This window comes from Prinia subflava, chromosome 6 (assembly GCF_021018805.1).
Source record: "Prinia subflava isolate CZ2003 ecotype Zambia chromosome 6, Cam_Psub_1.2, whole genome shotgun sequence".
Lineage (NCBI taxonomy): Eukaryota > Metazoa > Chordata > Aves > Passeriformes > Cisticolidae > Prinia > Prinia subflava.
The window spans coordinates 17,648,217-17,770,112 of NC_086252.1; the positions used below are offsets into that span (position 1 = coordinate 17,648,217).

General features: G+C 38.2%; 2 protein-coding genes and 2 long non-coding RNA genes across 6 annotated transcripts in view; all 4 read left to right on the forward strand.

Moving 5' to 3' along the window:
• The window catches only part of LOC134551828 (uncharacterized), a 9,829-nt gene extending 681 nt beyond the window's left edge, over window positions 1–9,148 (forward strand). The window contains exons 2-4 of the long non-coding RNA XR_010080703.1: window positions 270–549; window positions 2,424–2,508; window positions 9,023–9,148. This is a non-coding gene — a long non-coding RNA (uncharacterized LOC134551828). The remainder of the gene's footprint in view (window positions 1–269; window positions 550–2,423; window positions 2,509–9,022) is intronic.
• Window positions 9,149–28,769: 19,621 nt separating this feature from the next.
• Window positions 28,770–41,268, forward strand: LOC134552128 (uncharacterized). The gene is made up of 4 exons (XR_010080773.1): window positions 28,770–31,762; window positions 33,341–33,396; window positions 34,490–34,605; window positions 41,159–41,268. It is a non-coding gene; the product is annotated as an uncharacterized LOC134552128 (long non-coding RNA).
• A 12,084-nt stretch (window positions 41,269–53,352) lies between these two features.
• Window positions 53,353–56,785, forward strand: ATP5MC3 (ATP synthase membrane subunit c locus 3). The gene is made up of 5 exons (XM_063400480.1): window positions 53,353–53,433; window positions 53,515–53,592; window positions 54,601–54,678; window positions 55,018–55,211; window positions 56,541–56,785. Exons 2-5 carry the CDS (start codon window positions 53,554–53,556, stop codon window positions 56,653–56,655), a joined length of 426 nt encoding a protein of 141 aa, XP_063256550.1. The 5' UTR covers window positions 53,353–53,433; window positions 53,515–53,553; the 3' UTR covers window positions 56,656–56,785.
• Window positions 56,786–60,853: 4,068 nt separating this feature from the next.
• On the forward strand, window positions 60,854–110,750 carry ATF2 (activating transcription factor 2). Of its 3 annotated transcripts, none has more exons than XM_063400482.1 (14): window positions 60,854–60,931; window positions 64,573–64,603; window positions 70,061–70,135; window positions 70,758–70,827; window positions 73,205–73,301; window positions 74,938–75,056; window positions 77,100–77,228; window positions 81,198–81,376; window positions 81,689–81,803; window positions 81,982–82,068; window positions 93,712–93,861; window positions 95,683–95,889; window positions 101,460–101,565; window positions 108,100–110,750. In XM_063400482.1, exons 4-14 carry the CDS (start codon window positions 70,780–70,782, stop codon window positions 108,324–108,326), a joined length of 1,464 nt encoding a protein of 487 aa, XP_063256552.1. In that variant the 5' UTR covers window positions 60,854–60,931; window positions 64,573–64,603; window positions 70,061–70,135; window positions 70,758–70,779; the 3' UTR covers window positions 108,327–110,750. The 3 variants fall into 3 exon arrangements, with proteins under 3 accessions (XP_063256552.1, XP_063256554.1, XP_063256553.1); XM_063400483.1 differs by lacking the exon at window positions 60,854–60,931 and adding an exon at window positions 60,972–61,208; XM_063400484.1 differs by lacking the exon at window positions 81,982–82,068.
• The last annotated feature ends 11,146 nt before the right edge of the window (window positions 110,751–121,896 follow it).

Below are 121,896 nucleotides of genomic sequence, written 5' to 3' on the forward strand. Positions count from 1 at the left end.
TGTATTCTAGCTAATTTAGGTAGGAAGCTTGTTTTTTATTTCATTAACTTGCAGCATGAATGTCACCAACCATAGTTGATAGCAGTGACCACTGCCAGAAAGCCACCAAGACTTTTATGTTTGTAGATTCACGGTACTCCTTATTATGCCTGTAAAGCACACAGCAGTGGATCTACACTATTTATTCTAGAACAGGAACTACTTAATGCTCAACTATGTTAAAAATGCAGAAGTGAAAAAAACTGATCTTGCCTCCATCTCTCCAACAGCTGCCATCACTGGGGAAGAACCAACTTCAGAGCCTGTGACAGTGTTTTCTGATGAGCTATTGGCACATTAGAGACCTACACGTTCACCTGGGGAGGAGCACACCTGTTCAGTCAACCCGTGTGCATGATAACGTATGATAATCGTGCGTCAGTGCTTCTGGGGGCTCTGTCATTGCACCCAGACTGCTGAGAGATCCTTCCATCTGTAATGCCAATGCAAGGTCCTACACACAGAATAATGTTGGAGCTTATTTGTTACTCTTTTCACATACTCCTTTTGGTAAGGAAAGTTGACAAGGTCATCATCTAATTCTCGGTGGTCTTTTGATTTCAGGAGAGCTTTAGCAATCCACAGGAGCTGAGAATTTGGCCAGCTTTCTACATCATGTTGGTTGTTTAAGGACTATGCAGAATAATGTTTTTTTTTTAGAGGCTGATAAGTTCGGTCTTCTGAAGAAGCTGTTGACTACCATTAGTAGTGGGTTCATTTGTTCTCTGCTGGACACTGTCAGCCAGCAGGGGTTTAGGCTGTTGTGCAGCTCCCAGCTCAATTATTTCTCAGGGCTCTTTGTTTAATATAATGGGGTCAAATTCAGACTGTAGGTGGCTGATGATTTCTGGTCCAATTTACAATAGCCTGTCTGCAAGCCCACCTTGAATCCAGTTAATCTCTTTTGTAAAATGAAGTAAAAACTCTGCAAAGCGTTCAGTGTTTTGGTCCGATATTTAGTTTTTATAATGTGAGCTGCTTAGCAATTTTTACTGTTCAGAGTGGTTCTGATATGTTTATACATCTGTGTTGATAGAGGAATTATATTTATTTCCCATATTGTAATGCACTACAGAAATTTTTCTGGTGAAAGATGAAGAAATGGGAACAGGTTGAATACAATCAATATCTACCACTGACTACCATTTTAAACCTCAAGTTTACAATTAATCACATGCTCTTGATCACCTTTAAGAGTATAATTGATCTTCAGGAGGCCATGGTACTCTGGTTTGTCAGTATATAGGCATTGCACCTGGCCAGTAGGCTTTTTAGAGAAGGTATTAAGTTGCCACCTTGGCTGACTCACAAACACTGAAAAGGACTGTGAGTCTTAACTGCTCAAGCTCAGCCCAAATCTTTAAGGCTGGAACATTACTGCAGGGAATAGGTGTGATACTTACCCCAGGGATGATGCAGAAAGCTCTGGGAATTCAAGGATCTTTTCCAAATAAACTGCTCCATTTATTTTTGTGTTTTATGGAAGAGCTGAAACAAAAGGTCTCAATCTCACACTGTCCAAGCAGAGCAGCAATGAGACTACTTATCATCTTCTGGATTCAGGCTCTAATCCAGACTGTAACTCAGTGCACAGGGACACAGAGAACTCTTGACATTTGATGATTTTTGCAATAAGGCAAATGGATAAGGCCTTCAGAAAGCTTTAGCAATGGTAATCCAGAATGCAAGCTACACTCGTATCAGGCTATTTCTGCTAGGAGGTACAGGGTTTAAGTTGGACCTGATGTAGTGTGTTACAAATCTTTGTTTTGCTGAAACAACAATATCCAACTGCAGAGACAATTCATGGCAGATTTTGTATATAGATCTAGTGATTGACATAACCACGTGCATGCAAAGGCAGGGTAGGAAGGCTTTGCAGTTTTATGGCATATAGCACCTTTTCCCCTTAAACAGGTGTTTTTTCCATAGCAGTCAAAGTAGTAGAAACAACACTGTACCACAGAAGCCTTTTTGTTTAATCTGAACTAGGTGTCATATTACTCCCTCTATTGCATTCACTTCAGTCCATGGGTGTTTATTTCTCTGATAGATATGCAGATCTGAGCAGCTGCTACTCTTTGTAGGGCAGGAGGGAGAGGCAGATATTTTGCTTATATTGCAGTTATCTGGTTTTACCTGTTTGCAAATAGAAAGGCTTAGTTTTTACATTTGTATCAAGAACCTGCAGCTTGGAGATGCTTTACAAATGTAACAATACTGTTACCAGCGTAGTGCGTAGTGACTTAAAATGCAAAATAAGATAATAATACAGATTTCTAAATATATTTGACTTTTTGATAAAATAAAGTAAGGCTTTTTTGTTGATTCCACAGTTGGTGGAAAAAGATAGAAAGCCAATTCCCTTTTATTTCTCTTTGTAGGTAAACACATGAATGTTGATTCTCTGCCCACAAGATAAACCTTCACTGTGGCAGTAATGGATGCAGCTTGCAAACAGGAAAGGAGGTAAGTAGGAAAAAACCTACAAAGCTTACTTATTCAGAAGGAAAAGTAGAGCAGATATTTTATCTTTGAAAATTATGTCACTATTGAGTAAATAAGATGTCAAAGCTAACTGTAGTCCTGGCTCAGCTTCTGTTCAGTTCTTCCTTAGGAACACTGAATAAAAAGTTTGAAACTCATTAAAGCTTATAAGGACATGAACTGAGGGCATGAATGTTGGAAAGGCACTGGAGAAGTTTCTAGATGACTCTAGATTTAATATTTCTATTTTACATGTCTTAATTTCATATCTTAATTATTATTCCTTATTTCTACATTCTACTTTGAGCATTTGTATTGGAGTTAAGTTCTAAAAACTTTCAGAATTTTGAAGGAAGAATAAATATTTCCTTTTTTTTCTTTTTCCTAGATGAGCATGCTTTTGTTGCCCTTTAACTTTCCTTCAGTTCTTGTTGTTAATGCATAAGAAGTAGAATACAGTCTTATGAAAAGTTGAGAATCCTAAAGGTAAATAGCCTGAAAAGTAGAATGTGGTACTGTGAGTAAAAGGTATTGAAGCAGCAGCTGAGCCAAGGTTTTTGTGAAGTGTCTCAGGAATGTCAATAAAGCATTAGAAAAAGAATAAGACGAGCAAGAAACTGGCTAAAGAGTAAATATTTAGCTGAGCTGAAAGGGAAGGTTCTTGGAAAGAGGGTATTGGTTCAAAGGATGATCAAATATAAAGGGCTGAAAAATGTTTTTATGACTCCCTTGACACAAAACAAATGTGTTAATTTGGGTCACTGCAGATGATGCAAATTGTGAAGGTGTTGATAGTTTGGAACATGTCTGGACTATGACGTAACTTAGGGAAATAAAAGTTTGAAATAAAACTAAATGCAACATTAAAAAAAACCCTCTACATGTAATCTGGAATTCCATCAGAAATATCAGATGAAGTGAAAGTACCCTTTAATCAGTCAGCATGTACAAATTCAAGCTACCAATGCAACAGATGAAGATGTAAATGTTCAGGGCTCCCTCCATGTTTCTGCATGTTGCTGTATTTCAGAACATGGGTGTGTTCCAGGTGCACAAGGTTTATCTAGCCTCCTAATAATAAAGCTGAGGAAGATACATGATTCCAGCTGTGCATATAACAAAAAAAACCAAAACAAAACAAACAAAAACCCCCAACAAAACCAAACAGAGAGAAAGATGATTCCTTTAAAAAATTTTATGCTAAATAGAAAAATACTAATTTCAGGACAATTTAAATTTTAAATGGAAAATGAGAGGAAGGTCCATTCAGGTCACCAGAAACCTGAGTTTTGAGGAAGTCAGAATGTGTGGAATGTGATTGTTAAGGTGAATCACTTACAAAGATATGATTATTTATGGCTTCAAAGCCCTTTGAGTGTTGTTTTCTTCATTTGAAAGTTTGGCTAAATTGCAGTAGCACATTTGGGAGCACCTTCAGCTCTTCTCAGAAATCAAAACTGGCCATTAAACTCAGTATCCAGAAAAGATTGTCAAAACTTTTTTGTCTGCACATTGTTGATAACTTTCTGCAAACTCACAGTCTTGCAAATGCAGTTCTTGATATTTTGAAATACCATTTTTATCTTTTGAATCCTCTATTTGCATATCTGTGCAAATAGAGAAAGAGGTTTTTCCTGAGTTCTAGACCTCAGCCTACTTTTCAGGAGTCTTTAGGCAAACTAACAGCAAGCCTGACATGATTGAGGGAGGGAGTGCACAAGCACTGTGGAAGGGGTGAGGTGTCACTGTTTTGCTGCTTTATCGACAGATACCCATGAGCTGCCAGACCTTTCCTGTTTGCAGCTCTTCCTGGCAGGCACCCAACAATGGCATTCTGGGGCTGTACACCGTGGTTTTCAGACTCAAGGGAGGAACACATTCCCCTGAGATGTCACATGTTTTCCACTGGTTTTGTTCTTGCCAGTGGCAATGCCAAACAGCCAGGGCTGCTCTTGATTCTCCAGGGTGACTATGCAGACAATAGGCTGCACAAGGTGCCTTCAGCTCAATAAAACCTTCGTGCCACATAACTGCTGGGCATCCACTTAGAGAAATATGCTTGGAAAGATGATGTATCAACTTTTTTTTTTTTTTAATTGTCATCCACCTCTGAAGCATTTTGTATGTGTGAGTCACCCTTTAGACACTCAGTAGAGATAAACTTCCCGACTGTCAGAAAGTCAGAAAAACTGCTGGACCTTTTGGTACAAAAGATCATCCTCTTAAGGATATTTAATGGCTGGGTAGCAGTCTCCTGTGTGAATGTATCCAAGCAATTATAGCTTAAAGTTGTACTAATCACTCCTAATAGAGATGGACTCTTACCCCTGCTGTGTCCCTCACTGCTCCCAGATGAGAACTATCCCAACAATTTGGGATTAGCAAAAACACTTGTTATACTATTATCTTCATAACTTTATTAACATCTTTGATTATAGAACAGATGGATGAATGTTAATCATTCTATAATGGCAGATTAAATAGCTTACACCATATCAATCATGTTTAAGTCTTTGCTTAATAAAACAATAATTTAAGTTGGGTCATGGGTAGGGTTTGAACCCCAGGCCCTCAGATTAGCTGCCGACTTCCTCCATTAAAAGAGTAAACCCATTAGCTGCTTGCAGTTGTACTCTTATGTCTGTGTACACTGGGCATTAAAATATATGACTCATGCTGTGCTGGTGGATTACACATTCAATTTTGAGATTAAAAATTCCTAGGTTCCTTTTGTGCCTCTCAGAAGGAGTTTTGCCTCCTGAAAAGAGTAGGCAATGAGAAATGGGTCAGCTAGTGACAGTGTTGTTATATTTTTAAATAAAACTGGTATAAGCATGCAGGTATCAAAAGACTTTATAAAAATGTCTGGTTTGGTTACCATTGGTTCAGAGATACTTAAGAGCCAAGTGAGTGTATTTGGTGTATGGACTTTGAGATCCAGACAAAAAGAGAGTTATTGAATTCCCATCCTGTCATTATGACCAGAATATAACTATGAGACTACAGTAAAAACTGCAGGGATTTCTTGCAGTATATTTTTTATCATCTATTTCAGGTTAACTGGTTCACTGTAAACAAAAGTTCTTAGTGGATTTTTTTCCCTCTATGCCATTTTTTGCTGTGCTACTTAAACCTTAGGTAACCTTAGACACTCTTCATGACCTCCCCCAGAGTCAGCACTGGTTGGCACTGACTCAGAATTCTGAGTGCAGCTTATTAAAGCCCTTTATCTGCTGCTTTTCCAGAAACAGCACATCAAACTTTACTGAAGGTGACAAATCACACCACTGACTGGAGATAAGTTGTGTGATTCTCTGAACATTGAATGAAAGAACCAGTGGTGAGAGGCTTAACAAATCTAATGTGAATAAGAGGTCTTCAATCTTAACTGTAAATTTGAATGCAGTGTGATTACAATGCTAGTCTTCAGCAAGGTTTGGTTTCACATCTGTGTGCAGAGAACTGACTTGCTCATTTTGGTAAATAGACAATGTGTCACTGTTGCTTGACACTGTTAACACAGAGCTGTACTACCAAAACTGAAGGCAAAGCGTGTAAATTAAAGATCAGCCACTAATACAGAGTTTAAGAATGTCACCTCTGGAAGCTAAAAGCTCAAGAACACGCTTGGTGGGAACAGAAACAGAAACTAATTCCTCGTTAAAAACCCACTTCCTGTGGCATCATTTGGCTTCCTTGAAGGGGGGTCTAAAAGCAGGTTGAGCTCTAGTTAACTTTGGAAAGCTTACAGAAAAAGGTACAATTGCATAGGAGCACCATAGTTGTATATTAAGTCCTATAATTCTGCAAACTTTGCAAGTTCCTTGAAACTTTACATACATACTTAAGATTAAAGTTTTATTTGGAGATGTCATTTCACTTTACTGCGAATGAGTACATCAGCTCTTCTATAAGTGCACTCAGTTACTCCCTGAAGAGAGAGAAACTTAGCAGTGGTATATATATTTCCTGCTCATTACACTGTAAAAACCCTTGGAGAACTGATACATTGATTAGCACAAGTCAGAAGTGCATCTATGCCATGATCAATACATTTGTGTGTTGCAGGCTGGCTAATGGCAAGTGTCAGAGTGCCCACCTGTTTGGAATAATTGCAGGATACAAGCATTAGCCTATTGAAAGAATGCATTTATTGGGCACAAAGAAAAATTTATGATCTTCAACTATACAGCCTGTGCAATAACAGTGACTGCCAAGTAGAGAAAAGATAGTTCAGCTATATTAAAATAGCAGGTAAATCTGGAGTCTGGGGTTTGCTCCAGGTATTTAAAGACCTGAGCAGAGCATAATGAAGGAACAGATGTACCACTTCAAGCCAGTCTGGTACATGAGTAGCCTCAGAGGAGCATTGGAACACAAAACAAGAAAAGAGACAGCTCTGATCAAAAATATATATATACAAAGGCTCAGAAAATACAGATGCCTGCTTACAGAGCTCCTCTGTATGGATCTTTCAAATTTGGATATAGATATCTCGTAACTGTAATTCATGTCCCTCCCTCAGCAGAGGGTATCTTTTTATGCTCTTGTAAATTATTTTATTTCTTAAAATAGGTTTTCCAGGGGAACTGAAGCACTCTGTGGTGCTGAAGTATCAGTATCCTCTGATACTTCTGACTGGCCATGTTTTCGTTTTAAACTCACAAAATGGAGGATGAGCTCTCCTCTATTTTTTGTTAATCCTATAAACCAGGAGATACAAAGTTCTCATTGGAGATTAGGTTAGGTTGTGTTGTTGGAATGCAGGAATTAAATATTTCCCAGGAAAGCATCAAACCACAACAGTAAGGTTATTCTTAGATGATCTGCTATCAGTATTTTCTGCAGCTACTCCATAGAGCACATTTCCATGCACAGCAGGAGACAACTATTGTCTGCTGGTTCCACATCTGACTTAGTATTCTAATTTTGGGTACTCCAAAGCACAAAGAGGTGTGACTTTCCAGGCAGAACAGAGGGGACTCACAACAGCTGAGCTGCCAAGAGCCTTGGGCCACCCCAGCCCTCTTGCCTTTCTTGGAGGGTAGAAGAGATGGCTGAATACATCCTGAGGTACAAAGATGGAAAGTGAGGAACTTCCAACAAGAGGCAGCATATATTGGACTGAGCAACCCTAGATATTTCATAAGGTTCTAGGGATGAGCCCTGAAACTCCACAGCTGCCAAATCTGAATCATTATGCCCAGGGAAACATGAATTGCAGGAAACAGTCACCTGAGGAAAGCACATGGTCAAGTGGTACCCTGAGTGAGTGTCCTGACTTCCCTCAAAAGGGCCTGATACAGAAATGAAGAGTTGCTTGATCTGAAACTAGATAAATCTGTGTTGTTCCAGGAGGATCTCTTTCCATGTTGGAGCAGCTAAATAAATACATTTTCCCAGTTTGTTTAATACAAACTGTTTCTACACCTCTGTCTCAGAGGCCATAGCACCGTGGCATTCTCCTGTCCCAGTCAGCTGGGCAACCTTGCCAGGTCAAAGCAGGAAGACTGGAGCTTGCACATCCATCTGGTTTTCGTGTGATTAGGAATCGGGACCTGTACTAAGTGGCAAGCGTGGCTGTTTGAGATTGTTCTCTGAAACCAGATGCATTGAGATTTTGTGCAAATTCCATGGAGATGGAGGTACAACCCTAGCCATCTTAATTACAGGCTAAGAGCTGACACCTGAAATCAGACTCAGCACCTTGGATTAAGTCCTTGAAATAAACTCAAATGGGTTACAGTAACTCAAGAGGCTCATGTTTAAGAGCTTAGTGGAGTAAGTGTTCCTCATATTAAAGTAGGAAAATAATGATTAGAAAGTGTATTTTCAAGCTTTTTCTGCTACATTTCTTTAGTGCTGAGTTTGCAGAAGAGAAAATTTACACTTTTTGGGTATCTGGAAAGTACTTTTAAGTGTTTCTAACTTGTCTGATAGAGTGAGAATACTTTAGTTGCAAAGGACTGAAAGTGGTAAGGTTTTTGTTTGCTTGTTGTTTTCTAACTTCTAGTAATCTGATTTTTTTTTTTCTGTTACTTTTAGTTCTCTCTAGTCACATTGAGGTTAGTTATGTAGATAACAGAAATTTATCTTTTACAAGGTACTGTTGCTGTAACACAGAAAATAAATGCAGTGCCATGGTTGAAGTGTGTAGTGCTCCTGCAATCCACAAAGGTACAGGAAAGTAAGATGGATTTTAAACAGTGATTAAAGGGGAACACTGAATTAACAGCAGCAAAGTGACTCCCCCATCCTGTAGTTTTGTTGTTTACATGAGAAATCCTCTAAATACTAATGTTAATTTATCTCTGTTTTCACTAACTCTAGTCTGATGCATTCATTCTTCAGCAAAAGCCATTCCCTGAGTGCTGTGGCAAGTGTCCATGCTAATTTGAAAAAACCCCTTTGGGACTTGCTCTCAGTACACCTGTCTTTCAGTCTGGAGAGCTCCAGGTTTTGAGGCAGTCTTTAACTAAGTGCAAAAATGTTTCAGGAAAGTGACAATAAGTAGCACAAAGAAACCACACTGTGGACTTGGTTGCTGAGTTAGATGGCCCTCTGATATCTGCTGGAAGGATTTCTTGTGCATTCAAGAGGAGCAGCATAAGGTAAGATGCTGGTGACACAGGTTGTGGGAGAACATTTTAGATCCACTGATTTGTTTGAGGACTCTCTCTGGTGAAATATTCTGCTTTTGTCTTCTGGCTGTCCACATTAGCACATCTAATCAGAAATTCTGATTTACTGTGCAATTGTTCAGTGAAGTTCAATGCTCCTGTTTGGATGCTCTGCTTTGCAATAATGAATACAGTTTCAGGTGGAAACTATGCTGACCAGGTGGATGTGGAATCTCTCACATGTCTTCTGTATCTCAGCAGTTGTCACAAACTTGCTAAAACCGCATTTTATTGGTGTCTGTGAGTGATGTCTGCCCAGGGAGAAGGCAGTCCAGGGACACAGCTCTGCAGCCTAAGGGGAGAAAAGGTACTTACAACCTCTCAAAAATGCACAGGAAGGTGTTTCCTGCTTGATGTGCACTGGACAGAGAAGCCTATTGCACACAATGTAACTCCTGTAGGAGTGTATGCCCTCATGCTTAGAGAGTTTATCTGCTGTACTCAGCTGCTTATATATGTCTGGACTTACTAAATGAAACTGGAAGTTCACATTGCACCATAAATGTGACCCTTGTTCAGCCTATAACATGTAATAGAGTCATCCATTATACTAAATTTCATTACATTTTCTTACATACCTTTTACACAACCCCCAAATTTCAGTGGGTGGATGATTCCCAAGAAGCAAGACAACTTTTCAGCATGGCTTTTAATTCTCTTCACCATGTGAGTCCCTGCCAGTCTGCTTGGTGTTCACCTTCTGAACTAGGTAAGGAAACATTGCCATAGGGATTTTATAGAGTTGTAACTTCTTACTGATAATTTATTCATATTCAAATCCCTTTTGGGATATGTATGTAACAGAATCTTTCATTACATTAGCTTACCTAATTTTTACATGAAGCTCCAATCCCACTGGATGTTTCCCAAGACCTGGGACAAGTGCTTAATGAAGTAATTATTGCCATAAGGGTTATTCAGATTTACAGCTTGGTGTTGTTATCATATTCAGTTTGGAAATTGCCTTTATACTGTATAGGCTGATAGGTAAGCTGAAAAAGGGAGAATAAATCTCAATTAATTTTGGATGCTTCTGAAATATTCTGCTTTGGAAATGCAGAACAATTTTAGGAAGTCTTTGGAAAGATTGAGACTGTGTTTAAAGAACTGCTTGAGGATCAATTGTTTAAGCTGCATGATGACTCTGAAGCACAGGTTCATAAGCTTTATTTTCATCAGGTTATATGTGAGGAATACAAAGAAAAGAAAATTACTTACTGAGAGGAGTACATAGCAAAAAGACCTCTAAACCAAACTCAATTTTAACCTTGGGGCTTCCTGTTCTTGGCACATTCTACCCTTCTTTTTACAGACCTTTTTACTCCAACTGCATGTATGTGCATGTTTAATATGTTTGAAATATGCATGGCTGCCAAACTTTATTTAGCAAATAGATGATAGTGAATGTTCTCCAGGATAACCTTGGTCAGGGACGCAAGTTACCAGTGCTGTTCATGTGGAGGCTTTTCAGGTTTAGTGCTAGCTTTTGCTGGACATTTTCTTCCCTGCCACATTCCAGATTTACACTTCATGCAGTGGTACAACTCTCAGTTGCACTACTGTTTCCATTTCTCCTCAGCATGAGGGAAACAACTTGAATCCTGGCTTGCAATCTGTCTCACTAATGCTTAAGCTGGTGTTCACAGCCCTAAGGGCTTGTAGGCAATCTAATTACATTCATTTCATAATTTCAAGTGATGGTATTTTGTAAACATTTTTAATGTATCATCATTAATATGCTAAGGAAAGAAATCTATTTCTGCCAAGAAAGAGGAAATAAATCTTCACTATCTCTTTAGTCCACTAGTTTACTTTTAGAATAGAACATCTTTTCTGAAAAGCTGTTGGAGACATATGCTCCCATTATTATCTCACAGTGATTTATCACTAACTCTGAAATAAACATTATATCCAACTTACCTGCTTGCTACTGCCCTTGCTATGTCATTTCAGAATATCTTAAAGATCCAGGATATGAACATTGATATGGGTTTGTTTGGTTTGGGGTTTTTTTGCCTGCACTCTGTTTCAGTATTGTTACCACATGCATTTTTTTCAAATTTTATTAAGCAAATGGGAAAGAAACAAAAACAGAATCCAGCTGAAATCTTACCTAGAGAAGGCAAACTCACACATAGAAACCAGTGCTAAAATTTTCTTATTGGAAGGATGCTTAGTTGAAAAATTTTCATGTACTAGGTGAAAGGGAAAACTCACTAAAATACTATAGGTATGCTATATCCTACAGGCAGAGAGGATCTTTTCACCCACATATTTGGGGCTGGGTGACTCCGTGCAACCCTCAATTGCTTGAAACAGGCATAGACCATGGTTTAAGTTGTAATTTTGCTGTCAGCTGCCCAGAATCTCTCCATTGCTTCAATCAGCAATCTGTTTTCCATTTCCAGAAACTTTTGCAAGTAAGAAATAATTGTGTTTCCAGTAGAGTTGAAAAGAAGGTGATTTCTTGTAACTGAAAGATTATGGTGACCCAAGGAATAAGACAAGTGGAACCTGTAGTTCTCTGCCTTAGCAAATCACAGGCTACAACCACTTCAGAAGAACAACTCTGTTAAATTATAGATATTTACTTATATTTGATATAAGAGTCCAGTGATCCTCTCAGTATAAGGGATGTTATTATGCCAGAGCTGGGTACAAGAGCAATTAACAGTTCCAAAATAACTTACCTTGATATTCAGGAAGTGAGCATAACAAGGGAGAGGGTGAGGTTGGGGGAAGTTATACTTCTGTGGCTAGATTTTATAAGAGAAAGATGACTAGGTTACTGTAAAGGAAGTATTGTAGTACTTCCTGGTGGCTAGTATTTTGTATTTTGGTTTTGAATGTTTGATCTGCATTGCAAATCTAGTTCTCACTCTCTGTACAGAATGAGAGATCAATTAAGAAGTTTGGTCACAGGGTGCATCATTGCTCCAACTTGAAAAATGAGGCAAAAGAGGAAGGTCGCTACTCATTCCTTTGTTACTGTGCCATTTTCTCCTTTGTTTTGGTGATCATTTTTAAAGCTATATGAGGGAAGCTAGGCAAGCTGAAGCGTCTCTGCTCTTTCACTAAAAACTTCACCCAGTGTCAGTAATTGTTCCTTCAAGCCTTTGTGTTAAATGTCTAGGGCAGTGGATTAAGACTGAACATTTAAGATATTTGTCTACCTTTTGGAAAGGCTGGTTTAGGCTCATAAAGGTCTTTCACTGCAGGAAACATCCTGATCTGTGCTGTTCTCTGCTTCCAGTTTGTTCTGAGGTTGTGCAGTGGCAAAGCTGCTCTGCAGAAACACTGGGACAGTTATTTGAAAAAATAATAAATAATTGCCATTGGGTATAGACTTCTGATTGAGTGCAGTGGAGACCATTGCTTTAGGATTATTAGAATAGAACTTCATGGTTTTAAAGCATTGAGAATAATTGCCTTTTTACCACATTTAAACTGATGTATGCAAATTCAAAACCTAGAGGATTGTTTATCAATATTTACAAGATATAGTGTAAATAATGCTATGAGGTCCTAGAGCAACATTGCATCCTACCCCGTGGAGGCAAGCCCTGTGTTGCATTTTTTTTTTACTTCAAATTTTTCCTATTTTTCAGCATCATCTCTATAGTTAGTTTATCTGGTAGGTCTTTAGTATAAAATATAGGCACACAGCACAGAATACCACAGTGAATTTTTCTGGCAAAAATGCATGTAGCCTCCTAGAATACAGGAGCTGAGGTTAAAAATAGTTAGTATGTGGCAGTGCAAGGTGGGGATTTGGGAGTTTAAGACACTCTAATTATTCACTAGACCAGTATGCTGCTGTCATCTTCACCAATTCAGAATAACACTTGGAAAAAACAAGTGACCCTCACTATCATACATAATATGGCAGCTTAATTGGTAAGAAGAGGGTGAAAAGTAGGCTAGGAAAACCCTTTGAGACTGATGGAGCATATTTCAGTGGCTTCATCAAGATAATGTCCCCCAGGTGATTGAAAACAGCAAATAATTCATCAGGAAAAAAATATAAAGGTGCTTCAACTGCAGAACCCCAAACATATTATTCCAACCCCTTTTTTTCTAGAAGCCTTTCATATCTTACATATCTAGAGGAAAAGTAGAAGAAAATTATTAGTTTGAATGCCCATAAATCATGGTGCTAGTGTACCTAAAGATACCTTGCATTTACAGTGAGATTTCACTCAGGCTCTGTGACCATGTGACCATAAATTAAGGATGCTTCAGTGTTATTTCTGTTCTGGGCATGTGTGCTAAAGAGCACGCCATGTGGTAACCTGCACTAAAAATGAAAGCAAGTATGTGTTACAACTGGAAATCTATCAAGAGCCATTAGGCTCACAAAAGCTCACATTTCTTCAATATCCACTTTACAGGCAGATTCTATAAAGAATCTTTTAAGTGTAAATAATATAGACCACAAATTAAATCACAGAGTAAAAGAAGATGTTTTTGTTGTTGTAATGACTTTCTAAGTAGCACAATAAAACTACAAAGAAAGGAACTCCTGGAATTTCTTGGATAAGTATCCTGATTCTGTTAAACACAGATTTAAATAGTCAACTTTAAATATCTATTTTAAACAAAATTCATAGTCCGATTATTAGAAGAGGTATGTGTCCCCACATCAATATAAAGTTAATCATACATGTTTTTCAGTCATACTTTCTGTCTAAAATACACCATTATGTGATTTTGATTCTTTAACATGACTAACATATACCATGGCAACTACAATAAGCAACTGATTTGACCCAACAAAACACATGGGAAAATGGAAAACATTCTCCTATCATTGCCTGTGCACATAGTGGAGGTTGTTGCCACTGAAGGTCCCATGTTCATATGAGCACACTCAGTGCTCTAGAAAGTCTGGATTAAGTTGGGTGCAGCTTTAAATTACTTAATCATATTTGAAATGTAAATGTGTAAGCTAGTTGTTAATTGTCAGTTAAAATAATTCCTGAGCAGCAGCAACTAAAAATATTTGAGGGTAATAGTGTTGATCCCAGTTTTTTGGACTATGTGTTTGCATCCCAAGATCACACATCCACATACGTGCTCTATGCAGAGGGAATGAGTCGAGTTGCTGGATGGGCCTGGCTGGAGTATCTTGGTTTAAGACATGTTCACAGATGGTCTGAACATGGATGTTGTTTAGGCTACTGGAAAAATAAAAACTTTATTTCACAACCAGAAAAAACATAAAAGCGTAATTTTGTCTGATACTGAAGTACAGATATTTCTGACCACCATGCTCAGTGCTGAGATACTATCAGGGATATTATATTTATATTTTACTGGTTCTCTAACACCCACAGCTTTGACCTGAAAGTAAACAGTGTCATTATAATGGGCCATACATGATCTGAGATTTCTCTTTCCAGCCATATTTCTTCTATCAATTTTCAAGGCTGATAAAATTTTCATTCCTGAATCAAAAAAGTAAATAAAAAGTACGATGGAATGTTTCAATTACACAAGTCTGTCAACCTATACAAGGAACTAAACATTTCTAAAATTGACTGCTGTGTGGTATGTTAATTAGTCATCACCAGAGAATGAAGAGCTCCATTAGCAGGCAGGTGCATGTGAGATGATGCTAAAGGAATATGTATGCACGGAGCCTCAAATCTAACCATCTTATTTGCAATCTGTTACCGAGATAGAATTTAGTTAAACATCTTGAAGATGTACAAAATCTCTTGTAGAGGAGGCACTGGCCCTTAAGTAATTGGCAGCAGTGCTACTTATTAGAATAGCCTCTCATCTGAGGTGCCAAATGTGCCCTGTGTTGAGGTGTTCAATAATCAGCAACCAATCGTTCCTCTTCTCACATCACTCAGCATGACAAATCAGTGATATTAACCACATAGGTTAAGGCAAATGCCAGTTATTGTTTACATCTCAGGTTAGCTACTTCTCTTTCAATCAATACAATGTCTCTAAAAATACAATACAAATAGACTGGTGGTGTAGTCTTCATAAAAAATCACATGACTTCCCCACATTTCAAAAACAAAACAATAAATTGCAGAAGTGCAATACGAACTGTGGTATGAAACTGGCTATATTTAAGTTGAAGAATATAGGGACTGTAATCCTGAAAGGAACTGGTTGCTGCATTTGCCAATACCCAGGTTGTAGGAGATACCAAAATCTGGAGTTTCAGAGTAACACAGTTTAAAAAGCCCACGTGGAGGAAGTCCCTTAGCTTTTCTCACTGAGTCAGCTTCTCAGTAGTAGATTTACCCAGACGATGCCCATGCCCTTCTCCAAAGCAATTTGAGTTAAAAGATGAGAAGCCTGGGGTGTTCTTTCTTGCATGTGTTACTTCCATCTGGTTGGCAGTGAATTTCTAATACTGTTGCACCTCTTGTATTTGGTTTAGTTAAATTCCTCTCAAGTTCACAGTCTTTACCTATCTGAATAATTTAGTGCATTTTATCTGTGTAATCTATGCCTTTTATCACCTCAGTGTTCACCTGTGGTCAAAGATCATTGATAAATAAGGAAAGCAATAGAATTTGTAATTCAAACAGTACTATCTGCTGCCTTACTGTGCCAGCATTAGCCATGAGGGCAAGCGTCTGTTCACTCTTATCCACAGCATATTGCTGATCATCCCTGGCTTCTGGCATAGAACAGCGCTGTGCTTTCCACTCTTTCACTTCCCGACTTAAGCAACAGCATCTCACAGAAATGAGCAGTGAATCAGGGACTGAGATATTTACTTGACAACAATTTAATCTCATAATCTTCTTATCTCATCACTAGTTTTGTAAGCAATAGTGGTGGAAATCCACAAAGTACTGTGACTATCCCAGATTTAAAATGCAGATAATATGCTTGTGTATGCATACCAAATCCTGCTGATTTGGTCAGTTTGATAAGAGCTGCAGGGTAAGTGGAGCAGTGGAGCAGGGTGATGTAGTTAACTGAAGTTAACTGAAAGGACATGAATCAATTCTAAAGAGAGAGGCTGGAGAGAAGGACAAGGGAAACTAGCCAGTAATCATGGAAATTTCTTGAGCTCTCTGTTCCTATACAATGTGCTAGGTCTGAAAAGAGGCATTCCCCTTGTTCTGCACATGATGTTTTTCATCTGCTGGATCTTGTCCCTGCAACCAAGGACACGGCAACATTTCAGCTCACCTACTTCAATCCCCAGCTGTCCACTTTTAGCCAAAGTCCTGCAGCTGGTTACCTTCTGAAATGGCACCCCTTTTTCTCCAGCTTTGCTTTCACTCGTAACAATAACACAAGAGCAACAGAGGGCTCCTTGAGTGCCTGTCATGGGGTCTGGCTGCAGGCTGAGCAGTAACACAGCACTAGTTACCTGGTGGTGATCTCTCATTGTGGCTCCTTGTCTCTCTGTTTTCTCCCTCCCTTCTCTTATTCCCCCCACTGCATATAAACACAGTCACTTGATTTCAAAAGTTTTTTATAACATTGCTTTTTGTCTGAATTTTGATTTTATTTCTTGTTTCATTTCTGGTGTACAAAGGTTTTGTTACACTGCTTTTGGTCACTCTTTCTACATAAAAGGAGTAAAAATCTATTTGCCACATTTAAGTATGTATTTCTTATTTCTGTTAAGTAGTATAGATACTAGAAAAAATAAAAGGCAGAATGTGATAATCAAAAAATTCAGCATACACATAAAGCCTGTTGTTAAAAGTACATTCATCCAAAATGACAATGGTCTCCCTGGGCATAACTCCCTTGTGCAGTAAACGAAGCACCACTCTGGGAAAATGCAATGCAGAGGGATTTTTTTTTGCTTATGATGGGAATAACATAAGAAATACATTCTGAGATGATCAGGATAGCTATTACTGTGCTGTGGCAAGCTTGGGCCTTTAAATGTCTAGCCATTTTTCTTTTTTTAATGGCTCATTTTATATACAGTTCGTCATTGTACCACTGACCTTTTCCTCTTCTGACTTGCGGCTGATGACATCATGGAAATGACAAGATTACCAGGAGCGATGGAAATAGGTGCTTATCATTGTACAAATTAGCAAAGAGCTGGCAGCAACAGGAACATGATAGGCTGCTACGTCTGCTCTGGTGCAGATGAGAAAGCCATGTCTCAAACCATCTAAAATTGGCAGTTGGGATTCAGCTGGGGACAAAAGTTCCTGTTTGTCCAGGAGCTTCTTTCAGCATCTACATGAAAATGTCTGATTATCATCTATTACAACATGGAGTTAAACTATTGTTCATATTCAACAGATAAATAGCACAATTGCTTATCAATATCTGCTGTGTTAAATGTGGAGCTTCAGCATATTTTCTGGGCAAACTTTCAATAATTACTGTCACATAGGAACCTCCCTGCTCATTTTAATTCCCTTATTCAGTTTTACAGTTACAATAAGCACTGATATGCTTTAACTGTGTTTCACAGTGGTTTTAAAGTACTCATAAGAATATAGGGTTCTTGTGCTATCATTTGAAATGCTTTGATATTCCCAAGATGTTAGTCTTGACTCAGTACAGTAATATTATTAGGCTTGTAGCAAAGCTTTATTAGTAGATTCATACTCATGGTAAAAGTTAGGAATGGTCTTAGTACCGTATTTAACTGGGGCCTTGGAAATATGACAGTTGATTTACTAGGATAGTGCTGCAGAGTGAATAAAATAGTTAAACAGGTGTCAACTAGGTAAGAGGATCACATAGAACCAAATACTTTTGTAGTCACACTCTGGCTATAATGGGAATGAAAAGAATATTTTGTGGTTTGTTACCTAGGTGATCTGCTGTTCTAACAGACCTCCTCTGGCTTCTTTTGCTGCCACCACCATTCCCCCCAAAAAACCAAACAGAAGACAAGAAAAACAAAACTGGATGCTGTTTTCTGTTTACAAGTTTGTTTTCTGTGCCTTATTGGAAGTTGCAGGTAGCTATGGAGTAGATGAGGTGAGGATTACACTGCCCTAAGTCATTCTGAGGCCACTCGAGTGCAGCCGTATTGACAGTGTTGTGATGATTGCGCCTATAAAAGGAGATTCCAGTTTTCTTAATAGCATTGCAATGTTTTTTGTCGTGATCTCAGCACCTGCTGAGAATGTTTACTTTTTTGTCATTCACAAACAGGTAAATGTTTCTGTTAGAAAAGGCTTTTCATTTATGCTCAGGAGTGTAATAGTTTTTACTACCACAAGACCCAGACTAAGGGAGGAAGTGAAATCACAATCAAATATACAAGGAAAAAATTACTTTTCTGGGAAGGCCACAGGGAAGTAATAAGGAATGTCCTTAAATAGTCTTTGTGTTTTTAGGAAAATAAGTATGTAGTGCCTTCTGCCTTTGCTTTGTCACAATTTCCAGTAGCATTCTTCTGTCCTGTGTTTGCACTGCTCCTGTGGATCCTGCATGTGGTGGTAGTGAGATTGAATGAGCTGTACTGGGTAGCCCAGTGCTCTACAACTTTGTAAACGTAAAAAGATGGCAGAACAGCACCTGTTTCCCTGATTGTGGGCATTCTGGTATTTTATCTGTATATGCATAGCTGGAGGCTGTATTAGATCTCTTTGCTCTTGTGGTTTGGTAATTCCAGCAGCAGGTAACTTTGGCAGCATTTCATGTCCGTAATTGTCTCTGTGACTCTCTCTCAGTGGAGTGGAGGTGCTCATTTCTATCCACGATTCTTTTATCCTAAGTAAATAACTGGAGCTTACTCATGTCCAGCATGACTTAAACTACAGTTGGGGGGATGGCCTTCACGCCACTGTGCTACGTCATGGTTTCCCTACTGCTTTTAGATCTCCCTGTGAATAGCAAAAGAAACCTATGGGCTCTCTGCCTGGGTTGTCACCTCCCTGGGAAGTGGCTCTGTGCAGCTACTCAAATTAATTGGCATACGCAGGGAGGGAGAGAGCAAGGGGTTTGGGGAGAGATACCAGCTTTAATGTAGGCAGGCTCATCTTCCTCTACAGTCAGTGAAGAGGAAAAGGTCTCCTCTATAAAACAGTTCCTGTTTTTCAAAATATTAAGTGACTATTCCGGGCATCACAAGTTTGAGATTTCAAAGTTTTTTTATGAGGCAGCTAAAAATTAGCTAGCTATGACTATGTGAACAACAATGAATATCAGCAGTCTTAGTTCAAACATGGAATTACCAAAAATGGTCAGATTACTACAGTTAAATGCAAGGTAATCCTCAAATTCATTAATACATGAAAGTCAGTAACTTTCAGAAAATATGTCCAAGTCCCTGACCCACTCACAACTTTCTGAACTCAGTCAAATATGCTGTTGGTTAAAGTGCTTACAATAGCACATGTGCAAAGTTTAATGTAGAGCCTCTCAGCGTTTCATTTTATGTGACAGGAGATGCTTCCATTTGGGGTCTTCATTTGTCTCACAAAAGCCTGGGTGTGTCTTCCCATCATACTCCATACAAGCAGTCTCAACAGACTTGCTTCCCAGGCTAGCATTAGGCTTTTGGAGATCCCTCAGTGTATTTATTTCTTGTAAAGATCCTATTGCATTGTCAGCACTTAGCACCAGATAATAATTCTGGAGCCAGACACTCCCATCACAGGCCACAAGTCACTTCTATTGATTTCAAATACAATGCAGCTTTTATCTCCATTCCATTCAGGAAGGAATGTGGTTGGGCCACCCTCACTGTATACATCACAAGAGTAGCACAAGGAACATAGGAACACACTGGAGGAACTCTTAGATAGAGGCAGTGCTGCTTTATCTTAATTTCTAGAATGGAGCACATAAAAAGAAGGATTTTTCTTTTTTCTTTGAAAGTGAGATATTAATTCCAATGAAATTACAGGAGTATTTTTGCTGCCTTCAATATACATGGGATATGATAAATTTTCCTCTTCAACTTGTCTTATGAGCAGCTAGTTAATAGTTACTAGCCTTCATAAGTGGCATGAAACAAAAAGTTACGTCTTAACCCAAACCAACTGTATAAAACCCAAACAATTTCAGTGAAAGAGACTCTCTTTTAGAAGTCTGGTTTGATCAGGTTCCTTCACCATAATCAGAAGGAGAAAAATGTACATGGAGTGAGCACGGGTACCACACGTGAGTGAGTGAGGAAGTCATAAGTTAGCACGTGTCTTGCTTTGGAATCAATCTGAATGACTAATGGTGGGGAAGAGGGATTAGAAGGGAATCTTTATCTGTACACATTACCAAAAAAAAGGCTGTTATTAAGGCACCAGTAGAATTTGAAGTTACAGACAGACATTAGACATGGCTGCTCATAGCAGAACCCAGGTGCCAAACTGGAAAAGATACATAATGCTTCCCATAGCAGCATCTGGCTTTTTGGCAGAGTCTACACACTTGGGCATTGATGACTTTGGATTTGCTTTGTAGTCTCTCAAACAGTTGCATTGCAGTGGCCCTGGGCAAAACTGCAGAACCTTTTCCTACATAGCACATCATTTCACATAGCATTTCACAAAAGAATTACCACTGAAAATGAACATAGTCTGTGCAATTAGTCTGATAATTAAGACTTAAGTACCGGACAGAGATCAAAGTGCCTGTAATCTGCAATAAAGTTCCTAGAGTTGTAAGGATTTTCAAAATGTTAGCTCGTGCTTTATTGCACCTTCCATTTACTGTGTACCCATGATAGCAGCAAACACATTTTCCCAGTGGATATCAGCATGTATAACTGCAACACCTGTTACTACAGAAGCCTGGTATTTCTCACAATATGATTACTCTGTCAACGACTGCCATAAAAGGTGGCATCTGTATTCATCAAAAAGAGTTATCAATAAATGTAAAGCCATACCACAATTAGAGATCTCCAAGGAAGAACAAATCCAACCAAAAAAAAAAATATAGCGACAGTATTTAATTACTAAGATTGTTAATCAATAAAATGCCTTCATAACTTTTAATTAAATTTTTATTTGAACTGGATGTTTAGAAAATCTGATTCTTTGTTTTTGTTTCATTTAACAGTTGCACTACTAAAGTACTGGTGGCATCTGTGAACAACCTTCCTCGAGGGGGCACTTCATGTCTGTAACTGCATTTTGTCACCTACAGAGGGTGTTAAGAATCTTGTTAAAAATAAAGGAAATAGTTAGGAGACATCTCACTGTAGCCATTATTATAGTGCAAATTACCAGGTAGAGTAATCCAGAAGCTGTCATGAAAGGTTAGTAAGAAACAGTGTTGGGAAATCAACGGTACAGCAATTCATCATGGCCTAACACTAGCTCTAAACTGAAAGCTTTTAAAAGACATTGTTTTATGAAGTAAGGGACATTATCTTTTTTTTTTCTTTTATAGCAGTGAATAAAGATAACTAGGAGAGTTGTTCTCTCATGAAAGATATAAAGACATAATGATGAAAAATGTCAATTATTTTATTGCACAAATCTGCAGGCAAGGTAAAAACCAGAAGAGATTGCTACAATTGAAGGAGGCCATTGCAATATAATACTTCACCTTTATTTTCATTTTAATTTTGAAATATGCTGTCTGATTTTTGCAATCCTTATTCAGACAACAAATGACAGGCTTTCTAGATTACCAGTCCGGTCCCTAGAGGCTCTGTAAGATGTCATGAAAATACAAAATTTGCCTTTCAGGAAGTTTTTACAAGTGCAGTCTTGATACTGATTATAACATAGATTGCCTTTGTTCTGTTAAGGGATATTAGAATAGTTTGTTGCTGTTTGTCTTGTAGGTAAATAAATGCTATCTGCCTCTTCCTTTGACCTTCAGGTTTAGCTAGTGAGTGGAGTGAGTGCCTTCTGTTGACTCTCTGTTGTGGTTCTCCACTGCTGCAGTGCCCCTGAGGAAGCCACAGCTGCTCTCTGCTGTAATGTGTGATTTCCATGGGGCACTGTCTGAAGAATGCTATCGCTGCTGTTTGGGAGTTTCTTAGCTCACCTTCACAATTATGTCAGAGCACTGGACATAAAACATGTTTTTTTATAAAGCACTGCAATTGTACTTGGGGTTAGGGGTGGAACCAAGCACGAAAACTCTCCAAACAGCCAAAATACTGAACCAGTAAAAACCCAACAGTGCATAGACCAGCAGTATTTTCCTGGTTAATCGTGGCTGGATGAAGTGGAAGGAAGGCAGTAGAGTTTTCTGGAAGTAGCCACACTCAAAATTTCCCTTTACAAAGAGAAAAAGTAGACAAACATATATTGAAAACCTGATTTTCAGAGGCTTGGTTAGTTGCCAGCATCCCCACGGCTCTAAAATAGCTTTCTAATACTTAAGAAACAGAACTCTGTCAGAAAAGATGACCAAAATCCTGTCTTTACATTCCATATGAAAATGTCTCAAGAAGTAACCAGGGATTGCATTGGCATTAATAAATATGTAAATATTAAAAGACTGTTGTCTCAGATTGAAGGTATCCCATAAGTTTAAGTGATAGCTGGAGGAGCTGTGAAGGTGATAAATAGAAATACTAATGAGCAGAAGACTGTGTAAGATGGCAAGTTCGATCATACCCCACTTTACTGAAGTCTCTGACAGCCCTATGTCAAACCATGGGGAAGTATAATGCAATTATGAATTAAGATTTTTTTAAATGGGGCTGATTGATATTTAGATGGCAGAAGTTTAACTACAAGCACAAACTCACATCAAGTTTGCATTGCTGGTAAAAGGTTATATTTATCTCCAGCCTCAATGTGCTACCAAGGGCTAGTCTTCATTTGCAATGTTAGTGATATTTTCTGAAGACTTGTCAGAATGGAGCACTCAATTCTCATGTATATAAAAATACCCTTATGAACAGATAATAGCATCAATCACTTTTAGTATCTGAATGTCAGCTATGTATGAAAACCCTGCTAACTACCTTCAATAAAGAACTTTAAAAATTGCTCCTCAAAATACATATACATGTATTTTAATTCACAGGAGAACAGATTAAGAGAACTCTCCTTCCATGACACATTGGATGAGAATCTGTCTTGCTGCAATGCTAAAAATTCTCAATCCGTCAACTAAATGCAGATTCAGGGCACCATCTCGTATTTCCTTGTCAAATAAATTATGCCTTATATCAAAGACCACACAGATTCCTACTTAACAAAACAGGGGTATGTCTGAACATATCATAAATGTGAAATATGAAAGACAGCAAAATGAGACAGCCAATAAAATGTTAGATTTGTAAGTCAGATAGCATATACCTTAAAAATAATGTTACCAATACCCAGAATCTGTGATTAAAGAAGTATTCATAATCTGTCACTAATTTTCCACAGAGATTGAAATTTTTTATAATACTAACCTGAAAATGTCTGAGGGAAATTAAAAAAGAAAAGTAGCAGACAAAATGGTGTTTAAATGTACGTTTTTCTATATTTGTATATATATAAGGATATTTCCCTTTCTTTCTTTCTGTTTTTTCAATTAACAACTAAGCTGGGAAAAGGATGCATGTTGCCCAAGGACAAAGTTTGAAGATATACTATTATTGAGGATAGTCAAATGTAAAACCATGAATAGAAATTGCCTGCAGCTGTCATAATAACTGGGCAATAAAATGGTAGCTAAATTTCAATAAGGGCAAAATAACACGGTAAAATGTATGAAGTGTATGAAGAAAGCAGCTTTAAGCAAACTACTGCCATTCAAGGAAGACATCTTGGATTGGGTAGCTTCATAAAACCATGAACTTGGTATTCCTTAGTTTTCATACAGCAAACTCTGTCAAGAATACTTTGGAAAGGACTTTAAAAGAAAATACTGAACTTATTAGACTTCTGATGTCCTTGTCTTGGATATAGCTTATTGTTCTGGTCAGAGTATAATAAAAAGTTACAGCAGAACTGATCTCTAATCAACATAAAAGTACATTAATCATGTGTGCTTTCCTTCCAGAATGAATGTTGCTCATTTTGTTTCCATTTATTAGGAGCTCTGCATACTGAAGAAGCTTTCACAGATGAAGACTCTAAAGACGCTCTGGCTAAACCTGAAAACCAGCTACAAAGTAAGAATTCTAAAGTATCTATATAATTAGGTAATTATTTTTTTAGTGGTTTAGGTAATATGCTCTACTTTATGGACTATTGGTTCCTGGCAATATACTTTCACACTGATATTGCAAACAAATTATCATATGCCTTATTTTCTTATTAAATATGAAGTTTTGTGATATATAACTGAACAACAGCTCATTCAGCCAAACAAATAAACATCTTCAAAATCTCTTATTTAATCTTTATGTGAATAGGCAGACATACTCATTCTCTAGGAGCTCACATTTATCAGTAATGACCACAAAATTTTATTTACCCTTCATCAACCCTGCATTTATCTGATAGTACCTGGTCTCCTGCGTGAAAGAGGCAGTAGAAATTCACCTCACGGTCCATGCATCAAGCTTCTGAGTTCTTGGCAAGGCAGCCTGCTTCTTCAGACTGACATTAAACTTGATACAAAATCTTCAGATGAAGATGAATCTGCCATGTGGAAATAGTTCCAGTGTTTAAGTACTCTTTGCACTTTAATCTTGCTTTATGCTTCACTGTTTTTTCTCTAATCATTAGATTTTCTTATACTTGTGTCTATTTATAGATATCAGATGCCTTCTTCTGTAGATAATTATGGACCATGATCAAATTATCTCTTAATTAACTGAACTAAATAGACTGAGCTTATTCCAAATCTCTGCAAAAAGGTAGGTTCCCATTTTTCAGGGTATTTTTTTCTCAGAGTTTTTCTGCTATATCAACATACTTCCCAAGGATGGGTACATCCCATGCCAAACAAGCTGCCTCAGAAATAGATTTGATATCACATGTATCACTGGTATTGCCAACCTCCACCTTTTTCCCAGTATTTCCATCTACATCTTGAAGAACCACATTAGGTCTTTCTTTGTCCTTCTGTGATATCTTTTCCAGCTTCTTTTCAGCAATGACTTCCAAATCTTCACAACTTTCCAAGCATAATTTTCTGTCTTTCTAACCACTGGTACATCACCCACAGCTCTTCATTATTTTCTTTGTTTCACTTTTCTATTACTCCCATACCCAGAAAATAATATGTGAAAAAACCAACCCTTCCTGAAAATTAAAATAAACCAATATGTGAATATATGATATCTGCCCTAAGTTGTTGAAATGCAATCACAATTTCTTTCTTCACCAATACAACAATATCTTCGGAAAAAATACTTTTTTCCTTGATTACACTGTGAATCTTTTCTGTTTTGACAATTTCCCTCAGATTTCATCCTAAGGAGATAAGCACACACAGCATACACATATTTTCAACACAAAAGAAGCATGTGAATTGTGCTTATGATAGGGGTGGTGGGAATAGAAAGGAGATGGCAGTTTATGACTTAGGTTCATTAATCAAAACTGTTTGAGCTCCTATCCATGGGATCTTGCAGTCTCTTCGGGCAACCTGACCTGGCTTTACTATAAGGTTCTTGTAAGAAATGGGTGATGATTCTTTTCCTTAATTTGAGATCAGACAACAGTGATAAGGATTTTACCAGCTTTGGATAATATTATGAAATTAATAGCAGTAATATCATGTCTCATATTCATGAAAGTGAATGAAAGAAATTGGCTAAATTGTTCAACAGTGTGGTCCACCATGCTGCTATTTTCAATCATACCAAGGTCAGATTTCTTTGCTTGGAGAGGCAGCAATATATGCACCTACATGGTGGAGATGAAAGTGGTGGGTACATGGGTGTGTGACTTCCAATTTAGTTTATGGTATAATGCACACGTACAATTTTAGGAGCTGTCTGTCTGCTGTTCGGTCAGCTGCAGCCGATTACAGGAAGGAGGGAAGCACCATGCTCCTTCTCAAAGGCTTCATTTCTGCTCTTTCACTTTAATCTGGATTTACAATCCTATATCTGACAGTGAGAGGTGCTTTTCCTCTGTGAGGAAAAGTATGAGTTGAGATCTTACGAACCTTATTGTGACTCAGGGAGAGATCCATCTCATCAGCTCCAAGTGAACTTCAGCTGCTAAAGAAGAACATATATACAAAAGAAACTTTTCTCCAGCTCTATAAAATATCACTTTAGATAAAGTATCACTTTAGATAATATCAGCTCCTATATTCAGTAGCTGTCAGTAAAGCTCTGAAAGCATTTTCTTTCTCCCCATCTTTGTGACTATTCCTACCATAGGAAACATGAGTGTAAGCTATGTTTTTACATGTTCACAGCAGTTCAGGAAAGATGAGAAGTGAAAGCCATGGCAATATCCTCACCATGCAGATTGCACTGCATTTTACCTACCACTCCTGTTAAGAGAAACATCTCCCATTCATGAGGCAGTTGGAGGCTTTAGGGATAGTACAGAGGGTCAGACTGGAGAGCACAATACTTGGGAGGAAATCTGTAAATTTTGGGGGGTTTAATACAGAATTGTACCCCCATGTATCAGTTACCAGCCCCCATTTGTGCTGTAGGACAAAGCCCTTCATTAATGCCAGGATGGTTCAGTGGCACCCAGGCACCCCAGCAGTCATGGCTGAAGCCATGGCAGCCTGTCAGGGACAGGAGGCTGGGACAGAAGGTGGCCAGGGAGTGGCTCTGTGGCTCTTACATAGCTTTAACAGGGAGAAGGTACTTAACTCTTGCATCTGTCTGTAATGTTTCACTATGCCGTAGCCAGACACAAAGGGATCTTCTCTTTATGTATAACCTGGAAATGCCTCCAAGGTTTTTATACAAAAGAGAAAAGGGGAGGAGAAAGTTAAAAAAAAAATAGGTTGAGTTGGAAACGAGAAGCATTTGTTCACAAAACCTCTCTGTTTCTAAACCCTCATCTAAAAAACTTAAATTAACATCCAAACCAGAGCAGATACTTAAATTGGTTTTGAGTGCTCTCAATATCAAGATGAATACAGGGTTTTGTTCAATCTCTTTTGTATCTGGAACCTGTCCAGTGGAAGGAAAGGTATGGCTGATGTGCTTCTCCTTTGGTCTTACATCAAAGACAGCAGTCCTCTCTTTCTGCTCATCCTTTCATTGCAAAATGTTACATTAATGCTGATCATTCCAATAAACAACAGAAAAATTAGAAAAGTAGGCCAAACACTTTCTCTTTTATTAAATCCAGTTTCTCCCTTCTTACAACATATGTTTTGGTCATCTTGGTATATGGGTCAAGAAAAATAAATTTTCACAAAAATCTGCTGAAATTCTAGCCCAGAACTCTCCCAGTGGAGGACCTGGCTAAGTCACAGACACGACTACAGTCTTCCATGGCATTCTCTCTTCCTCTCAATTATCTAAGTTCTCTGAAAAGCTGAGCATCTGATATGAACTTGTGAAGGTGAGAAGGGATACCAAACAAAGCAGGCATCTTTCTTGCTCAGTAGGCCTGGATAAAATTATCCATTTAGATTTAGAAATCCTTTTTTATTTATTTGTTTTTCCTACTCTACTCTCTGTTTCTTTTCAAAGATTGCAAGTGAAAATATGTAATAGGAACTTTCCCATATATATTGCTGAATTTTAGAAACAGGAATGGGAATGGAATATTTGGATCATCCCTGCTGTTACTTCTGAGTCCTGACTACTGCTGTTCACTTCCTTATCATTAATAAAAGATCAAGGAGATGACACAGAGACTGTGGTGAGAAACAGCAAGTCTGTTTTGACATGAATTTCCCAGAATAATTCTCTTTCTGTACTGATGCTAAAGTCTCACACAGGGAGGTTTTCTATTGGTTGAGTATACGCCAAAGAAGGTTAATAAGGGAGATGGTTGAGTTAGTAATTCTCTTTCAGAAATGCTCTGGGACTGTGCACCATTGGGGTTTTTTGGAGTGGTGTATATATAGTACAGGAATGATGGACACTGATTATCTGCATTGCTGCAAAGAAACTGGCATTATAGGTCTGCCACATCCCTGCACAGTGAAGTATACTTGCACCCAGTGTGCAAGATATCCACATGCTCCCTTTGCCTCTGCCAGTGGGTGGGAAACTTAAAATTCTGAAGAGAATAAGGAGTCAAACTACAGTACTGAGAATTCTCTGAGTATTAATAAAAGGAATCAGTATTGCATTTTTACCCAGAGATCTTGAAGGGACCTATATTGTCCAGTGACTCTAGAATTTAGATGTACAGAGAAGCTGAATGCCTAACTCTTTGTGGCTTTTCTGAAAATTCAAGGAAAAGGTGCAGTCAAGGTTAACGAAAAGGTGTAGTGTCCATCTTTTGATGTCTCTGTGAAGAACACATGCATGTTTCCTACCCTGTTTTGATGATCTCTGAAATGTGGATATACACACAGTCCAGCACAGTGGAATATTCATGAATAAAATAGGTAAGTGGTATTTAAATTTTAAGCAGCCATGAATAAAAATATAGCAGAAGGCTCTCACAGGCTATTGTAATCTACTGAGTTAATCACTTCCTAATTAAATTTTCCATAGCTTGACTTTGGAAAACTACCCAAAAGCATCCTTCAGCATTTGTTCCAAGCACATATTTTCTGATAAGGGGATTATGTGGGATTTTAAGAAATTTAATATCAAGTAAATAATAAAATAATAAATTTAATATCAAGGAGATTGCCAGGAATAGAAATTAGAAAGGAGCTTTCTCATATTACTCAACCTTATTGTTACAGACGTGTTTTCACAACATTTTGTGTTAGTTTGGATTTTTCTGCATATTGAGAATTGATGACAGTATGTTTGTTAGCCAAGTAGAACATTGTAAGTAGTTTACAATCTCTGATATTTTAGCCATGTTAACCAGAAATGGTGGTACATTAAAGAAACTCCATCACCTGTGGATTCACTGTAGATCACCATCCCCAGAGTCTTGGAGGACAGTGAGCCACAAAACCAATAATAATTAGGACTCCTAGCCGAGGTGAAAAGCTATTGCCTCGTGGAACTATTTTCCAATCCTCCTCCTTCCAGCTGAGCTGGACTAGTGACACTATAAAATGGCAATTAAAAGACTCAAGTTTAAAAATACCTTCAGTTTCCCAGGTCCTACAATGGCAAAGGTTAAGTGGATTATGTGGAGATAATTCACTCAGCTCCAGGGGGAGGGTGGTGATTGCCAGGGCTGTTGGTTACCTCCCTCTCCCCTCCTCACTTGCTGAAGCAGTGATTGTTAGAGTGGTGTCAGTTTTGCCAACCAAAAACAAGAAAAGGCCTGAAAAACTTTCCCAGTGGACCCTGCAATTACTAATGGGCACTGGCTGCAAATTTCACTTTGATACAGCCTGGAAAGCGGAGCACGGAAGTGGTCCCTAGTCCTCAGCTAACATCTTAATGCTATTGACCATTCATGCAAGTCTTCCAATAAAAATACCCTGCTTCTTCAAGGGAAAAGGAATATGAAAAAGATTGCTGGCCTTACATGAACAGCTACTCTCCCCCGTGCTCCAACTGAATTAAAACCACCAATTACACCTCTAGTTGTGTGGCAACACCTACACTGTGTTTCCAATTAACTTTGTAAGTTTTTAATCAGTGACAAATGCATTTTTGTAAATTCAATTTGCCTTTTATTGCAGCACCTATAAAATGTCTTGCAGCATTCCGGAACTTTGTGAAGGTTTTACTTGCTACTGACATAACGCAGCTGTCGGACCTACAACAAAGGCTAAGGTTTATGAGCAACTTGAATTAGGATGTAGGTTAAGCAATTAAAGTTCAAGGAGGGGGAGGGGGAAATGGTTTCCCAAAATTTGCACTTGCCAATTTAAAAAAGCACAGCAAAAACATGCTGTACACTAGGACGGGAGAAGCTAAAGTAGCTAAGAAGACCATACCCAGCTTAAAAGTTGCTATTTTGAGAGCTTTCCATATGTGAAAAGGTCACCCAGATTTCATTAATAAATCCGCTCTGCTGTTTGTTTTCTTTTTTAATCAAACTCAAATGCATCCTGTTAAAGGGCTGAGTGATTAGATCATAAATCTGGATGTCCTTGAAGATGATGAAGAAAACGCTTATCTGTAAAGCAATCATCATACTGCCAGTTCTGTCATTTACACATTTTTACACATGCTGGAAAAATGGTTTAATTTTAAATAATTTGCTTGAATTTTTAGGTAAGAAAAACAGTCTTGCAGAATTTACAGTTAAAAGAGCAACTGTATTACTTGTGACATATGGAAAGAACCCATTACATCTAATCTTCTGTATCTAAATTCAGAGTATTAAAACAATCAACATTCGTAATAAACATGAATTAATATTTCATCTGTGTAAGACTCAACTCTCAGTTCATTAACTTCTGGTTCCAGTTATACAATGCAATTGTCCTAAATTCAACAACTCTGAAATTAGTCAGTTTTAATGGGGCCTGAGTACAAATTTGCTTTGTTGGGTTTTATTTGGACTAGTAGAGGCAATCCAAATGAAGTTATCAACTATATTTTTATAATATTAATGCATGGACATCCTTGTTCTGTGGGGTCCAAACAGTTCATATTGTGGTAGATTTTTTTTTCCTAATTTTTATTTTCTTTGGGTCTTGATCTTTCCTTTGTTTGCAAAGTATTTATTCAGTACTTCTGGCAGTATATTTTTCTGTTGTAAGCATAATTAAGATATTGCTGCAACTTCTCCTGTGTGCATTGGATCTTACAGCTGATTTGTCACTTTGCCTGAACCCAACTGTGGACATGACTATGACCAGCACCAGCAGCATATTTAGCTATTGCAGTGCTAGCAGGAAGTTGGGAAATGAATGTCTCTTTGGAACTTTCATGAAACTATGGATGTGGAAAATAACTCTTGTGGATTTATCAACATTCTTACAAGAGGAATGAGATATGGAGCAATATTTTGAGGTGGATAAACACATGTTGCAGTTTTTAGCTGACTGCATGACCTGCTTTTATTTTAACATAAACCCCATCTAGTTTGATTCAATGGAGCAATTTTGATTTCTGGAGACTTGGTCCATAGAGGTAAAAGTTACAAGGTAAGTCTGTTTGGCACTGATGCTAGTGCCAAAATGTGGCTCTGGAATTTAGCACAGCGCACATTATCTGATGACAGTAGACATGTTGCATTATTTACTGCATAGAGTGTCCACCCTGCAAAGATTTATCTGTTTGTTTAACTTTGTTCTGTCTGGTTAATTACTCACAGTCACAGAAGATCCTTACATGTGTAGAGTGAAACATCAATGTGTTTTATTGTCAAAATATTTTTAAAATTACTTGCTTAATTGTTTACTAGTTGAAAAGGCACTATAGTAAAAGCTTATTGTACTTACCAAAGGTCAAAGGTTTCTAAATTATATTTTCCCTGCAGATCATAGTGAGCAGAGGGAGTAACAGCATCATTCTAAAATTTGTGTGTATGCACTCATATGCACCTAACTTTACTTCACACAATTTTCTTTAACTGACATTTATAAACATTATTTTTATTTGGTTTGTTGTAGACCCTGCAATCCTCTCCTCATAAACGCAAACACTAACTTAAATTGAGTTCAGCAAGCCAGTTTTGAGCTGCATGCAGAGAAGATTAAAAGAAATAGTACAAAATCCTCTCCTGGGAAAGATCAAATAGTTACTGGAATGAAAGCAGCCTAAAACGGTAGGGTTTAGCCCAGAGTGGGGGAGGGGAATTGGGCAGTTAGCTATAATTAACACCTTCTACTTACACTCTCCAGTGTTTCAAACGGATTGTTTTTTATTATAGGTAGCTGCTCACAAACCTGAAATCATTTTATTAAGAAAAAAAATAGAATCAGAAAAAATATTAGCAACTAATAAAGCTAAATTCAAGTGTTTGCTCTTCAAGCAATGGTTCTGTAATCCTCAGACTTCTATAGTCAGCCATAAATGTCATCAACCATTAATAGCATATAAAAAGACGCTATTTCTGTGTCAATATGTGATTGCAGAGAAAAATCACACTTTTTTCTGCTTTCTACAGAACTTGCACTGAATTTTTTCTTAGGTGAGCACTGTATTAGTTTATCTGAAGCTTGAGATTAGCAACTTTATCCAAAATAAATGCCTTAGGTATTCTTCATGCTATTTCTTTGATCCTCCTTTGTTTCTACCAATGTTGCCTAACTGTATCTCAGACAGGTACCTAAAACATTTTAAATGAAGATATTGTAGCTCTTCTTTTTTTCAGTTTGTCATGATAGATAAAGTGCCCAAGGAAACAGAAAAGCTGACAATCTTCCTTACTTGGCTTTCAGAGACCTTGCTCAGTGTTTTTGGTGTGTTGCATGCTGGAATCTGAAATACAACTTATTTTCTCTTCCTTTCTTCTATCATGAGTCAATCATTGTCGGGTCATTGCCTACTGATCACTCAGTCCCTCAGTCTGGTGCCACAAAAGCACTTGTTTTTCCTAAAAATAACTATGTTGCTACCTTGCATCAGCTGATCTTAAAGTAAGATTTTCTGGCTTTCTGAACTTTGATTTACATGTTGCTACTACTACACTCCTTTGGCATTTATAAATTCATATCCTGTGTAGGTTCATATCCTGCCCTTGTAATGCTTTGCAGGCTGTGAGCATACTTCTTCAACTGCTGGAGATAAACGCCGGTAGTGCGCCGTAAAAATAAATTCTGGTTCACATGTGTATTAAAGAAAATATAATCTATATATTCTGAAATAACAAGACAGTGGAATTTGTTGTGGAATTCTTCTGTAAGTGCAGAAGTGCCTCAAAATCATCACCTCTCCTTTGTCCTCTCCTGCTGAGCTGTACAAGGAACTCGAGAAGTGTGAACAGAGTGCAGATGTGTCCTGCTGAGTTCTCTGTTCACCACAGATCTACCCCTGAACAATGTACCTGGTGATTCTGATAAAATTATGCATAGATTTATGCACATAACCTTGTTATAAGATTAGCAATGTTTTCTCTGTGTGAGGTCAACACCCCCAGTACCAGGATTTTTGGAGGGATACACCAGGTAGGGAGATGACAGATAGCACTTATCCATGTCAGTGATTCATAGTAGTGCATACTAAATTATTTTGGTGTGTAAGAGAAGATATGGTGTTTAAGAAAGGAGCTGATAAAACTAAGATTGCAATATTGTGGGGCTGAAGTCTATGAGGTATGAAGATTTGTTTCCAGTTTTTTTGTTTTGTTCCTAAAGAAAGACTGTATTGACTATAAACTTATTCAAAGTAATTTCTTCTGCAGATAAGGTTCATGCTTTTGAGCTTGCTCTTCCATGCCTAGAGTGTGTAACACATATGGTAAGTAACAATAAAATACTGATCTGACTGTACAACTTTATGTAAGGCATGTGTGACTAAAACCTGAGCAATAAAATTTCCTTTCCTGCTCAGACAGACTCGTATATGCCTGTCATATTTTATTGGTTGTTAAATGGCACATACACTTATGGATCACAACCGAAACCAACCACCCTGCAGTATCATTGCATATTTGTCATCTTCAGTGAAAACATTGCAGCAGATTTCTGTATACTTGGGCAAGTTAAGCTATAGGAAAGTAAACAGTCATGTTGCTGATGAATATGTATGCACTTAAAGCACGTGGAAACTTTAGCCCTTCAGTACTAGCAGTGAGAAATGTTTCTGATTTAAGTAATGACACACACAGTGATCAGAAAGCAACATTGTAAAGCAATATTTTCTAAAGGTAAATAGACACCTTTATCAGATGCAGACAAAAATAGCTTATAGATCCAAGAGATTAGACCCATTTTACCTGCATTAGTAAATAGCATGTAATTCATTAACATCCATTGACTAGAGCTATATGAAAGAGATACACAGAACTTCAATTATTGACTTAACATTAGTATCACTGTTAATGGTGTTCCTCATCCTTCTGAATTCTGAAATTGTTGGTTCTTTTCCTACATGGTAGACAATTCTGGCAAATCATAAAATATATTCAAAAAATTCAATAGGAATCACATATAACAGAATTTTAAAAATAAATTGTGTTAAATATACAGAGAAACTGTGCTTTAAATTCCCTTTCATTAAATCCAATGGCAAAAATTAATGACAGTGATTTTAATATTAGTTACTAATATGAATACATATAAATTAATAATATCACATGCTGCAAACCAAACTGCACTGTTGTTTTGTGTGATAAACAAAAGAAATTGTACAGTTACACTTGTAATCTGTCCTCTGCCCTTTCTTCAAAGTGGCTAAAATTATGTTTGTTTAACAACAAATAAAGCCTTGTGACTTTTGTTTAGCTCATATGGCAGTATAGCCCACTGAATAAGCTGTTTGGACACAGCAACACTGACTTTTATCAGAGATACCTTTGGTCAGGAAAGATATGAAATTTCTTTCTTTGCAGGTATTTAGAAAAAAACCTATGGTCAATGCCCAGCTCTCAACCAAATAAGGAATTGCAAGGACCATGCTGATCTGGATTCTAAAGAGCGGTGTGTCATTATTATAAAGCCTCCCAAGGTAAGAAGGTTTAATTTTTTCATATTCTTGACACCAACAGCTAAGAAGATACTCCAGAGTGACAGGGACATATCAGGAAACTGAAGGTGGATAAATGAAATTTTGTTGACTAAGTATAATTTACTTACACAACACTGTGAACATTTCAGATAGCAGGTGTCCACCTCCCACCTGCCAGGCATTCTAACCAGATCCTTAGCAGCTTAAATAGGCTGACAGCAACCTGCAGTAGTGCTTCCTTAGGGTCTGTCTCCTACAGCCAGGCAAGCGATACCCGAGATGGAGAACCCAGAGCAACTCTGACACCTCTCACTTCTCTTCCTGCAAGACCACCAACATAACCCTTGATCTTTTCTCTGCCTGTAATACGAAGTCTCCATAACCACCATTCCCCCCATATTATCACTCTTTATATTCGTCAGAAATAATGTAATAAAAGTCAGGCTGATGATGATAGACTTTCAGTTTTGGGATGAGCGGAACTGACATGATTCTGGGCAGGGACTGAGTTGCTGTGTTTGTCCTGGCTGTGTTTATAAGCACATCAGGTTTGTAGTCAGAGTATCTTCCATCAGAGGTGCTGATAAGGTTGAAGGAAGACAGAGCTCATGTGCACAGTGTTGTTATCTAGTCTATGTCTTTGCTTGGATGATGTTTGTGGGACAATATACATTGGCTTAACTCTTAAATTCCTTGCTATTAAATATTTTTGCTGTTTTGAGAAAATGTGGGAGAATAAGCTTAAGTGACAATAGTATTGGTGTTCATATTTGAAGATGATTACTGAAATGGGTAAAATGTCAAAGCCAAATAAAATATTCACTGCAGTGTTAGTTGTGTAACAGAGGGTCTCTCTATTACTTTCCCCTGGCAGAAGTGTTCAGACCTAGAGCTTTAGAGATGGGCTACACTGCTTTAAATCAATCTTCTCTTACATATTTTGTAAGAGCTGTGAATTCCATTTTTTTTTGCTAGATTGATTGCATGAAAATGCTAAAACATCTGTTGAGGACTGATTTAATGATTCTGACGCTTTTAAACACTGTCTGAAAGTAAACTGCAACAACTGACCATTTTGAAATGCATTCCAATGTCTTTCAAAATCTTAGGTTTTGAGTAATTATCATTTTTGTATTTGAAATGTGTCTTCCCACAGAACTGAGGTTTAAGTTGCAAAACAAGAAACAGAGTTTGCTAAGCATTTTTGAAGCATGATTTTAGCTTAGGAGATGTGACAGCCGTGGTCTGTGTACTCAGGTCTCTGATCTTATTCCAAATACCACTCATATGCCATGTATTTGTCACAAAGCTGTAAATGTGATGCTATTCTTTTAATGGGGGTATGCAAGGGTTTATTCTGAAGAAAATAGGAACATTTAAACGTATTCGAGGATCACTCCTACCCTCAGGCATTTTTCCTTGGTTTCTGCTGATAGCACTATTTTCAGGCTGTTTGCAGAGGGAATTTGGCTGGTGGAGTGGATTAAACCCCCACGGTTTGTGCAGCTCAGTCACTGCTGCTCCCTCTGCTGGTGGTGAAAGATGAAATTACAATCAACATCATGGAGCTTAAACTGTTCCAGAATACAAAATAAAATATTGACACTTTATATGTGTAAATTAGCTAATATCCACAATTTTTGTATCAAACAGAGCTTTTTTATCTGATGTATTCTGTGTGGCATGCATACTGCAATTTCATATATTTTCAACCATGATTCTTTTTATAAAGCACTGAACTATCTCATGTAAAAAAATCCGCATTTCAAAGCAGTCATTAGATAAAAATCAGGATGCAAGCTACCATCCAGAATGGATTCTACCCAAAACTCTGGGAATGTATAGCCAATACCCTGTTCCAAAAGAATTTGTTCAGAAGTACAATAACTGAAACATTAAGCAGCTTACTCAGGAGATGTATGTGCATAGTATTCACATGATTTCCCAGCCAAACTACGCCACACCTCCTAAATAAATCTTTGTTTAACACCATATATATGAAAGATATTCTTATTTTCATAATATGAACATGGCAAAGGGCTAAAGGACTGAATTGATAATACTTTAAAATTCTCATCCAAGGTAAATGGATGCAATGTCACATTATTTTAGAATTTAATCTGTGTATCCAGCTTTCAGTCACTGCTACAGAAGTTGCACATGTGCATCTGTAAGAAGAATCTGAGCCTGACGTTGGTGTTTAGAACACGGCTTGTACCTTCACACAAGCAGGAAAGCACGTGGCAATGCAAGTGTTGATCATTCAGACACAAGGCATTTATGTTTCCCACTCATTATACCCTAAACTGAAGGACATAAACATCAACAACCAAATGCCTTTAAGTGGCAAGAAAATGTGTCTCCCCTCTTACTTTTTATTTTTATGAATAAGGGAGCTTTCAAGGAAATGTAATAGCACAGCTAAAACTAAAGATCCAAATCTACTTGAGGCACCTTAGCGAAATAGGTTTGTTGGTCTCACATCAGTGCATATTGCAAAAACATTTCAACTCAGCTGATAGTATCTATTTAAGCTGAGCTTTTTAGACTGAAATAATAGGGAGATCTACATAACTAAATTACTTTCACCTCATGAGATATTTTTGTCTGTGAGGGTACACTTGGAAGCAGTTACATGATAATAGGAGTGCTGACTACACATTTACATGCAGGTACACAAGGAGCCAGGCTTAGATAAGTGATCTGAGCTACTAACATTAAAATACAGTTTTATGATAAATACAGAAAAGCTTTCCAATTACTCATAATTCTTACACTGGCTGTCCAGCACAAAAAACACCACCAGTGGCACCAACAGCAGACGAATGCAATGAAAACTATATATGGTTCCAGTTTCTTGACTTAGTCTCTTACAGGAATGAGTTACTTTACCCTAATTCCAGTGCATGTTTCCATGTGGGCATCCAAGGGATCATACAAGGAAATACCACATTTTCACAATCATAGAAGAATGACAGACATTCAAGGAAAAAACCTAAGTTTAAATGAGGTTAAAAATTAAATATAATGAACATTATTTGACATGTTTTTCCAGATGAAAATATTTATTCAAGACCACCACCCCCATATCAGTTTTAATGAAAAATAAAAGCTTAAAGGCTGCTGGTTTTCTACACAGTATTTATGAGAGGAATAAATGACATTCTTGTTCAGTTTGATTTTTTGTGAAATAGAAGGAAAGTCAGGATACTATCAGCATGATGTTTTTTCTAGTGCACTCTGGACTAAGACTCTCCATTACTCCAATTCCTGCTAGGCAGAGTTTGTATTTTCCTCATTCCATTATTTTATCTCACCAGGCAAGAAATTTCCATAGCATGTTTAAAAGAGAAAAAGCTCCCCAAAGCTCTTCATGTCATGCAGCTTTGCATGCTTCAATTAGTGCAAATTTTCTGACTATTTTTATTTTTATTTTTTGTAAATAAGTAAATAAAACCCACTTTTTTTCCTCACCACACTTAACAGTCCACTTCATGGTAGGAGATCGCCTTATCTTGTAGCTCTGGATGTAGGTTATCACATCTTACAGGGATAAATAACTGCATGGAATTTTCTTCTGTAAAGAAAAAAAAAGTGAACTATTTTGATATTGGAGACAGGATTTTCAAATGTGTGTAGGGAAATTCCATATTTCAATGAAAGCTTAATTCCTTGGATGCTTAACCCTTACTGACATAAAATTCGTATTTTACCAAGTTCTTGAAGAGCAAAATGACTCACAAGTAAACTGAAGTTTATGATATGCAGAAATGTGAGTTATTAACAGAGAACCTATTCTAGGAATGGGAAGTACAGGATATTTTGCACTCCAAGAATGATGTTTCTGAAGATGAATCCTTAAGGTTGAAAATGTTCCAGCTGTAATCCTACTGAGTAATGCTTCCTGAGTGAAGTCATGGTATTGCTCCTGGAATAATTCAGCCCTGGAACTTGGTCGTTTTACTATTTTAGATTAGATGAGCAAATTTCTTTAATACAATTCTGCTATGACTGCTGTTTACTTTTTTCCAAACTTCCAGTGTCTCATTATCTCTGCATTTACTGAATGCCTGTCTGGAGTTAAACACAAATTTTGCACTTACTCTGTGTCAAGTTATCATGGGAACACAAAGGAAAAATGAGAGAAAAACTCAAGGATGTAGACTCTGTGAAGAAAAAATAGTTGCATTCAATTGAAAAGGGAAGGCTGGCTCTTTCTACCCCCTGCAGAAAGGTCAGCTTGCCTTGGCAGTGCTGCTGGGCTCACGCTGGGCAGGGGAAGCCACCACCTGTACCTGGAGCATGGTGACAAGGCTCCCTGCACACACCGCGCCTGGCTGTGCTCGCACACCCCGCGTGGCATCCTGCGTGCTGGGGCTGCCCCTGTCAGCGGCAGCGCTCTCACTGCACGCCATGGAGACCATTCTCAAAATGGAGAGAAACCTGGCTTCCCCCTAGGCCAGCACTTGGTCCAAATTTAGTAATTGTTTTAGAAATCTAGTCATTAAATGCAAGATGATTGTGCTGTATGCTACGCAGTTTAACAACTTCAGCTCTTTCCATGCTGCATGGATACACTTGGTGAAGATTTTTAAACACCAACAGCTTCTGCTAAGCATTAAAAATGCAAAGCGTAATATAACAGGTGCAAAAGCAGTTCTTTAATGTTCTTGTGCTTTCCTCATGAATTAGGTGGATACAATATATTCCAAGAGGATAAGCTGCCAGTTTAATATACCAGCCTAACTCCCACTTAGGAACTCTGAAGCAGTGATACATTATACAGCTACTAACTTTTCTTTACATTGTTTCTTCCGAGAAAGACGAATTTTCTTTGCCGAAGTTCTCTCAGCTACAGTTTGAGTTTCTGTTTCTCAAAAAAGCCTTTTGCTTTTAATCAGATGTAAATGTCCTGTTAAACTCTCTCTTACCAAAAGATAAAAAGATAGTAGGTAATATGGAAGATTATTTTATATTAGACTTGTAAGTCTACTTCCACTAGTAGCTAAAGTATAATTTAGTATTATTTCCGTTTTCTTGTTTGTGGTGTTTTGGGTTTTCATCCTACCAGTCAACTTGTTTTGTGTAGTTCAAAGGATGCCTTGCTGATAAACAGAGAAATGAACTGTGATGCTCTTCAGCAGTTACAGATAGCCAAAGCAGAGTGCTTTTCCATTATTTGATTTTGAAAAGTGTAATAGAAATAGTGTATTTAATGTTAGTAAGTAAATAAGTATGTGTCTTCCCAGACCAAATTCAGCAGTAACAAACGGAGAGGCCAGTTTGTTTCATCCTTGCAGCAGTGCAACCAAGTGTAGTGCTTTTCCCAGTCTGGTTTTCAGTGATTGAATCACAGGAGGTTTCCACCATTTCCTATTTGCAGAAAAAACTACTCTTTTTTAATTTTCAGTTTCAGACTAATTTAACAATTCCTCTCTTTCATTAGAGTCCATTATGGAACTTCCAGGCAAAAAACCAACCAACCAAACAAAAACCCACCCATAAAACAAACAAACAAACACCCCCACCAAAAACCAAAAAATTAAGAACTATCAGCAAACAATTTTGGCATTATAGTTTTCTGTAAACCTGCATATTCTCTGCAGCTCCAATAATTATTTTGCTTATATTTCTGATTTTTCAGTTAAACATTCAGTGCTTCCTTGGTTTACTACTCTATCTTTAAAAGTCTCTGAATGTTTTTCCCAAATGGATACTTCTGAAGGATGCTTCTGAACTCAGATGTCCCATACCATAAAATGAATAGAATAATAAATAAATTTGATTATGTAGGAACCACACAATTTTCCCAGATCTCCTTTCAAAAGCAAAAGCAAGTGTTGGTCCTAAATGGATTGTAACTGAAGTAAAAACATATAAAAGTGTGGAAGGCAAGTAAAGCCAAGTGACTACTATATGCACTTCAATGAGATTGCTAAGTCAGTTTTTGATTTTTCAGTCTATTTTCTCAAGTACAGATTATCCTTTAAAAAAATGTTTCAAGGCTGGCAACGGAAGACAGAAAGAAATTTTCAACATCACAGAGTAGCCACCACTTCCTTGAAATTCAATATTGTAGAGAAGCAACTCACTAGGGTATATAAAAGCTAAAATCTGCTATCCAGGAATAAGATTACAATGTCTTATAACCACTCCTTGTCTTGTGAATACATTAGAATCTGGTTGAAGAAAAAGAAATAGCCTATTGTTAAAATTCATGGAGAGTACAGACTAAGGGAGAATACTCTTGGATATTATTTAATTTTTTCCTAATACTGTGCCGAAATATTTTTTAAAATATATTCTAATTAATGCAACAAAGACACTTTAATGTACATTTCATTATATGTTCTAATAACATAAATATATAAACATACATACAGTTTTCTAGTCATCTTGGAGCACACAGAAAAATCATTTTCAAAATTAAAATCAAAATCTCACTTAGGAATTTCACTTATTTTGAAAACTATTAAGAATACTCATGAGTCACATTCATAGCTTGCTTCTAGCACAGAGCTATAATGTAAAGGAAGTTTCTTTTACTCTGTAGGGATTGATTCTCCCTTGAAGCCTGGATAAAATCGTTCCAATGCTACCTGAAGGATCAGTAGAGGATAGCACTTCAATTACAAGCAAGAACCCGGGCCAAAAAGGAGCTCTTGGTAATTCTCAGAGTGTTCATTACGTTTGGCTTCCTGCCTTAGCAACTGGCATATACTATACCAGGTGTATAAATGTTCTGCGTGGTTGCTGCTTATTCTCCACACTTGACCTCACTTGGCAGAGCTCTGTCTCCTCCTCTGCTGCCTTTCACCTTGGGAAGTCATTACATCGTTTACATTTACGTAAGGCTGATCCAAACCACTTCTGAATTACAAGCCTTTAAATGGCACCCTCTTTGCAAAGGTGTGAGTGGCCCCACAAGGGACAAGGAAACAAAATTCCTTGCCCAGAATCCAGATTTCTGAGCTGTGCTTGCCTTGATTTTTATAGTAAGAATTCTTTAACAGAAGTAGTGCAGCTGAAACACCAGTGAGTGCTTTCCAATACACTCTTTATATGAGCTCATAAAAATGACCTTTGTGTGAATTTGCCAGGGAAAAATGTTTCTATCTATAAGATGTACAGATCTGGAGATGTCAAGAATATAAACACAAGCAACATTCTGGTTGTGCATCTGGCTTATATTAGTCAGTAGTATATGATGTGATAGTATAACAGAAGTAAAGAGCGTATGGAGGGATTCAAATGCTCAGTTGCCACATCTGTCTCTCTGCATTATCATCATTAGAGTGTTTAGATGCAATTTATCTCCCTTTCCATTTGGAAGATTCATGTTGCCTCCTATGAACCGGGCATCAGCCCAACCATGATGGGTTGTGTCCACAGGGGAACGCCTTCACTTTGACACCTGCTAGTAGCCATCATCTGCTCAGCAAGCTCTGCTTGGCTTGTTTATGTTTGCAATATTTAGCCAACCAAGGAAGGAACCAGTGTATGTGTTTCTCTGATATGGAAACAGGAGAGGAAACTGGGGGAAAGAAAGATAAAGGTATGTCCACTCTTCCACAGCTGACAGATTTTACAGCTCTGACATACCAAAATTAACAAAGCTGGGCTCTGCTTTTAATTAATTATAACTAGAGAAGAAGGATGTTTCTGGGTTTAAGGCTATTGGCTAAGGCACAAGAGATGAAGAGTGAGTCATTAGCAATGGTCACAGTCTGACAAATCAATCTCTTCATCCCAAAGTTACTGAAGAACTTGAGTATTTAGATATCATGTTCTTTTGTGCGGGGATCAATTTTACTAGGTTTTTGCCAGAATCAAGTACCCTGAGGCTCTGATCTCAATGAGGTCATCTCTTTATCATCATAATGCAAACTGTCCCATCCATGTCTCTGCCTTCAGGGCCAAATCTTACCAAAAAAACCTGCATGTAGAAAGAAACTGAGGAAAAATACCTAGATGGAGGACAGAGAATTTTTCCTTTGGGTCAAAATTTCTATTATGTTAGAACCAAATTGCTTATTGCTAATTAAGGCATGATGCAGAAAATTGGACCTGTAGCAATTCCCTTTGTCCAGCTCCCTGGCATTGATGGCAAAATCAAAAAGCACTAAGTGATCAGAAGATTCAGAGTACTGTTGTAGTGCATGTTGTCATGTCTGAAAACTTCTTTTGGAGATGGTTGTTAAAATATGCTTTCAAGGAAGGTACAAGGATCCCTATTTTCTCAGCCTTCTACTAGGGAGGAGAATGTAGGAGGGTCTGCACTTGTGCTAAGTCTCATCTTACTGGGATGTGTAAGTGGGTGTGATTCCTGCAGTGTGCGTAGGAGTTATCATGCAAGCTTTAATCTAGAAGCTGGCCTGTGCAGGCTGTGATGACACATCCAGTTGCAGCATACACAGATGTTAGATACAAAAGGACTCTAATTTGAATCAGGAGATCTGGGTTCTGTTAGTGACTCTGCCATATATTTCCTGTATTGCTCTAGGCAAGGCATTCAGACCCTGATCCAGTCTCCATTTAACTCCACAGCACCCCTTTCTCTAGCAGTACTCTGAGCTGGATTAGGCTCCTAGCTTATCACTTTCCCAAGCTGTCTATATTCCTCAGGGGTATATTCTTACCTGCTCATTCCATAGGTGTCTGAAATAGCTTTTGCCTCTGAAGTGATTTGCTACTTAGGCATAGTATTAATATGCAACTGAAATAAATTCTCAGTTCAGCAAAAAACCTCTAATAAGCTTCAATCAAGTAAACACATACTGCAGAATTTTAGGTTCTATGTAATTATATACATGCTCTTAAAAATCCAAGAAGGTAAATTATTTCATTGGAACTGCTTAGGGGTCTGAGATGAAGCATATGTCAAAGTACCTTGCTCAAGGCCCTATTATCTATCAGTAGCCATAGGTATATCCCCAAAATTATGCATATCCTTAAGTGTATTGTTCAATTCATCCCTAAAAGTGCAATACTGATATGCTTTCTAGCACAGAAAACACATTTGAGCCTGGAAAATACTAAAAGTAATCTACCTTTGATTATATGAAATATCACAAATTATTAGTTTAATCTTTTAAATAAATCTAAAGAAACAAAGAAAATGTAGGGTCATGTAGCCCATACTAATTTCCAGGAATCTTGGTTACACTATAACCCTTCACTTTTACGTAACACTGAAATCACAATACGGATGTGTATTTTGAAGTAATTGTGTTGGTGGTCCCTTCGTGCTTTCTGAACATCTAACAGTTAGCTAAGCAAACACACATGACTGATTAAAAGAAGAAAGGGAACTATTTTTACAGGGACCATTAAACTTTAACTGCCATCTGGCAGGGAATGATTAGAGAAGATCAAAATTAAGGCAGTCAACACAAATACTGTGTGGATACCTCAGGGAATTAATGTGGATAGAAGACGGTGGACTTGTGGCTCTGTTAAGAGACAGACAGAGAAGGAAGTGGTGAACACATCCTTTATGGCTGCTGCCCTAATGGCCACATTCACAGCAACAGAAGCAGAGAAAGAAGAAATCAAAACCACCTGGGAATAATCAGACGCTTGCTGTCATAAAAAAAGAAAGTTAAAGGATTATACAAGAGCCACACCATTCTTGTTCCCCAACAAGCCAGGAAGGAAACTTTTATTGTGGAGGTGTGTTGCAGTTGGCAGGTTATCTACTATCTTTACATAGGCATTTTAAATAGGATCTGTAATAAATCTTTTAATTGAAAGGCTTTACAGAACACAGACCTGTGGTTGATCTAACTGAACACTGGATGTCACTATTTATACACACTATTAGTCATTTTAGAGGCATTAAAAACACAGTCCAGCCATGAATTGGAGCAATCCAGACACGTTTTTAAATGAGCTATCTTCGATTATTGTTGTTCTAGAGATAGCAGTTTCCATGAGCCAAAGCTTCCAAGCTGCCTAGACGTGCACCAGGCATTTTTTACAGCTGCTCAGCTGTGTGCCCTGGCAATGCTGCTGGTAGGCATTCCCTAACAAGTGTACCACATCTGACTTCATATCTTAGGGGAAAGATTTCAGGTTTGTATGGAGACGCAATGGACTGGCTCACTGCAGTGAATCTGTGTTCACTGCAACATCTCAGAGCTGAGACTCTGACCAGGCAGCTTTATAACTTTGTTGTTGTGGCTGGTAAGGAACAATCAAAACACAACTCACCCCAAAGTGCAACAGCCCTCCCATGAGGCAGCTTCTGGTCTGACTGTGCTGGGGAAGGTTCTACTCCACCCCTCATGAGCTACTGGGTTGGAAAAACCCTGTTCTCTCAAGCATATGCCTTGAAGTTTTTTTTATTCCCTGGCACTAATAACATACTCTTCTACCACTCTGCTGCCCTTAGCTGAGGGTGTTTTCTCAGGTATACAGTTATTATGAAGGGCCACTTTTAGGAGACTTACCTTCCCTTATCTTTAGGGAAGATAAAAAAAATAAAAACAAAGTATCTCTGAGTCCAAGTGGTATGGAAAACAAATCAGTGCTGACAGCCCACAGGGTCAGGTTAGCTGCTAAAAAGATTAAGGACAGAAGACAGGTGAGAGGACATAAAGCTTAGTTAAAAATTGATAAGTAATGTACTGTGAAATGAGGGTTATTTTTTGTTTCTTGAGCTCAATACAGCATTTTGAAGTTATCAATAGCATAGGAAAAGCACATTAAATATGCTTCAAAGCCTATGAAATCTTGTCAACTGTACCAAATTTCATAAACATGCTAAACAACAAAATGATCAGAAATCTACACATTACTACTCTGAAATGTACAGTCAGTAGAAATGTTTGGTTATTTTAGACCTTGATTCCCAACAGAATTTTTCAATATACTCATGTGTCTGCTTGTCACTCTGCATCCTTGAAATGCTAGGACTCTAAAAAACATTTTACTCTTCTGCAGTTCTTAGATTCAACATTTTTTAGGAAGAGGTAAACTTCAACTAAAAACAGCCTTAGGTGGTTTTTGCTAGTAAAAAGAATAACTGAAAATACCTTTCCTGATTTGCAAAAATACGTTTCTATGCACTATATGTAAACCGAGGTCTTTGTAGTGCTATTCAGCCAAAACACTATGGGTGTCAGGGGGGTTGCATTTTTTGGTTTATTTTCCACAGAACCTGGCTGCACAATGGAATATCTAAGAGTCAGAAATTATGACTGGAAACACATGGCTGGAAATTATATACCCTGAATCTCATTTTGTTCCAAACAGTATTTTCTGAGATATATGCTGGGCAAAATATTTCTTTGCTTAACTGCAAAGTTATATTTTAAAATTTGAGCATAGTGGGCTGTTTAGTTGAGGCTTATGAAGAGGTTTTGCTCTCTCCTAAGCTATTTCTAGCCTTTATACAACACAATGCAATTCTGCTAATACAAGTAATCTATCCAGGAGGCAAAACAGGAGTCAAGATACAATATACTAATATGATACTAATGTGATACTAATGTGATATGTATAATATAGCAATACAATATAACATATCTTATAGAGAGTATTATATAGGCCAGTATATATATATATATACACATACTGTATATAGTGTATATATATACTGTATATAGTATACATATATACTATATAGACCAGTATTATATTATGTAGACCTATATATATATATATAACTTCAGTAAGCAGTGTGAATGTTGTTGTACATATGTGCCATTTTACAAATGGGTGGGGGCAGAAAATGCCTTATACAAAAAACTGTTGAGAACTGGAAGGGAAAAAGCTGTGGTGCAAAAGGCAATGCTCTGTCATTCTCTCCTCAGAATATACTACAGACACAAAGCAGTGAAAAGGCACCTGAGAAAAGCAGTCCAGCTCTGGTAAACTTCTGCAGTTTGTCGTCCCAGCTTTGATGCAGTAGGCTGTTAAGGCTGCTCAGAGTGTATAACAGCCTAGAGCTCACTCCTGTGAACAAGGTGCAGAGCATTCATTCTCCACATGCAAAATTCCAAGCACTGAGCCAAACTGTAAGAGAAATACAGTAGACATTTGTTGATTTTTTTTAATAATACCCACAAGCATCTACAGATGTGATCCCATGTAATGAAGCATGTGGCCTTAAGCTGGAATTATTTGCAAACAGCAGGATCTCCTGGCAAGAGATATGGCACTCGCTGTGTTATGAAAGCTGTCCCTCTAAAACCATGTTTGGTTAGCACCTATGCCCTGTTGAAATTGGCATAGATAATTCTGAGTGGGAAAAGTGCCAGCATGACAGATGGAATGAATACAGACATGCCAGAGAACCAGAATGTTCATTGAGTCTGAGTATTAGGGACAGAGTCCTTTCCAAGAATTTAGGAATGGCAGGCTGTCCAGGGTTTCTCTACTTTAGGTACGAAATGTGAGAATATATGATCTCTTTTGTAACTATGAGCAAAATCAATTATAGTCATTTAAAAATAGCTCATCTGAGCCATACAAAGCATGGCAGTAGGCAGCTGTAGTAGAGCAACTTTTTCTCTGGATTCAGACTGGCACCAGGTCCTAGAGGGCAGAACCTGTGCACTGGAGTCAAAAGGATTCCACAGGTTTTCTGCTAAGTGGTGCAGACTGAAAAGCTTTCAGATGATAATGGATATTGTTCATTTGTACACTGCCATTCAGCCTGTGAGCCCAAAGAAATTTGCAGGGCTATGAGAATTTAAACTCAGCTGGGAGGTGTGTCATTTACAATTAAGCAGATGAATCCTGCATATATTAATGGGCTGTAGTCCCATCTCCCCTCCAAGCAGGGATCATCTTCTGTGAAGAAGGTGGAGGAGGGCAAAATCCTTCTGTCACTGTCCTGTGTACCCTGCTTTTGCTCTTTACATGGCACAAATATCCCTAACAGATCAGTTATCCAAAACACTAATTTAGTCTCCAAACAAGATTTACTAATTCCTGTGGGGGTTTTTTTGAGCACTGAACAGCTACATTTCCTCTTTCTCTTTTTAGATTATGAACAGTCAAAATGTATTACCCTAAAAGACTTGTCTAGGATTATTTATATAATTCTGGGAAACAGTAAAAACAACAAATTAAGAAAAAATGCTTAGTTATTTATGTTTAAAAACTAAGAATGTGTTGTTGCAATTTTCCCTGCACAAAAAGCCAGAAGAGCCTTCTAAGAAAACATTCCTCCATTCTGGATTTCTTCAACCTCAGCTATGAAAATTTATGGAAAAAAACTTCTGAAGAAATTCTGGAAAAAATGGCTCTAATTTAGGCAAAGTCTTGGCTGTGTGTGCTGTGTATTATGACAGGTGTTAAAATTTGATTGCTGATGGTGTGCTCTAACCAGTGCAGCAAATAGTGTCAGCTTACAGCTGAACTTTGTTTTCTGTTCAAAAGGTGTTTAGTACTGTTAGCATAGAAAGCATTGCTGAATTTATTTCCATTTAATCCAGTGATATTTTGTAACCTAGAAATCCACTTGTGTATAATCCCATGTGACCATTTGAACTGACTGATCATTTCAGGTGTGGGCTGTCTTTTTTTGCAACACAGCCTTGAGGAATATCATGAGTGATCTGAGTAAGAAAACTGGGTTAAAGGAATTTATGTTCTAAAGTAATACATGAAGAGGTATATTCATTCTAAATGTTCTGAATCTTCTCTGCATTTATAAAAATTACTTTGATTAAACATCAGTGGATTGTTTTATTACAGATTTTCCTCAAAAATCAATTTCCAAAAAATATTGGGCAGATACATAATAATAATTTTTAAACACGAGAGTTCACTCTGAATGTGGCAATCCTGACACACACAGTGTAATGGATGTGAAGCATAAAATGAAACTATTCATGAACCTGGCATTTTCTTCCACTTTAAGTTACAATGCAAAGGTTAATGGTTGGACTTTATAGTTTCTGAGGTCTTTTCCAACTTTAAAAATTCTGTGATTGTATGAAATACAAATAAAAGTTACATTAAAATAGGGAATCATAATTTTATAGGCAAATTATAAATTTTGCTGACATATAAAATTAATTTTAAAAGTACAGGATTGCCTTCCACCTTGCGACATTCTGGGTTTTACAGAAGGCTGGGTGTAATTTTAATGTTTATATTGTTGTACAGCAAGGTAAAAGTAACCAGTAGAACCTGAATGTTAGACAGAGGATTGTTATCCAGAGGGAAAGCAGCTCTACCAGTCTTTTCTGGCAAGGTTCCTTGGAGCCTTGGTATCACTTGCCACCAGAATCCAATATGTAGGATGAAGATGAGTGCGCCTCTTTTCCATGCTGAATTTCTGCTGAAGCAGAATGTTTCTTCCTCTTGACAACATCCTCTTTTGACATATATAGGCTATGGTGTAGCAGACCCTACTTATTTAATCACTGTGATATTTAAAGCAGATCTTAAAGATCCAAAAATTACATGATTTAAGTATTATCATGATTTCCCATTCAAATTGCATGAACGTTCTCAGCAGTATTAGCACACATTCCAAATCTTGCCTAGGATGAACATGGTATGATGTTTGTGGCTACTGTCATCCATTTCTAGGACTCAGGCGTTAAATAATCAATGGTCTGTTGAGCAGAATGCTCTCCAGCCTAAATTAGCTGTACTTTGTTAATTGCCTCCTGCTTTCCACTGAAAGAAGCCATTGAGAGTATAAAAAAACAAATTTAGGACAAAAAATTGCTTGGGTAAGTACTCTTGGGGACAAAGATCACTGAAGAGACAGTTTCTCCCTTTCCCTTGTAAAAGAGAAGTTTAGATTTTACAGAAAAAACTTTATCATCGGTATTCCTGTGAAGTATCTCTTATGATCCAACCAACTCTGCAATTAAAACAACATTCCTTATGTCAAAATTGGCCAACTACTAATAATAAGTAATAATTCAGGTATTAAGAAAGTGCTACCAAGAGAATTTCTACCTAAAGCAGAGCCATCTAATAATGGCTTTGTTCCTTCTTCCCAGAGCAAAAATGGTTTCAGTACTCTGGAGAGTATTAATTCTACTCTATATGTATCTTCTTTCCACAAGCCATTGCTCCAGTGCTATGAGTCCTGAATGGGAAGATTCAACCACACAGCCATGAATGGAAGAGGAAGAGCTGAAACATGGCCCAGGCTGTGAAAAACACTGAAAACCCCTGACTTTGTAAATCAATATCAATCAATGCCCTGCAAAGTACATCATAAATCTGGATGTTCAGGAGAGCTAACCCTGAGGTAATACACCTTAAGTTTTAATATATTTCACAAACATTAGGATAATCTCAGGAGGCCTTTGATCCAATTTCATCCTATGGGTGTCTTCCAACAATTAAGAGTTATTGGAATATATTGGTTTTCCAGACACATCTCCTCATCAAAACAGATTTCAAAAAAAGAGCAGTGTGAGTATGTGACATGTTTTGAGTTAATAATCCTCTGCTGGGAGATAAAATTTAACCTGAAGGAACAGGTTTCGATCTAGCAGCAGAACATTTTATTTAGGCTTTGGACAATGGGATTTCTCTTGACTAGCCAAGATTTCTCCTTCAGCAAATATAGAACATTCAGATATAGACATTCATCTTTTATAAGTTATTAATAATAAATGTTGAATTCTGGCAGACCCTCCAGTGCAGAGCACTCAGGACATGCTCATTTATTTAGCACTGCACAGGATTGTATTTGTTCAACTGAAGCAGTATGCAACTACCATCATTTGTCTCTACCTGGAGGAAAACCAAGCCATATCCATCAGGCAGGCGTTCCAGTTTATGGGTGTTGTGCCCAGTTGCCTTATTACCTGCTTTCTGGACAGATATAAGGCTTGATAGAACTCTAGGAGGTCACGAGAAATATGCAATTTGTATGCAAAATCCATTCTGCTGATACTCCTGTGTGGTAACATTCCGAGCCTTGTGTGTAGATATTTTCATTCATTTCAAGGTTATAAAGTGCAAGTTCATGTCACTGTAGACCTGATCCACTGCATGGTGAACCTAGGAAATCAGCTGCTTGGCAGTGAGGGTGAAACAGATGTTGCTTTCCTAAAAACAAGGACAAAAAGACTGGAAGAAGCTTTATGATTCCAGGAGAAGTTTTTAGAAAGCTTGGAAAAATTGGGATGACCTTATCTCTTTCCTTTCTGGGAAGGGAGAAGGCCATACTGCTGGAATCACAGGTAGTGAGCACTTGCTGTTCTTACTGCCCTAACGCAAACCTGGCTCAGCAGCAGGGAATTGTAAGGCCACAGGAGCTGTGGGAGAGGACTGGACTGGCTCTTCAGGCACCATGTGCTGCAAACATCTGCACTCTGTCTTCCTTGCCAGAGGCAAAATGGGGAGAAAACCTCCTCTGGCAACTTTGGCTACTGCCCACATGCATAACTGGTCCTGACACGGAGAGACAATTGGAAAACCGGGAACCTGTTCTAAAAGACTTTCAAAAATGTGGTGAGCAACCACAAATGACACTTTAGTGTACTGATGCCCTTCCTTGGGGACATACCAGCAGGTCAGCCATAGGACAGGAAACTGTGTGAGATTAACAAGTGTTTCTTTATGAAGATCTGCTTGAATTAAACTCAGCCTGGGCCCCAGAGATCAGTAACAGCTCTTCAAAATCCTTCTAAAAGGAACAGCTGAGCCAGATTCAAAATACAGTATCAGATGTTATGCCTTAAAAGCAACAATAAACCACTGTTTAATAGTGGTTTATTGATACTGTTCACAACAAATGGCTTGTGAATGTATTTTTTACAAAACATTCTGGGGTGGGAACTGTGAAAGAAAAGGGATTCTGTTCAATGCGATTTTGAATCCATGTGATTTTGTGCTGTGTGTACACAGAAGTGTAATTTCCACTTTCTTCTCCATTCATGAGAGCTGGGAGAAGATTTGTTTCATGCTTGGAGGTGCAGACCTCCAGTTTCCCAAGGAGAAAGCACGTCTCTAACTGCTGCACTTCCTCCCATGAAGAAGCGAATTTCTTTGTTGCAGACACCCTGCTGGCTGCTGCGCTTCCTAAGGTGAAGTTCCCATCTTCAGAAATGGATACTCTGAATGTCACTGTACAGCAGCATGTCACTCTGCAGTCATTCCAACACTGACACAGTTGGACACGAAAGAACCACATGACTCACAGATGTCCCAGCAGCAAAAAAGGGGGCAGAACTTGACTTTCTTTCATATTTATACATTTTTGGCACCAGCTGTGGATTGGAGGATAGAATCACGACCCCTCCAACCACACTGGTCAAACAGACAGTCAATCAGTTTTTCTCCTCCTCCAAAAAGGAATGTAAACAAAAATTACCGTTAGGTAAACAGAGCTATTTTTACATTAAGAAACTGTTAGAAGTGTGAGAATCTTGTCTCCAAGAAATTAAACAATCAGAAGGGCTAAAGGAACAGGGCGACAGAACACTACAGCATTCATCTTTGCTTTACGGTTTTATTTATGGTGATGGAAATATTTATTCCCACAACAGCACATGGATTGAAATTTTTTTTGAACGAAAAGTTCCATTTGCCATTGATACTTATTTCTTAGTGCTTGTCTGTGGAAGAACCACGTGGCAGATGCTGCAGATCTGCCCATGCACCTCAATTCTCAAAAATTGTGTGTGAGTTGTGAAAAGAAAAAACAAAAAACCCAAAACCACTGGCTTATAACCTCCTTTGCTGGCCTTTACAGACTGACTTTTTACTACTCTGTTACTAAGACTCTAGATGCATACTGGAACCAAAACAAGCTGGAGGCAGGGAGCAGAAGGCTGGAAAATTCAATTTGTACTGTTGTCTCTCACCTTTGGACCTACAACTGAGTACACCTCCCCTGTCTTAAGGATCAGGAGACACTGCGTTGTAGGTTATAAAAGCAACATTATGGCAAACATTGGTATGCAGCTGTTGAAAGAAAGCACCTATTGATCGTGTTTGTTGGGGAATGTTCAAGTTGCTGATATGGAGCATGTCTCAGCTTTGTGGCACCTGTGGTTTAACCAGTGACAGCAGCATCAATCGTCCTCTAAGTCTGCAGGAGCCCAGCACCGATCCTGAGACTGTTTCCATCCCTAAATACTGCACACACAGCCTCTTACTTGGTCCATTGGAGACCGTTTGCAGCACACGATTTTAGAATTGATTTTTATGGCACGGAGTCTATCAATGAAAATCGAACACTTAAATAAATGTTTCCCAGTATTTTACTCACAACGTCGATTTTTCAGCATCTTTACTAGTTGGCACTAATCCCACTTACAATAGCAAATGACCAATAAAATAACCATCCCCTTATCAAATTAAAACATCAAAGCACATGTAAGCGATTAAAACGGGAATCTCGGGAACACATGCTCAGCTCAGTGAAGATAATCCTATTTCGGTTAATCTTGATTAAAAAGGATTCTTTCGTTACTTGGGTGTGAATCTGCTCATCGTGCAGAAATTACTAATTGAATAGCAGGGGCTTTTTGCGCCCAGCAGGGGTCCTCGGACGCGCCCCCTTTCCCTGCCGTGACGCGAGCCCGGGGGAGGGGTCCCGTCACCGACAGTGCGACAGCGACACCGACACTGACACCGCCCTCGGCACAGGCACCCTCAAAGTGACACCCCCACGGTGACACCTCCACCTTCAGGGCGGAACCGCCCCCGCGCGCGGGGGGCGCGCTGCGCCTGCGCGGGGAAGCGCGCGCACGGCCCACACCCCCCGCCGCCGCCAATGGCGCCGGCACAAAGTGACCTTGGCCGCGCCCCGCCCCTTCCGCCGCCCGGCCCCGCCGCGCCTGCGCACAGCCGGCCCGCCCCCCCGCCCGTCGGCCCGAGCGCGGCACCGCAGCGGTGAGAGCCGCGCCACTCGCGCCATCCGCGCCCATCGCCGCCCCCGCCCGCCGCACCCTCACCCTCTCCCTCTCTCCGCAGAGACGCCGGATCGTGAGCCCCGGGACGCCGCCCGCTAAGATGTTCGCTTGCGCCAAGCTCGCCACCTCGCCCTCCCTGGTGAGTGGGGTGCGCGGGGGCCGCCTGCGGCTCCTCACCGACCCCGTCCCCATCGGCGGCGGTGTCGGCGACGGTCGCGGGGCGATCGCGGGTTGGGGGGGCCTCCCAGCCCCGCGGCAGCGCCCTGGGACGAGCCTGTACCGAGCGGTGCCCGGCCGAGAGCGAGGGGTGGGGGTGGGGGTCCGGCAGACTGCGGCAGGGCCGCGTTCTCCTTCCTGCCTCCTTGGCGCGGCCGGGGCCCCGTGCCAAGGTGAGGCCCCTTCGCGTACGAGCGGCGAAGGAGGGGCAGGTCAGCGCAGCCAGCCGCTCCTGGGCCTAGTGCGCGCCGTGCCTCGCTGTAGGTCAAACTCCAGCCTGTTGCTTGTCCTGTGCAAGGCCGGGATTTTTTGCCCTTGCAGAGATAAGAGGGTGTCCTGCATGAAAATGTCCTCTCTGGCGTGCAGAAGGGCTCATTTTGCATGGTCCAGGCCCAGGCTTCCCCTGCAGGAAGAGCTTTGTGCAAGAGCCGATATGACCTTAGACTGCTGGCAGCCCAAGGACACATGCAGGCCGCTTGTGAAAAAGGATTCATTCATTTGTGCCTCGCTAGATTCAAAAGTCTAGGTTACATCTGTGCATTTAACAACTTGAAAATTCATTTTGATGGTTTTTATTCGTTCATTTCAAAACAAATTTTGAATTTATTCAATTCAAAATTTATTTCACTGCCTCTTGGTCGGTCAGGCATTTTTGTCACTGTTTTGCTCTATTTTCTGTCAGCATAGTGCATGTACATGTTCACTGAACGGTGTGGCTATAGACAATATATCTTCTGAAAACAGTGCTGTCAGATTGCAGGGCAGTGCTTGCTTCTGTATCTTTATTGTATATCCAGCTGTTTAGAGATTGCTGTCTTTCAAGGAAGACAAATGGCCTAGTAGCTAAGAGTCTTATTGTCTTACAGACTATTGTATGGAACAGCTGTGATCAAATGTTTCTTTTTTTATAGTTTTTTTCGTCTTCTTACAGATCCGTGCTGGATCAAGAGTCTTGTACAGACCAATTTCGGCGTCTGTGTTTTCTAGGCCAGAGGTCAAGAATGGAGAGGTACCTTATAAACAAAATTCTGTATCTTCCTAAATTACCTGGTGAGCCTAAATGTCCTCAACCTAGAGTTCACTTGTACTAACTCAAATACCTGTAGTGTGAAACTGACTTTAGTCAATCACCTAATAATACTTGTTGCAGTCTTGCTGTTTCCCCTGAGAAGTCTTTCACATTTAAAGTTGATACTTTCAGGTGGAACAGGTAACATTCTGAAGTCTGTGACTTACTCATCACTCTGAAGTAGACATTGGATGTCATACAACTTTTAAAACTGCATAATAACACTATCACTTGATCTTTTGTCTGAATATAATGCTTTTTCATGTTTTGTTTTCTTAGGGCAAGTCAACAGTTATCGGGGCCCAAAATACTGTCTCCCAAATAGCACTTAGAGAATTCCAGACTAGTGCTATCAGCAGGGACATTGACACTGCTGCCAAATTCATTGGTGCTGGTGCAGCCACAGTAGGTGTGGCTGGTTCTGGTGCTGGTATTGGAACAGTCTTCGGTAGTCTAATCATTGGTTATGCCAGGTAATCAATCTCTCCCTTTAAAAACTGTTTCATTGTATGCAGATGTGTCCTGAGGCAGCTGAACTGTAGAAAAGATAATGGCACTGTAATAAATTCTGTTAATGATTAGTGTTACTGACACACATGGCTGAAGAGAATCAGATGAAACTGTACTGTATTCAGCAGGATGGCTCTGGTGTTAAATTCAGAACTTTGTACACTCTTCCTGGAGGAGAGCCATGAAAGAAATTGCATCATTAGACTTAGTCGGTCTTTCGGTCACTGAGGTCCAGTGTTCGAGCATTCCATTCCAGATCTGCATTAAAAATCCAGCCTGTGTATGTTCCCATGTAAGACAAAATGTCCTAAAGAAAAACAGTCTGAGAACTGGTAATGAGGAATGAGAGTCCATATGCTGTAGTCTTCATAGTCAGAATCATTGTTTAGGAACGGATGCCTGATTTTCTTTCCTAACACATTCACCTTTGCATCTCAGAATATGCAGTTGTTTTACCAAATAAGGTATCATTCCTTCTAGAAATCTGAAGAGGGTAAGGGTGAGGATTTTGTAGTAGGGATGAACTTTCAGGTAATTTTACAACATTCCTGTAATAGAAGTAGTTCTCAAAGCATCATGGAAGAGCAGAATTGATAACAGCCATAAAAGAGGTTTCATGTTCTTCACTACTTTTTCAACCAGTTAGGTGTTACTTCTTAATAAAGATTTTTAAGCCTTATTGAAGACAAGGAAGTTCACTTTCCACTTGAAGAAATAAGTGTTTTCAGTACAAAATAAATACATCAAGTTTTGAATTTGGCAGTAAGAGGTTGTAGAACATTGCTTCATAGTTTTATGTTGGAGATTTTCTCTCGCTTCTTGAAGGCATATTCATTGCATTTTTGCAACAAACTGCTGCATTTTTTTTCTGTTTTTTTTTTCCTACTCTTAATTGGTTTCAGTTCCTGTATTTGCCTTGAGAGCTGCTTAAAACATGACACACATGAAATTCCTTGCAGTATATTTCTCATGTCACAGATGTGAAATAAATTTCTAAAGGCTAGTGCTGATAGTTTCTGCATGGGAGGATGTAGAGAAGTCAAATTCAAAAGATAGGAGTGTAGTTAGAAAAACTGTGCCCATTTGGAAAACCCTTCCAACCATCTACATAACCTGAGATTAGTCTTAATTGCCAACTAATTTGTCTTCAGTGAAATCTTTGCAAAAAAACTGCTTGGATTTATCGGATTTTCCTGTTACAGAATCTGTAGCAAGGAATTATGAGGTTAAATTGCATGAAAAACATGTAAATTGTAAGGATAAAAAGGTCTTACACCTTCTCTTTCTTTTAGAAATCCTTCTCTGAAGCAGCAGCTGTTCTCATATGCTATCCTGGGATTCGCCCTGTCTGAAGCTATGGGTCTGTTCTGTCTGATGGTTGCTTTCTTGATCCTATTTGCCATGTGAATGGAGATCTGCCTGTAATATTGGCATTGGAATGTAACTGCATTTTATGGGACTCCCAAAATGTTGGTGTCATGGAAATTGATACTATTTCCAAAGTCATTTCATTAAAGAGAACAACTTTACCTGTCAAGTTGTTGCCTTCATTTATTGTCTTTCTCACTAGGATGTCTGGAAGATGGCATTTTGTACTTCGGTCTCCATGGATTACTGCTCATGATGACATATATTGCATAGAAACCTTCCAGTCAAACATTTTATTTATTAAAATTAATATGACATATACTTGAAAGATGAAAGGATGCAGAGATTAAGTGTGAAAGGCTGTACTGTTGGCCTTGTTCCTTCACTTGTGTTTTTGGTTTTTCCCAAGCTAGCTGATACACACATTCTGGCACCTCCTGACAGAAGGAGCCAAACACAAATCCATGAAAGTGATAGGAAAGTTCTCTTCGCATCAGTTTTCAAGTACACAAGACACTTTGATTACCATGGTAGGTTTTCCACTTTGATCTAACCAGTGTCCCCACTGAGCTAAATGAACAACTGCATTAGTATGATCCAAGGCATTTAGGTGTGATACATGAACATATTTTATAGAGTTACTGGATTTTTGGCATCACCTAACTAAAAGAGAGAGTTTCCAGTTTTGTAGTCAGCCTTGCATTATCTCCCACATTCTTTTAAGAGCATTAAGATTAAAGCATTTTGATTAAAAAAACCCCAGCTGTAGTATCTACCTTCACTGCTCTCACAGCAGTATAAATGCATTTATGGTGTCATCTATTCTTGGAGGAAAACACTGTGTGCTACTATACTTACCTGGTGGGGGGGTTGATAGCATCTCAAACTTTACATATCTGATCATATAACAAATACAAGCTGAACTTTGTAAGCATGCAAGCCCAAGCTTGGTAAATATTTTGTCATTTTAAAGTAATATTTTGTCATTGTTAAGTAATTATTGTATTAAATATAGGGAACTTTATTGGAGGAAATGGAGAAATGATTAATGACTCAGATAAGTCCAGTGTGTGAGTAAGATTTTGTTTTAATCTGAATTGAAAAGTACCAAGTGGGTATTAAAGAGATATGGTTTAGTGGACTTTAGTCCACTTTAGTTGATGGTGGACTTTGCAGTGTTAACAGTCAGACTTAATGATCTTAAAGGTCTAAAGCCTTTCCTTAAAGGAAAATGTCCCAATCTAAATAATTGTAAAGTTTGTGTAGCAAAATTCTAGAACCTAGCATGAGAAATAATTTCCCCCACATATTCTTAGTAGAAAACACTAATCTGATACAGAGAATGTTCTTTTAAATATGTGAATTTTAGGAGTGTAGAATATGAAGCATAAATCAGTAGCTTTAGAATGCTATCAGTAGTGTTTTGCATCACTAGATCAGGAAGTGAGGGTTTTGAGGAGTGAGAGGGGGTAGAGGGTGAAGCATTTTGCAGGTATCTTCCATGTGGTCTAGCTCGTGCAGTGGTGCTTCTAGGGACTTGCTATTACCCATTCTTGGAAGCTGTTGGTTTGCAAAGCTGACAGTGCATTTGTCTGGCATTCTAAGCTCTGAAGCTCATCTGTGTACTGCTGTCCTGGTAGGTGGTGAACTTTCTTTCTCTTTCAGTACACCAGGGATGTCTGCAGGTATCTGAGGTGGCAATCTGCATTTCCTAAAATCATGGACCATCCATGACTAGCTTAATTCAAGCTTCAGGTTTCCATGTAACTGGGATTTGACCAAACAGGCATCTTTAGATTTGTCTTGGTCAAGTCCAGCTCCAACTCTGCTAGTTCTACTTAAGAATTTGTTTGCATATAAAATGTTTCTGCTGAGTTGTAATGGTGTTTGGTGTAGATAGAAGACCTGACTGAACAATTGCTCTGTAACTTCAGTAAGAAAGCCACCTGAGTCACCAGGAGTTACTTGAATCAGGTTTGAATAATGATTTTTGAATTTATATTCAATCCTTTACCACATGCATCACCCTGTCGAACATGAACCCTTTTCCCTGTGATCAGCCTTGCCTGAAAGGCAGTGGACATCTTGGGTGATCCTACATGTGGATTTGAAGTTTGTCTAAATGCATCTCCCCAAGCTCATTGCCTTTTAACCTGCTCTTAGACTGGTGAGCATAGGCCAAACTCAGGCAAAAGCGACTGTTTAGTTACACCAGTTGTGAAATAATCAGATCTGGGTTCTACAAATAAGGATTACTCATTTTCAAAACAAGGCAACAAACCTTCCCACACAGGATTATCCTTATAGACGGTAAGGGGTTTAGAGTTAATGAGTGATGGGCAGATACTGACAGGTGAACTATTACAGGGCACATGAAATCCCTTTCCAAGAGAGCTTAGTTGGTCAGTTCTAGTGGTCTGACAGAGAATACCTTCAGTTTTCCTAAAATGCTCACAAAAGTAACAATGATAAATGTGTAAAAGAGTTACTTTTCTTAAAAAAAACCCAACCCAACCTAGTCTGCATTTACTGGGCAGCAACAGAGCAAGGTCTCTTGATCTTCCTGTTGTAAGAGTTTACATGAAGAAATCTTTCTGTAGGTCAGAGAAACCCAACTTAAGTTTCATGAGGTGTTACTGTAGGCTTTACTTCCCTGAAACCTTTCTCAGTTTCTTCTGACGTGGACCATGCTGAACTTAGAGATGGTCAGCTCATGAAAATTTGTCTTGTAGGTTCTCAATACTGAAAGACTGTTCGTGTTTCATTGTTGAAGATGAAGCCAGCAAAAGCAGAGCTCTTCACTGTCTCTGAATAACTGTTCTGCCTGCTGTTCCAGTAGATCAGACACCACCTCTGAAATAGCCATATTATTCTAGTGAAAAAGGAAGGAAATGTTAAATTATGCTCTTAAGTTATTGCTGCAGGTAAAAGTGATTCATCCCTTGCTGCAGGTAAAATTGAGCATCCTGCTGCCAGTTTGTTCCCTTTTTCTACTTTCCCTCTCTTTGATTTTTGCATCAATTTCACACTGAAGAAAGGCACTTGTAGTTCAGTTTTTTAATCTGGGCTTATGACTGCTGGTGCCATGTAATGGTGAAGCTAAACTATAAAAAAAATACGTACTTCTAATACAGGTCTTAGTTGCTCTCTGAAGAAAGATCTCTATTCCTCTCTGCTGCATATGCAATTGAGTCCTTGCAACATGCTACTTTAAAGAATTATTCCACCTTTAAGTAAACACTGTACTTTTATGCACTGCTTTCTATCCTACTGTTATCTTAAAGAACTTTGCAGAACTGCTGTATAGTGCTCACCAAAACCATGCAGAAGAAATGAAACACCATACTGTCTCGTGCAAGTTCAGAGAAACTCAGCCAAAATGTAATTTACTGGAACTGATACTATTCTTTTAGAAGTACTTTATTGTTATGGCCTTCCACTCTCAAATCAGTCTCAGAACAAGATCAAATGATACACATGCACAGAATTCAAGCTTCATGTGTGATTCAGAGTACACACTAGCTAAACTGTGTTGTCATATAGGGTTATGCTACTTTTTTAACGAATCCAAAATTCTTTTAGTTCCTCCTGTGTAAAATATAGGTGTTTACCATTATTCTACAGTGCTGCTGCACTTTTGACATATTGCCCAAGGTGAATGTTTAGCACAACCATGGCTTAAGGCACACTCCCCGCTCCTGCCCTGAGTGGGGGTGTGTTGAGACACCGGGAATCTCGCCTGTACAGGGCTTTGGAGCGCTCATTATCCCTAAAGCTGGATGCGACAAGCGCATGAAGCCTTGCCGCTGAGCGAAGCCTTGCAGCGGTTCAGTCTCTACGTGGTGCCTGCTGTCCTCAGCTGGCGGCCCTCCTGCGGATCCCCCTCATACTCAGCTCCCCTCCACCGCGGCCGCACAAATCCCGCTCCACCACGCCGGCTCTGCCCGCCGTGCCGCGGGCGGCAGAGGCGCTGCCCGGCCGCGGCTCGGACCGGCCGTGCCGTGTCTCGGACCCGCCATGCCGTGGCTCGGTCGGGCATGCCGTGTCTCGGACCCGCCGTGCCGTGGCTCGGTCGGTCATGCCGTGTCTCGGACCCGCCGTGCCGTGGCTCGGGCCGGCCGTGCCGCCCCTCCGCCGCCCATGCCGCGGCCCGGGGTCGCTGTGGGGAGCGGGGACCGGAGCCCCGCCCGGCCCCGCCCCCGCGCCGCGTGACGGCCCCGCCCCGCCCCGCGGAGGTGTCAGCGCGGCTCTCGCGAGAGGTGACGGAAGCCCGCGGGGGACCCGGCCTTTAATGTGCGGTCCGGCCGCGTTCCCGGTGAGTTTGTAAACACGGCCCGGCCCGGCCCGGCTCGGCCCGGCGCGGCGGCTCCTCCTCCCTCCGCGCTGCTGCGGCGGCGCCGGGCGGGCGGGAGCGGCGGGGCGGGAGCGGCACGGCGCGGCGGTGGGCGGGGGATGCCCGGGAGGCAGTAACATGGCGCCGCCGCTGCTCTCCGCGGCAGCCCCCTCCCCCAGCGCGGCCTGCGGCTCCCGCCGCCCCTAGAGCGGGGCGGGGCGGCCCGGCCGGCGCCGCGGACACCGGTACCCGCCGGGAGGTAGGGCCTGGCGGGCGGCCCGGGGCGCGGGGCGGCGAGGCGAGTGGGTGGGGAAGGGGGCTGCAGCGCATCCGGGAGCGGGGTGCCCCACCGGGGCATCGCCGGGAGCTGCCCCGGGCCCGCGGCGCGGAGGGCGGGAGGAGGGGGCAGCCAGGCCGCGCCTTTGCGCCTCGCCTCTGCTCCGAGGAGGCGTCCTCTGCATCCATCTTCGGCTGTGAAGGAGAGCTTGGTCCGTGCCGAGGCTGGTGCGGAGAAGGGTACGGGCGTGGGGCATGCTGGGCGGGGGTAAGAACAGCTTTTCCGCACCACAGGGAGGTGTTGGCCTGCCTGCTGTCTGGCCATGGAGCTGTAACTCCTGGACCAGTTGCCTCATTGACTTTGCCTGTTATTGTGCATAATGCCTCTGAGTTGTCAAATAAAAGCTCTCTGAAGCCTTCACGTGAAAAACCATGCCACAGACCCTCAATTAGTGATAGCTGCACGATGTTTTAGGCACAAATGTTTTATGTCAAGATGTAACCTCATGTTTGGAGGTAGGGGAAATGTGTGCTGCCATGTTGCTTCTGCAGTCTTACTCATTTTACAGCGTTTGTGCATCCCTGTTCTTGGGAGATCCATTAGTGTGTTTTTATACCCTGTTCATGCACTCTGTGTCCCTCACTTGCTTTTCGTTTTGTTGCTTTCTCCCAGAGGTGTTTGTCTTCCAGTGGTGATGCTGTCACCTGTTTTCTTACGCTGAAATGAGAAATTTGAATAATCTGAACATTCTGAATCATTCATTACTTTCCAAACAGTGACCACAAACATGACTGAGATGTATTTTATTTACCACCTCTTAAAACAGTGGTTTTGTTTTCTTTTTGACATATTCTGCTCATGGTAGTAAATGTCGCATCCGCACTTCTTGCTGAGCATAAAGCCAGATAAGAGGTAATAAAAACAAATGTTGTAAAGTATGGGTCATAAGACTGCTAGGTCTGGTTAGATGCTAAATTCAGCACGAGCTGATAGGCTCAGACCAGTCCTTGTGCTTCTGGTCTTCGCAGGTGTTCAGGTGGGATCTCTTCATCCATCCACTGAAACAGGCTGCTATCTGTTAATGGACATAATTTCAGAGGGACAAACTGTAGTCCAGTTTAGCATTCACTTGAATTATCTCTGAAGTGTTTATAATTATACAATCCACAATCAAAATTGTCAAGTCGTCTTGTTAAAAAACCAAACAATAATTTGTCAGGGACTGGTTGTTATATAATTCTTCAAAAGAATTGTCAGCTAATAAGAAACCTTAATGTGTACATAGAGTGAAGCAGCTCTTTTAAAAATCCATTGGGATTTTATGTTTCAGTACTGGCATTGCATGCTAATGCTTAATCAAGTAGTTGAGCTTTTGATCTTCTTCACAATGGAGTTGCTATTTCTACCCTGACTTGAATTCTAGGATGTTTGCTAGGTCTTTTTCCAGAAGCTTCTAGACTGTGCAGTGTCTAATATAAGGTGCTTTCAGATCTTAAATTTCATCACACATACTTTTATTAATCTTGTTTTTCATGCTGCTTTTGTTTTGTGACCACATTGAACACCATGAACTATGGTATTGTTTTCATTCTTGCTTCATTAAATTTTGAATGTGCCTAGTGCTAAAAATTCCTTTTCTGTCATCAGCTTTTTTTTTTCTTCTACTCTTAATTAACTTAAACTTACAAATATACATTTTTACCTCCATGAAGTTTTCCTAACTTAAAGTTATTTATAATATCAACATTCTTAATGATTTCTTAACATAGTCTTGAGTGTCTGTATAAAAATCATATATTTTCTATTTTCAAAGGAGCAAACGTGATTCAATACTTGTAACTTTTATATTAATATTTAGTAGATTTCGAGTTACCATTGTTCTGCATAACTGAACTGTATTTGTTTCAAATATAATATGCACTCTGAGGAGGCTTTGGATATAGTTAATGACAGAAATATTAGCCAATATTTAATAATTATCCAATAAATGTTGGGGTTTTTTTCACATTTGTGCTGTACTGTTTTCAGCTTTGTTCAGTGTCAGCTTCAGTTCAGCCTGGGAACTTTTCCATTAGCTTCACTTCAGATAAGAGCTTCTCTTAAGCAAGGCATTCCAAGCAATATTTTATGTTTCCTTCCCAGATAAATCCAATGGTCATTTATATGAGTGCTTACAGGAAATGAAAAGATCATTCTATTTTAATGAGCAAGAGGAATCCTGTAGTGAGATATCAGATATATTTGAAGAATTTTAGAATTAAATTCTTAATTAATTCATTCAATTTTAGACTTCAGGGATACAATCTATGAAAATGTGAAAAGCAAGTAACTTTTTGTTAAGCTTCTTTTTTTAAATTTGTTGAAATAAGTGTAGAAAAATGAGATTGGATTTCTAATGTTTGTTAGGTTGAAGATGTTCAAACCTAGATAAGTAGAAACCTAGAACTGGGGAAAGCAAACCCTAATATCTCTGTTAGCAAACTGTGAGAAGATGGGAGGAATATTAACCCCTCTGTATTTCTTTTATGAGGTTCATTGGCATTTTGCTCATCTACAAGAACTGTATTCACACAGCCTGAACTTCTAGTAAGTTAAAGAAAGATCAGCAGTGTCTCTGAAAAATACTTAGGCCAGAAGATTGAATTAGAAGCCCCCGTGTTCAGCCAACAGGAGGTGTTAGGACCTTTCTTTATGGCATTAGTGCTCTCTGTTCACCAGAAATGTATCTTCTTGTGGAAGAAGCCACCCCTGCAGCTGAAAGAATGTAATTGCTTTGTTTCTGTGTATGTGACTGTCTGTCCAACTGGCTGCCTTGTTCTTATTAGAACTTGTTAAGTCAATCATCCTTTCTTTTGTCTTCAAGTCAATCATCTTTCCTCCTTGTCCAGATGCTCTGCCCTTTATAAAATTTAGACAAATGGTGGAAGGTGTGGAATTAACTTCAGACATCAGATACTAGCAGTTAATTAATAATATCAGCAAAAGTGCCTAACATTTGACTTTAAAAGAAACAAATTCAACCTTATGCTGGCAGGATTATGTGAAGAAGGAGTTCCTGTTTTCCTGTTTGCCAGACATTGCTAGTGATGAACTTTAAATATTCTGGACTATGGCTTATAGTTTTCTTGCAGCACCTACAAAGCAATTACACTCTCATTATGAGGCAGAATGTTTTAATTTTTCAAGTTTTATTTCCTCCATTCCCTTCCTTGTTCAGTTTTATTTTTTAGGAATGCCAAATTGGGCAGTGTTGCACAAATACAGTCAGATCACTTCTGAATTACCCTGTAATGGTCAAGTATTAATTACAGTGCTTTTGTTTCACCTTTCTTCTTTTGCTTTATAGGAAACAGAAAATACAGCTCCAGTACCTCCAGGTAAGTAGAGCAATGAGGTTTTCTTCTTTTTAAAATACAAATTACTTTTTTGAAATTTATGTCACTTCTTAAGTGGTACCTACTAACTTCTGATTCGTACTGAAATTACAATTTGCAAATCTACCTGTACAGAAAATGGTGGACATATAGACTCAAATGTGGGAAGTGATGAAAATTTATGATGTGAATGCTGTATGCAAGTGTTGAAAGTATAAGGACAACATGTTCATTTTGATTTTTGTTGTTAGTTTGGTTGCATGAAAAAGCCATCTCTTAATTGTGAGGTGTTTAATTTTAGAAAACAAAAATAACTACCTCCCCCCCATCTAAAGACATCTTGGAAGGGGCTAAGCAAAACACTAAATTCAGCTCTCCAGGTAACCATGAAGAGAATGTTACTCTTTACTGTGGCACATCGGTTGAGTTCACTTCACTTTGAATAAGTGTGTACTCTAAGTAGAACTCTTAAAAGTTTATAAAAATTAAAAATTTTGACCTGGTTCTTTTATGCTTCAGTTTCCTATTATCAAGTGAAGCTTTAAAATAAAGTCTTACATTACCTAAAGTAGTTATACACTATGATGAGATCAACAGAAAAATTTAATGAGAGTTAATAATTCTTTTTACAGTAAGGCTTTGTATCTTGCAGTAAAAGGGGGCACAATCCCAGATCCAGTGTAATGAATAAAAGGAAATGTCGACTAGACATGATTGGTCTTGAGGAAATGCAAACATCCGTAGGAAGAGGCATCACTGGTACTGTAACATAAGCACTTTGTAGTGTTTGGACTCAGAGGAGACCGAATGCAAATGGGCTGCTCTCATTCTGACTTGTCTCAGTGGCCTGATACAGTTTTTGTCCAACTTTCATCTTTTTCAAACCAGAATGTACAGATGTTTTTTGCGTTGCAGCCACATGCAAATGGTCAGTGTAGGTCAGTGTAGCTGCAAGGCTTGGGTGTGCTTCTCATGTAAGCAGTAGGAGCTAAATCAGCTACTGCTACTGACTGACAGATTGTGCTCTGTGGACTGTCCAGTTTGGAGGGTGACACACCTGTGAGAACATGCATCTCTTCTTGGTGTTCTTGGCCAGAGGAAGAATGCTGTCCTTCAAAAGTTTTACAGTGTTTGTTTGTTCATGTGGTTCATGTTCATAGCTGTCTTTTCTGTGTTCAGTTCTGGCTTATTTCTTCTGTGCTGTTTGTGTCAGCCCTGATGTTACAGGAGGGCAGTCTCTGTATTGCTACAGTGCTTAGAATTAGTAATGTCAGGGTAAGACTGCCCAGCCTGTGAGCAGCTCTGTGCAGGGACGTCTTTTCGCACACACCTTGCTTTCTACAGGTAAAGCAGAGGCTTTAGCTGTAAGTCTGGTGAGTCTTTACTAGGTATGTGTGAATTACTTTTCTGAGCAAATTTGAAGAAGTTTTTGCAAGGACTATTGATATATATACATTTTAAACAGCTGCTTAAATGTTCAGTAGAAAAATTTTGGAACAAGGTGTCGGTTGTATTTTCCATGCTCCTATATGTAGACAGTTAAGAGAAAACAGAAGAATCTTTACCAGTTAAATAAGCCAACAAGACAAAGCTTAAGTCAGTGTAGACTTCTATTCTTTGTAATCCTGTCTTCTGAAAGGTATTTTGGAAGCAAGTCTCAGACTGTGTAGTAATAGTTTCCACCAAGTGTACCCAAGGTGTTTAATTAAAATCTTGTGGAAATATGCAGATAATTGAAGCTATTTCTGTAGCACATTTAGATACATATTAATGTGACATTTTATAGTGACATTTTTATTTTTAAAATAAGCACACCGCTTTAAATATTAGTGAATTGCTTGCAAACTCATTTTTATTTCTCCATGTTACATATATTTTAAAGATGGATATATACTTATTTATGCAATTTTACTCTAACATTTACATTCCACACATCATAAAAGAGTCTTGCTGCATTTTAAGTAGGCATGATGTGAGTGTATTTTACTTCTGTGTTGAAAGTTCAGAGCAAACACAAAAAAAGTGAGATTGTTAGTCTGATTTTGGTACTGAAGTTGATTATACTGTCAAGATTCTATCAGGTTTTTCCTGTGTTCAGCTCTAATGCTGTTAATGTGTGACTGGAATCCTACATACGGATTTCTTTCTGTTACTGAAAGGAATGTAGGGTTTGAAGCTTACAGAAGAAAGTTGCAGTTCAGTGGAGTGTGGTAAGAATCATTTCACTGAATGTTCATTTTATCTGAAGAGATGAGTTGAGGCTGGAGTTCCACATTCATATTGAATTCCTTCAGGAACCGTCTTTTTTTTATGGGACAAGGTGTTAGCTGTTGCCTAGGTAACAGTCCAGGGTGTCTGTAATTCCCCTCTAGTGACACGGTTATCACTTCATGTATTATGTTTCTTGTTTGGCTGGGTGAGTAACATTTTTGTCAAAACAGCATCTAAGTTGCTATTTTGGTTTTCAAGGGAAAGGTATTTTCTAAATTCTTCTTCCTTACTGTGATACTCTCACTTTGAGCAATCAGTCTACAACAGAGAGAGACTCCTTTGAAATTAGAGTGACAATTACAAACATTTTTTCCTGAAAATTTGCCTTCTCTGTGATAGTTTTGTTATCCTTGTGAGGCAACATGCAATCCAGAAGAAAAAGAGGAGGCAAAGGATGGGGTTTGTCTGTATTTTGTAGCAGCAGCAGGTTTTTGACCACACAGAGTCTTCTGAAGGTGTCAGAACATTGCCCAAGTTTGGATTGTCCATTGTGGTTGTTCATCTCTGTTCCTCGCAATATCATCTTTATGGTATGCATTAAGTTTCAGAGTTATCTTGGATTGCTCAGAATTTTATCCAGTCAAATTCTGAATTTCTGCAAGGCTGAGATTCCACAGCCCCAGCTGGCAACCTGTTCCAGTGTTCAGCAAGCCCTCACTATAGTTTTTTTTTTTAAATGCTGCATTTTCCTCTTCCTCTACACTTGCTCTTAACTTTCTTGGCATGTCTCGTGAATGGTACAATTCATCCTTTTATTATACTCTACCTAAAGTCTGGATCTGACTTCTCTATATCGATACATTAGGTAGTTTAAGACAGCAAGCAGATCCTTAGCATTCCTCCTCCAGTCTGAACAAACCTTGTTTCCTCTTGAGATGTAACAGTCCAGACTCCGAACTGTTTTGATGGGGCCCCAGATGTTTTCTCTCCAGTTCATCAGCTGTCTTGAGGGCTCAACTCTGGATATGGCACTTTAGCTGTAGTCTTAGAGTGCCAGATAAAGGACAATAATCACTTCCCTTCGTGTCATTGCAGTGCCTTTGCTAATTCATCCCAGTAGCCTCTTGTCTTTCAGTGCTACAAGTGACATGATGCTGAATCGTATTGGGTTTGTTGTCCACCAGCAGTTAGAAGTTCTGCCCCAAAGCTACTTGACAGCCAGTTGCTCCTCAGCCTCCATGGTTGCATGGAGTTACTTTGTTCTAAGTGCAAGCCTTGCATTTGTCTTTGTAATAGGTAAATACAGTTCTTAGCAATTTGGCTGCACTAATGAACGTGAGCCCTTTGTTTTCTCATCCTGTCAGATCCAGTTTCTGGTTAGATTTAAAGTGTCCAAGGTCTTGCTTAGAATGCGAGTGAACTTCTTTATTCTTTTAGGTGCAAAAATTTCAGTGCTTCAACATAATTTTTTTTCCTCAGATGTTATCCGGAATCTCTTTACAAGGGATTACCTCACAAAATTCCATGTGGCCTGCAGTCAAATAATGTTACAAAGATGAGGAAATGACTTTATCTCCAACTTTTTTCCAGTAAGTTTGCCAGAAGGACAGTGCTGCTTCTCTTTTTCACAAGGATTGATTTTTCACTTGTATATCAGGCAGTCAAAATTCACAGGCTTCACAAACTAAGATATGGAACCAGATAAGAACTCCATATGCAAATATGAGCTTTGGTAATATCCCTTGAAAAGAGAAAATGAATGGACCTAAAAAATTTACATCTTCTCACCCCTGAAAAATACTGACAGCATGGAGGGAGTAGGTTTTATGGCCGAAACTGTATCTCTCTGAGACTGACAACAAGACATAGTAACAGTGCAAAAAATGTCCTACATGCACTTAGGTTAATGAAAATATTCGTGCTTTGGATAAAAAAAAAATCCCAAATCATAATTGTTTCTTCCACCATTAGATGTTTCTGGTATGGATATTACTTGTCTACTCACAATACATATCCGTATGTGCATATTGGCATATGGTGGCATATGTAGCCATTAAATAAGTGTACAGTGCCCTGTGACCATAGGTTTAAAAAAACAAATTCCTCTTGAGATCGAAACAAGACTAACTCTGTTAGTTTGAGCCTGCATTTAAAGAAATTCGATTGTTGCATAGCTGAAGAAGAATAGCAGTTAACTAGGGATAAGCAGGGATAGCAGTTAACTCTGTTGAAGTTCTACATATTCTAAGGATATACTCTTAAAGTGTCATGGATAAGGACCTTATTTCTTACCATGAGGCCTTAATCATGAGCATTCAGACTTGCCCGTGATCTTGTTAATATTCCTTATTAGTGAAAGTACCAAGTTCACAGTTTGAACAGTTCAAAAAATACTTCATTCCTTCAGAAACTTGAGACAGGTTACGAACTCTTTGCAAAGAACAGCGGAACAGTCTTCAACCCTGATTTGCTTTGGCATCCTGCCTTTGGGATGTAAATGTTTCCCTGAGCTGTCAGTGCCAAAGACTATAAAGTTTCTGGCAGCCATTCATTTCTTCTCGACTTCTGATCTCAGCTCAGTATCCTCATTCCTTGAAACATATATATTTAGACGTGACAGTTCAGAATCTCCTGCATGCCGTGTTTTTCTTTCTTTGCTGTTTGGTGTACATTACCAAGGACACTAGGATCTCCTCCTCTTTGAAGGAATATCAAAAAAAGTCTGTACACAGTAGTTTTTTACTGTACAGGTACATCCAGAAGGATCAGATACTGCGTTCCCTACAGACCTCTGAAGTAGCAAGTCTGAAATTATTTGCTTGTGCTTGCTTGATATGTCTTGTCTCTAGTGCCCAGATGCATACCAGAAGTGTACATTCTTAGGATGGTTAGACAATATGAGAATCCTTGCAACTCTACATGACCAGCACTCTGGGGAAGAGATGGATTTATTCTGCCTATCATCTTAATTCATAAAAGCATCTTTATTCATCTTTATTTGCTTCATCAATCTAAATAGTGTTCAGAACTATCACTGTTAGTTCTCCATACAAATATTCATTTAAAGACGAATGTATTTCCTCCAGGGTAAAGCCACAGATGCCACAACTAATTAGAGGATGTATTGAAGTAAACCACTTCTTTGAAAAACTGTTGTGTTTCGTGGGTGAATAGTGGACATTTAGTCATTTATCTTTACAAAAAAAATGTATATTTTTAGCATGCATAGTAATTAATACCTTATTTCAGTTACAGTTCATTGCCATGAAAAGGAGGATATGATAGTTTGCCCTATGAAACAGGTTTATATGTGAAATCTGGCAGGTATGTGTGTTGGATATGGGGTGAGTATGCAAAACAGCACCAAATATCATTAATACTTCTTTCTTAAGTATTTTTAATCAGTAATTTAGTAGCTGAAACATTACTCAAGTACCTATTTTTGTAATTAAATTCATAACAGTTTACTCAAAGGGCTGTATGCCAACTTACCTGTAATGATGAGCTTTAAATAAAGATTGTGAAAAGGCTAAGGAATGAGCACTTCTTCCTCATCTGCTGGCACCAGAACCTTGACTGCTTGGTGTTGTCTGCTGCTTTTGATCTCTTTTTAACTGTGAGAATTGGATCATTTTTACAATGTAATTGATTTCAGTGACAAGTTGTTCTGTGTTTTCAAATACTTTTTGCAGTTAGTCATGTTACATGTGAACACGTGGATTTCTGATTGAGGTGTACGTTCTGAAACTGCTGTGGTGGATTTTTTCCACCTTCCTGACAGAACTTAAAATCCATACTCTATTTGAATCATGGGTATTTAGAATGTTACTATAGTCAGAAAGCAGAAATTCTTGCCCATAGACTATTAAAATAGCCTGTGGATGTTGATGAATTGATAATTTGTTGCATCATGTGTTAAATTTGTTCCATTCTGATTTTAATACAGGTAACACAACGACCTGTGGAATATGAGTGATGACAAACCCTTCTTATGTACTGCCCCTGGATGTGGCCAGGTAATGGTCTGAAGTTATTAGCATTGTTCAAATGAGAGTGAAACAGTGAAATGTATTTTTAGGGATTGAAGAAAAGGGGGCTTATGATAATTGCTACAAAGTATGTTTTGCTGAAAAGCAAAAATTTGTAGCATATGTGTGTTTATCCAAAATTCTATCCATAGAAGAAAAAACAAATTATCCTTTTGTGATAAAACCAATTTCATTTGTTAGCTCTGCTTTAATCTAATTACTATCAGGTAACCTACAATTTCTAGAATATTTTAGTGTTGGTGGGGTGCTCAATGTGAAGGTTGCTTGTCACTAATCTTCATATCTGTGGTGAATGCAGATATTTAATAGCATGAGTTTGTTTTATGTATGTTCTTGTGTATAGGCAGATTGTAACAGTATGCATGCCACAAAATACATTTCAATTCCTGTAGTGGTTTTAATGTGTTCTAGTAAATAGCATTAGTGTGTATATATAGGTGAATGTGAGCAGAAAGGTAAAAATATTATGGAGTATTTTAGGAGATGGTTGCTTAAAAGGGCGCTGTCTTAACACTTTTATTTATTAACCTGAAAATAAGTCCATTTGCATTTCTGCTGCATGAGATGGACATCCCTGCATCCTTTGTATAATATTATTTTCACAAGCTGTTTTTTTTTTAATAATAAAATGGCTTCTGTCTTTAAATAGAATTAATTTCTTAAACAAGGTGTTTTTCATTGTATTTGTGTACTTTGTTTTATTTGGTTTTTGAATTCTAAATACTCTCATTTTTATTCTAAAAACTTAGTTTTTATGATGAATGACAGCATTAATGTTACATTAATGTAGTCTTCTGTATTTAAAACAGAAGAGGACTAAGATTTCTTGTTTCTAAGATGTCTAGTATGTTCAGAGACATCAAAAGTAACAGAAGAGGACTATTTTCTCCTAAGCAATGTTTGTCCCCATCCTATTTGGATCTCATTGCACTGTAGACTGTCAGAGTTTTGGTAACTAAATCTCACAGAGGACACATCATGGGTCTACAGCAGCCCATGATTCCAGGGAAGGTGAAGAGAGAAGTTCATGTCCCAGCAAATGGGCAAGGCTTCTCCAGATACCAGCTCTGTACTGTGGAACAGAGAGGGAGTCAGGCTCTGGACATCCTCTTCCCTCTGGTGCCACTAAGGGGGGACAGAAAGATACTGAAGTCTCTTAATGTGATAGAATGCAGGAATTCCTGGCTTATGCTGTATGCAGAGATAGGGCACAGGAGTTATGGAGAGCTGGGCTTGGAACGCTGGGCAATAGAGTTCTAAGGAAAAAAAAAGTCCCTTGCCCATTTCACCCTGTCTTACAGTGATCCTGCTGTTTTTAATTTCCCTCACAGTTCCACATGCACATGTCCTTTCTCGTGGAAACATTCTGAGTTACTGTACTCAAAGTCAATTCAGTTTATGTATTTGTTCCTGAGAAGTGATCCTTGTCGTGGATCTGTTATAAGATATATGTGGAGTGACTGAAATTAGTGAGACATAACCAGAAGCATAATTTGGGGCTCAAATGTTCACAAAGAAAATTAAGAATTTCAATGTTTCGTGTAAAATGTGTTCTTTTTAGGAAAGCTGCATCTTGGGAAACATTTTCTTAGATTATGTCAATTGAAACACTAACTTCACTCACAACTGCAGATGCATAATATATTAGTGAAAATAAACAAATAGTGAAAGTAAGAGTATCTGTTTTACAGCACTTAGTTTGTCTGCTTACTGCTTTTTTTATAGGATAGACCCCAAATTTTGGGGAAAGTAGGCATGAAACGAGCAAACCTGAGAGGCTTTTAAAATGCTAGTAGGTTTAGTTTATTCACAGCATTTCAGTTGTCTGGCATTGTTGTGGTGTTTCCCATTCTACCTGCCCCTTGTTTTATGTAGTCAATGGTCAGGGGCAGGAGCTATAGTATATTTTATCTTTAGTTGTTAAATGCAGTGAGGTTTGTGATTACAGATCAATTCTCATTAATGTGGTAATACACACAATGCAGTAATCAAGTTGTGCTGGTCAATTACTAGGCGTTGTCAAGGTCCATTAATACAGCAAATGGCTGTTTGCTGATGGTTGATGGAGGCTGCAGCACTCTGAAATCTTATCTTGGACTTTTGATGAATGCAGGTACTTACACTGCAATTTCTCTGGTATATTTAGTTACTGTGAATATCATTTGAGTTTTATAATATTTCTGCTTGGTACTGTTGACCAAGGAACAAAATATATCTGCCTTAGAGGGTTGTCTTTTAACATAGTAATGATAGTTCTACGTGGTGTAAAATTGCTTGCTGTCAAATGGCATTTGTTGTGTTCACACTCCCAATTACAACTGTTTCTTCAAACTTTCTGCTGCAGCGTTTTACCAATGAGGATCATTTGGCTGTCCATAAACACAAACATGAGATGACACTGAAATTCGGTCCGGCTCGTAATGATAGTGTCATAGTGGCTGGTAAGTACACACTTCTGGTGAGTTTATTCACTTTTCTGCCAGAATGGGCATGTGCTTTATGCACTTTGTGTACTTAATGCATAGATCTATGTTTAAGAGAATGTGATACATTTTCTTCACTGTACATGTCTGTGGTGTGTGCTTAGGCAGTGTTTTCTTACATAATTTGTGTTGGAATTTGAGGGCAGTATTATTCTCCATAAGTTACTTTTATTCCTATCTGATATATAATCCAAATATTTTTAAATTATCAATACTTAAATAATTGATTAATATATATATAAGCATTCAGTAAAAACATGCTAATAAAGGCTATGCCTAGGAGGATCTGTAACTAAATTAAACTGTATTTTTAATAGTTTTAATAGTTTTAATTATTCATTGATACTACTTGTCTCTTAAATTTTAAAGTATGTAGCATCTCTTTACATATTATGGTGATATTAGAAGAATGAATCAGTGATTATTCTTCCAGTGGGATAGTAGAAGAAAGATCAAATCATTTGTTTTCATTTTGGCTTAAATTGAAAATATTTTATTCCCACCTCTGAGTTTGTTATACCTTTAGTAATCACAACTTTTGTCTAGGATCAGAAGTAAACACCAGTGAATGATTGCATTATAAATTTGAGAGTTTTTGAATGAAGATAGCATATGCTAAGTATGCTGAAGTTACCATTAGTCTGGGGTTTTTTCAGTGGTGGAGCAGCCTAAATGAACTTCAAAAAGACTTTCAGAGATTTTCTGGTTTTTTTTTTTCCTTATGCATTGCTAGTTTGTTACAATGAGCAGATAAAAAAATATTGCTCTTATAGTATAGTTACAAATTTTAAAGTTCTAAATGTTCTTCTTGTCAATTATATCACAAGAAAGGGGCCTGTCAAATAATCAGGTGTTTAAAAATGAAACCATGAAAGTGTCTCTATGCAGTCACATTCCAGTGTAGGAACTCTTGTGGACACCGGGCTTGGTAAGTTCGCACAATCATACCACTTCACAATATTTTTAATGCAAGTAACTTCATGGCAAGTGTGATTAATTTTGACCTGATAGTAACAGTGAAATAAGACAAATTCATATATTAACATGGATTTTATATAAAGATACCAGTGGTCTTACTCCAGAGGCATCATAGGACTCAATGCGATCTTTGTGCAAAGTCACACTTCCCTTTAGAAGTTCATGCACTTGGAAGTAATCACTACTGTTGTCAAATGAGGAAAAGACTGAAGCAAACTGGCTTTGAGCTGTGCACTTTTCTTGTTTGTTTTCTAATTAAAGCCTTCATGTACTCCTTACCTTATTTGAAAATGGAGTTAGCTTGCTCATTGAAGTGTTGTGCTGCACACTTGAGAATAGCCCCGTGGGGTTCGTGGGCACAGAAGAAGTGCTGTGGTTCCCTGCCAGGATTGCCAGGGGCTGGGTGCTTGGCAGGCTGCAGGTGCTTGTCTCAGCAGGTGCAGTTTGCCTGCCAGCTGCCTCCCTGCAGGGCAGAGCACAGCCCGAGGCTTCCCAGCCGCCTCCCCGGCTCTTCCTGTTTGTTTGTATTCTGGAAATTGTTTAGGACAACTAGGTTTGTAAGTGGTGTTGTAAAAATAAAAATAAAATTATGGGTGTTATATATGCTTCTTTTCAGATCAGACACCGACACCAACTCGATTCTTGAAGAACTGTGAAGAAGTGGGCTTATTCAATGAATTAGCAAGTCCTTTTGAAAATGAGTTTAAAAAGGCTTCTGAAGATGACATTAAGAAAGTATGTTCAAAACATTTTTTTCTCAGAGTGTCTACTCTTTTTATGTCAGAAATTCCATTCAAAAAGCAAAGTTTGGATTTATATATTGCCTTCTAAACTGTACCAATAATCATGTTAAGCTGCTTATATGTGTTGTATGTAGACAATACAAATCTACAATTTCTCTTTGGAAGGTTAGTTTACCTGATTAATTTTGTTTAGTTAGCATGACAATGGGACACATTGTCCTAATCATGTAAGTATCTAGTCTATAGCTGTTTAAGTTAACCACTAGTTTTGACTGAATTTCATTAGGTTCTACATAAGCAAAAATATCTGGAAAGTAAAGAGTTTTTAGCAGAAAGAAAAACCCACGTAAAAACAATAGTATGGGAACACTGATTATTTTGACTAGTTTTGAAATACTGATGTTAGTGTAAGAATCAGTCATCATGATAATGAGAATTAAGTACTGACGAAATTTTAAAAAGTGTCAGTAATTTGGTTATGATTATATCATGTGTTTAAAACATTTTTGCCTAGAAACTATTGCTTACAACATGAAGATCTACTTGTTTTTTAATGTACAGATTAAAATACAAGAAAAACTTGAACTGTATCTGATTAGCAACTTCATGTTTTTGTGAGGAACTTGCCATATATTTAAGTGTTACTGTTATTTATTTCAGTGCTTCCCAATCATAATTGATTAGAAACCTAAACATTTAAATACTTCTGCAAATAAAAAAAAAAATTGTTCAATGTCCCCTTTGAATAATTTTGTCTTCAGTTGATTATTTGGTTGACTTCTGTAAGTAGTGATTAAAAATACGGTTTTATATGCATTTATGTAGGTTTTGCAGAATCAGTAGCCTCATTTTCTTTGTTTCAGTAAATTTTTGAAAGGTACTTGTAAATAGTATGGATTATTATCCATTCCTGACTAAGCCTCCCCCTTGCTTTGTAACTACAACTGTATCAAATAATGGATTTATAAGTTTACTCTTTTAGTTGCTATATGCTGGCTATTTTTATAACATGACATATGGTGAAATTGATTTTTGATTTACCAAGACTGTATTTTCTGTGTAGTTCACCAGTGTCTTGGAGAAGTTGTATGTATTGCAATGTACTGTAAAAATTTTGTCTATTTTTTTCACTGATACTAATTTTCCAAGCTGCCCTCTGTGTTACAAGAAAAAAACACATTCCTGCCATATCTCTGGATGATTTGTATACATAAACAATCATGGCAAAGTGTGGAAAAATGTACCATAGTAGACTTTCTAGGGGATTGATAGTTCTTTCTATAATGTTTCATAGTCACTTGTGATATGAAATTCCACTTCTTACAGTCTTCCCTGTCTATTAGTAATATATTGCACAGGAAAACTAGGAATTAAATAGAAATAAAAAAAAAAAGCATTTGGAAAAACGTCTTTGAGGGAAATTTCTTTCAAAAGTATTTGATAGCAGACTAGGCAGGAATATAGGCTTTCAAATCTGTAGTTTTGTTTTAAGTACTTTTGTAGCTCAGTCTCTTCGGGGCATTTCAGATGTCCTAGTGAATTTTACCTGTGTAGTAATAAAAAATTTGCTTTTTCAATAATTATTAGCTGCAGTAAGTTTGAAATTTGTCTATACTAACTTTCTCAAATTGGAAATGTGGCTAGGATCTTGTGCTTTGTGGCATGAGATACAATAATATACAGAAGGATAATACCTTAATTTAGCTGTATTTTTTTAACAGTAACACAGTCCTTCCGCAGCTATAATTTTCTTATGACCCTTGGAAATGCAAAACTTTAGGAATGTTTTTAATTCTCAAGAATAAAATATTTAGTCTGAAATTGATGTTGAAAGACGTTTCTGTTACTGAAGACTGATGTTCATGTAGGTGCTGGTCAAATAGCCTCGACTGGTAATGCATCTGCATCAAGGTCTTTCAAACATCAGCACCTCTGTCATGTAATGGGCCAATATTTCTCTTCAGTTATTGTTATTTTCTTGCTCTGTTTAATTTTTTAAGCATTGACTGATTTTGTTTCACATTGCTGCTCATAGATGCCTCTAGATCTGTCTCCTCTTGCAACACCAATTATAAGAAATAAAATTGAAGAACCTTCGGTTGTAGAGACAACTCATCAAGATAGTCCTTTACCTCATCCAGAGTCTACTACCAATGATGAAAAGGTCAGAACCTTTCTTTTTCTCTTTTGGAATTTATTTTTCAACCTTTCTGATGATCCATAAATTTATTATATAAGATGATAGCCATGCTACTTAGTTGGTTGAAAGGAAGGGGTGGGTATATAAGTAACTTGCTCAATTCTTCAGTTAGCTTTGTTCACTAGAATTATCTCTTCCACTAAAGCCAGAAAGGAATTATTTCTTTACTTCTAGTAAAGCCAGAAAGGAAATCAAATTTAAGATTAATGCTGTCTTAGAAAAGATTAAAAGGGCTCTTTAGTCTTATTTGTGCATCATCATTCATAATAGAAAAAACCCAAGTTTAATTTCTTTGATTTTATTTTTCTTTTTAAATAATACCAACAGTTTGCAACTCTTCATGTGTAGGTCTTTGTTAGGCCTGTGTTTTACCAAAAATTGTGTGTAGAACAGCCAGGAATGTTCTACAAAGTGAATGGGGATGAATGGGGATGAATGGGTAGTCTTTCAAAACCAAGCACCAAATAATTTTGTTTCAAATGGTAGAATCTTTAAGGTATAGAAGTGTGTTTAAAAGTAATGTCAGGCGTTTTCTTCTTTAGAGTTTACCTGAATATTCTTAGAAGACTGAGGTATTGTCTATCACTACAGGAAAAATCAGTTTTAGAATTGGTGCTTTAAAGAATAAATAAATGGTTTAATAGTAATGACCACTTCAATATGTGGCTTGCAGTGTTATCTTGTGGAGTTCTCTTGAAGTATGGAAAATGAAGCAAAGTCAGTGAATTATTTCTAGTCCTACTTCAATAATTACAAACATTAGGAGCAGATGCCATAATAAAGCATTGAGATTGTTCCAGTCACTCTTTCTGTACATCTTCAGTGGGCAGTCTGTGTGTTAGGGGCTTAGCTGCTTTACTCCAGAAATTACTAGGACTTTTTGGGGTCACAGGTAACACAGGTTGGAAGGGACTGCTGGATTTCCTGGTCCAGCTTTTCCTCAAAGCCAGGGTCACTTCTGAGATCAGACTGAGTTTCTCAGTGCTTTGCACAGTCTTATCTCGAAACCTCTGTGGGAGAGAGGCTGCAGGGCCTCAGTGCCACCTGCTCCCATACCAGGCTGTTCCTGTGGGCAGAATGGTTTTCTTTGGATCCACTCTGAACCTCTCTAGTTTTAACTCTCTCTTATATTGCCAGAGGAACTACTGTGAGAACAACCTTAAGTGTGTGACAGAAGTTGAAAAAAGTTTCAATTCAGATTTGTCCTTACTAAGCTTTTCTGAGGTTCATTAGTTAGCAAGGATGAGTAATCATGGGCAATCAAGGCAATCATGCAGTCTCAAAAATAGTAAAAGCATTTTAAAGGAATATATGTAAAGAGCTGCTTGGATTAAGTGAATCACAGTCCAGATTTTAAGTCTTCTTTATTTCAGAGGTTATTTTTTTTCTGCAAATACTTATTCCAAGTAATCTAACTTTGGCAGAAGATAATATTACTATCTTCATACAGTAGTGGTTCAGTGTTTCATTAGCATCATTACAAGTGCAAATTCTGTCTCAGTGCTTGGCAGTATTTTTAAACCTGTCTCAGTGATGAAGTGATTCCGGTGTGTCACTGTGACACTGCTGCTGTTCAGTGCCACTGGGATGTCTGATTGCAGAGGCAGGCTGAGGGTGCTGCTTGGAGTACACAGCTCAACGTGACCTGCAGAAACTGAGAAATGTCAGCAGTGATGCTCAGATTTTTGTGTTCTCCTTCTGCAGATTTATTGAAGGAAAGAAGGGATTTTTTCAGGGCATACCTGTTTGTAAATTGTATGTGCCACTGTAACCATTTTGTTGGCTGCATATATTTTAGTAGCCTTAAATTATTACAGCCTGTTAATGTATGTGCAAGGCAGTTCTATTTTTCCTTGTAGTTGTCAAAAGAATTCCTTGGAGACACTTAAAAAAAGTGTGCATTATTTTCCTAGTTTTCTGAGAATTCTATGAGTTCTGTTAGGCTTCAGTGAGAGTTAATACTTTGCTTTGGATAGACTGAGATAATATTAGAAATGTATAAAGTCTCTAAGCCTTAAAGTAATAATAAGAGCTTTCAAACATTATAGTTATTTATTAACACTACTTTAAAAGGGTGACCCTCAACAGACTTTTAAAAGTTGCTTAGTTGTTGCCAAGTAGCTAATTGCCTAATTTAATTACTTTAAAACCAGTTGTTTTCTTACAGTGATAATCAAATACAGTATTAATTCTGGCCCTCTACATTTCTGTGTAAACAATTTTATGTATTTTTGATAGCATTAGAAAGTTACTGCATGAAATTCGCATTTAGGTGGAAAATACTTGCAAGTATGCACATGTGAGAACACTTAAAGTAACTATCCCGTTCTGTAATTTCCCATTCAGTGGGTTTTAGTTTCAAGAATAGGAATTATAGGAGTTGGAAAAGTCCTTTTAATAAGTCTAGTACCTTTGGGTGGGCTTAAACTTCTGTTTTCCCTGTGACTCTTGAATAATATCTCTAAGATGTTATACCATATTTCTTATTTGCAAAGTGTTTAATCCTGTCCTAACCATATGATTGGGCTTTCTTTTCTTTGTTTCAACAAATCTGTACTGATTATCTTCTTTTTACTGAATGCTCATCTGTAGTGCTAAGTGCAGTGTTCAAATATCATACCCCAGATTGCTAATAAAACAATTTTACTTTTCCTCAGCACAGCTTGTTATTCTCCAAAAGCTCTCATTCACTGTAAATAGTCTTTTAGGTCCCTTGGGAAAAAGTGTGAATGAACTAGTGAACCCTGATGACAAATCTAGCCTCTGAGCTTTTGGAGGGAGAAAATTTCATCATCTAAAGTCTTTCTTTCTTTGTAAAGCCCACAGTTTGCCTGCAAGCTTACAGTTCTGTGATTTGCTCAGTGGATCTCACACATTTGTGCATTACTGTATAAAAAGACAATCAATCTGCTAAGAGAGCTCAAACTTCACTGCTTAAAGCTTTGTTGGATGAATTTTCAAAACTCAAGCTTCATTCAAAGGAAATAATAATCAGTGTAGTCTGTATGACACAGGTGTAGAGATGTTCTCTTTGAATTATGGTTTACCAGCAGAGCAACTAAAGTTTGCTGGTCTTAAGAATTTGATTTTATGTGTCATTGATTGCAGTAGCCATTGTCAAAAGAATAACTTGGAAAAAAGACTGTCTGAAGGTAATTTTGAATTCTGGCAATATTGAGGGTTTCCTGAAAAGGAAGGCATTGGTTACAGTAAGGCCTTTATGGCTTTTCAGAAACAGCAAATACAGGTACAGCGCTCAGTTGATAATGTGCTTTACCTGATTGCTAAGCTGAGAGCTATAGGGATTTCTGTCTGCTTTTTGTTTGCAACTAAGACAGTTTAATTTCTGTGCTCAAATAATTTTTTCCATTAGAATATGCATATATTTTTCAGAGCTCTGAATAGGCATTCCAAGTACTGTTATCACTCTAGTTAGAGAGCTACAGATGAAGACTCAAAAAATATTTTTGTTGTTGTTGTTTTTACTGAACCATAAATGTCTTGTTTCTCTTGTTTAAATCCAGAACAATGGACTGAAACTGAAATGTACATAAGGACACCATAAAACATTTTCCTTATTCGGAGTGTGGGTAAACATGATGGTGCTGGTGGTACCATGGGTTTCTTGGGGAAAAAATTAAAATCTGATCAAAACTGAATTAGAAGTAATAAGAAGTAATAGTAGCCTCAGCATAAATTGAGCCAGGTTTGTCATAAAACTAAAATTACTGTTGTTGAAACAGTTTTGCTTTAGTGGTTTAAATTATTCATCCAGAGGGTTTTTTTAAAAATATTTTTAATTATATAACTGATTCTATTTGCATAATGTTACAGAAATTCTGATTTGTTCCATCAAACTGCATTCATTTAACAGTTGGAATTAGTGGTCTGTGATTGTATTTTACAAACTGATGAAGCCTTATTTTTCCTCAGGAAGTGTCACTGCAGCAGACTGCACAGCCTACATCCACAATAGTTCGTCCAGCATCGCTACAGGTTCCCAATGTACTGCTTACAAGTTCTGACTCGAGTGTTATTATTCAGCAGGCAATACCATCACCAACTTCTAGTACTGTTATCACCCAAGCTCCGTCATCTAACAGACCAATAGTGTAAGTCACATAAATCTTAATCTTTTCTTGCAGAATTTGAAAATCTGATTTACTTTCAGTTACTGTTTCTGCAGTTAATATATGAATTTGAGATGCTTTGGTGTAATGTGGTGCTTTACTACACATGAAACATTGGACTTTCACTACATGTGAGATATAATGCCATGTTCTCCACATCACTAAGTTCATATTTTTGATCGCCAAATAAATATTACATTACACCTGTAAAGAAACAAACCAATTTAAAATAATGTGTAAACTTGTTCTCTCCTCTGGATAAGTTTTCTTTTATATAGTTCATTCCTTTTTCAGTCCAGTTCCAGGTCCTTTTCCTCTGCTGTTACATCTTCCTAATGGACAAACCATGCCTGTTGCTATTCCTGCATCTATCACAAATTCTAATGTGCATGTCCCTGCTGCAGTTCCAGTAAGTAAGCATGATGCTATATTAATTTGAAAGTGGAGCAGATTTGCATAAGTGCAGCATAGAACGTAGTTTTAAGCACCTTGATAGCTGTTTTGGCTTCAGAGGGTAGTGCTGTCAAATGCTCTCTATTATGATAACATACTCAGGTTTTCTTCATTTTTATACTTTATCTGGTCAGCTTGTTAGACCTGTCACCATGGTGCCTAGTATCCCAGGAATCCCAGGGCCTTCCTCCCCACAGCCAGTGCAGTCTGAGGCTAAATTGGTAAGTGAAAAACTCCATTATTCCTCAAGAAGAATAACTTGAGAAATTAATTGAATTCTATTGCTTTTTAAAACAGCTTTAGTTTTCTTTTATTAGTCTAAATTCTGCAAGTACCAATTTAATAAAACCAGAAAAATAACAGCTGCATTTATTTTACAGTTCTTTCCAATTCCAGCCTGTGTTAGTTCTGTTCTTAATGGCCATTTTGATCTTATTTTTAGTCATTCTTTTAAATAAATCAAATTTCTAACTTAACTCCTTCTTGCTTCTTGTATCAGAGGATCAGAAATGCTAGCTAGGAGAAGGACAGACAAGATTAGTAGCATGTGAACACTTCTTTCAGAAAAGCAAAATGTTTCCTCCTTCTTATTAAGAAATATCAAAAGAATGATATTTCTTAATAAGAAAAATACGGTTTTTTAAATGTTTTCAGAATCTCAACTGAATATAGTCCATTTGGCAAGAGTTTTGCAATTAGATATGTAGTTAACCAATTATTCTGTGTGGAGGTTGTCTCTGTTCTACTGGGGGGAGTTAAGGATTATTTGGAAAATGTCTAAAACAAGAAAAAAAATAGTTTGGTTTTTGTTTGATTGGGTGGGCTGCTCTTTTTACTTAGTGACCATTTATGGTGGTAGCCAGAATTAATCCATTTATTGAAATAATTTGTGCAGCATTAGGTAATTGGTTCTCTTTTTTCTGTCTTATTTGTTCCAACTGTTCTAAATCAATAGAAATTCTACTATTAAACAATAATTAACCTGTTTACCTATTTGTAAGATGCCTCCATAAACAGTATCTATCCTGTGAAATAGCGTTCCTCTTCCTTCAGCTCTTACTTTGTCCTAAAAGAGAATCAGGAACACCTGCTAGATAAGATGTATTTTTCTGCATTGATATTGGTAAGTGGGAGGATGCCCTTAACATTCTGAGATATCTCATTTCTCTTGATCTAAACCTGTGGCCTTTCTTTCCTTACCTGTTTCCTCTTCTCAAGCCACAGTATGAGAAACAGTGAGTCTTTTTTTTCTGGAGTAGGGGGATTCCAGTAGGGTGAGCACACCTAGAGCACATTCACCAAATACAGAAACTGCTGTGGAGAGGTGCTCTGACTCTGCCTGGTGCTGCCGGGTCTGCCTTCATTGCCCTGCTCTGGTGAACACAATGACTTTTGAAATAGTATAGACGAGAACATAAGGGAAGAAGGTCTGTTTCTGTGCATCTTTGCCCCACTAGGAATGGGAAAAGCAATCTTTTAATACCTCAGAAAATACTTACATGTAACTAGCTCCTACGAAATTAATTTAGCTTAAATCCACGAGAGAAGAATGTAAAAAAAGAGAACAAAAACTGTTTTCTCATAAACTGAACATGTTTTACTGAGTTCTGTTTGAAATCCAGGAGGAATTAGTTCCAAATAATTTTTTTAGATGGGCAAGAAATTAGGTTTTTAAGCTCATTACTGAATGATTTGCTCTTAGAATGATTTAAAGGTGGAAAGGAAATACATATATGTGGTGAAGATTTTGATCTCACATTGGAAGAAGCAATCACTCACATGCAAAGGAAAACAAAGATCATTAGACTTAAAATTTAACAGTCTCATTAGCCTTCTCGTTACAATTTAGCTAATATATGCACTTCAGTGATTGCTTATCTTTTTTTTAAGTGAGACTGTAAAAAAGGTATTTGCAGTATTTCCTTTCCTTGTTGCTTAATATGAAGCATGAGCAGAATCCAAGAATATCACAATTATGTATATTTCTTACTCTCATTTACTTTTATATAGTGCCTATTCACAAAAATAAAAAACTTAATTTCTTATCCCTTTGAAAGTAAAAGCAATTTAATGAGAAACTTAATGTTTATGTGGAAAAAGCCTCCAAGATTAAGACTAATTCACTGTGCCATGGGATGCGTTGTTGGCAGATACGTGATGGTTTATTAGCTGCAAAGTACAATTTAATTTTTAAAATTTAAATCTTTGTGATACCAACCCCTTTCTTTTCATGTCTCTCTTAAAAATAATTTTGCTTGCTGCATACTAAATTCGGTGAAGGTCTGCTAAGCAGGTTTTTTTTTCACTTGTGTTCCTGGTTAAGTCAACAGAAGACAATATTTAGTTTTACAGCTCCCTTTTCATTTTGTTAATAGTTCACATTTAATGTTGAAATGTAAGCTATTACACTAAAATTAAATAAATGACCAGTGTAGGTTTCATGTATAAATGAGATACTGCAATTTATGGATTTATTAGTATGGTTAAGTTAGCTGAACACTGGGAACATGTCCTGTGTCCTTTTGCCTGTTATGGCCACATTTCTTCTTCATGGTGGGAGGCAGTTCTGAAGGGCAGAGGAGTCCAGGACATCCCTTAAGAAGTAAATCAGAAAGGTGCAGGAGCAGGCTGTCCCTGTGTGCTGAAAGGTGAGCCTGCAGTGAAGATTGGCCTGCCTGAACGGAGAGCCTTGGCTGGAACACAGGGGGAAAAGTGAAGGATGTGACCTGTGGAAGGAGGGGCAGGCAACTCAGAAGGACTACATGGATGTTGTGAAATTATACAGGGCCAAAGCCCAGTGTTGCTTTTAGATAGAAGGCTAGCAACTTGATTTTAAAGGACAGCACGGCAGTTGAGCTTTGCCCTGGCCTCTCGGGATATAGATAAACACTGACACTAGTGTGGTGGATGGTCAAAATGGCGATTTATTAGCTTGTATTTTGGGGTTAAATACTTGAAGGGGTTTCGTTACATTACAGAGGGACGGTGGGTCTTAGTAGTTAGTAGGGAGACGAAAACTATTGAAGTTAGAGGGAGTTGCATACTTTAGAGGGACTTTTTTCACTTATTTATATGGATGAGGCTGTGGATGAGGGGGAGGAAGAGTCTTAGCTGCCTTCCTGTTACATTCTGAAATTTTCCGCGGCGCCTGTGTCCTTGCCTACTACAGCCCAGCTAAAAGTTAATCTGGTTACTGCTACAAAAGACAACTAAATTAATTTCTATAAGTACATCAGCAACAAAAGGAGGTCCAAGAAGAGTATCCATCCTTTATTTGGATATGGGGAAAACATCGTGACAAAGGATGAGCAAAAAGCAGAAGTACTTATGCCTTTTCTTGCTTCAGTCTTTAGTAGTAGGAGTAGTTCCTCTCTGGGTACCCAGCCCCTTGAGCTGGTAGACAGGCATGTGGAGGAGAATAAAGCCTCTGTAATCCAACCTGCTACAGCACTAAGACACACAGAAGGTTCTGGGGCTGGATGGGATCCCAAGGGTACTGAGGGAGCTGGGCAAGTAGGTCAGCAAAGCCACTTTAAATCATTTACCAGCTGCCTTGGCTAACTGGGGAGGTCCCAGGTGACCAGAGGTCAGTGAATGTAATGCTCATCTTCAGGAAGGGCTGGAAGGAGGATCCAGGGAACTGCAGGCCTGTCAGTTCTGTGCTGAGGAAGGTCGTGGAGCAGATGATCTTGATTGTCATAGCACACACAGAACAACCAGGATCAGATCCAGCCAGTGTGGATCTGTGACAGGCAGATTGCTTGACTGACCTGCTTGGCCTCTGTGACAAGGTGACCTACTTAGTGGATGGGGAAAATGCTGTCAGTGTTGTCTACATGGACTCTGCTAAAGCCTTTGACACTGTTTGGCACAGCATGCTCCTGGGGAAACTGCTCGTGGCTGAGACAGATACAGTCTGCTGAGTAAAACAAGTGGCTGGTTGGCTGAGTCCAAAAAGTGGTGGTAAATGGAGTTAAGTCCAGTTGGTGCCCACATACAAGTGGTGTTCCCCAGGCCTCAGTGTTTGGGCCAGTTCTGCTTGGTATCTTTATCAATGGTTGGGACAAGGGAATGGGTGCTCCCTCAGTCAGTTTGCAAATGGCACCAAGTTGGGCAAAACTTGGTCTGCAGGAGGGTATCAGAGCTCTGCAGAGGGATCTGGACAGGCTGAGTCAGTGGGCTGAGGCCATGTGTATGAGGTCCTACATGGTAAAGTACCCGGTCCTGCACTCGGGTCACAATAACCCCAGGTGGCACCACGGGCTGCAGGCAGGGTGGCTGGAAAGCTGCTAGTTGGAAAAGGACCTGGGGGTGCTGGTCAGCAGCTGGCTGAACGTGAGCCAGCTGTGCCCAGGTGGCCAAGAAAGCCAGGGGCATCCTGGCCTGGATCAGAATCAGCAGTAGTGTGACCAGCAGGACCAGGGCCAGGATTGTTCCCTGTACTCGGCAGTCGTGAGGACACACCTCAAGTCTTGTGTTCAGTTCCAGGCCCCTCACTGCAAGACAGGCATTGAGGTGCTGGAGCATGTCCAGAGAAGGGCGGTGGAGCAGGTGAAGGATCTAGAAAGTCCTTTGAAGAGTGGCTGAGGGAGCTGGCGCAGTTTAGCATGGAAACAAAGAAGGTCAAGTGGGAATTTCTTGGTCTCTACAGCTACCTGAAAGGAAGCTGTAGCCAGGTGGGACTTGGCCTCTTCTAAACAGCAACTGATAGAATGAGAGGAAACAGCCTCAAGTTGCACTAGAGGAGGTTTAGATTGGATATTTAGGAAAAATTTCTTCTCAGAAAGGGTTGTCAAGTATTGAAACAGGCTGCCCAGGGGAAAATGGTGAAGTCACCATCCCTGGAGGTGTTTAAATGACATGGAGATGTGACACTTATGGCCACAGTTTAGTGGTGGACTTGGCAGTTCCAGGTCAATGGTCAGACTTGATCTTAAAATCTTTTACAGCCTAAACAATTTTATGAATCTATGAAGTATGTCAGCGTAGTATCCTTAGTGTATTTTGAACAAAAAGCCTGATGAAGTGGCGAAGCTGTGATGTTCCTTTCACAACATTCCCAGGAGTATAGATATTTGGATTTTTTTGGCTGTTGCTTTACATTATTTGAGGAAAGTTTTTGTTGTTCTTTACAGACAGACCTTGCATTCTCATGGATTTTTTTCATATTGCATTATGACATGTAAGGTAGAATATGTAGCAAATACAAAAAACATGCAGGAATAGATTGCTAACTAGCTTCCCTAACTTCCTTGGATATTTAAGTACGCATAGTACAGTATGGGATGCAGAGTCTGGAAAGTTAACCTGGTTTATTTCTATTTCTGAAGGGTTTTATCATCTCTGGTTTTGACAGTTGTTGTTTGAATCTCTCCTGTGTTGAAAGACCACACTTGCTGTTACGGTGTTCTGCATTTTCTCTGTCATACCACAATACTATTTCAAGGTATTCTAAGTTGACACAGGTCTAAACTTCAGAGGTTGAGTAAAATTCCTGAAGAACTGGTTGTAGTAAATTTAATGTGAAATAGCACCAAGTCATTGCATTAGATCTCTATCAGATCTAGAGCTGTCCTGTGCAGAAGGCACAGCTCTTTGTTTAGGATGAAATACCTGGCACAAACCAGGCACTTTCTTTTGTGCTTTGTGCCTTTCTTTGCAGAGGCTATCTCTGCATATTTCAAGGAGCTAACATATTTTAGAGTTTTATAGTAAGAAGGAACTTTGTGCTCTGATTTCATTCCTCATTGCAATTATTCATTTCACTCTTACTTGCTTACAAAAGACTTTTTTTAAAGTGAACGTGAGAAGTAGTTAGCTAAGTCAGATTAGAGATTGTAGTGCTTTTTTTTCCCTAATGCTCTGAAATTTAAATATGAGTTTAGATAACTTCATTTCTGTATTTTTATTAACATGAGAACAGCACATTTTTATTTTGATGAACATCTGTTGTTTCCTTATGAGTTGCCAAATTGTACAAAGAAGAAAGGTATTTTTTTCTTCATGAGTTTGTGAATGAACTTTAGTAAAACAAATTGATATTTTTGTTTTTAAAATCTAATAGTTAAAATAACTGGCAGGAGGCATCTTTGGTAATGGACATAGGATGTCTTCCTATGGCATTGTTAAAATTACTGTCCCAGAAGTCATGAAACCATTTGAGAATAAAGGAACAAGGTACTTGCTGAGAATTTTTTCCCACAATGGGCAGCTTTTGGAGACTTCTTACCTTTGCAAATGGTCTCTCTTACAGCATTTGAATGGATTTTTTATTAGGGTGTCCAATTAATGCATAATAATCAAAACTGTGTATTTATTTCTATGTTAGATAAAGTTTTCAGTCTGAAGTATCAAATTCCTTTAGCATGGCAGGTTTGGTTCTTCAGCAAAGCGAGTTAATGAGATATCACCTCTAGAACTCAGTTCGTTCTTTGCTGAAATGGTCTTTTCTCTGGTTACTGTTCAAGTTACCTGACATTAATTGATTGTAGGAATTCCATAGAGGAACAGTTGTACGTGGGAACAGGTTCACTGAGTGAAATAGCAGATAGAAAAATGTATACCAACTGCAAAGACTAATAACTGGGAGGAAAAAATAGTCCTAAAAAAAGGAATACATGAAAGTGATGACAGACAAAAATTTAAAAATCGTCTGTGCAGTGAGCTAAATCCTTATGGTGGCATTATTGCAAGAGGCTTTTGACTGAAATAGTTGACATTAAGTGAAAGAGTGCACAATCTTAGGGTCTCTTTTACCACAGAAACATACACAGTGCTTTATGTGTTTTAGTGCTGTGGGAGAATTCCATGAAATCAGATTGCATTTTAATTTTATTGCCCCAATGTTGAATTTATTTTAGTGAACAGAGCTGGTCCATTCACAGCTGTGAAAGGCACTGTTACTATAGTTTTGAACATTCTTGGATCCTTTTTCTCTACTGCTTGTAGAACTGAAGTAAAAAATGAGTAGAGATTCTTTTCAGACACAGGTTTGTCTTTTACTGCTATTGTTTGAAAATATTCTTACATCTTATACCAAGAATGACATTCAGTAGGAGTAAAAATGAGTTCCTGATTTCTGTGGCAGACTTAATATAAATTTTCCAGTTTTTCTGACATGATTCCATGTTTGTCAGTGTGCTAAAGGAAACTAACTTTTGCATCATTAAGTAAAATCACATATATATCAGTTTTGTGGTAGAGAGGCTTAAAAGTAGATGCAATAACTGTCTTTAAAAAAACAAAACCCCAAAACACTCAAAACCCAAGAAAACCCTTCCTCAGTAAGATAAGGATGCATGGTTCTAAATTACTGTAGAATTGCTTTTGATGTTCTTATGAGAAGATCTGTAATTGTGTGCTTTCTGTGTATGGAACACGAGCCTTGAGTTGCAGCTGTAAAACATCCTTCTTGAGTGTGCAGCTTGTGGGTGCAAACTTAGCACTCAGACCCTTCAGCATGGATTGCAATTTCAGAATTGCTTTGATATGGAATGTTTCCCTCGGTCTCTTCCTTCCCATGCAGAACTTTTTGTCACCATCTGAAAAATACCTTGCACTCAGTAGGCAACCATTCGACTTTTTGCAGGAGGTTTCTACTGAGAAGTGACAGAGGGCAGCTTGGCAAATGTTCTGAAGCCGACATTAGCTGGCTGGAGCCCGGCATGGGACCTTGTGTTCAGCAGAATTCCTCTGACCTGTCTCTCTGCATGCCGAGCTAATCCGCAAACACCTAATGAGCCTGCTCTAAAGAAACAGACCCTCTCACTACCTACTTCATTTTCATGTGTTCTCTGGGGGTGGAGAGACAAGACTTCATAAGGACTGATGATGCTGCAAAGACCACAATAATGATAATTAACTTGCTGAATTTAGAAGATTATGCTGTTAATTAGTTGCAAAATAAAGATAAGTAATAGAGGAGCAGATGGTAGGATAACACCCAGGAGAAGGAGGGTTATTACTCTGATGAGCTTTTGTGGCAGATATGAAATATGGATCTAAGTTTTTCACAAATTGTTTCTGGAGTATATTATCCTGTTTCTGTGAGCTCTTGATGGAATGATCTAGTCCTACCAAATTTTGACAGATGTGGTGAGGATTTGTTTTCAAGGATATACATGAATGATAAAACCTTGCTAATCAAGCTCTTTAAAACTATTAACCTATTTGAAAGTACCAGTTTTAGTTCACCTAAAACCAAATAATATCAAAAAACCTGGGTTGTCATCAAGTTTCCCCACATAAAACTGCTTATATACATTTATTCTAATATAGGTTTCTGTATTCTTGGTCGTTAAAAATGAAATTCTCATTGAATTTGGGGTAACTGTCTCCCTACTCACAAAAAGCAGAACATCTGTATAGTATTTTACTCCAGCATTACCTTTTAAAATGTGAAACCTATTAAACACACAAGCTGGAAATCTCCTTGTGAATCTGTGAATATTCCTCAGATTTTCACAATGTGTCTGCATTTGTGGATAGTTTAATCCTAACTACTTTAATTTCAACTTTTAAACTCTGTAATATGAAATGAAATCTAATTATTTCCTATTCTTATTTTCATAGTACATTACATTTATCAATGTAATTCTCAAAAGGAGTTTGTTTACTTATGAATTTACAGGATGTAATGTTTAAATGTTACCATTACATTCAGTAAAGTTTAGTCCAACTTTCTTTGCGTGTCCCAGTGCCAACTCATCAATTACCATCATGGGCAAAACAGACCCATCTTAAGGAAATCAATTTTATTTATTACTGGTCACATCTGACTAGGATAATACACTCCAAATTTGAAAACGCTTCTAGTGCCTCAGCAGGAAAGGGGAATGGTGCTTGTGGTCAGTTCCTTAGACATCTCTGCTGCTCCTTCCTCTGCTTGGGGAGGCCTCCTCTCGCTCTCCACAGAATGACAGCGTGGGCCAAGTTGGAAGGGAGCACAGTGCTCATCTGGCCTAATCCATGTTCCAGCACGCCATCCTAGAGTGCATGACACAGGACTGCATCCAGAGAGTTCTTGCCTGTCTCCAGTGAGGGAAGCCTCACATCCTCTCTGGGCAGTCTGTCCCAGTGCTCGCTCACTTGCACTGAAATTCTGCCTTATGTTCAGGTGGAACGTCTGTGCCTCAGCTCCTGCCATTGCCTTTGTCCTGTTGCCTGACACCACTGAGCAGTCTCCTGACACCTCCACCTTCAGACGTTCCTGGACACTGCTGAGGTCCCCTCTCAGTCCCCTCTTCTCAAGGCTGGACAGGCCCTGCTCCCTCAAACTCTGCTGGAGGTCTGTCCTGGAGCCAGCTGCCAATGGCTCTGTCAGACAAGGAGAGAGCTTCTGGCAGCTGCTCACAGGAGCCACCATGGCCACCCCACCCAAAACCTTGCCATGCAAACCCAATAGACATCATTTGAGATGGTAACTGCTAAAGCTCTCCTAGTGTGACAGCTCAAAAGAAAAGAGAGCATCTTTTAACTGATTTGTACTTCCACTACTCTCTTGATAAGGACATGAAAATTTGTCATGTCCTGCCTAACAGCAAGTTAAGATAAAAGAAATACTTCTAAAGTAATTCAAGTAATAAATGAAAACACACTGCAAAAAATCTTTTGTTAAGAGCTAATAGAAAGGTTATTGTCATATAGATGTTAAATAGTTTCTAGTTTCTTTCAGAATATTTTTTTTAAAAAACTAACTTGGATGTGATATGTTTCCCTGGTAGTCCTGGTAGTGGTTGTGTAGAAAATTTTACCATTTAGACACCAAAATTAGTTAAGGAGAGAGGCGAATCATCAGCATTGCAGGTATATCCTGGAATTTGGTTTTAGTAATTTTAGTTAGAATTTTAATTAGAAAACACTTAGGCCTGCTGGAGACAGGAACTGAAATTTTTTTGTTAGCTTGTTTTGCTGAGGAGAATTAGGAAGTCAATTCTTGAGTTTAATTAAAATGTTAACTACTTAAGGGCTTTCAGTGTGCTGTACATATACTAAAGATTATGGACATGTTATCCTAAAAATTTTTGTAATCCTGCCCTAATGCTTGCAGCTATCCTGAATTTTTGTTGTTGAACGCTGGGAAAGCTCCAGTAAATTTGGTTTGTGTAATTTTCTGAAGTGTCTTTTTCATTCTGGGAAACTTAGGAAGTTGATACAATAAATGAGGTGAGGAGCAGGTCATTTAGCTGTTGGGATTAGCTCCCAATTTTCAGGTGCACTTGAATGGTTCCTGTCTGGTGTAATGTGCTGCTAATTCAATCCAGGGCAATCACAACAGAACAAACTTACCAGAGAAGTCAGTAGCTAAAGATTCCTTAATAGCAAGCCAGTAGAGGAGTGTTAGAGTTTCTTGGTTCTCTTTGTAGTCCTCAGTTAGGATACCCTACTGGTGCTGGTTTGGCACTACCAAATCCATGTAGTCCATTGATGGTAACTTGCCATATTTCAGACCTGAAATTTTTTTGCAGCTCTGACAGAGGTAATCTGCAATCTGTTTTAATTGTAGCATAGGATCCAGGAAAGCCTGTCACCATGGAAGGTAGGAGAGAGCTGTTCCTATATTCCAGTGACTTAATTGTTAGGAGACATTGGATACTACAGTTTAAGAGACTATCTTCATAAATAGGTGCAAAGTTTCCTGTTTATTCTGAGCTGGCCAAATGCTGCCTCTCTCTTGGTATTCTTAAGACATTCTATTAATGTTAGTATCTGGGTGACACTTTGTTCATATTTCAAAATATGATGTTACAAGTTGTCAGGATTTTCACAAACTTACATATTTAAGTCATTAATCTTTTCTTAAACGTATATTGGAGTCTTAAAAAATCCAGTGCTCAGTAGAAAAACATTTTTAACACCGTTGGTCTAGTGAGGTAAATTCTTCAGTAAAACCAAAAAATTCATGATAAATTGTACAGTATTCATGGAATTTTAAGAAAGGATCTGGAATTACAAGCAGTTGTATCTGCTGAAATTGGACACTTTGTCACTTAAGATTAAGAAATAGTTTTAAATAGAATGTATTATATTAAAATTTTAATAGGTTTCGCCAGAAGTTGAGTGAAGTATTTTTCAACAGGCAGTTGAGAAAATGCTTTAAAATTGTCCATCAAGTTGTCAGGAACTCTTACGTGTATTATATACAACTGAACTTGCACATTACTATTCTTTGTAGTGGCTGGATGCAATAAAGGAAGAACATCAAACCTTTTAGCAGTTTTTTCCTTCAAAGTAGCTTGCTGTAGTAGTTATCTTGCATATTTCTACATAAATAATCTTTACATATAACCTGAAGCTGCTTAGTATTTCGTACACCATTAAGATGTTTCAGGAAAGATCTTGGCTTTTATCTAATTATCCATAGGAAGGATTGCAGAGGTGAGTATTTGTAAAGACCATGAATTAGTGGAGGCATAACAAGCTATTTAAAAATGAATAGAGATAAGAGAACACCAGAATTTTTAAAATGGAAAGATGTTTATGTTCTGGTTGTTACCTATTTTCCTTCATGTGTCATCATTACGCTTCTGGTACTACCAGTTTCAGCAACTGTTTATGGCCTTCCACTCATCTGTTTGTGGGCACAGCTCACTACAGATGAGGCTCTCTGTTTACTTCCCCACAGAGTGTACCATCATTCCCTTTCTGGGAACTTATGTAAACCTCATTGCTGTTGTCATGTTTGCAGAAATTTACCCCTATTTTTAGGTATATGTCTAGGTCACTGTTGAAAGCCTGTAAAAAGAAACAACTATTTAAGAGTTGGAGTTCCTGTTTCCAAAGTGGAAGTGACTGCTTATATAAATGATTAATCATTCAAGTTAGCATGATAGAATATTTTTTTCTTCTTTATTTTCTGCTTTCAGAGATTGAAAGCAGCCTTGACCCAGCAGCACCCTCAGGTAACAAATGGAGATACTGCCAAGGGACATGCGAGTGGGTTGGTTAGGACTCAGTCAGAGGAACCACGACCACAGTCACTCCAACAGCCTGCAACTTCTACAACTGAAACACCGGTACGACATGAGTGGAACGTGTGCCTCATGCCTCCCCCTTTGATTTTGCAAATACATACATTTTTTCTCTACTCTTGGTTTGTACAGTAAAGATTAACAGATTCCTCTTTTAATCAATAGCTCTGTAGCAGTAAAATGGTTACAGGTCTTACATGTTCTTAAAAGCTTCTGAAATCTATTTTCCAAGATGATGATTTCAGAACAGGTAGTAACTGTCTGCTCAAATGTAGAACAGAGTCCTGATTTCTGGAGTTCATTTCTGGAGTTCTGTGGTAGCTGAAATTTTTACAGCTGGTCAGTATATATATTTGAAAAAATAAGTGCTTTTATTTTGTGTTTCTGTTGCATCTGTTTTATTTTATTTTATATCATAAATGTGCTTAGAATTTTTTTTTTTTTTTTGCATCAAGTACCGTGCTTATGTTAGTTTGCTTGTCTGGGCTGCCACAGGAAGAGTTTCATCTGTGTTATTAAGTGTACTTCATCATCTGAGGCTCTGGAAGGGGGGCTGTGGTTTTAGGTGTGATTTGTTGTCCTTTTGGGATGATAGATCAGAACAGGGGAGTAAAAAGCAAAACCTCTGAGTCAGACTGGAAGTGGGCATGCTGCTGGAGGAAAGATACACTTCCTGGTGAATCCTGGCAGATTGCAGCTGTTCTGTTTCTAAAAACCTCTTGGGATGTGTTTTCAAAATGCTTTTTAAAATCTCAAAGAGTTATTTTCAGAATTTGTAGCATAATATAAATTTTATAAAAGTTACACACCTGACCCAGAACCGACAGGACTTATATCTGCAATGAAAGCCTCAGTTTCTTACATTGGCCAGTGAAATCAAATAATCAAATAATGTATCAAAACAAATATGTTTTGTTGGAATAGAATAGGGGGGAAAAAATCACCCATCATAAAAGGATCCCTATCTTAAGGCTGATGTTCCCCCATACTGCCTTGAGTTGTTTTTTTTAAAGAATATTTTCATAATATCACATAGCAGAATTTTCAAGATGAAAATTGCTGTTTGATTGTTTTAGAGTTTTTCAATTAGTACTAATCAAAAATAGCAAGTGTTTCATTCTTAAAACAGTGATTTGAGTTCGCAGGGGTTTATCTTAGCTGTTTAGAATTAATGCCAAATTGATATGCCAGCTTATATGGTTTAAGGTTTTTAATTTAAAAATAAAACTTTCTTGCTGTCTTGGAGTGAATGTGGAGGTGCAGCTGCGAATGTCATGTGGACATTCTGTCTATCTTATCTCTTTAAAGGATTTCAAGATTCATTATATTGTTACTATATTTCATTAAATCTTTGTCTAGGGTCCGTATACAACTGTGAAATGAGTATAATGTATAATTTAAAGTACTGAAGTATTTTGATACTGTCATGTAATATGGATAGATTAAGGGAATTGTTATTCAGTGGTGGGGAGCACATCAACAAGTAGGAAATTGCTATCTGGAGATCCAGGATCAGGGAGTCTCAGCACTGCCAGCATTTGTCAGACAGCTTCTGTCTAGTAGGCATAAGCAATTGTGTCATTTTTCAGTTGTGACTAAGTGTGTGGGAAGAGTCAAAAATAGAAAATTCATTTCCTGCTAAATGTAGCTTGAAAGCTATTTTGGATGTAATACATTAATGTAAGATGATCAGGAGTATAAGTGTGTGTAAAAGTTTTGAAAACATCGCTGTAGAGTTAAATGGGCACAGCTTTCAAAAAAAAATAAGTGTGTAACCTGAATGTGTTTAGAATGCCCTGGATGCCTTTCTCAAGATGTGATGACTGTTTATATCAGTGCTGTAGGTTAAATCGTGACTATTTTCAGGCATCACCAGCTCAGCCTACGCCACAAACACCAAATACAGGCGGTCGGCGAAGGAGAGCTGCCAATGAAGACCCTGATGAGAAACGGAGAAAGTTCCTGGAGAGAAACCGGGCTGCAGCCTCCAGGTGCCGACAGAAACGGAAAGTCTGGGTGCAGTCACTGGAGAAAAAAGCTGAGGACCTGAGCTCACTAAATGGCCAGTTACAGGTATGCTTTTTATTTCAAGGGAAAATTAATAAGTTTTTTTGTTCTTACATAGTGATCCTTGATCAGTGGAGCTTAAAACTTTGCATGAAATCTGAATTATAAATGGGCTTATAACTGGTGGCTCAGCTCAGGCTTAAAATTCAGAACTAGTTGCATATAGCACTAAAGTTAGAGGATAAGAGCATACTTGTATTTCAAGATGTGTAAATTTAAGGATCATACCCTTCTATCCTTTTTCCATTTCAAGTAACTTTCAGACTGATACTAAACTAAGATGAGAAGATGTGTTGGAATAAACACTTATGAGCCAAGCTATAGTCTTACCCTGAACACATCGTGCTCCTTATTTGTATCACAGGGTTATCAGAGTAAGTTTTGGGCTTATTTCCTTTGGTTCTTTTTAGCTTCTCTTTTTTTCCTTTAAAGTGAACATAGTGTTTGTGAAAGGTGCCAGGTGGACATCAGTGGATACTGAGGGCCTCTTTTGTCCACAGAATGGGTATGGCAGTGGCACTGCGAATTTTTACCACCACTGCCTAAATCCTACAGAGATGAAGTGTGCTGTAAGAGGATAGGGCCAGTGTATGTTGCAGGTCACTTTTCCACCTCATCTGATATCAGGAAGTTGTCATGTGAATGTACTTTTCCCCCCCTAGAACAATCTATGACTCTTGTTTAAACTACTATTAAATGTTAAAGCATACTCGCCTGATGTTTTCCAGCAGCATATAAAAAATAGGCACAATTTATTGTTTTCAAAATAAAAAATCTAAAAGCTTTGTTTTGAAAATTGCTGAAAGGAAAAGCTATGTAATTCCTAAATGAAGCATTCCTTTAGAAAATGCAGAGAGACATATTTTGATGTGTTAAAGTGTCACTTGTTTTTCTTCATCAGAGCTGTTCACTGAGTCAAATTCACAGATCATCTTCCTATGAAAACTCACCTCTTGTGCTGTTCGGTGTAGAAAACATCACCATTTGATCAACAGGAAAGTAGGGCATGTTGAGGTTACTTTTTATTAATGTAATCAAAATTACAGTGTGTCAGTCGTCTTCATCTTCATGTCTTTAAAAATACTCATCATCCCAGACCCTGAAATGTAAAAGATTCCTACCTAAGAACACACTGTGAAATGGTTTCCTGTGTTCCAATAATCATGACACTGTGCACAAGCATTAGTTGAATTTCTTGCAAATGTCTATCCTCATACCTTTCACAGTCCTTAGGCATATTTGTTTAAAGTACAGTCCTCAGGTATTAATTACATAATTATATGTAGCACTGTAGCTTAACTAATAAAAGAAATGAGTGAAGGATAATGAAAAAAATTAGCCAGTTTTTTAGTGAAAGTAATGTTTGGTATCATGTGAACTGCCTTTCACATATATACACCAAGTCTTATAAAGTCACGTAAGTACCATAAACAAAAGGTTTCCAAGTGTTAATTCAGTAATAGTGAATTCAAGAAAGATTTTCTTACAGTCTAACAAAAGCAAAATTGTTAACTGTAAAGAACAGAATAGCTTGAAAAGAAAATTGGATATCAGAGAAATAATTACACTGTACTTAATGTGAAAACATTAATCAATCCTATATTTCCACAATAATAACTTGACAGGCTGACACAGCTGATCAGCAGTGGGCAGTAATGACCCATGATTATTTACTTTAATAGAAAATTTAATAAGTTTGAAGTTTTGCCTTAATGCAGATTTATAGACTGTGTTTGGGTTAGTAGTACATATTTTGTGTGTGTGTGAGTGGCCTGCTCAGCTGAAGTTCCCAAGATGTCACATCTCCAAAAGCAGGTTCATACAGAAACGCCTGCATTGCGTTGCTTCATGTAACAGTTCTGACTCCTTTCAGTGCTGTTACCTGTAATGTCTGTGTCAGAGATTCCAGTGTCAGTGTGAAGGTTTTTAAGACTGGAAGCTCACTAACAGTACATATGGATTTTGAAGAGGTTTACTTGGTTGATGTATTTATTTTGTTCTGTAGGTTAACTTTTATCAAGTTCTTCTTTTAAATGCTTGAAGGTAACGTCATTTTTAAGCACTATTTGTCAAATGTTTGCTTAAGGGAAAATTTCCTTCTATTATATCACTAGAAACATATATAGGTTAGATAGGCTGTCTTTATTATAGGCTCTGCTGTGTAAGTTTTTTCATGCTTCCACATTTTGAAGTTTATTTACTGTTTTGATTTTTGAGGACTGTGTTTTCTATTCATTCTTCACACGTTTATTGATCTTAAATTTTATTCACCACCTTGTGTGACCTCTGTGCCTTGCACAATCCGGCAGGGTATAAGAAGATACTGATGATGGGTACAGTGGCTGCTTAAGCCACGTTCCAGGCTCAGATGCCAAAGTGCATTATGTGTTCTGTATTTGGCCCCTCTTGCTTTAATAGCCTTAGAGGGTGAAGCTTTAGAAGAATGGCCTGTCTTCCTCATGAGGTCACAGTGGGTTTTCAGTGAGCAGCAACTGAGTGATGCTTTGTACTGATGCTGCAGAAACTGTTTTGGCAAGGCTAAATTATGAAAGTATGTCCATAAGTAAAAATCCTTTCCCATAGAGGAAGTTTCCCAAAAAGAAATGGGAAGAATGCTATTTAACTCAGCAACAGACAATCCCCCGTCCCCAGAAGTCACATTTACCTGCCTCTGATGATCCTTTGAGTAATAACATATCACAAAAGTTGTCCCACACCATGCTGAGTGAGTAAAGGCTGATGTGGTCCCATGGTCCCACTATTACTTCTGCATTTTGGCTGCAGAGGGGAATAGGCAGATTCAGAAAAATGTGTCATATACTTTGTCCTCCCTTCATAAGAATGCAGAAGGGAAAGCATCTTTTGAAAGATGTAGTGCAGGTACAAGTCAATGTACTTTCTCATGCTAGCACATTTTGAAGTGTGGGAACATAAAAATTCTTCTCAACAGCATGTGAGCTATATTACATACTTCTTTAAAGAATTGTTGATGCCTGCACGTGGTTCTGTCTCAGTGTCAAGGAGAACCTTTCCAGTGTGAAAATTTGAAATAATCTTTCTTCGTGCCACCTGTTAAAAGTGTTTGTTTCGTGTGTTTCTTGGTAGCCTGTTTTCAGCATGTTAACCACATACTAAATAACCACCACACATTCTCATATTTTGAATGAGATGGAAAGACTTGCTGTTGTCACAAGCAAGATAATTAACTGCAATATGTGTAAGAATGGGTTTTGAACAGCCCCTCTTTACCAGTTAGAAGTGATTCTTACTGGCAATAAATGGCAGCCCCAGATTGCCCTTCTGTGACATTCCCCATCCATGTGTCTAGCAACTCTGTTCTAGTGTCACAAGTGGTGTGTGCATTGTATATAGTACTGTTGGCACAAGTGTTCTAGTTATGGGATATACAACTACCATTGTTCAGAGATTACCTCAGTCTCTTTTCTATAGGAATGCTGATCCATGTTTTTCAAGTTTGCTTTAACATAAAATAGTGTATTTGCTCTTGTATTTATGGTAGCGATAGTCTTAATGTTTTTAATACAGCTAACATTGATCTATAAACTGTCTTAGAAAAATTTTTCATAAATTCCATAGATGAACAGCAACTTCATACTTACATGTGCTGTTTTTTATATAAAATTCTTCCTTAAAATGTGGGAGACAAGATAGAAAATTTTTGCAAACCTTTTTGCTGATTCCTTTGGACTAACAGAACTATATTCATAGTCTTGGACACTGTTGGTTCTGTAGGTTTACTGAGTGTCTCAAAACTACATCAGTGTGGTTTTTTCTACCCAAACTTGTCAATTCTGTGCAGCTGCCTGCATGGTATCAAGATTTGTGGCTCCTCAGTAAATAATGTGGTGAACTAAGGGCAGATAGAGCTGAAGGCAGTAGTCCTGGGCTTTCTTAACAGCCTAAGGTTTCAGAACACATAATGCCACCTGGTAGAGAATGTGTGAGGCTTTTGGTTGCGTTTCTTTCATTGCAAACCTTTTTGTTTGTACTCACATTTTTCTTTCATTGTAAATGTCTTTGGAGTCAGATTTTTGGCATCTTTAGCTTTTGCTTTTAATAAAAAGTTTCTAGATGGTATTCTACATATAAAAGGACTGAATAGAGAAGGAGACCTTAACAGGATTTTGCAGGTATAAAGGCTTGAAATGTATTGTCTTCTAAATAGAGAGAGAGAGAGAGAACACAAAAGAGGAGCTTTTCTTTGAACAGTCTGATATTTTAGTTACTTTGTGTAATTAAACCTAATAAGTTCTGTTCTGAAAGAATTGTCTTGTTTTGGAATCCTTTCACTTGTAATTCATCTCACCTCTGGCTGCATTGCCTTATTTCTTGCTTGCCAGTAAATAGGTTGACTCTCTTGTAGTTTATTTTGCAGATAATTTCACATGCAGTCCAGTTTTCCTCTGTTGTTTTTTTCTTCAGCTTGCTGCTAAATGCATAAACATAAGCATTTACTAAATAATTATGTCATATGTGTGGTTTATGACAATAACATGCAAAGGTTCTTACACTTGAAGTAACTTCAAGTGTTAATAGAAAAGGTTTAAATTCAAAGTAAAATAACCCATGAAAAACACATATTGTGTCCAGATATGGGAATCGCAAAGTGTTACAGATAATTTGATTCATAAATATCTTTCTATTGGTAAAGTAAAAACGAGTCTCTCAAAATGCCATACCATTCTTAATTTGGATTGTCACATGTAATGCAGTTACATAGCACTCCTCATCTCTAGACACCAAGCTGCTTTCCAGGGAAGATAAGTATTGCTGTCCTCCAGTTTACAAATGGGGAAGGTGAAGCACAAAGCAGTGGAATGACCTTGCTCAAGGTCACCCGACAGTGGAAAGGCAGTCTGGAAATGCACCCAGGCTGGATTGTGCAGGTGCTGTCTCTTGGATTGCTCTCTGCTTTAGCGACACAAGCTGACATCTCCGGATTTTGTCATTATTATCAATGATTCCTTCAGAGAACGTGTTTATGTATGGCTGCCAAAATAAAATTCAGTCTGGAGATCAACCAATATTTGCTGAATTATTTTCCAGTACGTGAGATTTTCTTTTTTGAAGTCCAAGTATAATTAGAGTCACTAAAAAATCATTCTGCATTGGCTTTTTGGATTTTCTTTTTTATTTTTCCCTTTTTTAATGCTGGCTGTGACATCTGTTAAAATGTGTGTAGCTAAATGGAGGCTTACTCTGATTAGAATTCATCACAAAACCTTCCAGAAGAATCTCACAGTAGCTGGATCATGCGAATGAGACTATATGTAGACTCTGCATCTGCAAACTGTAAAACATATGTTGTATTAAAAAAAAAAAAAAACTACAAGCATTTCCCAATTAATGTTACAAAGCTAGCCAAGTTTCAGGTAATATTTGCATTTTCTAAGATGAAATAAATATATACATATTTGCAATATATACCAAATGGAAACTTCTTGTATTTCAGCTACTCCTAAATGAACAACTGAAAATCCTATAAAACTTAATGCTTACCTTCAAAACCTGTGTAGTTTGAGCCTGGTAAAGTACATAACTTTCTTCTCCTTTAGAATGAAGTCACCCTGCTGAGAAATGAAGTGGCACAGCTGAAACAGCTTCTTCTGGCTCATAAAGATTGCCCTGTAACTGCCATGCAGAAGAAATCTGGCTATCATAGTGAGTAATGTTCCATTACCTATAGCCTGAGGCTGCATCAATGAAATACTGCCAAAATGAACTGAATGAGCATTAAAATTGAGAAGTGCGGTTCTAATATTACATATATTACATTAAAGATCTGGTTTTTATAATCTTGAAGTTAGTGAAAGACAGGAATTAATACGTGATATTAAAAAATATATGTTTAAGTCAAAATTGAATTGTTGCATAACATTGAAAGGTTTATGTTGGTTTAATGAATGCATATGATAATTAGCATTTAAGGACTATCGGTTACTACACCTGCTTTGGAAAACATAATTAAAGTATTAAGAGCACACGATAAATCATTTTTTATACTTTATCGTAGCCTAATACAGTGAAAGGTCCTTGTGGGTGTTTTTCCTTCATTGTAATGAGATTTCAGTAGAGGCACTATAACAGCTGTCCTCATTTACCATAACATCCCGGATCAGCCAAGCCATTAAAATAATCAGATGCAGGTTCATGGCTCCTACTGTACAGTTTCTTCTAGATTGTTTTGATATTCACATTAAATGACTGCTTTTCTATAGGGAAGGTGTTTTTAAAAACAGTTCTAGTATTGAGGGGAATACTGTCAATACCAATATTTTCTAATCCATATTTTTATTTTAAGTTGTTCTATTGACTTTTCATCCTTCCAGCATTTTAAAGGTTAATTATGCTTTCCTGACTTGTAGCTTCCTTTTTGGCTGTGATACACAGTGCCAGAACCAGCTGCTGCTGCTGTAGAATAAATGGCCAATTTTGTCCATTGTACACAAATTTGTTACAAATAACTGAGCTGGGAATGCATTAGGCAACATTCATAATATATAACCCACAGCTTTCGTTTTTATGATTTAGTGATATTTCAAGATATTTGTAAATGTGAAGATTGTTTCTGCCATATGTAGCCACTTCATTTTAATTTGCCAGTGTCAGTAATTCAGGAGAATAAAGAAACATTTTGTACTGCATGCAAACAGATCCTCAGGTGCTTGCGATAAAACTTAATAGCCACCATCTTTACTTGTAGTCATTGTAAGCAATTTCATCAGAATGGGCAATATTTTTTAATTTAAAAGATTCAGGAGATTTAGCAACTCTGTATTGCCATATATATTTAGAATACTGATTTTGTCAGTTTTGAGCTTATAAATCTTGGTCCTTTGATCTCCAGTCATTTTGACAAGACAGAAAATAGCATCTTGGAGTAAATTGGAACAGTATAGAAATACGTTTGGGATTTATATTAACAATGATTGCTGCAGGGATGAGGCCATTATGGCTCCCATCTGACAGAACAACATAATTTCATACAGAAGCTACTAGAGGATAGCATTATGCAGGCAAGGTTTTTAACCAAAAAAAAACCCCACACAAAAAACAAACCGTAGGTTTCTTGAATTTTGATGTGTTGAGGATTCATGTTCCTGAATTGGGATGTAAAATATGTCATTGTAAGTCATAAACTATCAAAGTGATTCCATGCCAAGGATTTCTTTGTTGAAGGACTAGTGAGTGGCCTGTCTAGTAGTACTTGTTTTCAGCCCTCAGTAAAGGACTATAGTGCTTCTGATTTAGTAAAAAATACAAAATGAATCAGACCTAAAATACTAATCAGTGGCAAAAGCCTACATTTTAGAAAAAAACAGTATTACGCAAGGAAATTGGAAGCATAGCTCAGTTTCTTGAAAAGTCTGTTGAAAGTAAAAGCTTAATGTGAATAATAGTTGTAATGCCATCCCTCTGAAAGGATTTTGTCACATTATCTCTGCATGAATATTGTTAGGAAAGCATGTTTGCTAAGTGACATACCCACAGTACAGTTTATGAGAGAAAAAATTGGTTTCAGTCAATATGTTCATGAAAATGGTGTTCCTATAAACAACGTTTAAATAAACATATTACATTCATCAAATAATCAAAGTTGAATTGCTTCAAAAATGTAGTGAGTGGTTTTACAGTCTTGCCTGTGTGGAAGAAATTGAAGACCCCAGCTTAAAGAGCTCCTGCAGTGCTGAATATTGTGCACTGCATAGACCACATTTTAACAGCCAAGTCCACAATTTGATGGCTTTTCATGTATTATGCTCTTAAATAGGAACAAATAATCTGTCACTTGGCCTTTACTTTTATATATCTTTTAAGATCTTTTATATTTCCGAGACACATTTTTTTTTCTCAGGCCAAGTGAAAAGCATGACAGTGCCTTTCCTCTAAAATTGTTTTTGGGATCACATTTTCCTTATTTTCAAGTCTTGTGCCTGCTTCAAAAGAGGGTGTCATCAGGACAGAAAAAGCAGAAAAATGGATATTGTAGTTGGAGTTAGCCTCAAAAAAACTCAGCCAGCTTAAGCTCTTTTATTTTCTAGAGGAGGATGCTGTTGGTTCTGACTGCATCTTCAGCTGTGGTGGGGAAAGTGCTCTGTGTACAAGAAATTTACATGCTGTTAATTTATTTTTTATGTTATCTTCTATACTAGATAATTTCTAAAAGTCTTCTACAATACTCCCTGTATTTTGTCAGGATTTTTCTGAGCTTGTAGTAGGACAAAGGTCAAGACTGGTGAGAGGAAAATGTGTTGTGATATTCAGAGGTTATTTTTTTAAGGGGGAAAGAGTTTTTTAGGTATCTTTTCATATTTTTGACAAGGGCATTGTAATATTCAAGAACATGTGTTCAAAACAGAGTATAAAAGAAGATAAACAGAGGCTGCGGTGTAGGGGCATTAGATAGGGGGTTTGTGTTCTTTCTGTAGCTTGTTTTAAAAAGGAAGACAGAAGGTGACTAAACAGTTTCAGACCTTGAATGATTTGAACCTCTCATACCACTGTGTTTGTGCAGCCTGTTCTGGACAGGCAATGGTTCTTCAGTGCCTGCAGGGGATATTCACAAAGGACAGCTCCCTGGAAAAAAGCATTTCTAGGCTTAGGTCCTTCTATAGTCCCTGAATGGCCTGATGAGAATCACCATGAGGCTTCTTCCTAGCTAGTGATTATCAGGGGAGTGAAAGGAATTCAGGATCATGTCAGTGCTTGTGTACTCGGTCCTGTATTGGTGTAGGTGGGTTTTTTCCTCTGAAGACTGAAATCCTTCCCTCTTTGTTTGCTTACCTTACTAATACTGTTGTAAGAAGCAAATAGCAGCAATGTTTGACTACTCCAGGAGGGTACTTTTTAGTGTATCCTCAAAAGTCTGTGCCTGTTTTGGTGCTCTTCAAATCTTTCCTATAGCCCAGTCTAGCCCACGTTGTGTTCCATATCCAAAGTGGCTTGCTCCTCATGACACAGCCTGTCTAGCAACTACGTAGCCTTCAGGCAAGTTCATGTGATGTAGCTCTAAGTTTTCAGCCTTCTAATATATAGCAAACATTATTTCTGTGAATTAATTTCTTATTTGGAACTGTGCATTTTCCTTGATTTGCGTCAAAGCTGGGAAAACCATTAAAAAGCTAAAATGCTTCAGCTTTTTTTTTTTTTTTTTTTACATTGTTAGCTACAGTATGATTCTGGTATGTATCAATTGCACTCTTGAAATCATAGTCCTGTACCTGGCAATTCTTGGGTCAACTAAGAAAAAAAGAAAGAAAAAAAACCTGTCATGTAAGTGTGACTTTTCTGTGTTCTAAAAGCCTTTGTTCTTCATTTCCAGTCTTCAGGCTGAAGAAGACAAGTCACCTCTGTAATAAGATGACTTTTTTAAAGGCTTTCTATATTCATTGAGTAGATTTTCTTGTTAGGTTTTAGTTCTTCAAGTGAAGGGGTTTTTTTCAGGTTTTGGCCACTGTTCCTGTAAAGTTAGGCCTACATAAGGAAGGACATTGAAGAAAATTCAAATAGCTATCCTTTAGGGTGTCACCTCATTTCTAAGTATTGATTTGTAGTTATTGCAAGGATTTATGCTTCCAGTCCAGCTTACTACCATAAATTACTTTTAGTTTTATGTCTTATGTAATCACCTGTCTGCTGTAAGCTGCCTCTCTCTGGCCCTTGGCATCTGAAAATGCCTGAATTCAGTACTTTTGTGTCTTCAGCACAGCATGTTTGTTTACCTGCTCTGTGATATGAGCACTGCTCTTGTACATTGTGGTCATCTCTGTACTCATAACTCTTTCTTACATTACTTATAGAATCTGCCAAAGCCCATCAAAGTCAGAAAACCAGACCTTTCTCATGTTCTTTACCACTATGATATTATTATAGACATTTCTTTTGAGTTAAGAAATATACGTTAAGGGAGACAGAACAGTGGAAGACCTTCCTTCTCTGGCTGAAAGATAATAATCCACTTCAACAACTTGTTTACCTCTGGCTTGTAGCATTTAAAACTAACCATTTTTATTGAGAATAAGGTGGTTTTGGACAACACAGACATTTAGAATCAGCAAAAAAGCTGATAGGAAGATGGAGATTCACAGGAGAATAGCAGCAGTTCTGAAGCAGAGGAGCAGGTGTTCCAGCAGAGAGATTGTATTTGATACATGTCATCCCACTTGCTGCCATTTCATTCTCTCTTGAGGAAAAAATATGCTACTCTCAGAATTAGTAATCGAGTATTTTTCAAGAACTGGCACTAGAGTTTCTATTTCTAACAAAGTTTTTTCCTTCTTGCTTGTTTTTATATGAGAATCTTGTAGGTCTTGGTAGAGGTATGGTAAAGATGAATATGCTATTGAATACTTCTAACTGAATTGACTTGTTTGTATTGTTCCTGTTCTTGAATGGGCAAACTCTTCTAAGGGTTGTAAATGGCTTTTGGAAATACCTTAATTTTCTTGCACTTGCTGTATACAGTTATTATGAAACCTTTGGATATGCAGTACTTGTCAGCAGACCTAGTTCAGTGTCATCAGTATCTCCATCCTTTAATGTTTGAAAGATATGTTTTTAAAAAAGTGCAGGATCTGTAAAAGAGTTGGCCTTGTGGGTAAGAGCATTCTAACTTCCAAGCTATTATGTCCATGTTCTTTTAGTAGAGTTGTAGGACAGATTGCCACCTTGCTCCTGTAGGCAGTATTTTTTAGAAAAAATATAGCAGTTTCCTTGCTCACCCATCTTTTTGAGCTTACTGTTCTATTCTAGAAGCAGTCAATAATAGAAGAGTTCTTCTCAAGCTTTGAAGAGGAGTTTGTTAGTATGCAGAGGGCTGCACAAAGATATTTATATTGGAGTCTTGACTTGCAAAGTTAGTAAATTTTCTTACTCAGATCTAGCATGTCATCTAAACCTCAGTAAAACACAGACTTCATTTCATTATTGGTTTTTGACACTTAACACTCCTTTTAGTTGCTGCTGTTGGCCTGGCTTTCTGTGCAAATGGGGACACAATACCACAGCACTGCTTGTCTCCTCACGTTAGTGTCATCCTTCCCCATCATTTCTCTGAGACACTTCTGAACTTGTGGGCCAGTCTCAAGCAAAGCTGAAGGGGATCAACAAGACTAGAGAAGATCAAGCTTTGTTCCATTGCTTTGTCCCAAGCAATAGGTCATGCCTGCTTCTGGCTATGTCTGTTGTACCACGATAGTCAGGAGTAGTTTAAAATGGCCTTCCAGTATTCTATTTGGGTACTGGCTTTAGTCAGTTTATAAAACTGGTGTGAAAAGTACTTGCAAACATTAGGTAGCACAAAGTGATCCAAAAAAGTTATAATGAAATGCAGCATTAGTATTTCTATTTTTGAGTGAAAAACAGTAAGATAATTTTCTGTTCTTGCTTTTTCAGTTTTGAACTCAGCTTTTAGTTTGGCAGTGTTGGCATGATACCTTGGCTAACTTCTGTAGCTGTGGAAAAAAGGATGATTTTAGCATGACTTCTGTGCAAGAAGGATATTTTGAGTTATGATCATTTTGGAAATTCTAGTTTTGCATGGTGATAATTCTTTTAACCTGCTTACCCTCTGTCATGGGACAAAATTATGTAATTCTGCGGCTAATTCATTTTGGTTTTGTGGAGAACACATGAAATACTCCAAAAATATTTTTAAAACCAGTTTTAACAATTTTAAAACCTGTTGAGAGGCATTTGTAAAGTTATGGAAATTCATTCTGTTAAAAGAACAGGGCCTGAAAACTTGGGTGAGTATTGTCCAGTAAATATAGCAGTGTAATATTTTTTTCAGATGTCTTACTCATGATCACAAATATTTATTACTGAATGTAGAATTATTCTTGTTTGATTACTAAGCAGACGCAATAAATAGCATTTTTTAGTCTGTGAATAATGCTTACTGATGTGAACATGCATCATTAGAATTAGGCATAGCACCCACTGGCTGATTTACTAGGCAGGAAATTTTAATCATGGCTTTGACGATGTGAAAGTGTTCTGATTTCCTGAATAGTCCATCCTGTAGTCCGGTTTTTCTGCTTACGAAGTAGTATTTTCTTTAAAAACCAGACATGAGCTTGTTTTGCAGTTTGTGCTGCATTACAGCGTGAGTTTTAGTTCTTAGGGGGTGGTTGCTGTCGCGGGGACGAGGCGGTGTGCGCTGCGGGACGGAATAACTGCGCTGTTCTTGTTCAGCGGCAGATAAGGACGACAGCTCGGAGGACATCTCTGTGCCCAGCAGCCCGCACGCGGAGGCCATCCAGCACAGCTCCGTCAGCACCTCCAACGGCGTCAGCTCCACCTCCAAGGCCGAGGCCGTGGCCACCTCGGTGCTCACGCAGATGGCGGACCAGAGCACGGAGCCCGTGCTGTCCCAGATCGTCCTGGCGCCGCCCTCCCAGGCACAGCCGTCGGGAAGTTGATTAAAAACCTGCGTTGCATCAGTTCCTTAGATACACATCTGTGACTTTAAAGGGAAACCAACAACAGACCAGTCTCCATCTAGGAGAAATTGTAGCTTAAAATTATTAATTTTTAAAAATCCGACTTAAATTTGGCTTTAACGATTGGCAGGTGGAGATAAGACAGAACAGCGGTTCTAGTCTCTTTGCAAAAGACTTTTTTTTTTTAAGTATTAGGTTTACTAGTTATTTTTTGTGCTTAATGTGTAAAGTGTGTGTACAGTACAATGTGGTTTATTTCATTTTTAATTTGGTATTATTTTAACAAACATTGGGGTGAATTACTGAAGGTCATCCCCAAGACTGTGATAGGAATATTATGTGACATTTTTATACCAAAGTTCTGCATAGTCCCTATTGACTTTGTAAAGTTAGCAAGGTCATAAAGCACTAGGCAAGAGAAAGACAATAACAGTAAATTTGCTTTTAGTCTTTTTGCCTTTTTGTTGTTTTGCACATTATGAGAGGAAGAACATTGAAAGAAAAACATTTGGGTTTTTTATGTATAGCGTTTTGGTTGGCTTTTAACTGTTGGGGTTTTTAATTTGTTTAATAGGGCCAGTACAGTATATGAGATACAGTACTTATGCACATACCAATCCTAGATGAGGATCATTACTAAATAGATTTGATTTTTTTTTTTTTTTAAATTGATGTCAGGTGGATTTTTTCCCACTCTAACACTTGATTCTGGTGGGAGGAGAGCTTTTATTCTCCAGTCAGAATAGATATCTATAACCACCCCTTGTTGCTAGACTGAAACCAGTGAGCATATTGTAAAATACAGGGTTATCAAATACGGAATACTTGTTATTCCAAAGTAGGTTGATATTTTGTGGATTTTTGAGTCGCAGACTAAGGAGTTTACTCATGGTTTTGGATGCCAGAAAAGCCTAAAATCCTTCTTCAGACAACTCGACTTTTTTTTGTCATTGTCTTGTATTTGCAAGCTAACTTGTACTTAATTCTTGTGTAAGCACTGTCATCTTTTAGTAGCAAAAATTTTGATACCTTTCTTGTGGAAACAAAAAAAATCAGTATCTACCGTATCTTGGAAACAATGTAATTATAATGTGGTGTGTGTGGTGTGTGTGTGAGAATGGTTCAGTAGTTAATGCCAGCAGTCTTTTGCTTGAATGTTTAAAGATGCCTTCAATGTGATGCTGGCTGATAGGTGATTGCAGTTTTAAAATGTTATTTACTGTGCGAACTTGGATAACTAACATTCCATGATGTAGTTTGTTTCTGATGAGATGATTGTAGGTACACTTTTTCTCATTATCCAATCATCTGTAGGATATTGAGTTTTTTAAATGTGCCATTATCTATTTTGATTCTGTAATCATGTTCAAAATACAGTACAATATTTTACAATAGATTAAGTTGTTTTAAAAAAAGTAGATGTGTGCTTTCAGGTCGGAAAACTTTGTATAATAGCAAAAACAGATGCATAGTAGCAACTGGCAGTAAAGCAGGATTCCATTATGTATATAACAAAGATCTAATGCATTTATAATGGGTTGTGTATTCATTTGCTCTTCCTTCTCCACACTATACCATGTGTTTTCAAGTGTCAGTGCCATCAAATTTCTATTTGGTTCCGTTTTAAATCTAAAAATGTAATTGATCCACAGGAAAATATAATTTCTGCAATATATATACAACCATACTGTAATGAAAACTGGACAAAGAAGTATCGAAGTCATATATGTATCATTGCAGGGCTTTAAGCATGAAAATATTAGGGATTCTAAATATTTTGTATTTTAAAACTAAGAAAGTTGTGTTGATAACCTCATGTGTTTAAAAGTCTTACTTTCCCAATTTCAAGATGTAACAGTTATTGAGCGTTTCCAGGATGGTTAAATACAATGGACCTCTTGCGAGAAAGAAATGAATTGCAAAGGCACAAAATGGGAATTCTGCAAGAAAGCTCTACAGTCACTTTTCATTGTAGTTTTGGTGGACTAGATGCGGCCTCATTGATTATGCTATGATTTGCTCTCCTAAACACAAAGGCTTTTAAATCATATAAGTGGAGTTTTTTTATAACAAAACTGTTGCGCTTGTAAAATAAGTCTACATAAGTGTATAGGAGATGTGTAAACAGTTAATGAATTTAACAGTGGGGCTGGAAAAAGAACCATTAAAATCTGTGTTCAGCAAATAGACAAAAGGTATTAGCCGTACTATCATGGATTCCGTTTTGAGATGTTGTCACACTACTTCTGTACTTAGCATTTTGGGTCTTTACATTTGACATGTTTCACAAACTGTACTGTTTTCTTTTATGTGCAGTTTGCATGAGTAAATCATCAAAGAGAATAAAATCTATCTTTAAGTTATGTTCCTATTTTAATGAAATTATAATTGTTCTAAAAGGCAGCACCGTCTTCAGACTTATTTCTTCATCCTTGCAATTATCAGCGTTTTTCTGGAAGTCATAACTGTAATGTCAAAGTAATGTTATGTATACAAGAACACGTATGTTTCTTGAGAAAATAAGGCAAATACCATTGCTCTGCAGCTGAGCTCCAGCAGCTTCTCAGGAGCAAGTGTTGTATCATTAGTTCCAGGAGCCCAAGGTAATCCACAGATAAATGAGTTCATAAATACAGCTTGGTGATCCCAGATGTTGCTCAGCCATTCCTGGTTGCCCTGAGTTCCACAGTGAAAGCACTGCATGTGATCAGAATTTCCACCTAACTTTCAATTGTTTTCATCTTATTTCAGTATACATGAAGCCAGACCTAACAGCTGTAATCAAATGAATGGCTCACAGTTGTGTTGTCAAAGGTGCAGAAAAAATCATGCCCACACGTCTGATGTTTAGAATAGTAAAAATGGTTTGGGTTTATTTGTGGATGTTGGAAGCACACATGGAATGGCACATTCTTTTTTTCATTTGAGAAGCTCGTGCCAGAACCCAAATACAAAAGGGTAAAGTTGCTGTGTGTCTGCATTTGTTCTGTGTATGGACCAAGTGAAGTGAAGCTGCCTAGAACTTCTAACCCAATGTGAGAAAAACGTGTGAGGCTTCCCTTGCTTCATTACGTTCTTTTTCTGACTATGAGTTGTACTTGTGGCCCCAAGGGAACAAAAGGCTGTGTAAGGGCAAGGGGGGATGAGGGGTGGAGAACCAGCCCACTTCTTAATGTCTGGGCTGCAAAAAGACTCAAGTTTCTATCTTAACTATTCCATCTAAGTAAGGGGTTTTTTTCTGTTTACAGTGATAAGAGAGGGTAGGCAACAGAAGGTATTACACCCAGAGAAGGAGATGACAGAAGTATGGGATGAGTGGTGATTTCAGCTACCTGAATTACAGGAGTAATTTGCTTAGAGAGAGACACAAACATTTTAATTGGTCATCATAAATGATAATGAGAAGAAAGCATAGTGAAATTAAGTGCATCCTAATAAAGTAAGGTATGTTAAATTGCACTGAAGGAAACTTGAGCAATGCTTCTTGACATGATTAATATACTCATGACAATGTGTCTAATGAAGGCTGTTTGCATTTATATGCTGCCTGTTGCTTCTCTCACTAGAGACATAATTGGAACTGTGCTCATTTACGCTGCAGAACAGTCAGTGTAAGATTGGCTTGCAGTAGTCTTTACATTTGTTTTTAACCATTGTATCAAAAGTAACACAGGTATGATTTACTTAACCTGTGTTGTGTAACCCTGTGTAGGGTTGGTTTGGACAATTTTATGAAATTTTCAAAGTTTCACATGCTTCAATGGTAATTAATTTTAGGGTTTAATGTGACTCCTTTTTTATTTTTTTTTATTCGTTCCTTTATGGAATGTAGGATTGTGACAACTTCACTTTCTTCCTCTTCAAAATATTATTCTTTGTGTGATTAGCCCCAGAAAGTGCTTAAGTATTCAGTGTATTCAGGAATTCCTTCTTTTTTCATATTGCTTCCTCCCTGGTTGTGTTAACCCCTTAGAGCAAACTTCCATTTCTAGAAGTCAGAATAGGAATTTCTGCATGCTCTGTACCTTGTCTTCAGCTAAAATAGATATGAGAAGCTTACATTATCTTGATATTTACATCTTTCTAAATTAAGATACATTATAAAATACATATTCAGGTATGGAAGAACTTCTGAGTGTTTAATTCAGAAGATTTCTTCAAAAAAAATTTCGTTACAGATTTTGTGCACAGCTAATGAGCACAGGTTGTATGCTGATGGCTTCATAACTCTGCAAAGTGCAACCCTCTCCAAAAAAGAGTTTCGAACTTCCTAGGTGTGGGGCAAGTTATCATCTAATCAACATGGCTGTCAGTAGAACAAACAGACACATAAACTTGATCAAATTTCTAGAACTATTGTATTTTAACCCTTGCTGAAAATCTTTATCCCTCTTCTATTACCATTTTCTATAATGATGTATATTGTTATAAACACTTTATCATGTTCATTTTTGGGGAAAGAGGAGGCACGGGAGAGGATGGGCTTAGGTTTTTAGATAAACTACCTATAATTTAATTTAATTGGCGTGAATTGTTAGTCAGAAGATCATTAGTCAGAAAATTATGCAAGGACAATTATTCTTTTTAGTCCATAGGTAAAGAGACAGTAGCTTAAGCTGCATAGATTGACTGGAGATGATAATGAGCATAGAAGGTGCAGACAGCTTGAAGCAAAGAAAAGGAGTCATGCTTGTAGGAAATCTTTGGTTCTAATACCAGTAGCAGAAACAGAGCAGGGCAGAGTGGTCAGTATTTGTAACCACCTTGGGCAGCAGGGCCTGGTGATACTCAGCTTGCAGATAAGGAGTTTAAAGGAGAGTGCTCTGGCTTAGGGAGGACTGTCAGGGCTGGGCTGAGATGAGCTTCAGGAAGGAGGGCACTGCCAGGGAGAACGTTCAGAGAAACAGGATTGCAGGTAGCCGTGTTTTCCTTGCCTCACTCTTGTCTGTGGCTATCTCAATATATCAAAGTACAAACATGAGCTATTACAACTCCATTTCCCACCATCTGTGCCCTGGTGGATGGAATGTGCTGAAAGCTGGTCTAATGGCTGTGTTTAGCCACCTGAAAGACAAAAGTTAAGGGGTTTTTTTTTCCTACTGCCTAAAATGTTCCTGCTCTCATTTTGCTGCAAGCTAGTACTGGCACGGTCCCTGAATACTATTTCCCTCCCTTTAGCTGAATCACTTGTTCTAGACCATTATGAGAGGCAGAAATACTTCCTTTGAGAAACAACTGGGCTGCTGCATTTTATTAACTGAATGATTTCAAAAAGCCTACTAATTTGCTTATGTTTAAAAAGAAAATGGGAAAATATATCTGTCCTACATCTGGGATTCTAATCAGGAGAAAAAGGAGATGAGCAAGGAGAGAACGAGCCCTCTGCCTTAGCAGCAAACAAAACAAACTGCCCTGAATAAGCTGAGAAAATGAAACTGAAGGGGAAAACCTCGGCATCAAGAAGGTGCTGCATTTCACTGCTCAGTTATAGCAGCCTTTTCCTTTGACACAGAGATGCAGTCTGTGAAGATCTGTTTCTTCCAAATGTTTACAGTGATGTTGGAAATGTTTTGATCTCACTTGAGGTAAGTAGTATAAACATCCTGTTATTCATAATGCTGTGTTGAGAAAGATGCTCTTAAAGGTGATATAATGTATAGTACAGTCATTCTGGCTGCCTGTAAAATGCCAAGAGACTTTATAGTCAGACTGGTTATGATCTGAAAACAAGCAAAAGGCTAATATTTCAGTTTTCGTGCTTTCTGTCCTTTACTTCAGCAGAATGACTTTTGCTAAAAAAGATACAATCCTTGTAAATACTGAGGAGATGCTGTATATTTCACTGGATGACATTTTGAGCACCTGCTCATTTTGTTGACTATTTAATGACTCTTAAGCCATTAAATTTGCAATTTATGACTTGAATACATGTGTGAATATGTAAAATAGTATCTAACTATTTACCCAAATTTTCAGAGTCCTGATTCTAGTAAGATCTTTTTCTTCTCTAAATTATGCAGCACTCTTGAATGCTGCTTAGGAAGGTTGCTGGCTCTATAGCCTTGAGCTCTGTTCCCAGTGACCACACAATCAGACTCTTTCTCAGTTGACAGCAGGGTTGTATTTGTCACATATGGCACAGCATTGGCTTCTTGGGATGGACACACATTATACTGACTTGGATGCTTCCCTTATATTGTAAGTACCAGTTTGTTATATAAATTCTATACTTTTCCTTGTCACAAGGGTGTGGCAAAGTTCTTTTGTTTCAAGAAAGAAACTCATGATCTTTACCCACTCTTGTAATTTCATGTCTAGTTTAGGTTTTGTTGTTGTTTTCACGTGTTGGATAAGGGCACACACCCCTCCTTCATGGAACTTTATAATGTGCCAGGCACTCAGACATGTTCTGGAGGGTGCATAAATCCCACAGGTCTCATCTGCTGAAGAAAATGTCACCCCTTTGTCAGAGTTTGTTACAAACTTTCACAGAATGAAAACTTCCCGTTTGACGTGTCTACTGATTTATTCTAGTCCAGTTTATGTTGCTGGAGAATAGTACTAAGCTAAACTTAAAAAAATGCAGGTATATAATATATAATATAATATAATATAATATAATATAATATAATATAATATAATATAATATAATATAATATAATATAATATAATATAATATAATATAATATAATATAATATAATATAATATAATATATAATGCTGTTTAAAGTGTTGCAGCACACAATTTTTTAAAATATTTGCCTTAAAACAGCTTTTCTACATTACCAACTTCAAATAAGATAGTGCCTATTTTATGAAGAGGTGAGGATTAATTTTATCTTGGTGAAATAAGTTTCCTTCTATAATGAGTCTTTCCCAAGCAAGTATGAGAGCAGGATCTGATTTAGCCACTGCTAATGACCACCAGTGCTGTCAGTAAGCATAATGTAGTCAAAATTTGAGCAGTGCACAGATGCTGTGCATCATCGTGTACAGTCTCCTTACTCCTGCTGCAGAGTAAGAGAAACTCCTGCTCGGAGTGTTTGACACAGGTTTACAGATGCCAAACAAAGTCCTGCTAAACAATGCCACCTACATGTCACCCCCGGCTGTACCCAGCAGAGCTTCATTGCAGCTCTGGGTATGATACATTGTACCCTGCAGAGATTAAAAACGTAAATCATCACAGCTTGTACAAGCTGAAACTAAAAACACAAGAAAACATAATATAAATGAATATTGTTAAATTATTATAATAAGAAAATTGTACCAGCTCTCTCCTGAATGGAAACTTAGTTATATACTGCAATCTGTTTTAAGGGTTTATCCAAAAATAACACAGGAAATACTGTATATAGTTACTGGAGCAAGGCATTTCTGGCAGATTTCCATGGCATGCTCAAAGTCTGTGACCTGGCCTACATTTGTCTTTCATTTAAAGTGTGGAAGAGATTTTTGGTAAGTGCTGACAAACCCCTACCTACTGAGCAGAGGGTTGAAGAGCCACAAGCCATAGTTAAATAAACAGGATTTATCAATCCGCAAATTAAATGGCTTCTGTCAGTGACAGTACAAAACAATGGATAATAAGTTATTAACCGAATGAGGTAAGTAATTCTATTTTTACTGTTTCCTGCTGCGTGTAACAAATAATCCCAAACCGCGAGTTTCTAATTTCTCAGGAACAAAATGCCATCTAGTGGTAACTACTGGATATTTTGAGCAAATACTTTTTTTTTATATTGACATCAAGTTTCCGTATTTTTTCCCCTGGTATTCTACACTTTACAGCACGTTAAGGTTTTGAGAGAAGAAGATAAAGAGTTCAAGGGAAGGTACAGTCCCCGCAAGCTGGACCAGCAGTGGCAGGGTCGCCACACTGCCCAGCTACTTGGGAGCTCTTGCTGCCTCTGCAGCTAGCCTAAGGCAAGTCAGGGAGGTTTCCCTTGCCAAGGGTTGGATAAAATTTCATACCTGGCTGGTAGGCCACACCTTACTGTTACTTGATACTAATATACAATTTGGCCATTGCTGTATGAAGGAGCTGAAAGCCATCTCTGCTTCACTGACTGCTCATCTGTCTCTCCTGGTAGGAGGCTTCTCCCTCTGAGGGGTCATTCTCCAAGGAGCTCAGGGGAGGCCGTCTCTTCTGCTCTTCTAATGAACTACCGGGGAATGGTATCAGCTTCTCCATTACACAGTTTGCCTCCTTGACTCCTCAGAGTAGAATATAAACTCTGAAAAACTTTAACAAAATTAAAATTTTGCTTCTAGAATAGACTCCTGAAAAAGTAACTGCCATAAACTTGCTTTTGGAGTTGAATAACAGATTTTATTTGTACAGCAAGAAGAAATAATAAAAATAAAACCTTACTGGTCTCTTTAAATATATTCAGAAGTGTAAATGGGGCATAGGAGCCTGCATGTGATATGAGCCCACTGATGGAGATAGTCTGGCTTTATACATGGAGCTGACTGAAGAGAGCTCTGCAGCATTTCATCTTTCTGTGGGTTTGCATTTCATTGTGATAGAGTTTATGTTGTTGTTTATGGATCTGCTCTCTCCATGCATTGTTTGAATTCCTGCATCTGCTGGTCCATGTTTCCCTGTTTCCCTGCACGATGCTGGCAGCAGCAGTTGCCAGGGCTGTAATCAGACTGAGGATCTCGGAGATGTGTTCTGCAGGCTGCTGCAGAGATCTAAACTGTCTCACTGACATCACTGTAGACGTCTTTGAAGATGGCATGACATTGGTTTGGTGGGTTTGGGAAGGAGTTTGTGGATGGATAAAGAAATCCTTAACCTTGACTCTTGTTTTGTGTGGTATTTGAAGTAAACTGCAGCAGACTAAAGCATCTGATTTAACAAGGGCACTCACAGCATGTCATTAAAAGGGTCATCTGAGGGTTTGGGCTGCTCTGTGGTCAGTGCTGTTGCTGTGATGCAGCCCTCATGCACTCTCTCATCTGTCCCTCTAGAGTGCTGCTGGTTATTTTCCTAGGCACTGGCATTGGCCAAGAGCCAGTGCAGCTGCAGAGAAAGAGGAGGGAGCAGAAACAGGACTAGAGCAGTGCTGGTTTAGTGGGAGTAAATTGTCATAGAAGAACATTTAGGTAGGCAGAACAAGAAGAGTTTGGGGAGCATTGGCAAGTGCAGTCTGAAAAGCACCAAGAAATCTGTCTTGTGTGTGCGTGCTAAAAATAGATGAGGAAATCCCTAGATCTGGGACAATTTCTTAAAGCTAGAATAGTGGCTTTCTCTGAGAAGCAACTGCAGTGTAGCAGCTGTTGCAGCTGCATCTGCCCTTCACTCAAGTTTTCAGAGCAGCAGGATGCTTTAGGAGGTTATGATTCTCCACAGTCAGAAGGAAAGTATTTTGTTGTGCACACAGTAAAGAAATCGTAAGAGCAAGTAGCCCTGTGATTAAACCTTGAAACAAAGGATAAAGAATAAACAACTAATCAGTAAAAATCCATCTGAACTTTGCATCTTCTTTTAAAGCTGTTTAGCTCTATCCAAAAACAAGTGAAATAGAATGTAATGCCTACACAATGTTTTTCATTCCTTCAAAGAATTGGGTAGAATGCAGGCAATGTTACTTCCAGTGTTTTAGCAAGGTTTTTGTCTTTACATGGCTAATGGTTATATGCTGTAAGGAGGAAATTATTTTAATGTTGTATAACATTATAATCTGGGTTATTGCTTTTGATTTGAGCACTCGGACAATAAACAAATTGGATTTTTTTGGCCCTTATTATCCTAGAACAGTTTAAGACACATTTCTCATGAAAAGGCATGCATGTGGGAGCAGAAAGCAGAGCAGTTTTCCCACAGGGGGCCCAAGAAGCTGTTTTCTGACAACAAGCAGCAAAGTGGCAGCTGAAACACTGCTGCAATGCCAAAAGAAATGGCGAGCATCTGGGTCCCTCTGCTCCTGCAGTATTGCACAGGATTTGCCAAATAGCTTTGCTTGGTTGTAGCCTTTCAAAATGTATTTTCTTGACTTTCTGGCCTTTAAGAAAAAAAGGAAAAAACAAACCAAACCCTCTTTGGGAAGTGTTTCCCTTATCAGTGACTCGGTGCAGATAAACTCTGAATTCTGAAGTTATTGTGTTTGCATTGAAAACACTGGTGTCATATCTCTGTGTTGAAAACCACTAGAAACTGAGTGTTGGAAGGACTAAACTGGGAGGTAGTTTTCTTTCTATCTGCTTGACTGAGGATTGCATGACTTTACAATTGAGTACATGAGGCTGAATTCCTGATCTGAGCTCAGTGTGGTGATGTGCAAGTCAGGTTGCAAGATCAGTTAGTTCTCTCTGATTTTGTTTAAAATAAAACTTCTGCTTGCACAGCTGAAAAGCTGCCAAGTCTTAGTAATAGTCTAATTTAGTTTTGATTTGCTAAGGGGCTTTCTACGTGTCCTGGTACACAATAAGCAAAACATGCACCACCATGGGATGTAATTATTTTATTATTAAAGAAAGGGGAAATAATGCTTTCTCCTTTCCTCCTTTCCTCCTCCCCCACAAAAAACAGTGACATCAGGTACAGAAAAGAGAAATTTCTCTCTGTGTGGGCCATGTAATAAAATGTATTTTGGCACAGTTAAAAGGGCTCAGAAGGAATCAAGTAATTCTCTCATAAGGAATCTCAATGTTGTAAACTTACAGTTCAATAAAACTATTATGATACTGGCAGATAAATTAATGAATAGTGAAAAATCTCAAATTGTCATTAAATCCCACTATTACTTCCAGGACTGGTTTCTCTCCTCTCCAATAATACTTGATTTGAACAGCTTGTTTAAGAGGAAGAGCTATTGATCCCTTCAATAACACTTTAGAATCATTAAGAGGAAAAACTTTAATCTCCTTCAGCTCTTTGAAGTTGCTTTGGTTAATGTCATCTCTCTGTGATGCTGAAGAGCTAATGATGTTCTTGCAAGATATTTCCAAGATGATTCTCTGTTGCCTTTTGTGCCCTGCTGCCACTACCTGGCTGCTCACAGAGCTAGCTGTTCAGTAAAGCAGGAAGGTACCAGTAGTGCATGTGCTTGCCTGCTCAGTTTGGAAGGTTTTATATTCTCCTTCAGAAGTCTTCCTGGTGGAAGTAAACATGTGTATCAGAAATTTTTTGAACTTCTGATTAGTTATCCTGTGCTTCTGCTATCTCAACATTTTGAGGCTTGGACTTAGAAGTATCTTCAAGTCATTAAATTTCATTCTACAGAGGCCCTTGATAGTGTGATTGCATGTGTCTATACAGCAAGAAATTCTCACTGGTTCTATACTTCTTTTCTTATTCATTTTTTTAAACTGTTACCTAAAATTCAACTTCAAATCTGGTACAGTTTGCCTTACCAGGGCCCACACACTCTTGTTCATGTAAAGTGCATTACTGAGCCTTAAAATACCTTTAAATGTTTCATGTGATCCGAATCTTGGACATTATCTCAAAGAACCCTAAATATTGTAGAAGGTGCAGCTCTGTCTGAGAAGCAAGTTGCATGGGATAGCTAATAGCCTCATTAAAAACATTATTTTTGACTGGCTTCATATAAGTAACACATACATTGGCTCCTCTAGGAATGTAGAAATTACTTTGAGAGACTGATAGTAGAAAATCAAATAATTGCACCAAGAGTGTTTTGGTTCTATACAGCACTTCAGAATTGCTGAATTTTCATGAATATATATTCATATATATATGAATAATTATGAATATAATTGTTATCTTTTAAAATTCCCCAAATCCAGCCAGGGGATCTAGAAGTGGGTCCAGTAGTTGTAGAAGCCTCAGCTTATTGCATGCAGAGGCACTGCCAGTTCTGTGGTACAGCTTATGGCTTCAAGTGGGAGATCATCACCCAGGGTTAAAGACATTTTGTAAGATGGGACTAGAAGCATCTTGCAGAGTTTTATATTTTTTGATGGCTAGCTTGTTCTTAGTGTTTATGGATGAAATTATAGTCATAACAATTTATTCCTAAGACTGTTTTGCCAGTGGCTTGCCTTCTGTTTTTTAACTTGCAATTGCCATGGGGTTTTTTTCCAAATATATACAAGCACTACTTCAACTAATGCTTAATATGAATTTCTAAGCATGGTATAAAAACAAAATATTATGAAAGTTATATAGAAGGTATAAGCTGCATTTTATAGCCAGTATAAACACACTAGGGTGTTTTATAGCCATCAGTATTATCTCCTTTGACACTTGAGGCTTGTCCCTAGGAGACAGAAAGCAGAAACTTCCTGGAATTTCTTTAATTAGCCAGTTCATTTCACTTAATAAAACAAGAAATCAAAACCATATTGTGTTTCTTACACAGGACTCTTAGAAAATGTAACTTAGAGCACTTATATACTTATAGAGTATGTAGCTCTTATATCTGCGCAAAAGTGCAAGCAATTTTGAGATTTCCTAGTATTTTAATAATTTTGTTACAAGCTGATTTCACATTAGAAATGCTTATGGGATATGCCAGTAAGTCGGCACATGAGCAATAAGAAAGCTCATAAAAAGTCTGGTGTTAAAGTGCATTCAGAGCAGCTGCAAATGAAAAAGAAAAAAGCCCTTTTGCAATTATAAATAGTTAAGATCCTGTTAGCTCTAAACATCACCTGGAACCTGCTTCAAGAGAAGTGCTGTGCTTGTCAGCATCAAAGTTTAAGATCACCTGATTATGCCAAGATGCACAGGTAGCACCAAGTATATCCTATGCAAAGTACCTGTTTATGATGTAATTCTCACCACAATTATGCCCATCTTAGAAATCCAATTAAGCAGAGTCATGATGCAAAATCCTTAAGAATTCTTTTGCAAAGGACTTTGTTCAGGAAATATAGGCAAGATGGAGCTTTTTTCCTTTGATGCAGTTCCATTCAAAAATGGCATAATGTCTCAACATCTAAGCATGGCACATTCTTTAGATTTCAAGTAAACAGCATTAGTTTAGTTGTAAAATCAAGACTGTGCTTGTGTCCTCTTCCCATTAGATCTTATGGCATTCACTTCTACTGTAACCAGAAAAAAATCCATCTCCAAAGGTTGTCATTGTCATCTATTTCTGTCAAACATTTTCTCATGACCCGCAGAGCCACAAGCAGGTGTGTTAAGCCCATTTTTCATTTCACTGATGTACACCACCCACTGTGTACCAAACTGCTCTAAGTTGTTCTGGGACATAGTGCAAGTCCTGTGGACCAGGATAGGATGCCAAATGTGAGTTTCTAATGTGGTAGTTAGGATTTTGTGATTTAAAACAGGAATTGTGGTGGATGTAACACATATCTTGCTTTCTTTAGCAATGATCAGAAAATTCAAGATGCAAGTTCCTCCTAGTAACTGTTATTTTGCTAGTCTGTACACTACAGATAAAATTTAAAAACTACCTCAAAAATCTACAGATTAGCATAGATCCTAGTGAAACACTGATTATGTCTGATTTGCTAAAGTTGCTCATAGCTGCTGCAGTTGATGCAGGATTCTCTCTCCCTCTATGCCTCTACATTGTTTGGTAATACTGGGCTTAAATGATTTAGC

What these genes read in the sequence shown, in the direction of transcription:
- ATP5MC3 (XM_063400480.1), top strand. Translation starts at nt 53,554, where the DNA reads ATGTTCGCTTGCGCCAAGCTCGCCACCTCGCCCTCCCTG. An exon ending in TCGCCACCTCGCCCTCCCTG is followed by an intron (nt 53,593 to 54,600) that starts GTGAGTGGGGTG and finishes GTCTTCTTACAG; the next exon opens with ATCCGTGCTGGATCAAGAGT. An exon ending in CAGAGGTCAAGAATGGAGAG is followed by an intron (nt 54,679 to 55,017) that starts GTACCTTATAAA and finishes TTGTTTTCTTAG; the next exon opens with GGCAAGTCAACAGTTATCGG.
- ATF2 (XM_063400482.1), top strand. Translation starts at nt 70,780, where the DNA reads ATGAGTGATGACAAACCCTTCTTATGTACTGCCCCTGGATGTGGCCAG. An exon ending in CTGCCCCTGGATGTGGCCAG is followed by an intron (nt 70,828 to 73,204) that starts GTAATGGTCTGA and finishes TTTCTGCTGCAG; the next exon opens with CGTTTTACCAATGAGGATCA. An exon ending in CTGAAGATGACATTAAGAAA is followed by an intron (nt 75,057 to 77,099) that starts GTATGTTCAAAA and finishes TGCTGCTCATAG; the next exon opens with ATGCCTCTAGATCTGTCTCC.